Source organism: Dendropsophus ebraccatus, chromosome 8 (assembly GCF_027789765.1).
Source record: "Dendropsophus ebraccatus isolate aDenEbr1 chromosome 8, aDenEbr1.pat, whole genome shotgun sequence".
NCBI lineage: Eukaryota > Metazoa > Chordata > Amphibia > Anura > Hylidae > Dendropsophus > Dendropsophus ebraccatus.
Window position 1 is genome coordinate 39,352,516 of NC_091461.1, and position 144,179 is coordinate 39,496,694.

The window sequence follows — 144,179 nt, forward strand, 5'->3', positions numbered from 1 at the left end:
GTATGTGGGTAAGGGGGTCAGGTGGGATAGTGTATGTGGGGATGGGGGTCAGGAAAGGTAGTGTGGGGGATGGGGGTCAGGAAAGGTAGTGTGGGGGTAGTGTGTTTGGAAGGGTCAGGTGGAGTAGTGTATGGGGAGGGATGGGGGTCAGGTGGGGTTGTGTGTGTGTGTGGATGGGTCAGGTGGGGAAGTGTGTGTGTGTAAGGGTCAGGTGGGGTAGTGTATGGGGAGGGATGGGGGTCAGGTGATGTTTGTGTGTGGAAGGGTCAGGTAGGGTAGTGTATGGGGAGGGATGGGGGTCAGGTGATGTTGTTTGTGTGTGGAAGGGTCAGGTAGGGTAGTGTACGGGGAGGGATGGGGGTCAGGTGGGGTAGTGTGCGTGTGGTTTGTAGTTTACACAATAATTATTTTTTGGTTTATTAGGTACAGTTAAATATTACCATTACATTACATTATTTAAACTATAACTATCGCAAAATTATGTGTTTTTTTTTCAAAGTGACACACCATCCGAATTATGCTCGTTTTTTTTGCCAAATGCTGACACACCAAGCTCAAAAGTTTGCCCATCACTGTCCTACACTAACAATGACATAACAAAAGTTTTTATAAGTCGGAGTCTGAGATTATGAGAACGAGCAGCGAGAGATGCGTGCTGCTTCACATCTCTCTCCCTGTCCTGTGTCTGTGTGAACCGGACGGCCCCGTAGACTTACATTATCCACCTGTCTTGGTCACATGACACAGAGCTAAGAGAGAACACACTTCTGGCTCATTCTCCTGATCGTCTGTGAACACTCACAACCCCAACCTATAAAAACTTCCGATATGTTTCTAAGACATATCAAAGGTTTGTTTTTGGTGACTTTGGCCATTTAAGAGCATGTATTGTGTATAGTACAGCAGTAGTACTGGCGGACTATAGCCTGGATTTGCCTTTCCTACTAATCTTAATGGCTTCTCTCTAGTCCATATTTTTTTTATCCTGTAAATGGAGTTTCCAGCAAACCCGATAAAAAGAAATGATGCATAACATCTACAACTACCGATAGTAGCCAATGCTATAAAGAGCAATAAAGCTTGAGCTTTTTTAACCATTAGCAGAGCATGCAGAAAGGAAGCGCCCGCCCAGCCACTGGCCAGGGCAGACCACCACTGTATGAAGTAAATGAGGAATCGCATGCAGGTAATATAGTAGGACTAATAAAGTAGCCACAAGTGCAAAGAAGTAACAATGCCAGGAAGTGGAATGTACAGCCGCCATGGCAGTGAAGGGGTTATTCCCCTGTTGGCTGGAGCTGGAAGCTGAGTGGTTCAGTTCCAGGATCTAGATAGACGAGGAGCATGATCTGAAACAGTGCACTGTTATGGGTTGAATCATTTGCTGAACTAGTCTGACCATAACCTGACACTGGAGCAGGATATGAGTCACTGCGCTCTGCAGCTGCCTTTTCATTTGCATAGAAAGAGCCAATAGTACCAAAAGCACATGAACCATTTCTAATTAGGCAGAACATCTATCATGCACGGATCATCATTCCCATTTCTACTGACAACTAATGGAAGACACATCCCGGAAAAATATATTTCTTTTATTTTTTTTCTATACTGACAGGTTGCACACCGCCACGTCTATACAATCCTTTTCTCGCCATCCTCTTATTCTCTACATAATATTAAACTTGTAGTTAATAGGTCAAACTGAGGATACAGAAATTCCTCTGAAATATATATATGTCATGTCCTATAGGAGTGTGTGTACTGGTAGGGTAACAATATAGTAGGAGCAACATTCAACATAATGGGGCTCATGTATCAGTCTATGTATGACAGGCGCATATATGAACACAACCAGACAAAGGTGTGCTGTTTCTCTAAGATTCCTTTAGATCAGGCGTATGGAACTGTGGCTCTTCAGCTGTTGCAAAACTACAACTCCCATCATGCCTGGACAGCCAAAGCTAAAGCTTTGGCTGTCCAGACATGATGGGAGTTGTATTTTTGCAACAGCTGGAGAGCCAAGGTTCCCTACCCCTGGTCTAGAAGCTTCCTTTGCAAATTCTGTCACAAATTCATAAGCTAATATTGCAGCATAGAGAGCTATATAGTATGGTAATAAACCAGATACAAGGCTATGGAATCAGTGTGGTTGTTTGTATCCAGCATCCCTGTTATTTTCCATATTTTGCTCCTATGATGGAGCAGAACAATGGAAGCAACAACAATGCAGGTGTGAACAAGGCCTTATGCCTTATGTCAGCCGCTTAATTACATTTGTAACATTGCAGAATATGTATCATCCTAAGAAGCGTGAAAATAGCTTTATTATATACTTCCCCCCTTTTAATACCTTTCATTTTATATATGACATGATACCGAAGCGGTGATAACAGAAGCCAACACGTTGCTGGATAACCCATGACTGTGCTGCAATGACAACATGAAGCAATAGGGGGAGCATTTTATCAAGTAAAGTGTATATAAGGCGGCTATAGTTATTGTTCCACAATATAGCAAGATATATAAACTATACATACAAAATATATACACTAAGATGGATAGTGGTAATAGAATCCCATCCGGCCCACATAGGTACAGTAAATGTGCTGCCCCCCATGCACCTTCATGGTTCTGCTCAAAGCAGAGAGGTAATGCAGCCAGGTACATGAGCAGCCATAGATCATGAAGGATTCTCTCTGATTATTTCAATGAGACCAATATGCCATGCAGGCTGTATGCGGTAGCACTTGAGCGTTCTTTCCAGATGGTGGCCTGGGTCAGCAGGAAGGGCAATACTGCTTTGGTTAATTACCATATCCTGCCTATGCACTCAGCCTACCTCCCCCATCAGCCCAGCCGGGTTACATCACATCATGCTCCAGGTGTGCAGCCTGCAGAGGATGTTTACAAACCTTTTGTCCTTGATGCACATGCTGTCTAATCCCATGCACAGTTTAGCCTAGGCTCTGGCTATTTCATGTACATATCTCCTTATTTTATTAATTATTGTTAAGGCCACAGTATACGTGTATGCACTTTATAAGTATATATTGTGTTCTTATTTAGTTGTTTTGCAGTAAGAATATAGGATTTTGTTAAATCTTAAGGACCTTTTATTATCGTGCAATAAATCGCTAAATTGTTCAAATTTAAGTGTTAATCTTCTGGTGCAAACGCGGGATTGATCAAACTACGAATGAAAGCTAAGCCCGTATTACACGTAGCCATCATTGTTTAAAGATTCGCTATAACGATCGATCACTAGTGAAAACTAGCGATTTTATAGCGAACAATTCTGAGGTTATTACAGTTATGATCGTTTTTATGTTGTTATATGGTCGTTAATCATTCCTCAGGACAACCCACACAACATGTTTTATTGGCGAACGACTTATTACACGAACAGATATGCGAACGATCTGTGACCTACCAACATGTTGAAAACAAACGATTTTTCGTTCATCATTTGATCAGTGGATGTTATTACACGGACAGATAATCTCTCATTTTCGATCGTTATATCGTTATTGTTCAAACGATAATCGCTCCGTGTAATAGGGCCTTTGGTTCGTATATCGTCGAAGGCATCTTTTGAGCTGACCGTAAAATCATCTTTAATCGTTCATATGTCTTTCAGTGTAAACAGTCATCATTTACAGTATATAAATACGAACGCAATTACGAATATTCACAGCATATATACGAGAACAGTTACGATCGCCTTAACGACTTTTCATAGAGATTTATCTTCTCATTTAAAACAAAAAAACATCACTTGTCATTCACTAAACAAGTGATTAATCGATGTATCTGTGTGTGTAATAGGACCCTCACTTTCATTGTTGTTGCTTTGTGAGTGGAGGTCTCATGTACATGGCTATATGATGACTAGAGTGTATGATGAGCTGTATGATGCCTTACAGTTCCTGTTCATGGGGGCATACAAGGTCTTTTCCCAGCAGAGTCTGTATTGCTGTGCAGTTCCGTACTAGGCCTCAGAGCCCCATGCACACAGCCCATGGGATTTATTGCTGTTTTTGAGACGCGGTAGTAGCAAGTCCCTGTCCTCTGCCACTTCTGCAATGTGTGAATACACCAGAAGAGTTAAATTAGCCCCCATGTGAATAAGATCTTACACAGAATAACAATAGCATGTGCAAACAAATACCCAGGCATTCCTTTCCCTTTGGTCAGATAGTCATTTAGGCTGTTGGCAGGAAGGGCAGGACACGGGCTGGAGTTACTGAGTGCTGTATATAAGTATACATTACTGTACAGGCCTAGCGTCAGACATCAGTACAGTATGACACATGCAGAATGTGTGTACAGAGCCAGGAGGAGCAGGGCTGTGTGTGCAGAGGGTGGGGGAGGAGTGCTCGCTGTGTGGGAGGGTTACACATAATCAGCCAAGCTATCCCCTTGGGGGCTCCAGCTGCCTTTGTATTTTATTATCACTCCTTAACAAATTTCGATAGAAAAGGGATTGTTCCTCTCTAAACCCCTTTATTTCTCATTACATCCATCAACCTGCCTGTTAACAGCGGTGATTTCCCCTTAAAAGGGCCAGACCATTGTGTCAACACTGTGACCAGGCTATAAAGGTTTAGTGTCATATTCATTGTCATATTCTTATATGGGGGATTTTATTTTACAAGAATTGTATTATTTTTCTAAAAATTATTAATGTTTTTTTTATATTATTATTATTATTATTCTCTACCTGTACAGCATCACCTATTCCTTATCTCTTAAAATCAGAAGAAGCTGTCTAGTAACATAATAAACATAAAACATAATAAACATAAGGACTTTGTTTATACTATAATATTATCTAATTATATTATATATTATATAATATTATAATAATATGGTATCTTTTTATACTGATAATGTTCCATGTAGCTTTAGGGCCAGTTCACACTGAGGAATCAGCTCAGAATTTCAGCGCTGATTCCTCGTTGAAATTTCCGCCCGAAAATATAATGCAGAGCCAAACACCAGATCACTCAGCGGGATTTTCCACGTTGGATCCGCTTTCAGCCAGAAGAATTGACATGTCAGGGTATGGTAACACTGAGGAATCCGGGCGGATCACCCACCGCGGATTCCGCAGCTCGCTCCCGCTCACGGCCGCAGGCATCTCCACCCGTGCCATAGACTCCATTCTATGCATGGGCGGATTCCGTCGTCTGTCCAAAGAATGAACCGGTTCATTCTTTGGATGGACGGACGGCGGAATCCGCCCGACCATAGAATGTCTAATCTATGGCACGGGTGGAGATGCGTGCGGCCGTGAGGGGGGGGGGGGAGAGCTACGGAATCTACTGTTGGTGATCCGCCGGATTCCTTAGTGTGAACATACCCTCAATTCTTCTGGCGAATTGCACTGGCAGAATCCCACTAAAATGACTTGAGCAGTGAGTTCCTGCTCTGAAATGTTTCAGTGCAGAATCCTTGTGAAAATTCAGCAGAATAACAAAAAAAATTATGAATTTGATTAAATGAAGAATGAATTTGTGCAGAATTCCTCTCCTCACTGATTCAGCGCTGATTCTTACAATCAGAAAAAGCAGTGTTCAAAGTAAAATAGATAATAAGTTTTGTTCCCACAGTGTAAAAATAATTACAAATAACGGCCGTTGTTAATGATCATAATTTATATTAACCTTTATATTGGCCCTTATTTTTACATTGTGGGAACATAGCCATATACAGTCTAGTGCAGGGATGGGGAACCTTCGCTCCCTACAGCTGTTGCTAAACTACAATTCCCATCAGGCATGATGGGAGTTGTAGTTTTTTAACAGCTGGAGGGCCGAAGGGTCCTTATCCCTGCTCTAGAGTCAATATCCACACAACAGTATTATGCATGCAGTATTCCTATATATTCTGTGGCCTCTAACAATCACGGATAGCGGCAAACAATCAAAAACGGACAATAGGGAAATAAAAGGCAAGTAGACCCAGGCAATTGAAGCTTGCAATCTATAGCTCACTATGAACAATAGATGAAAGGATTAGGAAGACATGGCTGCTTTCTTCAATAAAAAGCACCACACCTGTCTGAACGTTGCAACTCAGTCATTGAATTGAATACAACCGCATACAACCTGCAGATGGATGGGATGTGCTCTCTTTGAAGGAAAGCAGCAACGTTTTTCTAATCGTGGACAATACTTTCATTGTTGGCTGAATACAATGATTTTGGCAGGATCAGCTGACCATCTAATGTGTATGGGGCCTCCCAAGTGTCTCCTGATGGCAGCTGTGAGAAGAGTTAGGAGTCTGGCAGGAGCTTCCTTCCTTCTCCCAATTTAGAATACATGCATGCATGGCAGAGCGTGCATATATATTTGGGGAACAGGAGACATGGCTGTCGGCCAAGCAAGCAACCAACCAACTCCTATGTTAAATGTATGGCCAGCTTAAAATGCACCTGTCACCTGCAGAGCTATACCACACAGCCAACAGTGTCACAGAGGTCTTGATAAAAGGAATACTAGTAATACCTTCCATTCTGCTTTCCTTGCCTTTAATCTTTTTTTTACAGTGTCAAAGGGGAGTGGCTTAATTGGCACTTCAATATTCAATGTACTGCAGACCCTAGGCCACTACTTTTTGGCACGTTGAGGATTAATCATAAGATTACAGGGGTTGTTTCCCAAAAATGTTTTCCAGTGCCAGAGTGCTAGAGATTTATTTCTATTAAAAAACCTCAAGTCTTCCAGTACTTATCAGCTACTGTATGTCCTGCAGCAAGTGGTATTCTTTCTAGTCTGAGAGCAGGAGAGGTTTTCTATGAGGATTTGCTACTGCTCTGGACAGTTCCTGACATGGACAGAGGTGGCAGCAGAGAGCACTGTGTCAGACTGGAAAGCCTACACCATTTTCTGGGCAGGATATACAGCAGCTGATAAGTACTAGAAGACTTCAGATTTTTTACTAGATGTAAATTACAAATCTCTGGCTCTTGTTAGGACCAGTTAATTTTAATTTTTTTGTGAACTACCCCTTTAATGCTGGTATGCATGTGACATGCTCGATGTCAGCTGATTGTGGTCTTTTGTGGTCTGATTGTGGTTTAAAAATCCCGATCATGATAGCGATGGTCTGTTGCTTGTGTAACAGGAGCAGCAGCAGCAGACTACCACTCTAATACCCCTATTCCACGGAACGATTATCGTTCATAAACTCGCTTCAACGACCGCTCGTTAACAATCACTAAACGATTTTTTTAGCGAACGATAACACATAATGTGAACGATATATGTAGTGCAACGATTATTTTGCGGTCGTTACATGGTTGTTTAAAACGTTCGCCGGGGTGATCATGACCATACGACACACCTACTTTTTTTTTAAACCTTTTTACGAACGACTGAAAGATTTCTAATTTTACGAACCGATTAGCGAATTATCTTTCAAAGACCAACGACTTTTTTTCGACATGCTGAAAAACAATTTTGAACGACAGTATAACGATTTCGCCTTTATCGTTCGCTCGTTTACATTAATTCCCCGAAGCAATTATCGTTAATGAGCGGTCGTTGGAGCGAGTTTATGAACGATAATCGTTCCGTGGAATAGGGCCTTTAGTATCTAAGGATCATCCAGACAGCTCCTCCCCTGGCCCCCCGCTCACTGTCTGCACATGTAATAGCACAGAGAGTGAGCAGGGAACAAGGAGGTCAGCGCTCGCTTTCTTCTCCAGATCGTGCCATGTAATATGGCCCTTAGGGTCTTTTTACATGGCCCAATATGGAGCCGTGCAGGGACGCCAGCGAGTGCCAGTCAATGAGATTGGCGCTCATTTGCTCTGCCTTTAGAAGTCTGGGCCACACAAACAACCAATGGATAGATTTTGTGGCCATTTAAATGTATTCCCATCGGGCACAGGTCCCCTGTTTAGGATAAATTTTAATGCTCACACAACAGATGGGATCAGCTACTCCTTGGCTGATCGCTGATACTGATAGCAATGCTCCTAGTAGATAACTGGGCAATGTTAAAGGGCCATTAATTTTTTTAAAGGATTTTGGAAATCTGCTGCGTAATAAGAGTGGCGGCAGCAGCTATCTTCTATGGGCTGCCCAAACAATTTAGTGATCACTTGGGCAACCCTCTCCACAGCTCCCCGTCCCCCCGACTCTTACCCGCTCGCTGCCAGAACGAAGAGCAAGCGAGCGGTGACCTGATAGGTGGGCGCTCGTTTGCTTCTCAGAATCGCCCTGTGTAATAGGGGCTTTAGTCCCGATCATCACAATCACCGGGCAGCAGAAGGCTTTAGTTGTCTTTTGCTCCCTAGACAATCCCTTTAAAAACTGGCAATTTTTAGCAGTTACACCCTAATTACTAAATAGCTGAGGGTGTGTTCATGCAATCTGGTTTTAATTGCAGTTATTAAGGCTATGTTCACACATAGCATTTAATTAGCGTTAATCATGCATTTCTGCAGCTATTTTGCCGTGAATTGCGCCATGTGTGCCATATGTGAACATAGCCTAAGGTCAAAGCCAGGAACATTTTATAAATGCAGGACAGGTCATAAAGGAAAGACTGAGATTTCTTTTCTTTTTAAATACTTTCCTGGCTTTGTTTCAATTTATAGCAATTAAAAACGTGAATGTGTGAACGTACCATAAAAGTGGTAAAAAAAATGCAGGTTGAGAGCAGTATTTTCAAAGTGCTTACTGCATACAGCCGCAAAAAAACTCCTTGTGTGTTTTTATCCTTAGAGAGGTATGTGGCCGTCAGGTTCCTAACAACCTCCCTACAACCCTGACTTTCTGATTAGAGAGGCCATTTAAGGAGCCAGTTTCTTGGCTTCTTAGTGGACACTGGAGCCAGGAAGAGTTTTGGTCCTCCTTAAAGGGGCTGTTCACCAAAAAAAAATAAAAAATCTTTCAAATCAACTGGTGACAGAAAGTCTTCTAGTCCTTATCAGCTGCTGTATGTCCTGCAGGAAGTGGTGTATTCTTTCCAGTCTAACACGGCGCTCTCTGTCGCCACCTCTGTCCATGTCAGTAACTGTCCAGAGCAGTAGCAAATCCCCATAGAAATGATCTACTGCTCTCCAGACTGGGAAGAATACTACTTCCTGCAGGACATACAGAAGCTGATAAGTAGTGGAAGACTTGAGATTTTTTTAGTAGAAGTAAATTAGAAATCTCTGGCACCAGTTGATTTTCGAAGAAGAAATGTTTTGGTGAAAAACCCCTTTAAGCTTTAACAAAGGGTGGACATTCATCCTGGACGTTTATAACAGCCCTCTTGTCCACAAGGAACTGGAGTAGGTAGTGGGGGCCCTTCTTTTTATTAAGAAAGGGCATGCAATGGACTGCCTCCTTGTGCAGCCCCAGAGACAGGGTCGTAGACATTGGCAACAGAACTGTACCAAGGAACAATTGAAGAAGAGTGCTGGGTCTGATAAATCACATTGAGATCTTCATCATTGGAGAAAAGATGGCACCAGGATGTAGAGTGGGAAGAAGGCATGTTGGCAGAGGCAGATGGATACTCTGGGTAACGTTCTGCCGGAAAACCTTGGGTCATGGCATTCATGTGGATATCACTTTGACATATGCCAGGTTCACCCCTTCCTCATCCAATAATGTGCCCTGACATAAAGAAAAAAGATGTTTGAGGAACATTTCTCTGGGTGACATATTAAAGGGGAACGTTAACGGGAACGACACCAAGGGAACAGGAACGGCACCTCCTCGGCGCCTTGTACACAATAGGGGACTATCAGCAGGCTAGATTCATCTAACCTGCTGGTAGTTCCACTTTAAACCTTGAAATTTGTATGGATTTGCAATATGGCTATGTTAAATATAGGCAAGGACTAAAATGCTAGACCCTTCATTTATGTTTATGTTAATCTGGCGCAATTACTTTAAAGATGTGAATAAATGATAAAAAATTGTCATAATTAAACGTTAATAGCTTTTGAAACATAAGCCCAGTGGACAGTAATAATGCTTGATGGAGGATAGGAATTAATTTTAGTGGCCAGTGTATATTTAAATGGAACCTGTCACAAGCATTTTCAAGTTTAACCTGCTGCTGTAGACGTTAAAACGCTATTCCAGACTTGGCCGTGCTATAAATTGCTCGGCTCACATTAAGAGCCAAAAATGAGTTTTACTGCGACAGTCACTGGGGCAGGCCTGAGGTGTTTTTGGGTCGTTGACTCACATTATTCAATAAAAATTCTTGAATCACATGATCAAAGAATCAGAAATCAGAAAAATGACAATGAAAATAAAAATGCAAAAAAAAAAATTTGTAAAAAAAAAAAAAAAGAGCCACTGAAACAAAATGATGGAGGAACGTAAAAAAAAGGCTGGAGTTTTTGTGGCTTTCTTTCAAAATGAGAAAAGGCTATGACAAAAACAATGCTCTTTGGGGGTTTTTAAGGGTTCTTATCTACAAATACCTATAAAGTTTGGAATAGTGTCAGGAAGCCACTGGTGCCAACCCGGAACTGGTCCCTGCCTACTTGCCTCAGGCAGTCCTACACGTCGATGGGCAACTGGGCGACCATCTTTAACTTCATATAGGTGGAACACTGGACAAGACAAAACAAACAGAAAGGGATGCCGAGGTCATAAAACAGGCAGCAGAAGTACACAAACATAATCAAGAGAATGGTCAGGGAAGCCAGATAACAGGGAAGACAGGTACAGAACCCTGGGGTCACATCAATCCTAGGGAAAACACAAAGATGAACACAGGGAATATTAGCACGCTAGGGAACCTAGTCTAATGGCTAGCCTGGAATTCAGGGCACTGATACATTTTATAGGAGGTCGAGAACCCAGTCGAGAACGCAATTGAACCACACACGGAAACAGAAACATCAAGGGTGTTTGGGGAAACTAGATGTCAATTACTAAAGAAAAACAAAGTTAACCTTGAAGTGGCCGGAAGGAACTTGTCAGAAGAGAAACGGGTGAGGGAGAAAAGAGTAAGACAGAAAGAATAGAACACTGTTCACACTGAGCTCAGAATGCAAACAAAACACAGAACAAAATTAATGGCCAAAAGTGCGGTCTCTGTCCGATCTTGCAGACCGAGGACCGAGGGAACAAGGTCCCAATAGATCCAGTCATAACAGGTATCTGTCCCTTGTGTTCTTACTACTGTATGTACACAGGGCAGCCTCCTGAATAAACTCCTCCTCCCCTTGCCATCACTAACAGCAGCTGTTTCCTTCATTTGTGCTCACAAAGCACCTTCTCCCTCAACATGCCATCTATAGTAGTGCACTGTAAAGCATTATACAGCACAGAAACAATGGAGCCGCATCATAGAGGGGCGGGGGTTTCCTCCCACTGGGGGCAGGCCATCCTACCACCAGTGATTCAGCGGTGCTCAGTAATAGACTGGGGCCATGCGTGGGAACTGGGCTGCGGTTCAAAAAAGGGACCACGTCACAAGCTTTCCTGTGCCGGCACAACTCTATTCATGTACAAAACTTAAAGTGAATGTACTGATGGTACATTTGCTTTAAATGTCCCACAGCACCGTGGCAGTAGTTTACAAACCTTATTGTGCTATGTTGACAGCAGTAAACTTACAAGTGATATATACAATATAAAAAGAGATGCATATAAAACACACATTGACTACAGACATAAAACTAGGCAATAAATTAAGATAAAGTACAATGATTCCAATTAGTAGCTCCAAGGCTTTCTGGTTTTCCATGGTAGATTACACATTCAGTATGTCATAAGATCTGTAAATACATAGTACATATTAAACATAAGTAAACACAAGGTACAAATACAAGGACAAATAAATCAAACTTTTTCCTATAAATTAAAAAAAACTTCACATCATGCCATCCCTATATCACCTTTACCTATTTAACCCTTGCATTGTGACAGTTCAAACTTCTTAGCATCACAAGGACAGATGAGAACAACTTGAGCCTGCTCGAGCTCTATCATTTGTCATTTAGGGGGGCCCTTGGGGTTTGGTCCTGTGACAGTGGGGTTGCAGGGCCATTCTGTGGCCTCCCTTCCCTGATTGCACTCATTTTGCGGGGTTTGCGGTAGCTAACCGACATTGTTTATTTAGTGTAGGGACTTATGTGGGCCAGGGGACCTGCACGTGGTACATGGGGCAATATAGTTTGATCAAATTATTTACCAACATCCTGGCATTGTTTTTTTAAATGTAGCCAAGAGGCATTTGTGTCAGCCATGGGTGTGAGGTGCAGCAGTTCCTTTCTCTCTCCATGTCCATATATTACAGAGTAATGTTTTGTTCAACAGCTATTGTTGTGACAGTAACAAAAAAATGGAAAATGTCAAATTTTAAAAAATGTCAATCAGCCAGTCAATCATTCAATTTTCGCCCTGGACAGCAGTGGACATTGGTAAATCAGCAGCATAAAATCTACAATTTTTCTAAAAACCATTTAACACTTTCTAATTCCCCTTCAAGTACCCTTTCACCTCCCCTTGTGTGGAACCCTTTGTATCCCCTGTTAGTTTAAGTGACACCAATATAAGTTTAATTTAAAATTTTATTTCACTCACAGACTTTGTTTTAAATGGACACTGACTTAACAACACCCACAGACTTGTTTTAAATGGACACTGGCTTAACAGCACCCAAAGACTTATTATAAATGGACACTGGTGTCACAGCACCCACAGACTGGTTTGAATGGACACTGGCTTCACAACACCCACAGACTAGATCTAGATGTACACTGATCACCTCTCCCACCCACAGACAACCACCCACAATGGACTCTCCTGTCCTCTACTTATCTCTCTAAATTTCTCTCACTGCCTTGCCTTAAATACCTGCTACGCGCCTTCTCTCCCCTGCACATACAGTCGACTGTCCGTTTCCAGGAAGTAGCTCATACTATATACAGGGTGAGGTGCTGACTAGGCTTGATCGAACATCGGGAAATGCTGAATTTTTAGACTTACTATAGTAATACATAAAAAATAGCATAAATAAAAACGGAAGTAAAACCAAAAATAAAAAACACTGCATGAATTTTATTAAGTATTAAAATGCTAAGACTTTTCAAGACTTACAATAAAAATAGTAATGAGAAAGTATGGAAACTCAGCAACTGTAGCTGAGAAATATATTACTCTGCGTAAGAAATATACACAAATGTGTAGCTATGCCTAGAAGAAATGCATCCAGCGTAATTCATGCACCTAAAATATAGTATGGTCGGTAATATGTAGAAGGTAGTATTGATAATAGAATATTCTTATTGTGTGTTGACACGGAGCGATTATCATTCAAATTTTAACGATAACCGGCTCATGTAAACACAGCGAATGATCAAGCGATCAGCGAGAAATTGTTCATTGTGATCTTTCACCATGTCCTCAAATCATCGCTGGTCGCTTGCTGATAATTCGCAGATCGCTTAATCTAAACAGCTTTTCGTAGATTCACCCTAGTGTGTGAGACGGCTTTAATCGATCTTAAAATCATCGTAAAAACTATATTTTCGAAACATTTATCGCTTTGTCCGTAAACGATCGGCATAAAAATCAAATTGTTGCTGCAAAACCGTTTAACGATCCATTGGACGATTTATCGCTTTGTCTAAACGGACCATTAGGCTCGGTTCACACATTGCAAAAACCGCAACGTTGATTTAGCAACATATCGTTAAATAGCAGCTTTTACCCACAATACTATGCTGCCATTAACAATCATACTAACTTAAACTGGGCTGAGCCTGTTGGCATGGATGGGCCCGCCCCACCACAACCAGTCGGCATGGTATTAATCCCAGTATCACATCTGTATGATTGTAGGTAATGCTGCGTTCGATAATCGTTCCGTGTAAACACAGCAAACGATCAAATGACGAGCGAGAAATCGTTCATTTTGATCTTTTAACATGTTCTTAAATTGTCGTTTGTCGTTCGCTAAAAATTACTTCGTGTAAACAGTCTTTCACCGATTTACCCTATGTAAAAGATGGGCTCAAGCGATCTTAAAAACGATCGCATAACGATTTTTCTTACGACTTTTCAAACGATTTTTCTAACGATTTATTAGTCTAAACGCTGATCGTCATAAAAACCAAATCGTTGCTTTAAAATCAAACAATCGATTTGGCGAATTATCGCACCGTGTAAACGTAGCATAAAGAAGCAGGGCTATTTTTGCTTCAGCTGCTTAATGACCTCTCCCTCTCCTGCTTGCTAGCACTTAGGGACACCCCTCCCCCAGTGTCTGTATCTCTTTCCCCTCAGCCTTCACTTGAAGATTATAAGATTCCCGGGGCTGATCCTCCCACCTTTCTCATAATGCACTTCTCCCAGCAGCGCAGTCTTCTCTGCAGTGTTTGCCCTAAACTAGTAAGCACCACTAGAGCTTGCGGCCTGTGTAAATTAACTGCTGCCGTGCTGGAACCAGATCCAGGTTAACAATCCTGTTACCATAATGGCGGCAGATAGGCCCATGTGTCTTATGGTAAATAATGCATTTATGTAAAACATCTCCAGTCCCTCAGGCTCTAGGGTCGATTGTATTTCCAGTTACTTGCCTCTCTGTAAGATGATATACCATGCACCCTTCTATCCTCCAACTCCTGAAATAAACTGTGGTCACCAAACTATGCGCTTTACTGCGCTGAAAAATGCAAAGTTATGGGTAACCATCAATAGCATTATATATATATATATATATATATATATATATATATATATAGCAGAGAGTGACCTATAGTGTGTTGGAATCAGCTAGAAGAACAATTTCTGCTGTACATTACATGTTTAACCCCTTGTTAGACAAAGAGAAGAACCTACATCTTCTACGTTCCAAAACGTTTATTGGGATTAATAGGTTGTCGTTATGTATTTGCAGTTTTCACTTTGTTCCATATATATGACCTTACTTTTGGTCAATGAGTTTATGTTTTATTATTTGTTTATTATTTGGATTTATTAAATAATATTAATAGTTATTATGAAGGAGATTTATCAAACGGGTGTAAAGTAGAATTGTCTCAGTTGCCCCTAGCAACCAATCAGATTCCACTTGTCATTCCTCACAGATTCTTTAAAAAAGGTGGAATCTGATTGGTTGCTAGGGGCAACTGAGACAATTCTACTTTACACCAGTTTGATAAATCTCCCCCATAGTGCCTGTTTTTTTTTTGGGAAAAAAAAAAAGGCACAGACTTATTTTCCGGGAAACACAGTACTACTATTACTACTACTACTACTACTAATAATAATAATGCAAGTTTTACACCTTAGGTTCCAAAAATAATATTAAGGGTACAAACACACACACCGTATACACAGCGTATTTTCTGCTGCGATATGCAGCAGATTAGATCTAAGTAACTGAACACAGCATCAAATCTGCACCATCAAATCTGCCGCAGATCTGCGGCGTATCTGCTGCGTATACGGTGTGTGTATTTGTACCCTTAAATCGCTCTCTTCCCTTCTTTAGCTTCTACCATTATCATCATCATCAGCAGCAGAAGCAGCAGGTCAGAGCTTGGTGTAACCCCTTCTCCCCCAGTTACCCTCAGGCCATCAGTAAGCCCTTCTCCTTCCACATGTCATCTATAGTAATGTACTGTAAATGATCCCCCAGCACAGGGCCAGCTTGTTCAGTCTAGTACTATGTCACGGCAGTGAAGAGTAGGTGCTATAATGTTCTTTGTTTTGTAAATAATAATAATAATAATAATAATAATTATTATTATTATTATTATTGTTATTATTATTTAGAAGAAGAATCTATAAAAAAGAAATGAATGTATATATGAAACCATTTTATTGGAGGCAAATAACATGGAGGTAGATTTCTATGCTGAACATGCACAGGTTCCTATTATCAACATTATTCAGTCATCTGGGATTTTTTTTTTAAATGGCCTCTAAAAGAAAAGAAGAATTATTGAGTGTTGACTGATGACAGTGAAGCTTCCCCATACCTATGGCCTGTGCTTAGGAATAAGAATTAGATGTGTTTCCCCTTGAGTTTAATCAGGTATTGACATCCGTGATGTAGCTGAAATAGATAGCAACATTACTAATGACTAAAAACTCAATTTCTAGAAAGTGGACAATTTGCATTTCAAGACAAAGGAAGGCGCACACAGAGAGAAGCCTCAGCACTGTGGATAGACTCACTTCAGGCCACAAATCTTGCCTAGTTATGGAGCCAGCATTGCACAGCTGAGCCAATAGTAAGAGAACTGACAAAGCCTTTGTTTATGTTGGCAGGGAGAATCCAAATCCTAGCCTAAGGGGGTCAGCCGTGTCTTCAGAACGAGAGGAACATGGCTTGTAGGTCCACCGCATAGTCCACCGCATTTTGCCTTTTATAGTCTAATTGGATTTTTATATGTATACAGTATTTTATATGTATATAGAGAATTTATATATGTTTCTTTATTTGGAAGGTCAGCTATTTTAATCTATTCACAGCTTAGGCCATTGAGCTGAAAATCACCCTAGCTATCTGTAGTCTAATAATAATAATAATAATAATAATATGTCCTTGTGCTGATTTTCACTCAGCATTGCTTTTACCATACCAGATCCATCATTCTCACACCTCTTTACCATTATGACTACCGAAAATGAAATGACTCATCAGGAATGGATGAATCCCGTCATTGTGTGACAACTGAGACCAGATCAGCGTCATAGTCATCGCTGTCCGTCCTTTTATGATTCATCATTTCCATGCAATTTGAGTCCCCAGCCAATATCGAAGAAGAACAGGGTGGAAACAGCTGCTTTCAGCATCTCTGACAATGTTAAAATACAGGGAAAGGTTAACCACCGGACAGCAAGACCTGTCACTATTAGGCTATGTTCACATGTAGTATTTCCGTCAGTCTTTTGGTCAGTCTTTTTTTAACCAAAACCAGGAGTGGGCTAAAAACCCCCACATAAACTGTGCAAATCTTTCCATTATAATTTCTCCCTGTCAGTTCCACTCCTGATTTTGGTTGAAAAAAGACCGAAGGAAATACTGTGTGTGAACATAGCCTATGGTTGCTTTCACTTTTTGAACAGTGGTCAGCTGACCTTTCGCTCGGCCAACAGCTATCCCTCCTGATTTCTACATAAACTTGAACGTTCAACTCAAAAAAAGCTTATGTTTCTTCTATGGTTAGGGAGGGATAAGCCGCTGCCAGACAGCTCTTGTAGCAGCTTATCTCTCCCAGAACAAAAGGGTCAGGCGGTAAAAATCCACAAAACCTAACACTTCTGTTTCCTGACATTATCTGTCAGGTTGTATTGCTGCTATTTAAAATTTAGTGGTGGACATGTAAATGTAATTAGAAAAAGAAGAACATTGGGGGAATCTATCAAGGGTTGTTCTTGCAAATACTAGGGAAAAAAGTAAGCTTTATGCAAAAATGTGAACATTAAGGTGGCTTAGCATTGCAAGAATAGGTTTCCCTATGTTTCCTGATATATTACAATTTACACCTGCACACAGACGTAAATTGTAACTGTAATCTAAACCTGCTTCGAGCTGGGCTACACAGGCTGCCTTAGATGTGCGGTCCGCATCAGATATGGGTAATGTAAAAGTATCCCTCATAACATTAAAGGGGTGCTCCAGCGTGGGGGCACTTTTTGGGGGGGAACGGGGAGGAGGTGGCTGGCATAAAAGACGTCCACTTACCCGGCCGGCCGCTTCCTGGTGTCTGACGCCGCCCGAGACGCTACGTCTCAGGGCCGCTCAGCCACTTCAAACGGATCCCGCCTCCTTCACTGAGTGGCTGAGCGGCCCTGAGACGTAGCATCTCGGGTGGCGTCAGACACCAGGAAGCGGCCGGGAACCGGGCACCGGAGAGCCGTGATGCAGGACCCGCCGCTGGAAGCGGGAAGGTAAGTGGACGTCTTTTATTTCAGCCACCTCCTCCCCTGTCCCCCCACGCTGGAGCACCCCTATAAGGGGGTACTCTATAATAAAACAATCTTTCAAATCAACTGGTGCCAGAAAGTGTCAGAGATTTGTAACTTACTTCTATTAAAAAAAATCTCAAGTCATCCAGTACTTATCAGCTGCTGTATGTCCTGCAGGAAATGGTGTATTCTTTCCTGTCTGGAGGGCAGGAGAGGTTTTTTATGGGGATTTGCTACTGCTCTGGACAGTTCCTGTCACGGACAGAGGTGGCAGCAGACAGCACTGTTATAGGGTATGTTCACACGGATACTCTGTCGCGGAATTCTAAGCTTGCGCCAGCTCGTGGACTGCGGCGGGCGTGTGCGTCTCCCCCCCATGTCATAAACTCCATTCTATGCACTGGCAGATTCTTTCATCCGTCCAAAGAATGATCAAGTTCATTCTTTGAACGGATGAAAGAATCCGCTCCGTGCATAGAATGGAGTCTATGACACGGGTAGAGACGCGCGCGCCCGCCGCAGCCTGTGAGCGGGCACGAGCTCAGAATTTGGCACATGAAGTTTCGGTCAAAATTACTCAGTGTGCACATACCCTCGGACTGGAAAAAATACACCACTTTCTGCAGGACATACAGCAGCTGATAAGTACTGGAGATTTAATAAAAATCTCTGGTACTTTCTGGCACCAGTTAATTTGAAAGAAAAACATTTTTTGCTGGAGTATCCTTTTCAGTAAACTATATTAACCCTGTAATGGAATAAATCTATCTAGAGTTAAGTGTTTGCTGCCATTAGTTTTTATTGTCTATCTTGTCCAGTTGGTCCACATATTTGCAAGACAAACATAAAATCATAAACCGAAGGGAATGTTGTCATCCTATAAGCCACTTTCTATACCATAATATATCATATATCTGAACAATTACAAAATTGGACTAAAACGATGCGATAGGATGTGAAGAATAAAAAAAAAATCCTATGCTGAGAGAAATCTATGTCAGATCTGTGAATCTCGGCTGCACCACGAGCTTTATGAGACATAAAAGCCGAAGAGGAGAGTGAACACATAGTAACACTGACAGCATATTCAGCATTTCTCTCACATTAATTTCTTTGTGGAGAATAAATGAGAGCGGCGTCCTCCATGCAGCCAGTGATGGGAGGCTTTGAATGACACTTGAAAGTTGTGGAGTCGGCCTCTGGGGACACGTTCAGTTGCAAATGTGCTCACCAAAGAAAATGTGGATGTATCTTAGTGCAACATGATTGAAGGACTTCTATATATATTGCTGTAATGGAAAATTACAGCCAAAACTATCCCACTCTGTTCATAGCATTCACAGTAAGTGTGTATACACCTGCACATAAGATGCTGGTATACAGGCCTGACAGGACAATAGGGCAGTGTCATAACCTATGGCAAATATTTCTCCAAATGTCACGCACAGAGAGAATTTTATGTTCCGTCTGAACACAACATAAAGAGCACACTGTAATAGGAAGAAACAGCCCTAGAGGACGTCTAGAAAAAGAAAACGTTGGAGATACAGGTGCTCATACATACACATTAAAGGGGTAGTTCAACCAAAAAAAATTTCTTTCAAATCAACTGCTGCCATGAAGTGCCAGAGATTTGTAATTTACTTCTATTAAAAAATCTCAAGCCTTCCAGTACTTATCAGCTGCTGTATGCCCAACAGGAAGTTGTATTATTTCCAGTCTGGAAAGCAGGAGAGGTTTTCTATGGGGATTTGCTACTGCTCTGGACAGTTCCTGACATGGACAAAGGAGGCAACAGAGAGCACTTTGTCAGACAGGAAAGAAAACACCACTTCCTGCTGGACACACAGCAGCTGATAAGTACTGGAAGACTTAAGATTTTTTAATAGAAGTGAATTACAAATCTCTGGCACTTCATTGCACCAGTTGATTTGAACGAAAATTTTTTTGGGTGGACTACCCCTTTAAGGCTATGTAAGTCTCCGGACGTAGCGAGTTCCGTGAATAAGCGGCCGGAGATTTACGTAGTTTGCGTACAATGTAAAGTATACGATGTACGGCTGCACAGTTCACACTACGTACGAACTTACGCCCGGATCGTACGCGGCGCCGTAAAAAATGAACCAGACTATTGTTTGAGGACGAAAATGTCGTAACTTACGCCCGTAGCGTAACATGCGGTCCCGTACGTAGTGGTGATTTCTTCATTTTTCCACTTTTCTTTGCCGATCCAAAAGGTTCTGTGGGGTGTCCGGGGCTAGGCGAAGATTTCCAAGTAAAAGACCGCTGTCAGATCGCTACGTAGGGCGCTCGGGAAGCGTAAGTAGACTACGGACGTAAGTTTGCGGTCCGTACGTAGCCGGCCGCAACTTGCGTAAATTCCCGGCTGGAGTTTAACACGTATATGTCCGGCCGCGAAAATATGCGGCCGGACATATACGTAGTGTGAACATAGCCTAAGGCTGTGTTCACACTGCGTATGTTTCCGGCCGTATTGCGAACCGCGAATATACGCACGTAGTTTTGAGGTTGATGCGTTCGCTTGAAAGTATACGATATACGCCCACACAGTGCACACTACGTATGAGCTTACGGCCGGATCGTATACGGCGCCGTGAAAAATAAACAAGACCATTGTTTGAGGACGGAAATGTTGAAACTCACGGCCGTGGATTACCATGCGGTCCCGTACGAAGTACTTATTTCAGCCAAATTGTACTTGATTTTTCGATCCAAAAAGTTCTGTGTGGTTTACGGGGCTGGGCGAAGATTTCTAAGTAAATGACCTGCCTCAGATCGCTTCGAAACAAGCTAGGGAAGCATAACTGTACTGCGGGCGTATGTTCGCGGTTCGTACGCATCCGGCTGCATGTCTATATTTTCCACGCCCGTAGTTTCAGCCGCACATGTTAGGCGGCGTACGAAATGCGGCCGGACTCGTACGCAGTGTGATCATAGCCTAAAGGTGATGAACGTGGGTGATTGGGTGACAGTTTTCGTTCTATAGCCACCGGTTTGCGACTGTGTACAGTGCAGTCAGCTTTACTCTTTTTTTTTTTTCTTTAGTAAAAGATTATTCATCCTCACCCACAGTCCTTGAACATGTATGACCAGGGTGAAAGATTAGATAAGATAATCCTTTAATAGTCCCACCATGGGGAAAATCAGTGTGATATAGCAGCATAGATGATACAAATAGGTAAAGGTAAAGACATTACAGTGACAGTATGAACAGGTAAAAGAGGTAAGAATAACAAAAAAAATAGAAGGGGTATCACAAGCTTAAAAAATATTTCAGTTCTCTGTATAGAATGATCTCCGTTTAGGTTGGTGTTGGTTGTACGGCCTAACCGCAGTGGAATGCATTGGCGTAGCTATCATGGAGGCAGACCACGCAACTGCTATGGGGCCGTGTGGCAGATGCATTGTGTAGGTGCGGTGTGAGAGCCACCTGCGTGGAGGTTAAGGAGGAGAGGCGGTTAGGTGCAATGTGAGAGGCGTCCCAGCCATCTCTTCAGACGGCGGACCCCATCCCGTAACCCAGGGCGCTGCTTATAGTGGCTCTCACAGCACACTAAAGCCTCCTCCTCCCTCCGAATGGTGCTCACACTAGGCTTCATGGGGCCCATACTGTTTTTTGCTGTGGGGCCCCACGAATCCTTGTTACACCCCTGTGGGGAGGAAAGACTTCCTTTTCACACTTAGGGTGAAGCAATCGGTCACTGATAGTACTGCCAAGTGCTATCACAGTCTCATGCATGGTATGGGAGTTATTCTCTAACATAGAGCTCAGCACGGACAGTATCCTTCTCTCCCCCACCACCTGCACTGGATCCAGGGGGCTCCCCAGGACAGAGCTGGCCCTAATAATCTGCTTGTCAAGTCTCTTCCTATCCCTGGTTGATATGCTACTCCCCAAGCAGGACAGAATTAAAAAAAGGTTGTAAGATTGTAATGCCAATATGGACCAAATGTGTATGGCTGCATCTGCTTTACGATCCCTCACCAGATGATCTATCAATTAAAGATTAATTTTCTACAATCTACTGTGTATGGTCACCTTAAGAAGGTTGTGAACAAGACGACATCACTAGGGGACAAGTAAGAGATTGCGGGGGGGGGGGGGAGGGGGAGTCTACCTATGTACCCCATGCCGATCTCTGTATCGGGCCCCCTGACTCCTTTTTTGTGAATGCAGCCAGTGGCTCAAAAGGGATGAAATGAGCCGCAGGTCACATGCCATACCCCCTGTTTGAATTCATGACAAAGAAACCGGGGTCCCAATACGGAGATCGTTGGGGTATGGAGGTTGGACCCCTGTGATCTTTTACTTGTCCCCTATCCATAAGTTAATTTTGCCTGGACAACCTCTTTAATTTATCAAAAATGACTCCTTAACCCAGTAAAAAAAAGGTCTAATTTCTTGACCACTAGGTGTCTCATTTTGTAGCAAACTGCTGTCCTCTGCCCATTGTTAGGAGTATTCTGTCTCTCACAACCAACAGACACAGAAAGTAGAAGTAGGACTTAGATACTGTTATACACAGGAGAGAGCCTGAACTGTGTGCATGCAAGCAGATCCTGTGTGCCTTTTCTTTTCTTTTTTTTATAAATTCTATGTTTATTAACCAAGATTTTCGGACAGGAGGTAATCGACAAATGGGACAGGCACGCCCCTAATATGAACGACAGTAAGGCATATATTCAAACAACGAAGTACAGTGAACCGGTCTGTGAAAATATGAGACAAGAGAATGGCATTGGTGGATGTAAAAGACCTACTTAGGAGTCAGACAGATATGCTAACAATGTAGCCAGCCTGGGGCATCGTCCCACCAAAGAATAGGGGGTGAGGAGGAGGGAGCGGTGAGAAGCCCCTCTCCCAAGACAGAGGCAAGAAGGACAAGTAGAAGAGTAGTAAGGGATTTAGAGGGGGGGATAGGGGGGGAGGAGGAGAGAGAGGGGGGACACAGGAGGGAGAAAACGCGGGTAAGGGAAGGGAGAAGGGGGCAGGGAGAGAGGGAGGGGAGAGAGGAGGGGAGGGTGGGTAGGGACTGGGTGGGGAAAGAAAACAAGTAGGTGGGTTGTTCCAGAGGGCCCCCCGAAATAGGGGACAGTAACGTGAAGCCTGGGGGTCACCCAGCTAAGACCTACCCCTGGGCAGGCGGGACCTCACACAGCAGGGATCTGTAAACGTCCGTGTTGCGGAACTCGATCCAAGACCACCAGGTGCTTGTAAACCGAGCATTTTGGTTATGCAGTTCACAGGTCAGATCTTCCATTCTCATGATCTCGTTGACTTTGGAGACCCAAAGAGATATAGGCGGGGGAGTCGCCTGCTTCCAATAGAGGGGTATGCAAGATCTGGCAGCCATGACCAGAAAGCACAACAGAGAGTGTCTGTATTTTTTCGTTGAAATCTCCGTGTGATGCAGAAGGAAGAGAGCAGGGGAAAGGTCCGCCGTCAAGCCCGTGAGCCGGCGTATAACCTCCTCCACCCGATCCCAGAAGGGCGTGATGCCCGGGCAGGACCAAAAGATGTGGAAAATTGTGCCCTCACCAGACCCACACCTCCAACAGGCGGGATCCACCTCGGGCCAGATCGCATGCAGACGGGTAGGAACAAGGTACCAACGGGATAAGAGCTTATAGCCCGCCTCCTGGAAACGAGAGCTCACCGAGCAATTGTGTACTAGGGACATTATATCGGACCTCTGAGCAGGAGTCAGGGTCAGCTGGAGGTCAGTCTCCCATTTTACTAGGAATGGGGGGGGCTTCTGGTCAGGGGGGGAAGCCAAGTCAGTATAGAGGAGGGATACAGTGTGTCGCAGCTGGCCAGCACCAGCACTGAGCGTCTCAAGGTAGGTCCTGGAGGTAGGGAATTGGGATGCCGGTGGTAGTGAGCGCAGGAAGTGTGTGAGTTGGGAGACTCGCCATGTGCCCAACGGCCTTGGGTCGTCAAGGGCCTCCAGTTCAGCTTGCGTGAGCCACCTCGAGGAAGACATGAAGTGTGATGCCCTAAATTTATCCGCAAGTGCCCAGGTACCAAACCCAGGGTCATTAAGGCCCGGGACAAAATCAGGGTGGCCAATGATCGGCGTCATAGGTGAGAGTAGAGGAAGAAAGTGAGCACGGGTGTGAGGGTCATCGCAAACCCTGATGGTTGGGCCAATAGTGGGGTGAGACTTAGGCGCAGTCAGAGTAAGGCTGGGCAGCCATGGAATGCAAGGCAGGGGGACACCAGTGAATGATTGCTCTAATTTCACCCAGGGCTTCAATGAGGAATGGCGACACCAATCTACCACTCTGGTGAGGATGGAGGCCAGGTAGTACGAATACATGTCAGGGAGGGCCACCCCACCGCTAGCCTTTGGGCGGCAAAGGAGCGCTCGCTTAACCCGAGCAGGTTTAGAGCCCCAGATAAATTTGGATTGCGTGGAAGCTACCGCGCGGAAGAAGGACTTCGGAATTCCAACCGGCAGGCACTGAAAGGCGTAGAGTAGTTTAGGGAGAAGGTTCATTTTGAAAATTGCACAGTGGCCAAACCAGGTGAATAGGCCCTTGCTCCATGCAGCGCAGCATGATTGGATTGTAGCAAGTATTGGGGGGAAGTTGGCAGTGTATAAGTCCTTCAGGTCTGCAGTCAGGTATATGCCCAAATATTTAAGGGCTCTAGGAGCCCAGCGGAATCTAAAGGAACTGCGTATAGAGGACACCACAGGCACGGGCAGCGAGATGTTCAGCGCCTCCGACTTCGAATAATTGATCTTAAAGTTGGACAGCGCGGCGAACAGTTCCAGCTCTCTCATGAGAACTGGAAGTGTCACGATCGGGTTTGTTACAAAAAACAGCAGATCATCTGCATACGCGGCAAGCTTGTGAATGGTGTCCCCTACGCCCAATCCCCGTATATCACCGGAGTCTCGTATGACTCTCAAGAACGGCTCCAAGGTCAACACAAAGATGAGGGGGGATAAGGGGCAGCCCTGTCTCGTGCCATTGTGAATGGCAAAGCGTTCCGAGAGGACGCCATTCACCCGGACAACCGCCGTTGGATTGGAATATAGAGCCATAATCCACGCCAAGAAGGTGGACCTCAGGCCGATCGCCTTCAGGGTTTCTTCCATGAACGTCCAGTTGACCCGGTCGAAGGCCTTCTCAGCGTCTGTAGAGAGAAGCATGAGGGGAGTCCCCTGAATCGAGGCCTTGTGGACCAGGTCAACTGCACGTATTGTATTGTCGCGGGCCTCGCGGCCCGGGAGGAACCCGGATTGGTCTGGGTGAATGACCTCGCCCAAGAAAGGAGACAGTCTAGAGGCCAATATCTTTGAAAAAAGCTTCAGGTCAACGTTCAGCAAGGATATTGGCCGGTAGTTGGCGCTGAAGGAGTGGTCCTTCCCTTCTTTGGGGATAACAGAGATAACAGCCCTGGTCATGTCGGGGGGGGCGGGGTCAGGTCGGCCAGGGAGTTGAAGGCAGATATGAAGTGGGGTGTGAGGAGGGCTTCCAGGGATTTGTAATACGGGAGCGAGAAGCCGTCCGGCCCGGGTGCTTTTCCCGTGTGCGTGGCCTTAAGGGCTGCACCAAACTCCCCCGGGGAAAGAGGTTCCTCTAAAGAGGACAGGGCCTCTTCAGGGAGGCGTGGGAGCCCGGACCTAGAAATGTAATCCTGTATGCGAGACCTGAAGGAGTGGCTTAGTGTCAGAGGGTTGGCTTGGTCGGTGGAGTATAGAGAGGAGTAAAAGTCCCTAAAGACGCCCGCAATGCCCGTCGGGAGGTGCTCCTTAGCACCGGCGGCCGTGGTTATGTGGGGCACATATGTGCGTGCACGTTTGCCCCGTAGTGCTCGCGCTAGTGTGCGGCCACACTTGTTTCCAAACTCATAGAAGTGGCGTCTACACTTGGTCAAGGAGGCTTTTGCTTTATCAATTAGTTGGGTTTTGAGTGCGTCTCTTGCCGCCAGCAGTCTCCCACGTAATTCATCTGTCGGGGCAGTTTTGTGGGCATGTTCAAGGTCCCGCAGTTCCCCCAGCAGTCGGGTAGTTTTGGCCGCTTTCTCTTTTTTAAATCTAGCCCCGTGTTTCACCAGTATCCCCCTAGCCACACACTTGTGCGCCTCCCAGACCACCGCAGCCGAAGTCTCCCCGGGGGTGTTACAGGTGAAGTATTCCGTCAGGGTCTGCTTAAGGTCGGCTAGTACCGACACGTCAAGGACGTGTTCAGTTGCCACTGCCACTGTGTGGGGTACGGGTCGGGGAGCGTGATGACTAGAGAGACCATTGCGTGGTCCGAGAAGGTAATGCTGTCGATAGAAGTCGCGTTAAGCAGGGGCAGGTTTCGATGTTTAAGGGGGAAGTAGTCCAGTCTGGAGTAAACGTCGTGGACAGGAGAGTAAAAAGAGAAATCCCTGTCTCCTGGATGATCTGGTCTCCAGGTATCTATCAACTGGTGTTCGTGTAAGAGTGAACCAATGCGGGCCAGCTGCGAGCGGTTTATGTGGGAGAAACCCCGTGAGTTGTCTAGAGTGGGATCGAGAGCTACATTGAGGTCACCCCCCACGACCAGGACCCCCTCAGCAAATTCATCAATGTCGTCCAGGAACGTCTGCAATGCATGCGACTGGCCCGAGTTGGGAAGGTATAGGGATGCAAAGGTGTGTACCTGAGAGTTGATGCGGCCCTTCACCATGATCAAACGACCCTCGTCATCACACCGAGACTTCAGGAAATCCCAAGGCAAGGAGCGGGAGACTAAGATGCTGGTACCCCTGGCTTTCTGAACTGGAGAGAAGCTATGGTAGGCAAAGGGGAACCAAGAATTAGTTAAGGAAAATTTGTGAGAAGTAAGCATATGCGTTTCTTGAACAAAGGCAATATGTACATTCTGTTTCTTAAACAGGTTCATCATAATGGAGCGTTTCCCACTGTCATGGAGCCCCTTCACGTTGAGTGACCCCAATCTAAGGTGGTTTTGAATTCGGGAGGCCATCTGGCTGGGGGGAGGGGAGTGGGGGAGAGAGGGGAGGTAGAAGGGGGTGGAGGGGGGAGATGAGGGAAAAGAGGAGGGGGGGGAGAGGTATGGAGAAAGGGAAGGAGACTGCGGAAGACGGGGAAACGGGGAGTATAGAGGGGAAAGAGTCTGAGAAAGGTGGGGTGGTGAAGGAAGAGGAAAAGCTTGGATAGCACAAATATGCTTAACGGAGAGCAAGCTCCAAAGGAGAAGGAGGGAAAGAGACAATGGAAAGGAGGAGAAGAAGAAAGTTGGGAGCATAGAAAACCATAGGGTGGGGGGCCCCAGGCCGCAACACACAAACCATATGAAGGCAAAAGAACAATCACTGGGTTCCCCAGCCCCCAAACGGAACAAGTCGCTCGGGGGAGGACGAACCCAGGGTAAACACGTTACTGAGAAGAAAAGGAAAAAACGGTAACACAAACAGGGATTCAGAGTAAGGCACTGTGAGGGGGAACCCCCGTGCGTGTCCGCCGGGGTGCGGAATACAAGCCCACCCATTCCCGTGGGGATGGATGTATCTACTGCAAGCGGGAGGGTAGAGGGGTAGCACATCCGTGGACACACACACGGGGATCCCGGTCATCCGCAATTGTAGGGATAGAGAGGCTGGAGTGGGGCACCCCAGGCCAGTGCAATGCTCAATACAGGTAAACAGCCATTGGTGGGCCTAGGAGCCGAGCTGAGGGAGGCCCTCACAATAGCATAAGAAGGCAATGGTCTCTGGCTAACCGCCAGGGAACCATAAGCTGTGGGTAGCCCACAGCCACAGCCTGTCGAGGGTCAAAGGAGGACGTCCATCTGAATGTCAAATATATGAGGGCTCAACAGTCATCTATGCAGAAGCCGGGGTGTATTCAGAGTTCAGGGGCCTCTTACGCCTCCATTGGGAGACCTTGGGAGAGATCAATCCGTTCCGGAGAAGGACCATCCTGGGTGTGATCGGAGAGTGAAAGGACTCTGGAACGACGACGTCGGTTCTGGAACGGGGCCATCTGCATCTCGGCGGCCAACCAGTCAGGGACTGAGACCGGCTGTGTCTCTAGGAAGGCAAACAGCCGGGGGAGATCATCATGGCACTTGAGAAAAAACACAGAGGAGTTCTTCCGGACGATAACTTGAAAGGGGTGCCCCCAGCGGTATGTGGCACCTGCATCCTTAATAGCTGCCAGCACAGGTTGCAGCAGGCGTCTCATGAAGAGGGTGCGAGCTGAGACATCAGGGAAGAGGCGCACCATAGCCCCCTCATACTGCACTGACCCGGAGTTCCGGACAGCAGCTAGCACAGTCTCCTTTTCAGCGTAGTAATGCAACCTACACAGGACATCTCGGGGGGCAGTGGTATCTCGGGAAGGCATCCGTGCCACTCTGTGGACCCTGTCAATGGCGTATGTAGAGTCCAGGGGTCTCCCAACAGCTAGGTTAAAGAGCTCAGACACCCGCCGGGTCAAATCATTGCCTCCTTGCAGCTCGGGCAACCCTTTAACGCGGATGTTGTTCCCGCGCCCGCGATTCTCCTGGTCGTCTAAGAGTACAGCCAGGTGTTGAGTGTGCTGTCGAGAGCGCGCCATGTAGTTAAAATGGCGGAGGCGTCCTCTGTGGCCGTAGTGCGTTGGGCCAGACCTTCAACCTCATGTCGCACTGCAGCGATAGCTTGCTGCTGGGAGGTCTCAATACGCTGCACAACAGCATCTAGGTCCCGCTTTGTGGGGAGCGCCTGAATTAGCTCCCGCAGGAGCTGGAAGTCAGTGGGGCCTGGGGCACCTTGTGAGGAGGACGGATCCCTCGTGGTGCTCGTGTCTCGGCCGGCCGGTCCCGGAGTCATCCGCCAGTCAGGCGAGTCCCCGCCGCCATCATCCGAGTCCCCCCAGGTCACCGGGGGGATATTCTGGCTCTGATTCTGGCTCTCTGTGTCCTGTGAGGAGCGTGTGGGTGGTGCGGTCGGCGCCATGTTGCCGCCGGCGTCCCGCGCGCCGACTCCGGGAGGCTGGAGGAAGCGGTCAATGCGGGTGGATGTCACTCCGGACCGGGTCATCGGGTGGCAGGGGGTCCCAGCCTTCTTTTCTCCCCGTCGTGACATGCGGCAAGTGCGGTAACCGTCTGAAAGGTGCTTCGGTCTGTGCGAGGCGGCCCGGAGCCCCGACGGTGTGCGACCTCACAGCCCCATAGCTAAGCCACGCCCCCCTCCTGTGTGCCTTTTCTAGATGGCTCATGCTGTGCTCCAGAGGGACAACACTGTGTCTAAAAGGTAAATCAAGACTTCCCTCTTATCTCAGACTATCCATAAATTTCTGTGCAACTCTTCCAGGTTTTCATACTTGTGTTCTTTCTATGTACTCAATGATGCTTCCTAAATATAACCCCCACCCCCAAATATAATCATCATTAATATTAGCAATCACTGCTTAGACCAGAGATGCATTTTCCTTTGTAATGTAATCCCTGCCTTTGTACGATTCTCTTTGCTACTGTTTGAACATCATTAGAGATAAGTGCAACCTGAGCATGCTCGAGTCTGATCAACTTGGCATTTAAATACCAGTAGCTGTAGAAGTTGGATGCAGCCCTAGGGAGTCCTACAAAACATAGCCTATGGCATATGGCTGTATCTATGTTTTTCTAGAACTACCTAGGGCAGCATCCAACTTCTTCAGCCACTGGTATTCAAATGCCAAACAATGGGACTCGAGCATGGTCAAGTTGCGCTCATCTCTAACTATCATTATCAGCTGTTCACTGCTTAGACCAGAGATGCTTTTGATGTACCTCTTACTTATGGTGACCCTACTGCTATTTGTTTCCTTTCTACTTACATAGCACCTTGCAAACCTAGTGCATCAATAACTCATAACAAGGCCAGTCTCTTGAGTCTAAAAGTGAACTTTTCACCAGCACTAACTGTGTGCACAGTCTACATGTAGGCTGAAAGAGAAGATGTCATGTGAGTATGTGCTGTCCTGTGATTGGCCAGGGAAGAAAGGGAAAGAAAGTCCAGGCTTGAGTACTGCTGACAAATAGCCAAGTTCTGGTCACTGAAATGGAAAGAATAATAAAAAGCTCAAAGGGACTCTCAGGAGCTCAAGAACAGCAGTGAGAGCCCAGAAAATAACATTGTTACCACTCCAAAGATTTAAAGGGGAACTATCAGCAGGTTAGAGCACCGGGGAATCTGAGGAGGAAGGTATATGTGTTACCTTTCTCCTCAGCGCTGGTCTTGCGCTGTTAGTCAGGGTAAACTCTGCTCCGGAGCACCTTAAGGAGCACTGCTGCGCAATCCGGCCCGCCTCCTCCATTGATTATCATTAGAGGGGGCGGGCCAGATCATGCAGCAGTGCTCCTAAAGCGCAAGGCCGGCGCCAAGAAGAAGGGTAAGATACAAACCTTCCTCCTCAGCGTCTCCGACGCTATAGGGGGCTATCAGCAGGTTAGATTTGTCTAACCTGCTGATAGTTCCCCTTTGGGAGGGTCGGCTCTGCCTGGATGGTTGATGCGAGGATCATAAGATTCCCTATCACATAAAAAGTATTTCAGTATTATAAATGATACTAGGTAGGGAAATCCTGTAACAGATTTTGCATTGAGGCCTTCACCATAGGGAAGCTGTTGAATCACCGGCCATCTACAAACAACTGTTCTGTAGTTCAACTTTAGTCATGAGTGAGCCATTAAGCAAGTCACTGCAGAACTAAATGCTTTTATGTATGAATAGTTCTTTGTTAATCAGGGAAGCCTGCATGCCCCACATCTCAGGTGACAGAACTTATCTGTGACACACCTGTGTCCCAGATATGGGGTATGGAAAGAGAGAACAGCTACTAGTCCCTGAGCTGAGAATCGGTGTTGTAGTTACTGGATTAACCCTACCTAACCCAACCCTTCCCACTCTGTAACTTGACGTACTTAACATAAAAGTTCCCAGAATTTTTTATAAAGTCTTTAAAGTTTTTTCTTCTCAGCTCCAGCCAGTCAGAGCGGCTTTGGTTATTGTCGATGATTAACAAATGACTGATGAATGTGCCGTGCATGATCTTTCAGTCACTCGATAGCAGGCGGCTTTTGTTATTTTAACTCTACAGTTTAGAAACTGGTAGAACAGGCTGTGATGCTGGCAGGGGAATAGTGAGGCGCTGCATCTGTGTAATCTATTGAGAGATGGGGAGCTGTCATTGTAGCTCGGCTTTACCTTCTAGGTCAGCACACAGTTCACATTGCAGACACTGTAGGCTGGCTTTTCATAAACTACTTTTAGTATAGCTGTTGTTACTGCATTTAGATAATATATATTTTAGGACAGGTAAGGGTTATGCTATCTATAGTCTGACCATTGCACAAATACCAGTGTGGCTAATGAACACGTATTTTCTATCTGTACAATACCATATTACAGTGCATAGTATACATATTGCTGGAGACATAGCCTTTTCTTTAGGGTAAAAAAATTGTATTTTGTTATGGGATGAGACTTGTTTGTAAAGCTTTCCATATACAGTAGTACCTGAGTAACTTGGATTAAGAGCGTTTTTCAAGAAGAGCTCACAGTTTTTCAAAATTGTAACTTGGATTAAGAGCATTGCTTTGGTGTAAGAGCTCCTTGTACTGGATTGGAGGGTGAGTGGGGGAGGGGCATGGTCTGCATAGTGGCGTCTACAGCACTGTACTCTGACCCAGGAAGTCTCCCTCACCTTCCAAATCATGGCAGATCCACTTCAGGCTGGGGCTTGCATAATGGGACAGGACTGTGGAGGTAATCTCTCCATAGCTGTAACACCTCTCTCCCTGGATAGAGAGTGCTGTATTTATGTGCCCACATATGTCCTGCTCATTCCTTCATGCTCCCTGCAGTCTCTGTCAGCTCTTGTGTTTGCTATCCTCTCCATTCCTGCTATAATGTATCTGCACTTACACTCAGCTATAGACACTGCTTCTATAATGTGCCTGCACTTACACTCAGCTATACACACTGCTGCTATAATGTACCTGTACTTACACTCAGCTATACACACTGCTGCTATATTGTGCCTGCACTTACAATCAGCCATTCACACTGCTGCATATAAAGTTTCTGTCACTGTTGTCCTGCACAGCCCTGTGATTCTCACTTCCTGATTGGCCCATGCTGAACACACACCCCTTTCCCATTGCAGTCATGTGGCCACATAGACCTCTGACAGCAGCCCTGCTTCTCTATTCTAGCCTGTTGTACTACGCTCCTGCCTTATGGGGATCTGCAGTTCCATCCTGTATCTACAAACTGCTGCTGTTATTCAGGTTTATGCAGTTACTATACATTATACTCCACATGCTGATTGCTATACTGTACAGTAACTTATAATATCACATATTCAGCAGTTTCTAAATGTTTGTTTTGTCTGTTCTACATGTTATTCAGAATAAAAAAATAATTATTTTTGGGGTGTGGAACCAATTGTCTGCATATCAGTGATTTCTTATGGGAAATTTTGCTTTGGTTTAAGAGTTATTTGGATTACAAGCGCCGTCCCAGAACAAATTATGCTCGTAATCCAAGGCACCACTGTACACAGGATAGAGATCTTGTGGCTGACAGTCCCCAGGTCCATTTTACTTATTAATATACATGTTTGGCTTGGCCAAATGCAGGTTATTACATTAGAGCAGGGTGAGATAAGCGGCAGCCAGACATTTAAGCATCACATAACGAACAAAAGGATTGGAAAGGAAAATTCAGACGTTGGCTGGGCATATGGTAATACCAGTAAAGATTAGATTGGTCGTAGAGCTGACAAAGCTTTGTGAGAACACCCAGAAGTCTCCTGTCTGTGGCCAGCGCCACCTTCTACTGATGGTCCCAAGTGGCTCATTTCCTGCAAAAGAATAGTGATCTAGCAATTATGTGCTGCAACTACAAGCTGGTTGGGTAATTCAGTACTAGTATAGCTTACCTCCTCTCCTTACCTTTATACTACATAGTGGTTTATAACTAAGTACTTTACAACTACTTGATAATATACATGGATGACTGATCAGATGCACTTATAATAGTTCCTCAAAGGTCTTGACCTTCTAGGCGACCTAAGACAATCGTGAAGCTTCAACATATGGTATGACAAAGCAGCGCAGACAGGGTCAAATCTCCAGCTGGCATTGCCCCAGACAGCGACTCTGCCCTAAATTAGCAATGGAGTAGTAGTATTCCAGGCCCCCTATCTCCTTCCTCCCACCACTCACATACATGCTATTTCCTGCAGCAAATAAGTGGTAGGTAAATAGCAGCTGGCAAAGGAAGAGATAACAGACTGAGAACTACTTGTGTGATGTTCCAGAAGCAGGAACTATGGATGTCTTATACTGCCTATGCCTTAAATAAGAGCTGTATACTATAATACATGTTTTATTATGGCCTCATTTGCATGAAGTAAGTTTTTTTTTTTATGTATACAGATTTCAGACTAAAGGTCCTATTACACAAAGTGATTATCGGCTGTATTTGGATGATTATCAGCTATAACGGTCAATAATTGCTTTGTGTAATAAAAGGCAACGATCAGCTGACATGAGCGATGACGGATGATCGTTGTCTTTCAACATGTTGAAAGACAAATGACTAACATAGCAACGATCTGCTGCTGTCACTCCTATCTCCTATGGGTTCCATAGATCATCTTTAGAGCCCCCCCGCAGCTCCCATGCCGAACCCCCCGCCCCCCCGGCACTTACCTGCGCGCTGTCGGCAGCGAGCGGGGAACAAGGAGCAAGCGAGGCTGACCTGACTGGTTAGCGCTCATTTGCTCCTGGAGATCGCCCCATGTAATAGGGGCTTAAGGCTTTGTTCACACAACATACTTTTTAACAACGTCTTTTGTTGCATTGACTTTAATGCATTTTATTACAGTATGAGTAGAATGGCCATTGTTTTAATGGAGAACAACATACAGTATGCGGTGTCATGTGTTTAACTTTGTACTACTGACAAAAAATGTCTCTGTATATGTAGTATACAGGTACAGTAAAGGCAATTTTCCCAACAAGCAGTGTTTAGTATACGCCAGTCAGACATATTAGTAGTGGTCTGGGTGCTGAAACCCCCGTTAAGGTCAAGAATTCGCTTATCATATTGGGTTTCATTGAAATGTGACCATTGGTCATTGTAGAAACGTACAAGTAGGAAGAGATCTATGAATCCAGACCAATAGCGCAGGAAGACCACTCATTCTACTATCCTGAAACTCCTCTATGACATTAACTTCCATTAAAATTGACCATGTCACTCAATGCAACCATTTTGCCATTGGGCACTACTGTCTACCGTGTAGCAGTCTCTTCGCTTTTTCTACCTCCTGCTCTCTACCTAGGTTATATAATAGTCACAATGGTTAATGGTCTCATGGGTCGCCGCTATAATTCTGTGTGTTGAGATTTTCTTCTCTTAAAGTCTCGCTTTCTCCACGTGCGCCATAAACGCAGCACCATCCGTTACTACTTTCCAGCTGTAATAAATGCCTCCGATCATAAAGGAGAAAACAAGGAGCAGTGAATCACAGCTAAATAGTGTACCGCCATAAAACAGCCAATTTATACAGTAGGGCCTGCTTTTCTGCACTGTTGCGTATATGTTGTCAGCACATTCTGCAGCACAGTCTACTTACAGTGACACACACTCTTAGTGGACATAATAACTCCATGGAGGTGTTGTCCTCGGTCGGATTTCAGTCCTGGATGATAATTCTGCTACTCCCTGTACCACCATGCTGCCCCGTCAGCTATCACCTGAGCAGTGGCATGTAGGGGGCATTGCGTATCTGCATTATTGCTTTAGTCCATACATGTACTGCCGTATCACCAGCGCTCTGTGAATCTGGATATGGCCAATGTGGCCTTGTGATCTATAGGTCTAATGACTATACCAGTGTATAAGGTAGAGTGGCAGAATACTGGCGCTGAGGGCTGGCTGCTGTCACTAGTTGGCATAGGAAACCATTTTTCCCACTACATTTTGAGTTTAAAGGCTTGGAATGCTTATTTAAAATTCCCTTTGCGGTGATTGAAGTATTGGCAGGTAAAGTACACAGATTCACCGATTGTAGTGTATCATATAACAAGAACTCATATTTCAAAGCTTTATTGAATGGAAATTCTTCTTAAAGGGATTATCCAACGTTATAAAGATTTGTAATTTACTTCTATTTAAAAATGTCTTCTTCCCATACTTATCAACTGCTGTATGTCCTGTAGGAAGTGGTGTATTCTTTCCAGTCTGACAAAGTGCTCTCTGCTGACATCTCTGTCCGAGACAGGAACTGTCCAGAGCAGCAGCAAATCCCCATAGAAATCCTCTCTTGCTCTGGACAGTTCCTGCCTTGGACAGAGGTGGCAGCAGAGAGACCTGTGTCAGACTGAAAAGAAAACATTTCCTGCAGAACATACAGCAGATGATAAGTATTGGACTTGAGATTTTCAAATAGAAGTAAATTACAATTCTATAAAACTTTCTGAAACCAGTGGATTAGAAAGAAAATGATTTTTTGCTGGACAACCCCCTTTAACATACAGGAAAATACAGACATGGAACAGATAGTTGATATCAAAACATGTCTAATCCATGGGATCGAGCAACACTTACCTAAAGTGTATAACTAGCTTTACACCAAGGACATGATACATTAAGATGAGTAATATGACCTATTTAGTATAGACCATCCCAATTTAGATCTCTCCTTTAGGATATGTTAAAGGGGTACTGCAGCGTGGGGGCACTTTTGCGCTGGGACCGGGGACGAGGTGGCCGAGGGAAAAGACGTCCACTCACCTCCCCGGTTGAGCAGTTAAGTGCACGTCTTTTCCCTTGGCCACCTCGTCCCCGGTCCCAGCGCAAAAGTGCCCCCACGCTGGAGTACCCCTTTAAGGTAAAATAACTTACATATGTTTTTAGAGCTGAAAGCCAGGCCCACTGCTTGAGTGCATCCATTACAATGAATAGACACCAGTTGATTCTGTGTAATGCTTTCTTTGCTCTGCTTCTCCCCCAGTCATCCTACATACCCTTATTATGCATACAGCAACACAAAACATCACATGCTTTCAATGCTATACACTGTGTATTGCCCACAACACACAAATACAGGAGCCTATTTTCTTTACAGCCACCGCCTAACCCAGATTTAAAGAAAGAACTTTTAGAATATGTCCTTGAGATGTGAACATTATCTTTTTTTTTTTTTTTACTCGCCAAGGACACAACCTTCATAAGTGCAGAGAGTATTAATGGGTGTCCCATCTAGCCTAATGGAGGTCTGGAATTTGTGGCTTGGTTCAGTCTGGCGGCAGATATGATTAATATGTTTCTGGGTCTAAATAGGGCACAGAAATGACAAGTTTAAATCCTATGTTCGTCCCATGTATTATTTGTGTGTCTGACACGAGAAAAACCCAAAATAGTTCACTGCCAAAATTAGCTGCAAAGAATAAAAACTGGAGTGTAGTAAAGAAAACCACTGATATGTGCAGACACCCACATACTGGCCTGGTAGATAAGCGCAAGTTATTGCTCCCTGGTACCAGTCTTGTAGACTTCCTGCACAAATAGTCCGAGTAACAGGAAACTTTCTGTCTGTTCTGATAAGTTCCTGAGACATTGACATGCATGGTTGTTTTTCCCTGCTAAGAATAGATATTTTACATTATGTGTTAAGGGCCTTTACAGGGGCTGAATATTGTGCAAAAAATTGTTAAATCGTTCAAATCTAAGCAATAAACTTTGTGGCAATGATCAAACTAGGAACGAAGGATCATTTGTATATTGTTATTCGCATCTTTTGAGGTGACCTCAAAATCATTGTTAAAGCGGAAGTCTGGAGGGGGGCCAAAAAAATGCAGTCACTGATTGGCTGAGCGAGCTGAATCCCACCCGTCTGTGATGTGGGACCTGGGTTGTGATGTACCCAGTACCCTGGAGAAGATGACAGCCGACAGGGTTCGGGGTCTTTTTTTATTTTTTCCCCACCCCCTGCCCGTAATGATTCTTTCCCCCCCTGTCAGACTTCTCCTTTAATCGTTCTCAAGTCTTTCAGTGTAAACACTCTTTGGTCACAGTATATAGATATGAACGCAATTACAACTATTCACAGAATATATATATATATGTCGAGATATTCCGCAGCACACCAGCATACGTGAAAAAAGTGATTTTTTTCCAAAATTACGAAAAATACAAAGGATGCGACGTTTCGACCTACTCACTAGGTCATTATCAAGCATGATCCTTGATAATGACCTAGTGAGTAGGTCGAAACGTCGCATCCTTTGTATTTTTCGTAATTTTGGAATAAAATCACTTTTTTCACGTATGCTGGTGTGCTGTGGAATATCTCGACATACTTCTGGGGATCCCTGAGCCAAGGGACTGACTCCGTGCAGCACCCGCCTCATGCAGTTTTGGATGTGCGGCTTTCTCCTGTTTCTATATATATATATATATATATATATATATATATATATATATATATATATATTGTAGACGTGTCACGGGAGAAGTGGTTGAGGGGGTGTACATCTCACCGAGGTTGATACGCACGGTGAGATGGTGAGTCCAGGAGGAACCTGTTACTCAGCAGTGTTATGCTGCTGAGATTGTTATTTATTTTTACCGGGCCTGGATTTACTGGAATAGCGGGTAGGTTGGTAGTGGGACTTGCCATTCCCTTCCCCCGATCCAGTTCGGGTATTGCCATCAGGTGAGCAATCAGCCTGAGAAGGCAAAAGGTTGCACAGAGAGGTGATTGCTCTCAGCCAGGGGTGAACAGCCTGCATGCTGGTTCTCCTGGGAGCAAGGAATACTGCCGCCGCTGGGGCCTATTCATACTCTGCGATACCGCCTATTGAAGCATCAGATAGGTAACCTGCCTGTTAGTAAGCGCCCAGACGGGCAAGACCTTTTTGTTTTGTTCTTAAAAGCACAGTGTTGCTGTATTTCTGTTTTCTGGACTGTTTATGCTGCAAATAAACGCCAAGCTGTTATTTTACAAAGCCAAGTCTGCTGTGAACTGTGTCCAAACACACCATCCCCCGGGAAGATCCCTACAATATATATATATATATATATATATATATATATATATTCGCCTTAAGGACTTTTCATAGCGCTTTATCTTTTTCTTCTAAACGTCTATCGTTTAAAAAAAAAAACTTCCCCCGAATTGGCCTGATTATTGCGCCGTATAATAGAGACAACAATCAGCTGATGAAACAATCCAGGCCTAAAATCATCAGGCATCAGATTATCTAGCTATCTAGCTCTACTATATGGCGCTTTTGACCATCCCTTAAATTTCTTGCCATTGGGTGGTGGGGGCCAGTTTTATTTTTCTATGATACTCTGATTTTTGCAAAGTCACCTATAATTCTGCACAGTGAGGACTAGAGAAGAGAAGAGAAGCATGGTAGTTATTCTACGACAATGGAATGCACATACAAGGTTATTATAAGAAACACTACAGGGTTTCGTTGTCATTAATGAAGATGGGAATGTGTATTTTTAATATCCTCCATCCTGTGTTATCGCTACCCACTACAACTCCTCTTCATTCTCCGAATATTATGAATATTTATAGTAAAGCTAAGTGAACTCCCATGTGCTGCAGAATAGACCACCGATGAACTAGATTTTGGGGTAGAATCATCAAAACCGCTGTGTTGCACATAGCGACTATTCACAGCACATTTTTTACTTTAAGCAATAAAAGCTGCACTGTGATAGGTTGCTATGGGCAACAATGGCAGTTTTTTTTAGACAGTTGCCCAACAGTCCTAACGATGGTCAGTAGTAAAAAAAATTCAAATTTGGTTGTTCATGGCAACCAATCAGATGTTTACATAATTGTTTTTTTTAAATGAGCTGGAATGTGATTGGCCGGTGTGATCAATACTCTACCTCCCAAAATTCCCACTCACATGATAAAGAATTCTTTGTTTCTCCCCTCCCCACACCAGCATTTATCCATTTATAAAGCTGAGAACCCCACTCTAACATTAGATCTAAAAGTTGTCTCGTCATGTATGAATATGAACACAAAATCCTTCTCCAGCACGTTAAGCAATACGGCCTTGGAGATTCAGCTGTGTCACCGCTGGTAGCTGGGTCTGTTGCTAAGCAACACCCTGAATCTATTCGGACTGCTATTTAACCAGCAGCCAGCATATAATACTATGCACTGGGTCTCCTTTAAGGGGCTTATTCATTGGTAGCTATGGGCATGAATATTTTGCTGTGCATTGGATCTTTTCTTAGGTGCCCAAGCATTATACCAGAACCAGACTACAAGTCTGCTAAAAATGTAAAGGAAGACTTCAGGCAGAGCGGATACACTGTGTTATGACTAGTGCGCTGACTGTGAGGGTGGGAAATAAGACAGCTCGCAACACTGTTAGGCCATGTTCACACGTTGTAAGACTGTCTGAGAAGATCATTCTGATCTTTAGTGCAGCTGAATTAAGATGCGGGCGCATCCGTGTGCACCCGCATCCAAATTCCCCACTACACACAATAGAGCGTGAGGCCGGAGCCGCACGCTCCATTGTGTGAACTGACAGGGTTTTCTGCAGCCACTATTCACTGGATAGCAGCCGCAGAATACTGACATGTCAGTTTCTTGCAGTGCCGCTAGGTATCCCAGGCCGGAGTGTATACTATGGGGGAAATTTATGAAAGGGTGTAAATATACACCTGGTGTAAACTGCCCACAGCAGCCAATCACAGCTCCTCTTATATTTTACCAAAGCTGAGCTGTGATTGGTTGCTGTGAACAGTTTACGCCAGGTGTATATTTACACCCTTTCATAAATCTCCCCCTTTGTATATACACTCTGGCCGGGATTCCCTCAGCGGCAGCACTACGTAAGTACCGTAGTTATCACAGCCGCAATCAGTACGGTACTTACGTAGTGTGAGCAGGGCTTAAGGCTGCATTCACATGTTCTGTGAAATTGTCCACGATCGCCACCATGGACAATTTTAGGGGCCATTGAATCCTATGAGTCTATTCAGACAATCCATGCTGGAACAAAATAGGACATAACTCAGATGTGACCTCAGCAAGAATTGCCCAATAGAAGCCGATGGGATCTGTGGTCTCATCTGTGACTTCTGTGAAAAACGTGGGTCAAATCAAAGCAAACTAGTAATTTTTTTGTTTTACCAGTTTAACATTTTATGAGGATGCGGACAATGATACAGATGCACCAGGATGCAATGCAATTGAGCGCAAGCTGTTTGCCCACCCTTATAGTTAGCATACAGATCTCTCTAGTGTGCAAAATCTGTGTATATGGTTGTCACTCAGCTTTCTCAGGAATAGATACTATATTATTTTCTATTACATGGAAGCAATCACTGTTAGAGATGAGCATAACTTGAGCATGCTCGAGTCCGATCATTGGGTATTGGATTACCGGTGGCTGACAAAGTTGGATGCAACCTTAGGAAGTCCTGGAAACATGAATACAGCCGTAGACCCTACACACCTATGTTACTGCAGATCTTAGAAGTAAATTCAGGGCCATACTAAACCCAACAAATATACTCATATCCCTATGTTGATAAAAGACCCTAGACCAGACCCTAAATTAATTTCAGACTCTTTATCAGACCTTCAAAATTTATTAAGACCACCATATGAATATCAGACACCAGGCCACAGACCAGACCTCTACTATATTAATATGAAATCTCTATTGTAATATGCTGACTCTAGATCAAAGGAAAATAAATATTCAGACTTCAAACTAGACCGTACTCACTTCTGCCTTAGCACCAGGCACTACTGCTCTGGGTCCTAGCACAGTCCCCACTGGTAAGTATACAGGATGTATCTATTTTAATCCAATAGATAATATATGTTTTTTTTTTTTTTTTTTAATAAAATGTAGAATGACCTCTTTACATTCTGTGTCCGGAGTACGTGTCCCAGCAGTTCCCATAGCCATGCCGTTGGCCTGTGCATATGGTTGTCACACAGCTATCACAGAATAGATATACACTATTAGGCTATGTTCACACTACGTAAAACTACGGCCGTAGTTTTAAGTGGCGGAACATAGCCTTATTTTCAATGGGATCCCGGCCAGAGCGTGCACACATTGTATGCGCTCTGGCCGGGATCCCATGCGGCGCCGGAAAAAACTGACATGTCGGTTTTATGCTGCCCGAATTCAGTGAATTGCGGCCGCAGGAAGACCTGTCAGTTCACACAGTGAAGCGAGCGGCTATGGGAAGCTCTGATGCGGGCGCACGCTGATGGGCCCGCATTAGAGCTCTGCGGCCGGAAAGATCACCCAGCCAGTACTTAAGTACCTTCCGGGATGATCAGGGCTGAGACCGGCCGGCCGAATGTTCACGTAGTGTGAACATAGCCTTATTCTGCATCCAGATCATGTTTTTCCTGTATGCTTTCGGGTATACATTGGAAAACTATCAAAATGTAATTCGATGTATATACTGCAGCTTTAAAGGGGTATTCCATTCTATAATAATATATTCTTTATCCACAGGATAGGGAATAAGTATGAGATCGATGGGAGTCCGACCACTTGCTGTCATCCACGGTGTCCGGGTTGTCACACCCCTCCCCCCTTCCCTCCCAGAAGTACATTAGTCTAAATCTCTTTTTAACACAGTGGCCCCATGGCCATCTGTGTCAACGCGCTGTGCTGTGACAATTTGGGTGCTGGCCGAGCCCCCAGCTCTGCCCTTCTGTGACGTGGGTGCCAGTGGTCACATGATCTGCAGCCTGCTTGGCTCGGCTTCTAGTCTAAATCTTTTTTAATCGCGTAGACACATTGGCCCGGTGGCCATCTTGTGTCAATACGCCATGGCGTGAGGATTTGGGGGCTGTCCGAGCATCCATCCCCTGTTAAGCCAGCGCCCCCATCCCCCTTCTGCCCCGTCTGTGACGTGGGTGCCTGCAGTCACATGATTTACAGCCTGCTCCAACAGAAGCCAAGCAAGCTGCAGATCATGTCGGCCCCCATGTCACAGACAGAGGCAGAGCTGGGGGCTTGACCAGCCCCTAAATCAGGGGTGGGGAACCTTTTCCATGTCGAGGGCCGGTCGGGCATTAATAAAATCATTCGAGGGCCGCATACCGTGCGCGGCAGTTAGTAGCGGGGGTTTGCAGCACCCAGGACAAGGCATAGTATTGTTCCCCTAGTGCCCCTGCTATTGTAGTTAACCCCCCCAGTGATGCACCTTGTAGTCTAGTTAACCCCCAAGTCATGTCCCTGGTAGCCTAGTTAACCCCCATCAGGCATGTCCCTGGTAGCCTAGTTATTCCCCCCCCATCAGGCATGTCCCTGGTAGCCTAGTTATTCCCCCCCCATCAGTCATGTCCCTGGTAGCCTAGTTGTCCCCCCCCCATCAGTCATGTCCCTGGTAGCCTAGTTATTCCCCCCCCATCAGTCATGTCCCTGGTAGCCTAGTTATTCCCCCCCATCAGTCATGTCTCTGGTAGCCTAGTTGTCTCCCCCATCAGTCATGTCCCTGGTGGCCTAGTTATCCCCCCATCAGTCATGTCCCTGGTAGCCTAGTTGTCCCCCCCATCAGTCATGTCCCTGGTAGCCTAGTTGTCCCCCCCCCCCATCAGTCATGTCTCTGGTAGCCTAGTTGTCCCCCCCATCAGTCATGTCCCTGGTAGCCTAGTTGTCCCCCCCATCAGTCATGTCCCTGGTGGCCTAGTTGTCCCCCCCCCCCCCCATCAGTTATGTCCCTGGTAGCCTAGTTATTCCCCATCAGTCATGTCTCTGGTAGCCTAGTTATTCCCCCCCCCCATCAGGCATGTCCCTGGTAGCCTAGTTGTCCCCCCCATCAGTCATGTCCCTGGTAGCCTAGTTGTCCCCCCCCCATCAGTCATGTCTCTGGTAGCCTAGTTGTCCCCCCCATCAGTCATGTCCCTGGTAGCCTAGTTGTCCCCCCCATCAGTCATGTCTCTGGTGGCCTAGTTGTCCCCCCCCCATCAGTTATGTCCCTGGTAGCCTAGTTATTCCCCCCCCCCCCATCAGTCATGTCTCTGGTAGCCTAGTTATCCCCCCCCCCCATCAGGCATGTCCCTGGTAGCCTAGTTATTCCCCCCCCCCCCATCAGTCATGTCTCTGGTAGCCTAGTTATTCCCCCCCCCCATCAGGCATGTCCCTGGTAGCCTAGTTATTCCCCATCAGTCATGTCTCTGGTAGCCTAGTTATTCCCCCCCCCCCCATCAGGCATGTCCCTGGTAGCCTAGTTGTCCCCCCCATCAGTCATGTCCCTGGTAGCCTAGTTGTCCCCCCCCCATCAGTCATGTCTCTGGTAGCCTAGTTGTCCCCCCCATCAGTCATGTCCCTGGTAGCCTAGTTGTCCCCCCCCTCCGTCATGTCTCTGGTGGCCTAGTTGTCCCCCCCCCATCAGTTATGTCCCTGGTAGCCTAGTTATTCCCCCCCCATCAGTCATGTCTCTGGTAGCCTAGTTATCCCCCCCCCCCATCAGGCATGTCCCTGGTAGCCTAGTTATTCCCCCCCCCCCATCAGTCATGTCTCTGGTAGCCTAGTTATTCCCCCCCCCCCCCATCAGGCATGTCCCTGGTAGCCTAGTTATTCCCCATCAGTCATGTCTCTGGTAGCCTAGTTATTCCCCCCCCCCCCATCAGGCATGTCCCTGGTAGCCTAGTTGTCCCCCCCCCATCAGTCATGTCTCTGGTAGCCTAGTTGTCCCCCCCATCAGTCATGTCCCTGGTAGCCTAGTTGTCCCCCCCATCAGTCATGTCCCTGGTGGCCTAGTTGTCCCCCCCCCATCAGTTATGTCCCTGGTAGCCTAGTTATTCCCCCCCCCCCCCATCAGTCATGTCTCTGGTAGCCTAGTTATCCCCCCCCCCCATCAGGCATGTCCCTGGTAGCCTAGTTATTCCCCCCCCCCCCCCATCAGTCATGTCTCTGGTAGCCTAGTTATTCCCCCCCCCCCATCAGGCATGTCCCTGGTAGCCTAGTTATTCCCCATCAGTCATGTCTCTGGTAGCCTAGTTATTCCCCCCCCCCCATCAGGCATGTCCCTGGTAGCCTAGTTGTCCCCCCCATCAGTCATGTCCCTGGTAGCCTAGTTGTCCCCCCCCCATCAGTCATGTCTCTGGTAGCCTAGTTGTCCCCCCCATCAGTCATGTCCCTGGTAGCCTAGTTGTCCCCCCCATCAGTCATGTCTCTGGTGGCCTAGTTGTCCCCCCCCCATCAGTTATGTCCCTGGTAGCCTAGTTATTCCCCCCCCATCAGTCATGTCTCTGGTAGCCTAGTTATCCCCCCCCCCCCATCAGGCATGTCCCTGGTAGCCTAGTTATTCCCCCCCCCCCATCAGTCATGTCTCTGGTAGCCTAGTTATTCCCCCCCCCCCCCATCAGGCATGTCCCTGGTAGCCTAGTTATTCCCCATCAGTCATGTCTCTGGTAGCCTAGTTATTCCCCCCCCCCCCCCATCAGGCATGTCCCTGGTAGCCTAGTTGTCCCCCCCCCATCAGTCATGTCTCTGGTAGCCTAGTTGTCCCCCCCATCAGTCATGTCCCTGGTAGCCTAGTTGTCCCCCCCATCAGTCATGTCCCTGGTGGCCTAGTTGCCCCCCCCCCCATCAGTTATGTCCCTGGTAGCCTAGTTATTCCCCCCCATCAGTCATGTCCCTGGTAGCCTAGTTATTCCCCCCCCATCAGTCATGTCTCTGGTAGCCTAGTTGTCTCCCCCATCAGTCATGTCCCTGGTGGCCTAGTTATCCCCCCATCAGTCATGTCCCTGGTAGCCTAGTTGTCCCCCCCATCAGTCATGTCCCTGGTAGCCTAGTTGTCCCCCCCCCCCATCAGTCATGTCTCTGGTAGCCTAGTTGTCCCCCCCATCAGTCATGTCCCTGGTAGCCTAGTTATTCCCCCCCCCATCAGTCATGTCTCTGGTAGCCTAGTTATCCCCCCCCCCCCCCATCAGGCATGTCCCTGGCAGCCTAGTTATCCCCCCCCCCCCATCAGTCATGTCTCTGGTAGCCTAGTTATTCCCCCCCCCCATCAGGCATGTCCCTGGTAGCCTAGTTGTCCCCCCCATCAGTCATGTCCCTGGTAGCCTAGTTGTCCCCCCCCATCAGTCATGTCCCTGGTAGCCTAGTTGCCCCCCCCCCATCAGTCATGTCCCTGGTAGCCTAGTTGCCCCCCCCCCCATCAGTCATGTCCCTGGTAGCCTAGTTGTCCCCCCATCAGTCATGTCCCTGGTAGCCTAGTTGTCCCCCCCCCATCAGTCATGTCCCTGGGATCCTAGTTAAGCCCCAAATAAAAAAATAAACATCCCACTCACCTTACCTCCGCTCCCACGCAGTCCAGGTCCTCTTCTCTCCCAGGTCCTCTGTGCCGATCTTCTCCTGCAGGCGGCGCGCGATGAAATGACATCATCGCGCGCGGCCCGCAGGAGACTAAAGACATGCGCCGCTCTGCTGGGGAAGGAGCCTGCACAGACAGCATCCTCCGGTGTCCGCCAGCTGTCACAGACACCGGAGGATGCGGTGTATGCCGGCTTCTTCCCCAGCAGAGCGGCGAGCATCACAGGGGAGCTGCGGGCCGCGGGCTGCATCGGGAGGTCTCAGGGGCCGGATGCGGCCCGCGGGCCGGAGGTTCCCCACCCCTGCCCTAAATCATCACAGCATGGTGCATTGACACATATAGCCATTTAATAGATCTAATGAAGTCTACTCATGTTATAGGTAGAGATGATCCTTAAAATAAAACATAAAGATGAATGGAACTCTGATCAAGTCCTATAGTTTGGCATTTAATTCCGTGTCCCACAAATACAACATACACCATTGTAAGAAAGACCATATGTAGACACAGATATTCCACATTCGGTCTATTAAGCAATACGACCACACCATGGTAAACTTTGGAAAAGGTTTTTGATGCTATCCTGATTTAAAGGGGAACTCGGACAAAAATTGGCTGCAGGCAGAGGCACATAATAAAGAAGCTATACTTACCCATCCCCGTGCCCCCGCAGCGCCACATCACAGGCTCCCGGACTCCCTCATTTTCCCTTTGGTTGCGTTGCTGTCACGACCCAGGGAAATAAAACCTGGCTGGAAATTCATTCCGCCAGCAGGAGATCTGGTGGAAGTCCAGGAGCAGTAATGCAGCGTTGCAGTGGCACAGGGACAGGTAAGTAGCACTTATTATGTTCTCCAGTCTGCAGCCAATTTTTTTTTAGTTGTCCAGACTTCTCCTTTAATCTGTGTGATGATATGATGTGATGTAAGTACCCCCTAAAAGAAGTACACCATACTCCAAGATCATACAGTGTGGAGCCCATGTAGGCTATGGCTACACACAGCAGAAATGCTGACAGCCAAAGGCATGATGGGAGTTATAGTTTTGAAACAGCTGCAGCCTTAGGGACATGTCTGGAATCTTTAAAATACATGTAACACAGGTTGATAGGACCAGTGTCCATCCATGACCAAAGCAGCATATACATGTGTCACCCAGCTTTCCCTGAATCAGATATTTACCATGTTTTACTTAAACTTGGTTTAAGAGCGTTTTGGTTTAAGAGCTCACAGTTTTTCAAAATGGTGATTTGGTTTAAGGGCATTGCTTTGGTTTAAGAGCTCCCTGTACTGGGTGGGAGGGGGAGTGGGGGAGGGGCATGGTCTGCATGCGGGGTCTACAGCACTGTACTCTGACCCAGAAAGTCTCCCTCTCCTTCCAAATCATAGCAGATCCACTTCAGGCTGGGGCTTACATCAGGGGACAGGACTGTGGAGGTAATCTCTCCATAGCTGTAACCCCTCTCTCCCCGGACAGAGAGTGCTGCTATACTGTGCCCACATCTGCCCTGCTCACTCCTTCATGCTCCCTGAGGTCTCTGTCAGCCCTTGTGTTTCCCATCCTCTCCATTACTGTACAGTAACTTATAATATCACATATTCAGCTGTTTCTGAATGTTTGTTTCATTTGTTTTACATGTTATTCAGAATAATAAATCATTACACACACACACACGCACGCACGCACACACACACGCACGCACGCACACACCCTACCCCCATCCATCTTTATCTGTGCACTAATTCTTCCTTCCTTCTTCCTCCTTACTGCAGCAACAGGAAGACAGGTCATCCTGATTAAAACTGAGCTCCATCTATTTTTGGGAGGTTTCTTTCTGGATTACAGTTAACTTTTGTTTGTTGAAATATTTGCTACAGGAAATTGCTGTAGACTAAATAAACTTTGCTGTTCCTTTAAAAAAAAAAAAATCCTCAGCTGCTTTGGCAGAAGTGAAAGTAAAGATAGAGGGCGCTGCTGAGCTGTACAGTCAGTGTGGAGGAGAGAAAGAGAAGTGTGACGTAGGCAGCTGGAGTGGGCGGAGCCGGCAGGGAAGCAGTCTGCTGCTCGGCTCTCTCTACAGACAGGCTGAGGCGGTGACACGGGTTCGATCCCCTCCTCTGGATCTTATCTGCCCCTGGCCTGGGGGGCTCATCGACAATTCCCTGGCATCTCAGAGGGGTGTGCTGCAGAACTGACCGATCTTGCACTGGACACAGCTGCGATCTTGCACTGGACACAGAAGAGGAGCATTCATGTACAGTACTGGCTTGGTAGGGGGGGCTCTGTCTATCCGGACTGGGGGCATTTAAATAGCTCAAGGAAGCAGATGTGGATTGCCTCTCAGAATCCAGCAAGGGGCTCACAATAACTGGGACTCCTGATTGTTTTGCTCATCATTTGGATGCAGGAATAGTGACAGATGCTGCTCTGCTCTCTTGACATTATTACCAGGAACCGAAAAGACTGACAAGTCTTAGTTTAAAATTTAAAAAAAAAAAAAATTGCAATTTTTATTTTCTAAATTCAGATTTCCTGGAACGATAACAAATACCTGCTGAAAAAAAAAAGAAGGATAAATGATCCCCTATCGATCCTCTACGTGAATCAGGAAGGGCGTTGTGCTTTTTTTTTCTTTTTCTTTCTAACGTTGGCATGCTCAACCTAACGTAAATATTTTCTATCAAATATATTTTTTATTTATCACCCCTGCTGTTTTTCTTTTAGCTTCCCCCTACCGTCTTGACTGGTTTCCGTTCTCTGGATTTGCAATTGAAAAGGTGAAAAGGAAAAGAGGGGGAAGGTTGTAAAGCTAAGATATATAGACACAGTATATAATAATAATAAAAAAAAAAAAAAAAAAGATACTTTTTACAATTTTTTTTTTGGGGGGGGGATAGGAAAATAGATCTATTTTATTAAAGGCATTAAGAAACAAGATGGCTGAAGGGAAGTGTTTTTTGAATGCAAAAAGATCCAGCAGCTGCGAGATGGGATTGAAGTTTCCTTGATCGAGCAGAATTAATCTATAAATAAAGGGGGCAGAGGAAGGGGGCAGAGTCTGGATTCGGAGATCCTTTTAGATACATTGTATTTGCTGTATGTTGTCTTTTTTTTATTTTTTATATTACAAGTTTGGAGCACTTGAATATTCATGGTAAGGGTGACATTCTTTAAGAAGCAAATGTGTTAATTTTTGGGTGACTGGCTCCCTCATTGGCCCCACTGTCAGTGCCCTTGCAGATTGGATGTAAAATCCGAAATAGCTTTCATGTCAGGAGGAGGGAGACTGGAGGGGGAGGGCTGTGATTAGCTGTTGAGAAATTCCTTTTCAGTTTGATCAAGGCATGCAAAGCCTAATCCACTGACCACAATCTAACTCTTTTATTTTTTGCTCCGTCTTATTTAGCATTTTTTATTTCCCTATTAGGTGATCGCATAAGGTTTGAGTTTATAGTCAGGGTATAGTTTATTTATTTTGTTGCATTCGGTATACAACATAAAAAAAAAATTGTAAGCTTTTTTTTTTTTTTTCCTCTTATTTGCGAAACAAGGAAAGAGGTGGGAGGGTTTTTCTCGCTCTAGGCTGGAATTTGAGCTGTGAGACTGAACTGTCTTCTTTCAGAGCCCCATCCAGGATCACTCTCTATGGAAACAACCTCAAGAATTTGCTTGCTTTGGTTCATTTCTCCCTAGATTTTCAAGTATTAAATCAGCCTTTTTTTTCTTATTTCGAACCATTGTAAGGAATATACGCTGTGAAGTCACCCTCACATAGATTTATTTTTCCGTTGTTTTTTTTTTTAACGTGATTTAAGGAAATTGATTTGTTCTGTTTTTAAAGGTAAAGCAGACAAAAAAAATCGTGTTGGGTGTACTCAGCTCAGTTCTGTATACCGTGATACACGTTACACTGCCAAGCTGGAGATGGCGGAGAATTGGAAAAACTGTTTTGAGGAAGAGCTGATATGTCCTATATGTCTGCATGTGTTCATTGAACCCGTACAGCTTCCGTGTAAGCACAATTTTTGCAGAGGTTGCATAAGTGAGGCCTGGGCGAAAGAGACAGGCCTGGTGAGGTGCCCTGAGTGCAACCAGGCCTACAATCAAAAGCCGAATCTTGAAAAGAACCTTAAGCTCACAAATATTGTGGAAAAATTTAATTCTCTTAATGTGGACAAGCCGCCATCTATCCTGCACTGTGTATTCTGTAGAAGGGGGCCACCACTGCCTGCCCAGAAGATCTGCTTGAGATGTGAAGCGCCATGCTGCCAGTCCCATGTCCAGACTCACCTACAGCAGCCCTCTACTGCCCGAGGGCATCTCCTAGTAGAAGCCGAAGACGTTAGGGCTTGGAGTTGTCCACAACATAATGCTTACCGACTATACCACTGTGAAGCCGAGCAGGTGGCAGTGTGCCAGTTCTGCTGCTACTATAGTGGTGCCCACCAAGGACATTCAGTGTGTGATGTGGAGATACGCCGAAATGAGATCAGAGTAAGTACATTCTTGTTTCCATCTCTGTTTTAAGTAATGTGTAAACTCTACATTAAGTTAATTTTATGGAAATGACTGTCATATTGTATTCTGTAAGACCATGGCAGGACTATTCATTGGTTACTTGGTCTAGAGAGACCATAGTCCAAGGCTTGGCTCAACACCAGTCAAATCACCATTGCTACACTCAATACCATAGGCCATAGGCTTGTGAATTTAAGTATATGTTTTCAAAATGGAAGCCACCACTTGCCATAGGTGAGATTGATTGCATAGAATCCTACTGCTCAGTTTCCGTCAACTGTTCATCATGAGTAATCGTGTAGGATTAATGGATGATGCATAGTGCGTCATAAGGAACTTTTAGGAAATGCATGTTCGCCAAGGCCTGTGACAGCACAGATAGTAAATACCAACTTGTATGGCTGCCAAGTAGCCTTGAACACGAGCTAGAGGTAACCTAGGAATGCCTTTAGGGATAGGATTTATTTACTTCCACAACACACATACCTGGATGAATGATACTTTTCGTTTAGAATTTTTTTTTTCTGTATTTTTTTTCTAAATATTTTCAAAATAATAAGCGATCTGCATCAGGCCTTGTTTTTTATATAATCCATTTTATTTTACTTTTTATGATAAGGCTGTTTTCATCTTCTAAATAGAGGATCTATGGTATTTCTGACCTTTGTTGATCTAGAGCTCATTGCATTCTGGGAAGTAAGGTCAATCGCAGGTTGCCTGTCTTTGCTCTGTGGGCCTTCATTTCTAATATGGCAGCGTTACGTTAGAAAATCCTGAGCAGAGAATTTTCTTGATTTAAGTCATGTCGACATTTATATTTATTATAATTACATTCCTTACGTAACCTTCTATATAGTTCAAGGGTTACACATAGAAATTGATATGGCTACAGCCAGTAACCCAATATTCACAATATGGGGCCTCTATATGGTACCACCTTAAGGTACTGTATTCTATCATAGGATACCTGGGTAATACAGAGTGCATTGCAACAGGGCACCATTTTTTAATGGATTTCTTAAGAAATCAGAGGCTTACAGAGTATGGTATGCCTTAGTAGCAGTTTAAGGCCTTCTGCGCATGGCAGGAGGCTTTATAGAGTCCTTGACAGTTTCGTATTACAGAGTCTTGGTCCGTCATTGAGTTGTTGCATACTTCTGTATTGTGGGGTTATTCTCTCCTAGAAGCAATGTTAACAGTATCACATGTTATTGAAGTTGGATTTCTACAAACTCTGACAGCAAACATCTGTGTCTCTGTCTGAAATTTGAGGAGTACGTGTAGGGCCTATAGTAGTCTATCAATACCATCATACAACTCAATGCAACTCATAGGTTTAGTAGATGGATGATACATTCATATAACAAGTCTTTGATCAATGTAAAATTGCCCAAATGTTCGCGCTTCCCAGGAGTTCACGGGGGATCCAGAATAAATCCTGGACCTACTGGTAATAAATGGTTCCTTGAGCCAGGAGGAATTGAATATCTGGGTTAAGTTTCATAATTCTCTTTCAGTATATGAGGATGACAATGATTGCCGGGTGAAATTTGGCAATCAATTATTGTCTAGAGACGCATGACCGAACCCAGCAGTTTCGGCATTTGATAATCAGTGGCTGAAGAAGTTGGATGCAGCCTTAGGGTGTCCAGGAAAACAAGGGTACAGCCTATGGCCTATGGCTGTATCTATGTTTTTAAATGGGTTATCCAGCGCTACAAAAACATGGCCACTTTTCCCCCTACTGTTGTCCCCAGTTCAGTTGCGGTTTGCAATTAGGCCCCATTTACTTCAGTGGAACTGAGTTTTAAAACCCCGCCCAAACTGGAGACAACAGTAAGGGGAAAGTGGCCATGTTTCTGTAGCGCTGTATAACCCCTTTAAGGACTCCCTAGGGTGGCATCCAACTTCTTCAGCCACTGGTTATCAAATGCCGAAACAGCATGCGCGAGTTGCGCTCATCTCTACTATTGTCTAGATGGCCATACACCTTCAATAACTGTCGGATGTTGCCTGAAAGATCGTTTGTGAAGAAAGATCTTTTATACATCAGGAAAGAATATTCTCAGAAAGATTGTTCATCCTTCACGCGACTTCATTGATCATGTATAACCAGTTTGAACAACTTTGACGGCCAATATAGACTAAACTGTGTCTATTGTTTATCAGATGTTCGATCAACCATCATACTACTATTATCTAATGTCTATGGCCCCCTTAGTCGTAGACAAGTACTTTTGTTCATTCATATGTTTTTAAGAACGTAAAAAAGTGCAGTTGAAGAAGTTATCTTCAGGTATAATCACACTGGGGTTAAGCTATAGAGCAGGGATGGGGAACCTTAAACCCTTCAGCTGTCGCTAAACTACAATTCCCATCATGCCTGGAGAGCCAAAGCTTTAGCTTTTGTACAATGGGAAGTGTAGTTTTGAAACAACTGGAGGGCCAAGGGTTCCCCATCCCTGCTACAGAGTCTCAGTTTTCTCAGACACAAGATGACTGCTGTCCAAACGGCTATCTCGCCTGGCTCCATGACATAAACATGCGACTCCTGTTGATAACAGCCTGATAAGTAACCACCAAATGACTGACATTGTTCATCTTTTGGGAAACAATAGGATAAACTAGGTAGAAATCCATCCTTAGGGCCCTATTCCACTGGACGATTATCGTTCAGATTATCGTTAAATCGTTCGAATCTAAACGATAATCGTTCGGTTGAAATGCAGTTAACGATTAACGACCGAACGAGAAATCGTTGATCGCTTTATAAGACCTGGACCTATTTTTATCGTTGCTCGTTCGCAAATCGTTCGCGTTGAATAAGACATCGTTCGGTCGTTCGCAATAGATACGAATGCAATAGCGAATAAATAGCGAAGAAAAAACGATCGCAATTACGATCATAAGTAACGATTATCGTTCAATGGAAATGAGTGAACGTTTTCAGGTCTTTCGCAATAGTGGTCGTTTGCGATCGTTAATCGTTAATGATATGCAAACGATAATCGTCCAGTGGAATAGGGCCCTTAGTGTCCAAATGGAGTATCCACTTACAGAATTCTCATGTCTATGTTTAACCTGACATACTGTAATGTCTTTTAGTTAGGACAATAGGACCAAGTAGAAAACACATCAATCGGATAACATTTTGTTTCCCGTCAATGTCACCCCATCACACAACACACTTAGGTCAGCTTTGTTGAGTTAGGTAAAGGGGGGAGGGGGTCGGTAAGGAAAACTTTACTCCGTTAGGTTATGCGTCAATTTCCACCCACCCTTTTCTTTCAGTAACTTTATTGCCCTTGTGTTATAGATCGATCCTCCTTTATGTACAATGTGGCATATTCTCCTTCTGCATTGTACATAAAGGACAATGAATCAATAACATGGAGGTCTTGAAGAATGGCTGTATTCTGTGTTATTAATGGATAACACTGATGGTTACACAAGTCTTTCATGGTATTTAACTATGGAAATGTGGTGTTGACCCTCTGGACTGTGATGAGGACTCTGCTCGGATCCCCTAGCAATTTCCCAGGTTCATCTCAGTAACACGGATGAAGCATTCCTGTTTGCTTAGAAATTCCACAGACTCAGGAAAGAAATGAGTTTTCCCATACCTTGCTTCGTTCTGTGAAGTCTCCCAGCGATCCTTTCCCAGCAGGGAGATTCCAGTTCCAGGAATATGGTTCTTTTCACTTCTTAGAAAAATAATACTTTTTTGGTCAATGTTTTATTTCAGATATGAATTTGGCCGTGTCCTGTATACAATTGTAGATGAACGGCCTGCGATTTTAAGTGTTGGAAGACATTTCTCTCTTGGATTTCTCCCTATTCCCACACAGCTGTTATCCTTGGTGCAAAAGGAACAATAGACGACTCTGTTCTTTCAATCTGTAACTTTTACTCCTTTTTTTTTCTTTAACATTGTATTGTTATGCATCACGTACACCTGAACTCATTGCTGTATTAGTTGAAATATTGTAGGGATCATTTTTGTATCTGGCCAGCTCCTGCTTCCATATAGAAAGAGGTTGCCATCTTTGGGACGTCCCTACATGTCAGAATTGGCTGCTACACTGATCTCAAAGTGTTCTTTTACTGGGACTCCCAGTGATCTGCTGTTAAAGGGGTAGTTCACAAAAAAAATTATTTCAAATCAACTGGTGCCAGAGAGTTGTAATTTACTTCTATTAAAAAAATCTCAAGTCTCCCAGTACTTATCAGCTGCTGTATGTCCTGCATGAAGTGGTGTTTTCTTTCCAGTCTGACACAGTGCTCTCTGCTGACACCTCTGTCCATGACAGGAACTGTCCAGAGCAGGAGCAAATCCCCATAGAAAACCTCTCCTGCTCTCCAGACTGGAAAGAATACCACTTCTTGTTGGACATTCAGCAGATTTTTAAATAGGAGTAAAATACAAATCTCTGGCACTTTCTGGCACCAGTTGATTTGAAAGAAAACATTTTAATGTGAACTACCCCTTTAACTGCTTTCCCCGTAGCGCCACCACTCGGCAAAAAGAGTATTATACAATCAACGAGGTCCTGCATACAGAAAGATGTTTTTTGTAACTGTTCATCACTCTGGCCAAGAGAAATGGATCCTGACTACCTCATAGCGTGCATGGGTTTTCTTTACTATACAACCCCTTTAAGGTCAACCTCCACTCTTTGGGCCTTATGTATTAAAACCATCTGAGAAGAACAGTGTCCTTACTCATAGAAGCCATTATAGTGCCCTATTATTCTATTTCCAGTTCAGTAAATGAAAGCTAAACTCTTGTAGAAACTTTTCTCCAAGGCAATTTAACTACGTGAGGTCCTTTGTGTCTGTTTTTCTTGTTGACAAGGTGTTGTCTGTTTACGAGGTGGCATTATTAGGTGTATAATGCACATTCTCACCTAACCTTCAGCATTGGCACCTATGAGGAAGGAAGCCGCTGGTGAAAAATCCCATTTCTTTCAGTTGCAGATTAAATAGGTTTTAATGGACAACACTGGATGTATAAACTAACACAGCTCAGGTTATATGACCGTATTCCAAGCCTGTGGTGGCAACCTACTTAGAGTTTAGAACAATACTGTATTCACATGCGGCGGTCTTGATGCAATTTTATGGAATTCCATTAACACCGAACAGTTGAACGCTATACACTTTTCAGGTCAGGCAGGATTTTTTTTTTGTAGCCACAGCGGGCTATATTAGTCACAGTTTCCCCATTGACTTCAGTGGGAAAATGCATTTTCCTTGCAATGTTTCATCTTTCTGATGTCAGAACCTGATGATTCCACAGAGATAAGTGACGCTACATAGATGCTACTTATCTCTGTCACAGCAGCCTGTCCAAGATTGCTTTTGCAGGATTTTTCGGTGCTATCATTGATTGACATGTAACGTTACCCCTGAGAGATTCTGCAGCAGATGCAGCGTGTAATATACAGCTTTCTGTGCCTGGAAAACAACATACAGTTATATAAAGATAGATAAATAGATATAATACACTCACCCATTCTGAAACCTATAGTTCTATATGTGGCCTGGAGTGGTTTGACTGTAGGTTAGTTTGTAGCCCCTGCTTTTTAAAGCGAATGACATTCGCTTTAAGTATTACCCATGTAGAACGGTGCCGGTGCCGCAGTCCTTTTTTTGAATCGCAGCCCGATTCCTGTGTACAGTGCTGTTCTATTCACGGGTACTGAGCCGGGGCAGAAGCCCACCCCCAGTGGCAGGAAATCCCTGCCCCTCTATGATGTAGCTCCATTGATTCGGGACCATGGTATCGGCTTCTCTGCACCAGCGCCGTTCTGTACATGGGTAATACTTAAAGTGATCGTACCTGATGGTACATTCGCTTTAACACCCACCCGCCATACTTCTTCAGTGATGTAATCTTTATATATCTAGTCACATTTGATACGATCATTTTAGTGGTATGTGTTAGTTCAGTTCCAGTTATAAAGCTTTTCCCATCTTTGAGGATGAATGAAAGGGCCAACCAGTACCATATACAGTATGATGCCACATTGCATACTCTTAATGCAAACAATTACGGATATTAGATTGGAATTCTCCTTAGTCTCCTTTCACTAGTGTCCCATTGTATGTAGACTAGGTCATGATGTCCTTGTATCCATAGTGTTGTAATGTCAGGTCACATCTAATGGCAGCAATAACATTTTATCTGTAGTAATCTACTCTTCCATCATAGTCATATCTTGTTTATCCCATATCCTAGTATAGCTGGTAGCTTTTTTCCCAAAAATATATCTCTTTTTGTAGATATTTGCTCAAGAGCAAATGCTACATACCCAATACTACATGTCTTATATAGATCTTCCATAGTGTCTGTGTTTCTACCCCAAAAGATATATTTTTCATCTTTTTTTTTTCTTCTTTGTGGCCTTTTCAGAATCACTGCTAACTTGTGCTATTCAGGGTAGGCCACTGGGAAGTTTCACATGGCCATTTGGGTTTCTGCTCAAAACTGCTAAAACACTAAAACACCATTTATGTCTTAAAGGGGTACTCCAGCGAAAATCTTTTTCCCAGTAACTGAAACACATTGCAAAGTTATATAACTTTGTAATATGCTTCAATCACCTATCTGCCCTCCTTCCCTATATTTTCCCCCCTAAACCCCCCACCAGGAAGTGAACTCATTCTTACCTAATGACTGTTGACCCCAGGCTGTTCTGTGGCAGCCATTTTGTGACAATGACATCATCAAGAGGAAGAGGGGTCTAAGCCCTGTTAGGCCAGCCTCCCTTTGTTAGATGACTCAGGTTGCTCAGCTCTGATTGGCTGAGCAAGATGTAAGCCATTTAACAGTTTTACAGAGTCAGTTAGACATCACAGGAGACAAAGTGCATCATGGGAAAGCCCAAACAAAGAAGTGAAGAAAAAATGAAGACACCAACTGTAGCTTCAGTTCATTTTTTTTATTTAGCACCAGAGTACCCCTTTAAATAAGGCCCTGCCCCAAGTTACCCTGTCAGATTCACAGCATTTGTAAATGTGCACTCTTTTTTACTTTTTACTCCCCCATTCAGTCTTCTTCCCCCTCTGGTAGCTTTAAAGGAAACCAATCACTGTTAGGCTATGTTCACACTACGAGACGGGTCACGGAACGGACGGTCTCTGCCAAGATCATCCTGGCCGGTACTGCAGTACTGGCCGGATGATCTTTCTGTCCTCAGTGCTCTGATGCGGCCACATCAGCGCGTGCCCGCATCAGAACCTCCCTCAGCACACAATGAAGCAAGCAGCCGGAGCCGCTCGCTTCATTGTGTGAACTGACAAGGCTTTCTGTGGCCGCAATTCACTGAATTGCGGCCGCAGAAAACTGACATGTATACGATGTGTATACGCTCCGGCCGGGATCCCATAGAAATGTAGGCAGTGTTCACAGGCGTACAAAGTATGGCCGTTGCTGCCGATGGCAACAACGGCTGTACTTTTACGTAGTGTGATACCCCTATATACCCCTACCTCATACAGAAAGAAAACTGTTTAGCAGCTCTATTAGAAGCTGCTAACAACCTTATATGCATTATACCTGTGATTGGTTTCTTTTGAATGTAATCTCCAGTTAGGCCTAGTCAGACTCCTTCTCTTCTGGCAGCAATAAATATAGTTCCCAGTTTTGTTCCCCAGTTAGTCTCCTTCCCCCTCTGGCAGCCATAAATATTCCCCAAAATTCTGAAAAAAGTCTTGTTACATAAATATACTTGCCTTTGTAATATCATTGATCAGAGCCTGATTTCACTAATATATTTGATATAAGAAATTCTTAGAATAAGCTGAATCAAGAGAAGGCATCATGTGCTTTTCGAAACCCACGAAAACATCCACGGCCTTGGATCTATTTTCAGTATTAAACAATTCTTTATCTACCTAGTGTGGTTCTGAGACTTGGGAATGAAAGAATAAGGCCATAATGACATTAGGTTGTATTTTTTACCTCACACTCAAGAAATAAAAGGTGGTAGCGATATAGTGAGATTACATCTTTGTGTATTTTATAGCCTGCTGTGTGAGCAGACATTGCTCGTTGATATTCTGGCAGTGTCCAGTTATGAAGGGTGGAAGAAAAATCTTAAGATGGACATTTCCTGGCCACCTCCACCTTCATTGTGCTGATTGAACTTCACTTGAAACCCATAGGCCGCAGCGTCTTTGTACTGGAGTATACGGCTGGATTCTTGTAATTGTACAGAGAGACTTTTTAGCATGCTGTCTGTTTCTTTATTTCCTAGAAACCAGGAGAGCTTTGTACCCTGTGGAGATATTTGATTGGAGATTGCCATTAGCATTCTTAGTACAGCTGACATTGTGTGAGGAGTATCATACGTGTATTATGGAGAAAACTAACAAACACGTTCTGCATTTTACATGGCAGTTTGCAAAATAGATTTTCTTAAACCAACAGTAGCGCATACATATTCCTCGGTACTAGTTTTAACCTTAGGCGTACGCTTTGGCTAATGGGTGACATATACCAATAGGAAAGATTTGGTTTTGATTTCCTGCTTATTAATCATAAAAAGTTTAATAAAAACTTCACAAGGGAGAGATTCCTGGCACAGTTTAAGGCATCGTTCAGAGAGGGGTGAAGGGTGCAGCCAGCTCAGCGGGACACGGATCGTACGACTATAGTGGTGCTCAGCCCCAATGAGACATGAATCATGAAGAGTAGATAAGTGATGAGGCAGCACTCACCGAATCCAGAAAATGGTCATTTATTGTGCAAACAAACACTGATCGACACTCCTGGGAGACAAGAGGATTGCAGGGGCATTTCTCAGGCAACGTCCCATTTCGCACAACTAGGAACCTGGTCCTATCAGGTAGGTAGATGCGCTACTTGTGCGAAATGGGCCGTCGCCTGTGGAGCGCCCTTCAAATCCTCTTGTCTCCCACAAGTGTTGATCGGTGTTTGTTTGCACAATCAATGACCACTGGTTGGATTTGTTGAGTGCCGCCTGATCACTTATCTACTCTTCAAAAGTTCAATAAAGTTTCTGAATATTCTAAGAAACCATACCCTATATATCTCATTACCTACACATTGTAAAAGCAACAGATAGGTTAAGAGTTTGGGAGCGTTGGTCAAGATGCTGGAGCCTGATATCTAATGTGCCTAGATATAATTTGTAATAAAAAGTCCCCTAGCCCCCTCTGGCCTATTTGCGGGCCTTTGGAGAGTGACAAGAAGCCAAAAACAGTTACGTCACGTATAAACAAAAACTGAAGAATACTGTCCATTGAGATTGTTGAGTCCTGATATTTTTGGAGTTTATGGGTGTCCTCATGTAACATAACACGCTTTACATGTTACTACATCAGTTGAGTCACCATTCATGTGATGAATGTTACATTCATGGATTTCATATCTCTCCTCTGACTTGATGGCTATTACTGTAATAACGTTTGTTCTTAGTTAATAATTTAACATCTGCTGTATAAAAACTTTACAACAGGTGCAGTATATGAGGCCTAAGAATTGCCACCAGCCATCCCATAACACTTCCAATATGTATAAGAAAATAAGAAAATTGGCCGTTGTATGATTGTGATCAGCAGGAATGGCCTGTTTCAGTGAGACTGAATAAGCTTAAATTAAAGTTGAAGGGAAACATTAAATTGAAAATGAAGTCTTATCATGTTAGAGAGCAGGAGGAGCTAAGCAAATTGATATATATATATATATATATGGAAAGATTTTATAAAACTAGTATATATATAACTGAGCTTAGGAGTCTAGTGGGTGGTCTTGCTAGGTGATTGACAGCTATCTGGTATGCACACTCCAAGAGGGAAGGTTGTCAGTGATTAGGACCACCTACTGGACTCCAAAAAAACAGAACAGTGGTTTCAATAGAGAAATTACTAGATTTACTGACTCATTACTAACACGTATATAATTCTATACCACTCCTCCTGCTCTGTTATATAATTGATTGGACTTTACTTTTGACATGTGAGGTTCCCTTTAAGCGGTTGGAGAAGCCATGTTTGATATTAACAAATTAACCGAGTCCAAGTTAAAAAGTAACAAGCCCTTAAACCAGTCAAATGTCACATTATGAAGTATGTGAGCGTCCTTCTATTTGCTTTCAGTAGCATAACCTAGTCATGTGGCTTTGCAATCTACGCTCACACCTGTATGTACAGTGTAAAGAAATAATATTTCTGCCATTTTCTTGAGCGGTTCCACGCAGCCTTGTAGATTCTACTCCATGTAGCTGACTTAAATACAGGAATTTTAACACAGGACAGGAAATTTCGTTTGTGAGATGGAAGGAAGCTGAAGCAGAGCTTAGACGAGGCCTTGATGATCAAGCAATGGAAATTCTTCTCTCTGAGCAAAACAACCTACACTGTACAGCTGTGTTTCAGTTAACCCTGTCTAAACAAAGGATATGGTCAGGGCTGTGTCAGTGTCTTATCGGTGGAAAGCACCCACCAACAATCCGTTCTTTGTCTGAATGTTTTCTGCAGCCAAAGCGGTCATGAATGTTTTGTGCTTCGAGCTACAGTTTAGCTCTTTTATGTGTACTTATTTGGAAAATGTAGGCCTGACCATAAATGCAGAGCTTAATCCCGATGAGTCGAACGTTCCAATATTTTATGATATAATTGTTCTTAGGACGTTTATTGTCAAATAAGGTAAATGCATGAAAGGTCTTTACCCAAGAGAGACGTTTGAAGGTGTCTTGACTGCATGATTTGTGAGTTGCATTATGGCAACGTGTTGTAGGCTTTGCCTCTACGCTCTATAACTCAATGTTCTTAAGCCAAGTACCCCCTCCCCTACAAAAAAAGTACCCTTATGTCTATGATCATGCTGACTATTAAAATCAAAGTAATCCATATTATTGATCTATGGATGGATTCTAAACCTCTGGTACATGGACCCATTGAGGTACCCACTTATCCATAGATCAGTTATTCCAAATTAACGTTTTCCAGGGTTTTCCAGAATACAGCAAGACCTGCCACATTTACAATAGGAATAGACATACTTCATGCTAAATATTAAAATATGGGCCATGGTATTGGACAAGAAGTATAGAATCCTTTACCTGCCCCTACACCAGGGTTCGTTGAGGTGTGAATGGGAGAGGGGGTTTTCCGTAGAGACACAGACCTACTCTAGACATCTGTCTACCATGTAAGATTAAGGACTTATTCACACGTCCTGTAAAGTTGTCTGTGATTGCGGATCCATAATCAAGGTTCAACTTAAAATACATTGATTTATTTATTGGGCTATTTACAGTCTGTGTTCATTTTGATCCTTGGTCTATTCCGTAGAAAAAAAAGGAAATGTCCTAGTGTGGATTGTGATTGTGATATGGGTTACCAATAGAAGTCTATGGGATCCATGTTTTTTATGGATGTCACATCCATGACGTCTGAAAAAAACTATCTAGCAAATCTATGCAAACTAGTACTATTTGCATTTTCTGGAAACAGATGCAATTACGGATGCAAATACAGATGATTTTCCACGTATCACAGACAAAAAAAAGGCGGGAGGTTTTGCGGCTCAGAAATATTACTGAACATATGAAAGAATTACTAAAAGGGCAGACTAGAGGGACCAAGTGGTCTTTTTATGCCAACAATCTTCTATGTTTCTTTAATGTTTTTCTGTAAATCTTGATCTTTCGAGGGAGGCGATAAGAGGCACGTGACATGTGACCTCCTGTACTATTGGGAAGAGAAGATAACCACATTCAGGGTACAGGAGGTCACAAAACATGGTCATAACGTCATGAACAAATGTTAATAGCAATGCTCATTCCCAATTTTTGCCCAGTGTAAAAGGCAAAGCATTGTCTGTCTGCAGCACATCTCCCTCTGTAAACTAGCCAGGTGCTGCCAACAATGAAGGATGTGAATGGCCCAACAAGCGATCTTGTGATCATTCAAGGGCAGTTCACTCCAAATCATGATTCTATCCAAAGGGTCCTTTTAGTGAGTGACAATGGTATTTGTATTTAGTCGATCGACACTTGTATAGGACAGCTGTCTCCTATTGCAAAAAGAGACACAACACTGGACAACCCCTTTACAGGGGTTATCCAGCGCTACAAAAACATGGCCACTTTCATCCAGAGACAGCCTGACTCTTGTCTCCAGTTTTGGGAGGGTTTTGTAACTCAATTCCATTGTAGTGAATGGAGCTAAATTGCAAACCCCACCTGAACTGGAGACAAGAGTGGTGCTGTCTCTGGAAGAAAGTGGCCATGTTTTTGTAGCACTGGATAACCCCTTTAAACCAGCATTACTGCCATCTATGTTTGGATCACCCTAGTGTTCAGCAGGACTGACACACCAATTGGCGGCATGCACTCCTTTTTAACTAGTGGTATCAAGACAGTATTTATCTTTATAGTTTGTTGGGCAGAATGTGTTAGGCCGGGTTTACATTCATCCGGAGGCGTTTTCGTCCAGCGCAGTAGAAAAGTGCCAGAAGGAAACGCAACTTTGAACTGATCCCGTTAATTTCAATGGGACATTTTAAAGAATCCGGCGTGCTAATAGTGCTGCCGGTTCTACGGACACGTCATACTTCAGAATGTGTCTTGCAGCATTCTTTCGTATGGCCTTGATAGAAAAAAAGTTTAGAAAGCCGGATGACAACAGATGCCTTTTGGTAGCATCAGTTGTGTTCAGTTTCTAAAAAAAAAAAATTAAACGGATGAAACTGATCAGTGTAAACCCAGCCTTAAATAGGTCAGGGCAAGTGATCTTTTTGATAAATTCCAACTAATATTGTATGGCCCATAGGAGGAAGAGTGACCCACCCTCCCATATTACATAAGCCTAGCCCTTGTGGCTCCCTTCCCAGTGTATGTTATTTGCTGTACTTGTGAGTTATGTTTTCAATTAGTAATATTTCTGCTGTCCCCGGCCTCATACTAAACTGTAATAAGAATAATTTATGGCTTTAATTGAACTTTCATGTTATTTCAGAACTGCTTTAGCTTGGTGATTTCGGTTAAGAATAAAAGGCTATATTAAGGACTGGATATGCACATAGACAGGCTGTGAGTCTGTCTTCCATTTACTTTGCATTTTTTTGGATATTGCTTTCTTATTACTAGTAAGCATGAGATTTTATCTTTGTATATTTAATAATAATACTCAGTCAATTATTAAACTTCATTAGTATAATGTAATTATATGCATATGTATTAGAAAAAGTTTTACATAAGGCTGTGTTCACACCACCACTTACTTTCAAGTTGTTCTTCTTCATCATGGTAGCAGAATAGAAAGTGAATGTCGTGCATGCTGGGGTTCGTCCGAACATAAGAGTTTGTCATTTTATTACCATAGGCTGTATCCACATTTTCCATTACTCCCTAGGGCTGCATCCAACTTCTTCGTAAGCGAATGCTGCATTGGGTTCGGATGAATCCCAGCGTGCTCGAGGGTCTCTCATCTCTATACCAGAACAATAAAAATAATTGTGATGCTAGATCTGCCAATGGACCCCATTGATTTAATAGTTTTTTTTCTTTTACATGGTACCTGGCATGTGAATGGACAAACCTGCACATAACTTTGCCTGACACAGATGTGAACCTAGCCTAGTAGACTGCACCTTTACAGCTGTTTTCTTCAAAGAATTTTAATAGAGCTTCTCTTCCTCAGAATTGTTTTTAGCACCTTTCTTCCTGTTCTGCATTATAGTCAACACGTTGCTACAGAATGTCGACATTTTGCAAATGTTGCCGTTTGTGCCGTTAAATGTTGAAATATAGTTGTCACTTTAATGCCTCCCAGGTTGTACAGTAAGTGCAGATCACGCAGTAGGTACAGGTGGTACCTGCCATGTCCCTAGGGGATACTTGCACTGTCATGTTGTGTATCATCATAGCCTTACAGGTACTTTGATGTAATTTATTTGAGTATGGCCGAGGCATGGCCTAAAGCTCCTGGGCTTTAGTGTAAAATCAGTAATGGGACCCCCACCCATAATGTGTCATTTATAGTGTCTTCTTTTGTAGCATTTTCAACCCTTTAGGCACCAGGGCCTGGGTGTGACTGTACCACCTATAGCTGCACCCCTGGAGTAGAGGGTACTTGGATCAGGAATGTTGAGAAAGTATTTGTGCACCATCTTAATGTGTTCCACCTGACGATACAAAGTGTTTGGCTCGTATACTTAATAAAGGGTGGGTGCTCCATTCCCCATACATACTCTCCTAATGACTGCTAATTATGGGGCCTATTGTATACAACTCCTATTCAGTTTAGTAGGGGTCCCTTAGGGCCCTATTACATGGGATGTTTGCCCAGTATAATAGGCCAGCTGATCAGCTGACAAAGGAATGAATGCTTAATCATTGGCTGGGTGGAAAGCCATTGTCCATCGGCCGCAGATCTCCCTGTCTAATAGAGGATGTGCGGCAGACAATGATGAAAGTAAAAGGCTACGCAAATGGTCCAGCAGTCATGTAACCCTTCTTGCACGACAGTCGATCAATGTGTTAGGCTCCTTACATAAGCTCCAATCTGTTAAGGCCCTATTACACTTTACCTCCTACTATACTTCTTTACTCCTCTATACTCATAGATTGTAAGCCCTTGCGGGCAGGGTCCTCTTCCCCCATGTACCAGTCTGCCATTTACCTTCATGTATTTTGATCTTGTATTGTTCCTATTTGTTACCCCTATCGCTTGTATAGCGCTCTGGAATTAAGGGCGCTTTGTAAATAAATAATAATAATGCACAAAGTGATTATCGGCCGTATTCAGCCTATAATGGCTTTGTGTAATAAAAGACAACGGTCAGTCGACATGCACGATGTCGGCTAAACGTTGTCTTTCAACATGTTGAAAGATTAACGATCACGATAGCAGCAATATGCTGCTGTAGCTCTGTGTAATAGGACCGCCACTATCTTCTGTGGGCTGCCTGGACGATCTAGCGATCACCCGGGCAGCCCCACTCAGCTCCCCGCGGCCCCCCTGCACTTACCCGCTCACTGCCGGCGCGTGTAATAGCGTTAGCAGCGGGAGGGGAACGAGAAGCAACCGAGCACTTGCTTCTCTGAATCGCCCCGTGTAATAGGGGCCTTAGATAGGCCCTCATATTGTGCACTGGTCTGCTTGTGTAATAACACCATAACCTGGACCTAGTTATTAAGAAGTCGCCTTTAGGGGACTTTTATAATCCTGTAACAGCTAAAAAGTTTCCAAATGGAACTTCCCTTTAAGAAGATGGAAAATCCAAAACCGTGTAGTCTTTGCAAATACATTCTCCTGTTCACATAGTAACACATTTCTAACATCAAATATCCCCGTTCCCCATGTTTTATATATGGCCCAATAAACCTGCAGTCTCTGCACATTATAGCCAAGAAAAAAAAAAGAATCCGAAGTCTCTGATGAGCAACACTCGCCACGTGATTGTACACAAAGACATGAGTAGGTGTGAGCTGGGGAGGGGGCTAAATAGTAGAAAGATATATTTAGTTCTGCTGTATAGATAGCTCTTTGCATCTGCTGTTGCCACAGGAAACCAGGCTGTGGGGCTCGGTCTCTTTTGCACATGCATTAGAGAGAAGATGCACGCATACATACACAGGCAATATACTGCATGTATATATTTGTTTCACATTGCTTATTCTTCAGAGCATATATATGTGTTTAAATGTAGGTTTGCGTGTTGAACGTCACTGCATTAATTTGCTAAAAAAAAAATTTAAGGATTTTTTTGCTATATATTCTTATTCTCTATTATTATTCTTGCCTTGCTGACACAGGAAAAAAATGGCTTCGCTGTTTCTAAGTGTAATCAAAGCCCCCTCCCCCATTATCTGTGTGCAGTGGTCTGTTCCACAACACATAGGGCATCTCTTGCCAGCTGACTGCATAGAACGGACCATTGCACAGGGATTATGGGGGAGGGGTGGCCCCCAGAAGACTAGAAATAACATTTGTAAAGTTACTTACCTGCATGCAATGTACTGCAATGCAACATTAAGTACATAAAATAGATGACAAAAAAATCTATATATACTGCTCTGCATCATTATCCTATGTTATGTAGAAGATGAAGCTACCAAAGAGCCTATAAGAAGTAACAGATACAGAACAGATTGAATATCAATTGTCCAAGGCTTTGTTTGTACTGGGTTGCTACCTCCCACATGTCCCATATACGTATCAGATTCCCTCCAGGAGGGCAGAAGGAATGTTTGGGGGGAAATAATTGTAATAACAAAAGTCCCCCTTACCTCCAAGGTCATCCAGTGGCCAAAATCAGAGAATCCATCAATATTTTGTATTATTATTATTATTGTTATTATTATTATTATTATTATTATTATTATGATTAACAAATCCTTAATTTTTTTATACTGGTATTGAAGAATATTAAGACAGCAGAAGACAACTTGCTCTATACTGTCTTTGTATACAAGGAAACATCTTACCTCCCTAGCTTTAAGCTTCATAAATGACATGAGCCATGTGAAGGGGAATTCCGGTATTTCTTTCAGTTTTCAGATTACATGAAATATGAGTGACCTTTCACCTGTCATAGAGACATCTGTTGGGGTCGGTAGAGTGCGACCACCACATTTATCAGAACGGGTTTGTTCTCAGCAGGACCTCCTAATTTCCTCATTTCTGAAGATGTTTACAAACCTGGCCTACACTTGCATTAGCAATACCCTTAAGATATAAAAGATTACTTTCTGCTGTATTCCCTCTTCTTGCAGACTGTACGTACATGTGTACTATGGTGTATATGGTGGCATATAAAGAGTCAAAAGTACTCCATGTGCCACCATATGGTGCTTCACAAAGCTTCTAGAGGTGAATACCTCCTTAGAACAGAATACCTCCTTAATATAGCAACACATGCTACAATTTCTTTTGGGACATGGGAGTACAGTTGGCCCCTTAGAAGTCAGTTTGTGCCATATTTGACCCTGTACAGCTCATCATACTGTAACCCATTCTTTATTTTAAATATTTTTGTAAAGAATAGTTTTTTTTCCCGTATATATATATATATATATATATATATATATATATACTTGCTATTTTCCATCTGGCCACTAAGCCTAATAATAAGCTGACATTTCCTGTTCTATAGGGATCACTTTTTAGCAGTCTCCTGTCTATCATGAAAGGCAGGATTACAGTGAAATGTGACACCTGGGAAAAGGTGAATCAGGTTACAATAATGTAATGGACCCTGCCAACCTCCTTCTCAATGACCCCTGGACAAGTCACAGGGCATGCCTAGAAAACTCTCCCATAGAGATCAGTAGGGTATCCCCCAATGGAATAGAGGGGCCCTATTGACCTCATAGGAGAGTTGTCTAGGCATGCTGTGTGCATTGTTCCTATGACAGTGAAGCTTGTGGTCCATTTCTAAATGCTGAAAAAATCAGCTCAGGCAAGATGGTGGTTCCATAATAATGCATTAAAAATAAAGTAAAAAATATATTACAAAGAGAAAATAGAAACAGATTAGTATCTAGCGGAAACCCTTTAAGGAACTTACTATGTATAATATTCACATTTATGTAATATAATAAATGGTAGGTGACACATCTGTCAGTTTTCCCATATAAAAATAAGATAAGATATTTTTTTTTGTTACAGATATATATATATATATATATATATATATATATATATATATATATATATATAGTTTACTATTTTAAGCTTCCTAATTAAGGTGGATTACACTAATAAATTCACATAATATGACCTGAATCTTTTAGGGGCAACTTTTTCTCTATGAAGTCATTGTTTTCCTGCTCTACCGGGAGCACCAATTTAAAATGATTCCATCTCTTATGCAGGCTCCTACTCATTTATACTACATCTAATGGTCTTTTCCAATGGATATATTATGTGTTGTGCTTTTGTATATGCTTTTTTCCCCTTTTCCTCCATGGAGGTTAAAAGCCTCTAATATGTTTGTAAGTAAGCTGAATAGCAGCTAATCCCTTTATTTCCCTGCCTTGTCCATTATTTTGCAGATGGTAGAATTTGAAATTACCCTTAATTTGGCCTCTAGAGTGATGCCTGTTCCCGAGCAGCAACCGGTGACCTTTGTATGCTGAAGAGGGACGCGGGCTTTCCATGACCCTCCTCGGGCATAAAATATTAAACTCTTTCAGCCATGGTCTCTAAATGACCTCTCCACTTCATTATTCGGCTGTATATGCATTCCTGAGATCTTGCACAGTGCAGATGAATTCATGGAAGGATAGGTGTACAATTAAAAAAAAAGAAAAAATGTTCTATGAGCCGCTGGAACAGCCAAATGCTGTGAAATTCAGACAAAGGGATTCTTTCTCTGTTCATATCCCTTTGTTCTCCAATGCCAGCACAGTGTTTTGATAGGGAAAGTTAATTTAGCTCTGCTTTGAAACTGTCATTGCTTTTATAGAGGCCATTTCATTAGAACTTTTTATATTCCGCATTTTAGGGGCTTAAATACTAAACAAAAGATGGTTTGATGGACGTAGAAAAAACTAACTTTTAAAAAAAAAAAAATTTTTTTTAGTTAATGATCAGAGGTTTGCAAATTATTTGTAGCCGTCTTGAATAAAATCATGGAGTGTTTTTTTTTTTTAGGTATTAAGGCTGCAGAAATTGGGAATTAATCATTGTGTGGAGAATGTAAATGTGATTTTTTTTTTTTTATTTATTTTGCATTGAAGCCAATTCCATCATTAAAGTCATGTTCTGTGTTGTATAAATCGATATACTGTATACAGGTTAGGAGTATATAAAGACTGATTGGTTGCAGCACTTGGATAAACCAGTTGTACCTGTGTACTGAATAAATACTGTTTATTTTTGGAATTTTAACGTATTGTCTGCCGGATGAATAATGATAACAAATAACATAATTTGGGGGCGGAGAAAACCTAACCCTAATAGGAATTCTGTTATGGTAAAAAAAAAGCTTCTGCCATTGTTTATATTCATGACTTTCAATGATATTTCTGGTAGAGCTTAGAAATCTCCTTGGTTTTTCCTATTTATGGTTTCTTATGTACCCCCATCCTCTGCTATATTATATACTATGATTGATTCGTCCTCTGATTTCCAGCAGAGGGTCGACCACACAACTCATCCCATATAATACTGGGAATAAGGTGTTTGTTGGTCATTCATCAGTTTTCCATCAAGCCTTTACAATGCAATAAAACCTTTTTGAGAATAACTCAATAAAAAGTGGACTTCTGTAGGGTGGTCCTCTTAAAGAAACTGGCATCTATGCACAAAGTATGGTGGACTGCAGTAATTTGAAATCTGGTCTGGATAAGTCTAGGTTCCCACAATGTCTTTGTCTTTTTTTGGCCCTTTGATGGCCGTCTTTGTGGACGTCCATCATTTTAAAGTCAAATGACACCCATTATTTTGAAATTACACTTTTTTTTTTAAATAGTGGACATTATTTGACCTCAAAATGACGGACATCCAAAAAGAAAGACGTGTCAGGTACGATCACGTAGATGCAGTGAATAAGGTGGCACTCACTATCCAATGAATTTCTTTACTTTTATTTCATCATCATCATCATCATCATATCGAAAAGGACATACAGCATGAAAACAACGTGGCAGACGCCAGCAAATAGGTGGTATCATAATCGTCCTCTGCACGGTGTCCAACACATTGAAAGAGGTTGTGCCGACCAGCCTTTCTACATATACTACTATAAAAGACGTTGTGTGAACCTAGCCTGAGGGTGGTCTTTTCAATGAGGTCATCTTTGGAGAGTTTTCTCTGTATTTAAGCACATGAATTGTGGGTCAAAATGCTGGACAGAATTGGCCAACCTTCCATAAATCGATGTATGGCTGTTACTATTGTAAACTTTTCACCAGAGACAGAAATAAAAGGTGCATTTGTAATTATTTTGTAGCTGGGGGTGCTTGTAAAGACTTTTATAGTTCACAGTAAATGCAACTAATGGGCTCTTATTGTCATTCTGTCCTTTGAAGAGAAAAAAAATAAAGGGTTTGCAATACTAATGGCAGAGATGCCCATGTCCCTACTAATAGGAGCAGAACAATTGCTCAAGTGATTTGCACTGTTCCTGGGGGCAGAGGATTTAGAGCTTCCGATATGGCCAAGGGCAACATTTGATAATTTATGTTTCCATCACTTGGTGGGTTTTGTCCAGGCTCTCTGTTTTTCTCCGACACTCTAAAAACATACCAATAAGTTAAAATGGGTTCACTGACTGAAAAAACTGGCCATTGCTTAGAGTTGCCACCTCTTCCAGTGCTACTGCTTTGGTTTCCCTTGTGAGGTTTATTTTAATCACAATTTAAGTTGCAACTGCTCCAAACTAATTGTCAGACAACTAGGTTACTCCGATGGGCTTTGCGTCTACGTTCCCCTGCTGAAAACTCCCTACAGCATATCCCTCTGAAGAATCTGTATATTAAGAGGAAACACGTTGGGATCTATACTGTTGGGTGATTTAACAAAGGGGTAGTTCGGGGCATGGTTTGCCCTTTTTATCATGACTGCAGCAGTGATGTCCCTGTATTATATCCATGTCATGGGTGCAATGGTGACATGCGTATATGGGCAATTCATTAAAGCAATGTAAGCAAAGCTGGTGTAGAGGAACAGAGCATTGGCAAAGGACAATGCAGGGATTCAACAGATATATGTATATGTTCTTGTTTTTTCTTACCATGATCCTAAACACAGGGCATTTTCTTTAATACTTGGTAGGGGTATGATCCATTACTACGCCTTTTTCATTATTTCATATGGTAACACTGTTACACTAATTCAAACCCGGAGACTGAATTGGATATAACTTTTAGGTATTTTTTTTTTCTACTTTTCCTAGATATCTTAATTTTTCTGAAAGAGGAATCCAGTTCAGTGTGATTTCCCCAAAAGGTTCATTGTGTCAGGCTACTATGCAAATAAACAAGAAAGACGTTATGTTCTTATGTAACCCTTGAGGCATACTTCTTGCAGATTTCCCAATTCTAGTGATAGTTGGATGAGATGACTCACTGACTCACTGTGCATTATCTTTATTATACATCTATAGTTCTTGTAGTTGTGAGCTGTATAGTTGAGTTGATATCTTGGATGTTCCTAAAGGTCCTATTACATGGGTCGATCTGTCAGATCAGCACTCGCTTGCGCCTCGTTTCCCGTTTATTGCCCGCTATTACACGCAGGTAAGTGCAGGGAGCTGTGGGAGGAGCCCATGGAGATGGCGGCTGTCTGCTGCCGCTACTCCTATTGCATGGAGCTACGACCAGCAGACCTTTGCTATTGTTGTACTTTGTTTCACTATGTTAAAAGACAATGATCAGCCAGAATCGTGCATGTCGGCTGATCGTTGCCTTTTAACACTAGCTGTTACACCAAGCAATTAACGGCCAATAAATGGCCAAATAGGGGCGATAATTGCTTGGTGTAATAAGGCCTTAATGGTTGCAGTATAGATCTTCTTCTGTGGCTGGGAAAGATGGTTGAGTAGCAGAGTATGACTTGACTGTATTGGAAACATGAAAAGATAAAGAATGGTAGTAAGCAGCCGCCAATCTTAATAAGCTACTGCATCATGTATGATCAGCCTGAAGCCTCAGGCACTCTGTGTTGCCATATGGTGTCACAGTATGGCACCGTAATGTGGAGTCTTTCTCTACTAAAAGCAGTATTTCTAGGGGAGAATCTCTTGGTTATATGGCATCCAATGGAACATGTCGCAATATATATATATATATATATATATATATATATATATATTTATTATAAATCTGTGAAAAATACTCAGGTTTCTCCTAAAGGAGAGCATTTTAGATACATGTGGGGACTTATCGGTCTTTAGTCTAAAGAGTATTGCCAGCTTTTGGATAAGCCCATGATCATATGTTGGTTCCATAGAAACCAGCTGTTGGAACTCTAGCGATCAGCTGTAACCTTGGTGAGAATCCAGCAGTGCCCCCAAAGGGCAAGTTAAGCATTACACTGTGCTTAATAAAATCAATGGATTTCTAAAAAATATTTGGACTTTTAAGTCCTCCAGAGAAAGAATTGGTCATTGTAGCTGCTGCCTGCTCTGGCTGAACGTGGCCACACACTTTTAAAAGCTGTTGGCTTAGAGTTCTCTCTCTCGACCTTGGCACAGAACATTTATGTGTTCTTAATGGGGAGCAAAGGGGTAGTGCACAGTCAGACAGCTGTGGCACCGGTTTATCCCTCCCAGAACAATAGGGTTGGGCATCAAAAATCCAACATTGGTGGGGAGTTGGGAGGCTGCCATACACTTTAGATAGTCAAAGGTGGCAGGTTTGGCTGACTTTAGCCAAGGGGTATAGGCATCTTAACAGATAAGCACTCAGGATCCCTAATAGCTCCCTTGAAGATAATTTTTCTTTATAGGTTATAGGTTTCATTATATGTGGCCCAAAATAACAAGCCTTTGTTTAAATATTGGATTTTTTTTTTTGTGAAGCTTTCTTCTTTTTATAATTAGATTTGTTGACCATGTCCAGTCTTTATAATTTCTCTGTCACAAGACGTAAAGGTCATTTTCTATAAAAGATTTTCACTAATGGTTCTCACGCAACCCTTGTGAGTCAGATTTCATATTCTTATTATTCCCATGTCATTCTCTTTTTTAGGAGAACAGTGCATTTCTATGTTGTATGATGTGTTATTAGAAATCATTTTGCCAACAGCATAGTCTTTCCAGGTTCACAGAAAAGGAAAAGTTGGGGAAAGGTAAGGTTGGAGAAAGGCTGGCAGATGAGGAGGTTTGGACGTCACTGTGTGTGAGTCAGAATGTTTTCTTAAAGGAGTTGTAAACAGTGATGAGATACAGTATTAGGATGCAGCAGGCTGTCATTAGGCCGGGCCACCATGAAGAAGACATTAATAATAATAATAATAATAATATTTATTTGTATAGCGCCCACAGATTCCGCAGCACTTTACAATTCTGGGGGTACATACATAGACATAAATAAGACATTACAGAGATATACATATAATTATCCATACATGAGGAGTGAGGGCCCTGCTCGCATGCATGAGCTTACAGACTATTGTGCTTTTTAGCTCCACCTCCTATCAATCAAGGCTGCCAGGAAAACATGGATACAGCCTTTCCAGGACTCCATAGGGCTACATCTTCTCCAGTCAGCTGTAATCTAGTAACAATGTAAATAAGTAGCAAATCTCGAAATAAATACTAAGCACAATATGTAGTTGCACCCTGAAATTGTACCTAAAATCTTGCTGGCACATTTATCTCAGTATTTCCAAGAGATTGAGTAACTGTATGATGCTTAAAGCTTCTCCTATTCTGTAAAGCACAGGTGTTAAGCTTGCAGCCCTCCAGCTGTTGCAAAACTACAGTTCCTATCATGCCTTGACAGCCAGAGCTGGAGGGCCGCAAGTTTGACGCCATCGCTGTAGAGGATTAGGGCTTCGTAGGTTGCTTCAACAACAGTACAGCCAGACCTGCCAACCACAGAGCTAAACTTTTGGCGGAGGTCGAGAATGCCTGCAAAGTTGGAGATAGAGATGAGCGAACCTCGAGCATGCTCGAGTCCATCTGAACCCGATCATTTGGCATTTGATTAGCGGTGGCTGCTGAAGTTGGATAAAGCCCTAAGGCTATGTGGAAAACATGGATATAGTCATTGGCTGTATCCATGTTTTCCAGACGACTTAAGAGATTTATCCAAGTTCATCAGCCCCAGCTAATCAAATGCCGAACGTTCAGGTTCGGATGGACTCGAACCCGAACCCGGTTCGCTCATCTCTAGTTGGAGATAGTCTTAGGGGTTGATTTCAATAAAGGCTATGACTAGTCATTTATCATTTTAGAGAGCTGGAACAAATGTAGATGTCTGCATATTTTTAGGTTCTTCATCTTTTCCGTTATTGTCCTCTTTTTCATGTTTTGCAACTTTCTAGTTAGATTCATGGGCGCAGCTGCTGAACAACTTTGATTCCGACCAACCCTATGTATGTGTAAGCAACTGATTCTGTATTGTAATATAACTGGATCCCATAGTAATCCCCCAAGAGTTTTCACACCCTCTTTCTAAGCATGGAGCAACCAATTCTAGGTGCAGATGAACTGGAAAACTGCTAAGGGCTAAACAGTGAGAACATCAAGGGTTGGGCATATTTGTCGCTGCCAGAATCCTCTCCCTCCTAAGCTAGTTGGCTAACAACGAATACTTAGCAAGACATAAAACATCCTTGTTCACTCAGATTTTGTTATCCCTTCAAGGTGTTATCAGGGATTCCTTGAGTAGGAGAGGCCGCAGTCTGTGTTATTTCAGGTACTTCTAAACCATGTTCGTCATATGCCATAATGCTGTATGTGTTCTGGGCCTGACTCTGTTTGATCTTGAACTTTCCTTTATTCTCTTCTGTACTTTATTCATATCATGCCAACATATTCTACAGTGCTGTACACAAAATGTAACTGTACCTACTTTGTGTGACAGATTAACCTCTGTCTCAGGCGTATACTTACATGTAGGTTAGGACCAATTGCATAGGAATCCAGTTGATCTACAAGTATGATTTTGGAGTGTGAAAAGTCTGGTGGAGACTAACAAAGGTAAAAAGAAAAATATATGCATTCCATAATTATGTTGCCTTGATTTAACTGGGACATGTAAGGATCCAGTTATCCTATCCGTAGAATGCATACAACAGTCAGCCATAACCTTTGAAACTACAGAGGACATGAACAATGTTCATTTTCTCATTACAATGGATCCTGACAAGGATGGGACATGTTAGGCAGCAAACAATAGGATCGTAAAGTAATTGTGTTGGAAGAAAATCGGCAACTTTGACAGGAACCAAACTAAGGGTACTATTACACGGAACGATAATCGGCCGAATCGGCCCAATTCGGTTGATTATCGCTCCATGTAATAAATACAACGATCAGCTGATGACAGCGATCATTGGCTGATCGTTGATATAGGTTTGGAACTATTCTCGTCGGGCGCCGACCACGCACCGCTACGTGTAATAGCGGTGTGCGGCCGGCGACTGACGATATACATTACCTATCCACGTTCCAGGGCTGCTGCTGCGGTCTTCTCGCTCGCTCTAGCTTCAGAGTGGCCTGTCAGCTGACAGGCCACCCGGCCAATCGCAGGCCGCGGCAGTCCCGGCCTATGAGTGGCTGAGCGACCTGCCAGCTGACAGGTCACTCTGAAGCTAGAGCGGGCGGGACCCGGGGAGAAGAAGACCACAGCAGCAGCCCTGGAACGTGAATAGGTATTGTATATAGTTAAGCAAGGGCTGCAAGGACATCAGTAACAATGCCCCTGCAGCCCTTGTTTAACGATTATCCGGCCGTGTAATAGGTCTAGTAAACGAGTGACGATCTAGCAGATCGCTGCTCGTTTACAGGTATTATCCGGCCCCCATTGGCCCGTGTAATACCACCCTAAGATGGCTAGACAATAGAGGGCCGAGCAACTCCATAATGGCCAGTCTTGGTGGGTGTACCTGGTGCAGGGGTTATTATTTAGATTCAAGAATAATCAACCAGTGAACTAACAGGGTGAAGGACCTCAAGACTCATTGGCACTCATGGGGAGGAAAGGCTAGCCAGTCTGGTCTGATTTCATAGACAAACTACTGTAGCACAAATTGTTGTGACCTTGCTACACTGCAAACATTGTTCAACGAACATGACAAAGGGTTCAAGGTATGGACATGGCCTCTATATTCCCCAGCTCTCAATCTGATAAATCATCTCTGGGATGTGCTGAAAAAACAAGTGTGATCTATGAAGGCCGCACCTCATAACTTACAGTATATAGGCTGGCAACACGCGTAGCCGATGGCCATACAGCTATTACTACTGATGCCCCCATACACAAGTGGAGGAGGGGTATGCATTGCCAGACTCCTCTATTGGCAACTTATCTCCTGGAGAACAAAAAGATTGGACATATGTATTTTATTGTAGCCGACCCTTCTCTTCCCCACTATCCTCAGTCAGGAGAGAGTTGGGAGGCCTCCATATAGCTGGTTGGCCGATCCTTCTGAAATCGGCAGATTTGTCCGACACATATTTAATGTGTATGGCTAGCTTTACAGTGCTTCTATATGACTTTGTTCAGCCAAAAAGAGTATTAATGAATGGTAACCGTAACTAAGCTTTAGAGAGCTAAAAAACAAACAAAAATAGGATATCTATATATCTCACAGTAAATATATATTTACACCCAGCCCTTCAGATAATTTCTTTCTTAAAAATAAAGCCCTCAAAACATCGACCTTCCTTACACTCCACAGCGATAATGCTATGTCTAACGTTAAATATAGGCCACACTGCCATCTCCATGGTTACCGCAGTCCAATGTGTAGGAAGCGGAATATCAGGAAGTGTCTGTGCTGCAGAGTAATTCCTTGTGACATCATAAAAGAACTGCTATTTCCTGAAAGCTCAGTCACAGGGGACAGGATGTCATTGTTCATTTCTGGAGCGCAGAACTATTGCAACATGCACAACATGGACGGTCACCGCACTAACGTATATGAGCAGAGTCATGTTGCCTGGAAAACAAAAGAGAGACATGGGAGAAACAGAGTGGGTAGATTTATGTGACTTTCTGGTCAACAAAGAGAGATTCCATATATCTGCCCATTATATTTCCATCCTTGTACTGCATTTAGAAAAACTTTAGTCAATAGGGTTGTATAGTGATGTAGAGAATTCATCTAACAGCAGGGAACAGAGTAAAAAAATAATACTCACCTGACTGCCCGTGCACCCCCACGACCACCACAGCCAGTCACTGACTATAGTGGTCTTTGGCACTCTTGTAAGCACTGTGCTTTATTGGCCTCCCATAGGGTGTGCCAACAGCTATCTCTCCCGACACTTTGGACAAAAGTTGGTTGAACCCTTCAACTTTGGTGGGACTAGCTTGCTGTCCTAATGTTTAGCGACATTCTGACTCTGATAGTTGATGGACCGGCGTGTTGGATTTCAACTGCCTGACCCTTTTGTTCTTAGGGAGATAAGCCACCACCAGACCTATCTAGCAGCAGCTTACCCATCCTCTTTCCATAGAGAATAGACCTGGGAGAAATGGGGGAGAGAGCCGAACAAAAGTTTGCCCAACAGCTATTGAGGTGTATGGCTACCTTTGGTCAGGATGTTTTTTGGGTGTGGGAGGACCCCAGTGATGGGTGACAACCCCTAGGCAAACAATAATCACTGGTGTCTTACACTGTATTTATGTAGAGGTGCATGCCTGTGCAACCTCACTGCCTGAGGCATAGATGTCTGCTACGATTTTCTGCGCCCCCCCCCCCTTCCTTTTTGCCCTTATGACGTGAGTGGTGCGGGCTGCATTTTGCATTCATTGGCCTGCGCCTGGCGTGCAGAATGATAAATTCTCCCCATTATTGTTATAAGTGGCCTCTCTATACACATATTCACAGCTTTTTTTCACAAATGTGCTTGAGCGTGCAGACTGTATATCCTTTACAAAGATGTGGAATCATTGAATTGTGGTGAGTGCTGACTCTGTAAGACGTCCCTTGTTTTGTTACACAACATTCTCAAGGTTAATAATAAAAGCCTATATCAAGGGCATGACGATGTTGATGTTTTTCCATGCTGCGCATGAATGACTGGTCTTTGCTTTTTTTAGTGCTGACTAGGCCACCATCTATTTTGTTATAGGGGTAAATTAAAGGACGAATTAAAGCCTAGTTTTGACCTTATGAACTGTATTGTTAGAGCTTAAAGGACGAAAGAAATGTGTGATCTTCTTTTAAAACAGAAATGGGGAACCTTCGGCCGTCCAGCTGTTGCAAAACTTCAATTCTCATCTTGGCTGGACAACTAAAGCTGATGGGAATTGTAGCTTTGCGACACCTGGAGGATCTGTGGTGTCACTTTTGCCTATGTGGCCCCAAACCCCCCCCCCCCCCCCCCGCCCATGGGCTGTGTCTGGTCGTGTGGCTTTTAGCCACAATGCGGTGCAGAGACTATGGAATAGAGTGACGTCATTCGGGCATGAAATAAACATTTTAATATCATACAACCCCTTTAAGATAATATAAAAAGGGAACAAGTCAGCACGATTGTGCTGATATGGTTCCCAGCAGCACAGTATAGAGCTACTGTGCAGCTCACGGAACATACCAGCTAAGGCTGCAGCAGTAGCTTTACAAAAGGGAAAAAAATATTCTATTACGCTGCAGGGGGGGGAGAGGGGCGGTAACTAGTCAGCTGGGCAGGGAGCCGCCCTTGACTAGTCAAAACTCTCTGCTTGTCAGCGCGCAGTGCAGGGATGATTGACAGGCAGTGACCCATTGGTGGCCTCCCCGCCCAGATGGCTAATTGCCACCCCTCTTCTGGCCTTGTGCGGCATAATAAATTTTCCCCTTCATAAAGCTACTGCTGCAGCCGCAGCTGGTATGCTCTCTGAGCGTCACAGTAGATCTATATCTTAAAGGGATTGTATGCAAATTAAAATGTCCTTCTTCCATACATCTGACAGTTTGAATTGGCTGATTCTGTTCACATCTCAGTTGTTGTTTCTAGATCCATTGAAAGATAGGCACTGGTGGTGTCCAATTAACCTTATTGAGATAATTAGATCCATAGATTTAATTCGAGGTGTCTGTTATTTTGACATGTAAATTATGCTGTATGGAACCCAATTTTACCCATCACAAAATGGTAGAATCTAAAAGAGAAGTTCATTAAAGGGCATGTATCACCTACATTTTCTTTTACTGATTAGAATCTAAAAATTGTTTTTTTATTCTAATCTGTTTCTATTTTCTGACCAATTTTTTTATTTCACTTTTTCTACATTGTTATGGGGACAGCCATCTTGCCTGAGCTGTTTTTAACAGCATTTAGTGAAATGCTATACAGCAAGGCTCATGGACATAGACGACATAGACTACTTTGTCCCCTTGAGATGAAGTGGTCTAATAAATTAATATTAATAATAATAATAATAATAATAATAATAATAATATAATAATATTTTATAATATAGATAGAAAAATTGTTTTTTTTTTGTAGTAATAGAAGTCGTAGGGGGAAGCATAAAACAGACCTCTCCTAAGTAATCCAGAATAATAATTCTGGGTTACTCGGTGCAACCATTTATATCAATTGAAGTCAAATGTTGTGGTGTCATTAAACAGACTGCACAAGCTAGCTAGCCTTTGGGGGAGCCACCGATTGGTACAGGAAAGGTGAACCTTCGGCCTCCAGCTGTTGTAAAACTACAATTCCTATCATGCCTTGACAGCCAAAGCTTTAGCTTTGGCTGTCCAGGCATGATGGGAATTGTAGTTTTGTAACAGCTAGAGGGCCAAAGGTTCCCCATCCCTGAATTACAGTACAGATACCCGATAATCAAGCAAATCGAATTTTATATGTGAGAAACTGAAATTGATACTTAAAGTGATGAGATGTGAATCTTTTGTTGCAGTTTCTTTTTGCGTGTAGCATTATAACTGTAACACAAAATTCCCCAGTGTGTCACTGGCTCCCACGTACAACACTCCTCCATTTTGCTTACTGTAGACAAATGCAGTTGGCAATGTTACCGAACAGCTGCTACATTGAAAACTCTCTTCAGGCTCCTTTAACGATGGGATTCATGAAGATTGCAATCTATTCCTTTGGAATTCTCAACAGCCAATCAAAATAAAATGAAATGAGAAAATAAAATCGCTTTATCCAAGCAGTTTTAGGTGCCAGCTGAAATCACTTACAGAAAGGGGGGGAATCAAATCTCAGCCTTCTCTTTTTGCTTACTATTAACACCATAGTATTGTGTTTGTGCTTTTTTTCTACTTTTTTTTTCATGTGTTCCATGAATTTACATGAATTTTGTTGACTAAAGGTTAATATACCTATTATTTGCATGGTAGGAGGCAACTCTGGTGTAGGTTTCAAAGGTCATAGTAAAATTTAAAGGTGAGATTGAGCAGTTCATATTGTTTTATGCAAAGTATGAACTTCAAAAGCAGAAAACTAGTAAATTTGTGCTTAAATTATACCTGGAGTAAAACTACTGGAGGCCTGGTAGAGATTTCATTAAAGGGCTTTTTAAGACTAAGGCTTATTTTACATGCTCAAATATGGCAGCAGCATCCAGAGATTATTTTGTTAGATAAATTTGTTAGATATAGAACCCTGTGGTGGTTTAAGTTTTATGTTGTTGAAGTTTGGGTTTTGCAGTTGAGATCTTAAGGTACATGGATCCCCAAAAAGGCAAAACAAACACAATTGTGTATAGGGCAACCCTATATGAGTATTGGGGGTAAAAAGTATTCTGTAAGATTCATATAGATCAATATCAATCTGTGGATGGATTCTTTGAGTCATATCTCTTTGTCCAGTGACCAAATGTAAGGGACGGATTATTGAGTCGTATTAAATAAATAAATAAACAAAAGTTTCAAGTTTGTATGAACCCAAGCGTGCGACATTTAATCACCAATGGCTGAAGAAGTTGGATGCAGCCCTAAGGCTTCCAGGAAATCATGGATACAGCTATTAGCTGTATCCATATTTTTCAGGACTCCCTAGGGCTGCATCCAACTTTTTCAGCCACCGGTGTTTAAATGTTGCAAGCTCCAGTTTGTTCACATGCTCGAGGTTCGCTCATGTCTAGTTAGTTTCTAGGAGTTGGGAGAAATGTAAAAGGATTGTTTTTTGTTGGCACAAATTTATCCTACCTGGAGTACCAGCTGAGATATTCTTTGATACAAACACATTTATCATGGCTGCAGTATGGTAGGACACAAGTTCATGTAATGTTGACACCGCTACAGCATTATTGCTTAAAAATGTAGTGTTGAATCCTCATAGGACCCTGGGTCTGCATACATTGTTATAGCTGATACCCACCAAAACATCCTCATCCAGCTTGCATTGATCCAAGTTCTTGTAGAAGGTAACAATGTGTTATCCACGTTTGAATTTTGGGACTTTCAAGTGATATGGACATTGACCATGTAGAGGACGTAGGTTGCCGGGCTCTGTAAACATCTTACTATTATACAGTACAACACAGTAAAAATGTTTATTGGGAAAAAACTAAAATCTTTGATATTAATATTAGGAAACTATGGATGCTTTCTTAGAAACAACGTTGCTTCTGTTTATGGGATGTGTCTGGTATTACAGCTCCATTCATGTAAATTGGACTGAGATTCAACACCACACACACAAATGGCGGACAGGTGTTTTTGGGAATCTGTGCAACGCTTTTTACTATGCCATGCAGTAAAATTGCTCAGAATGATCTGAGTACAAAACCATTTATTGAAGCGTCCAAGTTCTAAAAATCCATACAGATCCCTCAATAGACTGACGCATCTCAAACAAATGTTCTTCATCATAGTCTGAAAAGTACACTGGTCCAAATGATTAAATACTACCCCCCTTGGGATTTCCGCCTATCATGATCTAAGAACAACATAACATTTTCTCCAATAAAAAACACAATAAGGGGTTTCATTAAAACCTTACTGTTATATACCTGTAAGGGCGTTATTTTATATGAGACAATCCATCGGCCTATTGTTTGACCTACACGACCTGTGTGTCATAGCTCCAGCATATAATTTTTTTTTTTTTTGCATCTACTTTTTATTTTCTGTGTGCATTTGTGTTTTGTTTCTAACCAAAGCCATTGTCTTTCATTATCCGCTCCACATTGCCAGACTTCTTTCATATAAAAAGTCATTAGCTTTGACATTTGCTCCACCTTCACAATATAAGCCTCTTCTCTCTTGCTTCACTGATAAATAGGATTTGAAAATCTTTTTCCAGGATCAGTTTGGATTTAATCAGTCCATCGCACAAATATTAAAGTTGCCACATACACCAGTTGTCTCCTTCAGATGCTCAGCATCCCATTGCCTCCCGTGACACTTGTACATAAGCTCATGTTTCTTTGCAGTATGACCAAAAATTAAAACCTTGCCTTCCTATTCCCTGCCGCTTCTACCCACGGCACTGGTGGACAGAGAGTCTGATTGAGCTTGGCATTTGTGAATCGCGTCTTCAGCTGGATTGGGATAGACAGAGAACTGTGAACTGCCAAGCCAACAGATGCAGCAAGATTAATAGCTAACTTGGCAGGCTCCTGCAGTGGGGAAACCTGCAATAGCAGATAGACTGTCTCTGCTACCAGCGGGTGCCTGTAGGCGCCAATAGAATGAAAGGGCAAATGGAAGGCAGAAACCAGGCCTCAACTTTACATATGGCCATTCGGTCACCAAGAGATGAGTTGTACTGTTTTCTGGGAGTTTAAAAAGAAATCCGTTTGTTAGATGATTTCCAATTCTTTTATAAATTTACCCCCTTTATGGGCAGTTTAATCTTGGTGTACGTTAATTTTGCCTATTGTTCTGTGCACTGTAGCGATTTAAGGAACTGTGTCTATAGGCAGTGACTTCCTGCCTATGCCCTTCTTGTTGGTGTCTATTTCAGTAGCAGGATCCATAGGAAGTCAATGGGAAGAAATGGAAGTACCTGTATCCCTCTGTATCTAATATCAATCCCCACACCCTTTCCATAGAGTAAAGGAGGAAGCATATGGGGTTATATGTGTCACTGTGCACTTCCAGCACTCGTCCTTCTTTGTGCTTATGGTGACTTCCCGATGTTGTTCTATTTTTACCTTTTTATTTGCTAATTTTCATTTGCCTATTTTATGTGCATTTTATTGGTCTCTGTAATCAGAGATTCCTAACAGAGGTGGCCTATATAGATGTCCCTTAGCTCCTAAGATGTATTCCACTGTGATCAGTACTTAATACATGGTTATAACTAGGCATTGTTTCATCCATGGGAAGAATTAAGCTTGGAGCCCTGTATTTAAATATTCTGACCACAACCGAGTGGCTATGCCCCTGCTTTATCTCTCATATTTATCCAGGCAGAGTGGCTACCCCCCTGCTCCATGGAGAGTGGCTATGCCTCTACTTTACCTGTCATGTCTGTCCATGGATAGTGGCTATGCCTCTACTTTACCTCTCATGTCTGTCCATGGATAGTGGCTATGCCCCTGCTTTATCTCTCATGTCTGTTCAGGAAGAGTGGCTATGCCCCTGCTTTATCTCTCATGTCTGTTCAGGAAGAGTGGCTATGCACTATACACTTACCCCAGCTTTGTATATACTGTATATGGAGGTCAGTGCATGGATATGTTAGTTATGTATATAAAAGTGATTTTGCGCACACACAGTATGACACCAGCCGTGTCACAGAACTGTGTCAGTAAAGTTCATCCCGGTAGTACTGGGCGGATGAACTTAATTTCTTTAGAATTGGGATGCAGGCACATTCGGGTGTGCCGCATTGCAATTACCCATAGCTGACAATGTAAAGTGCATCCGGAGCCGCACTTTACCTTGTCATCTCTGTCAGTCTTGTGTGGTTGCTATTCAAGGAATAGCAGTCGCACAAAACTGACTTGTCAGTTTTTTCTGCGGCCACTAGGAATCACGGCCAAAGTGTATACTATGTGTATACACTTCAGCTGGTCTTCCATTACAATCAATGCAATGTATTTTTTCATTTAATAACGGCCGGTGTTACAACGGCCGTTATTAAGTGAAAAAATACGTTTGGTGTAGCTTACCCAACAAGTATCTCAATAGAAATATATCTCACTGATTTGTTGCCCAGCTGCCTTCTTAACATGCAGCTTAATAGGCAACAGAGTAAAATTTTTACTAATCTGACAATTGAGGACAATATGAAGACATTCACAAGGGATTTTTTTTATATTGTAGAATATATAAAAATATAAATATTCTTAATAAAACACCTTACTTTGGAGATCCCAAGGTTATTTACTTGGCTGCAGGGCCTTTTTCTAGCATTATATACTCGCCTTCTATTAGAATTTGTTTCTGCAGAGCAGTTTTTGCTTGTTTGTGGATATTTCTTCACAATCCATGATGTTGTCTGTTTCGCAGCTGTTCCACAATCACATGTCATTCGAATTGTTGTTAGAAACATTGGTTAGATTAGCCTGCCCTAGATCCGGGGACTGCTGAGCTGACTGTGTGGCGTAATCTGCCTTCTAGGCCTGTGGAGCACAGAACCACTACAGCTGCTGTCGAGGCCTACAAGGCCTTCTTCAATATATGTAATGAAAATAGGTGTTTATCCACATTTCCAACATGTTTTATTCATCCTATTTATACTTTATCTTCATCCTACACCACCCACCTCCTTCCTGGATGAACATATGTTTTACTTTTTTAATTTTATTTTTTTCAAACCATCCTGATTATGTAACAGTGTATCTAAAATCCACAGTTTTTATTTTTATATATTGGGGCTATAGAGTTTTTAAGCCCAACTTTTGACTCTGACACTATTAATAATACTTAATATTTTTTCTTTAAGCCGGAATGGGAGTCAGTACACGTCTACAAAATTCAGCTCCACCCAAAACTAATTCCAACTCTATGATTTTTAACTCTAAATGCTATGATTTTCGATACTGCAATTCAAAGGGTCCTTGTGGCTCTGGACTACATATGTCCACACTCTCTGTTTAGGCATATGTTGCCTTTATAGAAAACAGAGGTGTTTTTCCTGCTTTTGGGAGAGTATACCTTCTTAAAGGTGTTTTCTGCACAAAACAGATAACTCATTCACAGGGTAGACCATCAATCACTGATAATCAGAACGCAAACACTCGGCTCCCCCGGCCATCAGCTGTTTAGCACCTGCAATACACATTGATTGGGGCCAGAAGTAGTCGGTTCTGTTCACTGTGTAGTAGTGACAACACATAACTGCAGTTCAGCGCATGTTCACGTGAAGTGTTGCAACACATGTTGCAGTTACTAGGTCGGCCACTATGGAGGCGACTGCTTGCTGCCTGTTTACTTTGTAGTTGGGTCACCGATCAGTGATCAATGATGTATCCTGCCAATAGGCCACTAATCTGTTTTGCCTGGAATATGCCTTTAAAGCGACTCTGTACTGGCACCTTGCCGACCCTAAGGAAGAAAAATGATTTTGCGGGGTGGGCAGTCAAACTGGTGTAACCTAGAGTATCAGTGCCCTAGGCCTGCGGCGCCTCTCTCCCTGCCTCCCTTCACTTTTAGAACGCCCCCGGGCTGGATAGAGGTGAGTAGAGAGGCGCCACAGGCCTAGGGCACTGTTGCTGTAGGCCACGCCAGTTTGACTGCCCGCCCTACCGCATTGATAAAAGTTGTTTTTCTTCTAGATACCACCACCAGGAGAAAGGCCGACCCCTGAACTTAGCATGAGGAGTTCTACAACGTGGTGTTGGAAGTTCAGGGTCGCTTTAATGCCCAAGGACACATTATGACTCTGTTTTGTTTGGAGCTGTAATGGACTGCCATGAGCCCTTTACTTAACAGAGACGTACAGTGGTTTGTCAGTCTGATGCTGAATACATCTGAATAACAAAGACATTGTGGCCTTGTTCTTTGGCTGCTGTATGTACCGAGGTATATTTAGCAATGCTTTTAGGGGAAAATATACTAATGGATACCTCACCAGGCAGAGCCTATACTGTAGCACATGGAGTTTACATGGAACTGTATACGGGGCCTTGCCATGTTCATGAGCCCCTGATAGAGGATAGTGCTTCTCCATGAATTGTCTCCTAATACTACATTACCATGATGTTCATCCCAAAAATGCATCACTTTTTGCAAGTTGCATGAGACATTTTTAACTTCTGATAATCCAGCATTCTCACGTGGGATTAGTCCTGGTGATCTGACTCATACGTGCCTGGAGGTAAGCTATTTATGGCGCTGCTAAAACTATTATTTATCACTCATAAGGGTTTTGTTTTGACACTAAACAATGACAGATATCAAACTGGATCAAGAACCTACTAAATCCAGTAACCGGAGTTAAAGAAAACCTTGACATTAGATTCCATTTGTATAACTAGTGCAGATACGTTGCTATGCAAAAACACTCCGGATCTTGACTCAGACAACAGCTGTTCCGGGGATTCCAGGAATTATGATGTACCCCCAGCTGTCATTACTGATGCACAATACAGTTCAGTATTCACCAAGTGAAAAGGTGCCCAGTTAAAGAAAGGTACCCCATTAACATTATCCTTTCGTGGTTGTTTTGGAATAAAAAAATTCTAAGACTTCCCCCTTTCTCCTATCATGTGACAACGTGATTTATTATACGTATGTTGGTCTCGCTTCTTCATTTACACTCATAGATATTCTGCTTTGATAGGAGCAGGAAAATTGTTCCCATCATTGAAAAATAAATCACTGCTATTCCCCATAATGGTATCTTTCTGAATTTACTCTCTACACACAGTGATCATAGCAATAATGGCGATAGAATCAGTAACCATTTTATACCAGGGAGATAATGGTCAGATCCATCATTTGCGCCTAGTTATTTCCAGCTGGTTTACATTGATAACCCCAAAAAGAGTCCGCGGACATTATCGATGCATTTACTACAGCCAGACTCTGAGCTTTTATTACATATCGGGATTATTGTTACTAATATTTAGGTTATTAAACTATAGACATAGTACTTTTACATCATTTTACATCATTTATTGTTAATGTTTCTTGTTGAGGAGCGTGTCATGAAGATGTTTGGAAACTTATAGGTCAGTCTTGCTCAACAATAGGCCACAATGCAGCCAGCCAGCACCCTGCACTGTACAAAGGAGCAGCAGTAAGGCCCCGTTCACACTACGGAACCCCCCACGCGGACTCTGCACCGAATCCTGCATTCAGTGTCTTTGAATAGGAGGGCTTGCGCGCCTCCACTCTCTGCGCCTCTCCGCTTACAAAAATGACAGGCAGGATTCGGTGCCGAGTCCGTGCAGGGGGTTTCTGTGTGAAATCTCTGCGCTGATTCCATAGTGTGATAGGGGCGTAACTCCAAAACAGCCCTCTATATATGGATAAATTGCCCTTCTGAACAATTGTGTGGCTTGGCCTAAATCCTCAGTCATGTTCTTACATGGCCCCCGATATTTCAATATTTTTGGATTCCCCCGATCTTGTGACCATACCAGTTGTGAATTTGCTTGGATTTCTTCTGTAGTACAACTCAAAAATGTGCATCAAGGTGTAGTAGGTGTAGTACATTGAGGTGAAACCAGCCTTAGGACCTATTACATGGAGCGATAATTACATGGAGCGATTATCACTCTTTGTAGTAGAGACAACAATCAGCCGACAAAACGATCATCGGCTGATTGTTCAATCGTCAACTGATGATTTTAGGTCTGGACCTAAAGAAACAAACAGTTAATACATTACCTGTCCAGTAATGTATTAACTGTTTGGGCAAGGGCTGCACAGACATCGCTAACATTGCAACCTGCAGACGTATACCTTTTTTAAAAAAAATAAGGGCCCTATCACATGGGACGATTATAGTGCGGAAAATGGTTATGTTGTTTGAATTTAAATGATAATAGTCCTGTGTAATTGCAGTAATTCCTGTAATTTCCGATGGAAAAATCATTCCTGTGTCGTTGATCGTTGATTTAGATCTGACCATAAAATCATTAATTGTTTGCTGCAGAATCTGTTGGCACTATACAAATAAATATTATTATTATTGCTAATCGTTCACTGTAATTCGGCATTCGTTCACTAATCGTTCATTGTAATTGCACATCGTTCCTTCTTTTGCTCGGATCAGATGGAGTAAACGGTCTCATTTGCGATCGTTTATTGCTAATCGGTAAAGATCACTTAGTCTAATAGGACCCTTAGATTGCCTATGATAGTACTATACAGTGGCATAGGTGGAGGCCATATACATATCAGGAAATCCTGCAGATGCATTCCTCTATTAACTTTAGTGAAATGATAAAACATTTGTGTTCTAAAATATTACATCTGTAGCCAGTGTTAGACGCCAGCCATCATGACTGTAGTAGTGCTTAGCGGATGGATCGGTGGTCACCTGCTTTGTGAGGCTTTGATCTGAGCAGAAATGACTTTGAATATAAGAATTCTGTGTATGGGGGAAGCTTGGCTCATGGGCTCTGGCGCTCTCACCCTCCCCACTGAGGAATGCTTCTCTTGTGGAATAGCAGAAGAGACAGGCTTTAGATGAGAGGCCAGCTGAGGTGTCTGCAAGACAATTCTGGGGCTGATTAGAAAGTCAGATGTGCTCTTTTGGCAAGTTGAAAGCGAACGCGTCAAAGCAGCGACACTAGCTGCGGCTCTGGCACTCCCAGGCCTTGCCTCTTTGTGTGAGGAGGGAAGGATGTTCATTTGGGAACCCACTGATGAGTGTGCCTAAACTGTTAACACACACACTGCTCTTTCTTCTCCAGCAGCCTACGCAGTGATGTACAGTAGATCTGGATTCTTTGTTCATGCCAGTTGCATTATTGTAATATTCATTTCCCAGGCCGGCTTAGAAAATGCACCTTGTGCAGTATTTGTCCGCTGCGGAGAGGAGCCAATTTCAGGAAAGATTTGTGAACTGGAAATACATTTAATTATTGATATTCTAATGCCTGGCTGTAGAAACAAAGATAGACCTGAAGAATTCAACTGAATATACAGTGTCATTTCAGAAGAAACCAAAATGTCATACTTAAAGGGCATTTCCACCTAAAATCAGGTATACCCGTACATTAGATGATCTGTGTTATACCTTCTTTTAGCGTTTGATATCATGTCATCACATGTATACATGGTGGAGATTGTTGCCTGTAGTCTGGTTGGCAACATGTAATAATTGCATAGCATTGGGGTAGCATGGAGTTCTCTATAAATTGTGACACACCTTTAATATCTGTTGACCAAACAGTCTCCCCCGGCCTTCACATACACATGGATTTTCGGTGTGACCATGACATGTGTCATGTGTTCTCTATGGGGAGGGGAGGGATAAGCCACAGCTAGACAGCTCTGGTGTTGGCTTATCCATCCAAAAACAAACGGGTTAGGGAATGAAAATCCATCATACCTGGCTCCTCTTCACACCTTACAGATGATGTCAGTAGAGAGTTGGAAAGCAGCACCGGACGCATTTAAAAAAGCACAATGACTGTGCCACTTATAATGGGTTCTGTTGGGTTCTGCTGTGATGTTCCTCGTATTGAAGGGAAGAGAAGCATAGCTTGCTCCATTGTGTTGTTCCTGTCAAATCTAATGGATCTACCAGTAGATGCTTCAAACAGAGCCAATAACGGAACTGAAACCGTGACAGTAGAGCTGGACATGCCAAAGAACAAATAAGGCCCCTATTACATTCATACGGACCTTTGAACTGAACAAAGTAGGTGGTGCATTAATAGGGACGCTGGACGGGGGAACGTCCGTCCTGTCCAACAACCGATGGCTTATGAAATAAAAGGATAGAAAGCCTGACAACAACTGATGCATTTTTGCCGTCAGTTGTAGCATCAGTTGTCATCAATTTCTAGTAAAACAAGAGAGCCGATCACCTAGTACCTACAACTGTGCCTGACTTGGTTTTTATTGTGGTCTACCAGGTTCCATTATAGTGTCTCTCGTCTTGTTGGGCAGAATAGCGCAGCATACTCTGTTTTTTTTTCCTTCCCATCTTATCTAGCAGAACTGAGATCACTGAGTCACTGATGGCATTGTAAATGGATCCCAAATCTTGGCGACAGAGCAGAATCTGTGAAAGGACAAATCTGACAATTCCAAACAGTGCGAGTGGTGGCTTATTGTGTTGACTAAAAATGCGGCCTATAAAATCTCGTCATTAAGGTTCCTCAAATAAGTAAGGTCATTTAGGAGTTGTATATCCCACCTAATTTTGCATTTCATTGGTTGAATCACCAATGGACGTGGACTAAAACCCCATAAAAATTAGTAAGTGTTTGCACCTTGTTCCTGTTACTCCTGCACTACAAAAAGTCTACGTTGCTTTCAATCATTAGTCTTTCGGCCTAAGCTTTGTCTCTTTTGCTGTTTTTGAACATGAAAGTCGAGCAGCAGCGGGGTAAGAATGTGCCCAGGCTTGGCAAGGCCTGCAGTTTCATATCTTACCTTCCTCACAACACGCTCTTATCTTAACCATTTATTGCTGGCAATGGCAGACATTCATTACTTTTCAGACATGATTTAAAACTTGTTTTTATTTGGCATCTCATTCGTTGTGTGAGGGGAGTCGAGAATCACATTAAAACAGGGTGGAGAGTTATTTGGCCCATTTCCTGAACTGTTCTCTTCCTCTTCTTGGTCAGAATACTTGTGGCAGACTATGAGCCGTATGTTCATTCTGTTATGCAGCACAATTTGGTGAGATACAGAAAAATACCAAATGTTTAGAGTAGCGGCGCTTTATATAAATGATGGAGGTTATTTATTTAGATTGTGGACAATTTATATTCCTTTGCTTATGTTGTAGTCACATTCTATACATAGAGTCTACATACTGTGTATGGTGTGCCATATGTTGTTATTAAATGTATGTATGATGTATCACCTCTTTTAATTCTACTCAAATTATTTTGTACTGCTAAACAATGTTTTATCAGTTGCAGTACCACTGTTGACCACTGTCAGAGGTAAAGACTTACCCTTGACTACAATGCAATAGCGCCCCCAGCTCATGTTTAATTTAGTCTAACAATGTTTAAAATAAATTTGTGTTGAAATGACAATTTGAGGGTCAGTAATAACTATTTTAAAAGACTTGTTCCACAAATAAATGTTAGATCAAGTAAAACTTTTTTTAATTGGAATCATTTTATAAAAATCCTTTTGTGTCTGAATATTGCTCTTACATATTATTGTACCATCTGCTGTTCCTTTGACTTCCCCCCAGAAACGTTGACTAATGTGTTGAATGCTAGCCTCTTCTAGTGTACTCATTCTTATTGGGTGCTCTGCGCAATAGCAAGAATAACGTACAAAAGGAAGGTCTAAATGAGCTTGTGGGCATGTGTGACCACTGACAGTGGACCTATTAGGTGGAGTCAAAAAGCAGCAGGGGACCCCATTAGGCTAGGTTCACACTGCGTTTTTAGCATCCGTTTAACGCATCCATTTTTTGATCCGTTTTTCCATTGACTTCCATTATAAAAAAAAAACGTATCAAAACGGATGCGTTTTTTTTATGCACAATAAAGTTCTCTTGACACTGCTTTTTTGACCGTTAAAAAACCCGCATCCGTTAAACGGATGCTGAAAACGCAGTGTAAACCCAGCCTTACAAATATGTACCGGCAACATCTAGACACATATTGAAAAATTACGTTTTCTGTGATCAAATAGAACAAATGAAAGTGTATTTATGAGGTGACCTGCTTAAAAGGATTCCCTAACTCTACAAAATGTTTCTACCTAAAAGAAAATTTATACTCCTCAGCCCTGATCCACCCACTGCCTTTGTCCCTCTGGTGCCTGCTCCAAACAGCAGCACGTCCTGTTTTCATCATGACTCGAAGGAAATGTCTGCATTGCCAATCACTGCTCAGTAGACATTGCTATTATGTACAGTGAGATGGTGGCCATGATGGAAACCCAAGGAACCCCATTAAAGTTAATGGGGTTCATTGGGTACCATTGATGTGCATTTTTTCCTTTATTCTGCACCGTTCTCAAAATTCTAATTCCTTGACTGTTGTATAACACATAGGACCTGTTGTCACTTTAGTACATGTAGCTACATGTACTAAAATGGTAGTCACCCAGAAAGAGTATCAGCATATCAATAGTTTCTTGGTAAGGCTAGGTTCACACTGCGTTTTCAGCATCCGTTTAACGCATCCGTTTTTTGCAAAAAAACGCATGAAAAACGGATTGCAAAAAACGGATTCATTTGTGTGCATCCGTTTTTCCATTGACTTCCATTATAAAAAAAACGGATCCGTTTTTTTTGGCGGACCAAAAAACGTTGCTGACCCTATTTTTCTGGACGTTAAAAAAAACGGATCCGTTAAACGGATGCTGAAAACGCAGTGTGAACCTAGCCTAACATGACCCATGCCACTTGACAGATTAAACTAATGGGGAGCTACAAGAAAAAAGAAAACTAGAACTTTCCCAGGTATAATAATTAACCTGTGTGTATCCCATTAGTACAGCGGGGAATATGCTATTAAACTGAATATCTGACTCCACCATCATCTATAGCGCGGTGCGGCTCCTTCACGTTAGATTGCTTGTTATCTGAGCTTTCTAACATTACATTACTCATCCTTCCAATACATAAATCCATTTTTTATTAGACAAAAAGTAATAAAGCGTCACTTTCTATTATGAGACTATTGCCCATTCCGTGTATATGATTGATTCGATTAAATATTCTATAGTGTCTTAAATATGCAATTGAATATTAATGCAAAGATATTCCGCTGAATTATTTATTGAAATACTGAGCTGTTACAAAGTATTTGATGAATGGGTGAGTAGATATTGCCCATTTTGGTGACGGGAAGGCCTATTGCTTCAAGTCGTTTTGAGAAATTAGAATTTCTGAGCGAAAATCTCACATTTGGAGTGTTTGTTTTCGACTATCAGTCTGTGTTTTGTGCCTAGGAGTAATTGTACGCATACTATGAAGCATGAAATCTTAAAATGGCTTTTAGGCAAACACAGAAGCTCCACCTTGGAGCCACGCATAAAGAATGTACCGGAGAGCTGCCGCCGGAGCATTCCAATAATAACCTGCCAGCAAAATGTAAAATTCCCCTTGGTTGCCCCACTGACCTTTGTAGCTGAAGGCCTCATCACAGAGCTTGCATGGAGGCGCACACAGTCTCTGCTGCTCTGTACGTACTACATAGTCACTTATAGCACCTCAGTGTATTCTCTTCTAGTAACATATAAGGAGGAATACTTCAATTCTGGAAGGATCCGGAACAATAAGGAGGGATTTTAATAATTTCATGTGGATCTACTTTTATTCATCTATGTTTGGCAGATTATGGCTCAGGATGGAAACATCAGTGATTAGATGGAGATTTAACCGATATGATGAGTTGCTGAAGACTTGGCGTCTGCCTGGTGACGGCTAGGTCGTTGGCTCTTGAAAGTCAATGTGACTTACCGATCAGTCCTGAGAGGTGCTCCTGACCAGCAGTGATTGTGCCCCATGCCTTTTATTTTATTATGGATTGTACTGTAGGTGGACACATTATAGGAGGCTATGGCTATACTCTATATGTCAGGGAGGCAGAACCTTCAGTCCTCCAGCTGTTGCAAAACTACAATTCCCATCATGCCTGGACTGCTAAAGCTGTGCTGTGGTTGTCCAACTATGATGAGAATTGTAGTTTTACAATAAATGGAGGGACTGTATGATTTGTGTAATGGTAATTTCAACATTGAACTTATTATTTGATTACTTTTTTAATAGACACATTCATATTCCATTCTAATAAAGTGTTCACATGGTTATTTATTCCTAATTCTAGTTTATTAGTTCGATGTGACTTCCCAGGGAACAGTGTTCTCAGTCTGCTGGGTTGCTGCTGATTTTTATAAGTGACGTGGCTAAATAAGGACTGGCATTTTATATGGCAGAAATGTTTTTTGCCAGTTTGTGGGTACATTACTGTGTCATTTCTATGATTCTCTAGCTCCCCCCCCCCCTTTATTTTGTGCACATTAAAAAACCCGTGAAATTACACGTTTTTGTTATAACAGACGTGTGACTACCTAATTTTTTAAAAAATATTTTAGATAATGTAGAGACCATAAACTATTTTTATACTAAATCACTTCTTGACTTTTTAATTTAATTTTATATACTTTTATACATTTTTTTTTATCCCAATAATGCATAAGACGATATTGTATACTAATACATTACACTTACTGTAAGCAAATCATCAAACATCGGTAATAATTGACTCCTTGTTGACTCTTTATTTTGTGTGTTTAGAAGGATGTTCAGGATAATGTGTGCTGGTAGTGAAATCCCTTACCTATACTTAGTTATTAATGACGATAATACTCAGTTCTACCGGCTACAACTAGAGAAGCATATCTAATAAGGGATAGGTTGCTACGACAACCATCTTTCCAGTCTACTAATTTAATAAAATAATGTGGGGGTTCCTTATGAAAAATCCCTTATTTTCATGTCGTTGCAGTGAAATTAGGATGCCATCTAAAAGATGGAGGGTTACTATTTATATGTATTCACTTTATTGTGTTATAATATGTAGAAAACCTTTATAGCAGGTTAGTGTAATACTGCCAGACGGTGCCACATACAGAATATACTGATATTCTACTCATCAACCATGTTTAAAGGGGTACACCAACAAAAATCATTCTTTCAAATCAACTGGTGTCAGAAAGTGCCAGAGGTTTGTCATTTACTTCTATTTAAAAATCTCCAGTCTTCCAGTACTTATCAGCTGCTGTATGTCCTGCAGGAAGTGGTGTATTATTTCCAGTCTGACACAGTGCTCTCTGCTGCAACCTCTGTACACGCCAGGAACTGTCCAGAGCAGGAGAGGTTTTCTATGGGGATTTCCTACTGCTCTGGACAGTTCCTATCATGGACAGAGGTGGCAGCAAAGGGCACTTCCTTAGGCTATGTTCACACAACGTATATTTTCGTAAACGTACGGCCATTGTTGCAATTGGCAACAATGGCCATACTTTTTACGAAAATATATGTTGCCTTGTCTTCTATGAAATCCCAGCCGGAGCGTATACACATATTATACGCTCCAACCGGGATCTCTTGCGGTGCCGCAGAAAACTGCCGTCAGTTTTCTACAGTCGCTATTCATTGAATAGTGGCCGCAGAAAACCTTGTCAGTGCATACTATAGAGCTAGCGGCCCTGGACGCTCACTCCATAGTGTGCAGTGGGAAGTTCTGATACGGGCGAGCAGGGATGCGCCTGCATCAGAACTCTACGGCTGCAAAGATCATCCGGATGATCTTTTCAGAGACCGGCCGTTCCGTGACCCGGCCGGGCCATGGAACAGCCGGTCTCATACGAGGTCTGAACCTAGCCTTATGGTCCTTTTAGACGGAACGATTATCGTTCGAATTTGCACGATAACGATCGCATTTGAGCGATAATCGTTCCGTCTAAATACAGCGAACGATCAAGGGACGAGCGAGAAATCATTCATTTTGATCTTTCAACATGTTCTCAAATCGTCGTTGATCGTTCGCAAAAAATTTGCAGATCGTTCAGTGTAAACATTTTTTCAACGAATTCACCTATGTGTGAGATAGGCTTAAGCGATCGTAAAACGATTTTTTCCGTACGATATATCGTTCCGTCTAAACGCTGATCGTTATAAAAAACATATAGTTCATTCAAAAACGTTAATCGTGCGATCGTGCGAATTATCGCTCTGTGTAAAAGGACCATTAGACTAGAAATCCCTGTTTTCCAGCAATCCCTAGGGCTGCATTCAACTTCAGCAGTTTGCTTGACTCAGACCTGTTTCCCCATACATGTGCCAGTCTCGCATCTCATTTAAGGAGCATTAACAGTTATTGTGTGAACAGTTGACAGATTTTGCGTCCCTCCATTTTCATCACCGTCGGACGCACAACCCTCATATACACACATTTTTTTGATCCTGCAAAATAGATGCAATTAGCTGACAACAATTATTTTCTGATCCTTGTGCCCGTGTGCAATATTTCTCTATTTGGCTTATAATCTCTCTGTGTAAAATAAGGCCCTTCTTTTTACCTGATATGTTGACACCTATTAAATATACCCAGAATAAAGGAATTCTATTTATATTTTATATAGGGATATCATTTTAGCTATTTTAGCGGTACACAAAATGCTCAATCGTCCTCTCACGCTGGTTTTTTTTCAGGGCACTAACATCATGACACTGTTATTTTCGGCACATCTGAATGCCACCAGGCACACACCTACTCAGTGTATTACTTATATAGTGCTGGGTATATCATTTGATTTCTGGTGATCCCCCTCCTACATTCTGTACTTGCATTGCACGATGCTGGGCATTTAGTGGGCGGATGTGCTCACAGTTTTATTATTAGTCAGTTATGTGCAGAATAATATAGTTACTGTAATGCCTTCAGGTTACTTTTATTTATTTTCTAATAAGTCTATCAGTACCTATTGTAGGATATGGAATTTCTCATTACATATTCTGCGCTCTTTCCTAATACACTGAAGAATAATTAAGTTTAAGGAAATATTAACTTACTGTGGGACTGATGAAAACTCCAAACTTGCGACCCCCCCAAAACCTTGCTGCTGGCCCCTGATTATACTGAATAACTTAATTGAATTTTTGTTGTTCATATCCTCTATGGGTTTATATGAGGTTCTGCAGGCTTCTCATCTGGACTGAATAGCTTCTAATTCTCTGGTTCTGTTACATTGCCCAGAAGTTTTCACACTCAAAGTTTTTAACACTTTTCCTTATGTCTGATGAACTGATTGTCCGTGTCTCATAGGTGACATTGAGAATATTGGTGCTCGGGTGATATTGTCACATTTCAAATGATTACTTTCTAATATACTGTAGCGAGGACTTCATTACAACGGATTATTATAGACATGTATGTGGACTTAAAGGTTATAACCTATCTACTCTATGGGGAAAGGGACCGCTGTTCCAGTGCTCATTGGGGCTCCTACCAGTCAGACCCCCAAAAACCAGCAATTTATCCCCCTATTCTGGGGATAAGTAAAAACTTTGAGTCTGGGAATAACCCCTCTAAGCAAAAGTTCAGCTCTTGGGGTATCATATTTAGTAGCCCCCCCTTAAAATATTTCCTTCCTCCTGATTCTAATCACTGTATTAGAGAAAGCAGCTTTAAAGGCATAATATATTTAATAGTTTGACAAAAATTATACCTATAATTCAGTGTTAATTGCAGAATCTTTAAAGGGAATCTGTCACTAGGTTTTTGCCATCTTAAATGAGGGCAGTATAAACCAGTTACAGAAATGCTGTACAGGATGGTGTATAACTTACATCATTCTGTTCAGCTGTTCTCCTAATATGCAGGAGAATAGGATTCCTGCCACACCCCTCCCCTCACCCTCCAGCTGCTGATTGACAATGCCTATACACAGCTGGGTAGATAACTGCCAATCATCAGCTCGTGGGCGGAGTTTTGGCTTCTCATGAATAATGAAGACTTCTGGGCTCATGCACATAATGGAGAGGACTACTTATTGTCCATGTTATTCAGGAGGATATCTCTGGATCAGCTGCACAGAACAATGTAAGCGATACATCATTCTGTTCAGCTTCTCTGTCACTAGTTTATGCTACTCTTAGATAGGACAGCATAAATCTACTGACAGAATCTCTTTAACAAAAGTTGAATAATTTACTGTCTTTAGTAAGTTTATGAAAGCTGGTATGTGGTGACATGTTTTCTCATCTTCCTGCTTGTCCCATCCTCCTCCCCCATTCTTTCTGTTGATGTTAGTCAGGCCTTGTTGTGCCTCAAAGGGAGTAATATCCGGTGTACTTTGGATCAGCCTGAAAGGATAACCCTAACAGTGTTATTGCAGATCTCCTCAAAATCCGTTGTGAGCACTGTGCCGTGAAAGACTTTGTATGGAGCTGATCCTGAACCATGACTGAGGCCTACAGCCTATTGTGACCAGCCATGTTATATAGGAGCTAATGAGAATAAAGTCTTATGCCTTAAGCATATTAAGCACAATGTTATCTATACAGAAGACTTACACTCGGACATTACTGCAATGTTTCTGAGATATTTTTTGTGTAGTTGTGTTCCAAGGGGATAGTGATACAGATTGAAGAGACAGTGGTGAACGAAGACTTCATATTAGGCAGTGATCCATTGGGGAAAAGTGTGCTTATTTATAGTCATATTAGAATTTATAGAATTAAAGGGGGAGATTTATCAAACATGGTGTAAAGTGAAACTGGCTCAGTTGCCCCTAGCAACCAATCAGATTCCACCTTTCATTCCTCAGAGACTCTTTGGAAAATGAAAGGAGGAATCTGATTGGTTGCTAGGGGCAACTGAGCCAGTTTCACTTTACACCATGTTTGATAAATCTCCCCCAAGAGGTTTATTTTTTTACATTTTATAAGAAGCAAAACACTGCAGGACTCCAATTGTAGAAAATTCTTGCAATGCTTTAGTCCATCACTGCAAAAAAAAAGTGCTAGAAAGTAAGTCAAAAAGTAAGCGACATTTCGATCCTCTAGATTAGAAGAACCCATCTCAAGATGTATCTAACGCTAAGTAAACCAGTCTCTGCCATATTGTAAAATCCATCATGTATACAGATGCCTTAGATGCGGCTTAGGAAGGGGACTTATTCTGATTGGCCAGCTAGTATTTTGTGCTAGTTGTTGGACCCTGGGGTGGGGGTTATTCCTAAGTTTTGTTGAAGAAAGGACATTCATCCCAAACCTTTGCAGAAGCCTCCTGGGCCTAAGGGGCCTATTCCATGGAGCGATAATCGGCCAAATCGCCCTGATTTGGGCGATTATCGCTCTGTGGAATAGAGAGAATGATCAGCCGATGTTTGTGACATCGGCTGATCGTTCTTTTACGTTCAAACCTATAATCATCGGTCCCCACCCGCGCATCGCTGCGTGGAATAGCGGTGCGCGGCGGGCGATCGACGATTTCAAAACATCATTCATTACCTGTCCAGGTGCAGGTCTTCTCCTTCTCCCCGGGTCCTGCGAGCAGCAGCAGCAGCTTCGGAGCGGCCTATCTGAGTTGACAGGCCATTCAGCCAATCACTGGCCGGGACCGCCGCGGCCAGTGATTGGCTGAGCGGTCTGTCAGTTCAGACAGGCCGCTGCGAAGCTGCGGCGGCGCGGGATCGGGAGAAGGAGAAGACCTGCGTCTGGACAGGTAATGTATGAAACAAGGGCTGTAAGGACATCGGTAACGATGTCCTTGCAGCCCTCGGTAAACAATTGTCGGGCAGTGGAATAGGCCCAGTAAACATCGTTGGAATAGGCCCAGTTGGCACTCGTTTACATCGTTGATCGGGCCCTGCTCGGCCCGTGAAATAGGACCCTAAGGGGAAAGGAATGGTTTGTAGTGGTCCATCTCTCTATTAAGAGAGAGCTTGTTATAAACTGTGTCCTTGTGCCATTGTGTTACACATAGTTTAGTTTAGACATTGCTTCATGGAGGGAAATCTGCAAATTTGATGTCATGTTATTAGAGTGAATGCACTAGAATCAGGACATTTGTGAGCCGGAGTGGATTTGCTTTGATATCTTTTATATTAAAAGACGACAATCTAAATGGTTCACCTCAGCAAAACACACAGAAATAAAAATAATGTTCACCTTATAGTAGCATCTATCATCACCCAAATGATGGGTGAATATTCTTGTCTTTATTGGAGCAAGTGTAAAATCTTAAGAGGAGAAAGAAGAAAAGAGGAAACTGAAAACGGACTGTGCTCTCCTGTAAGCCTGGGTGACTTTGTAACAATGGCTCCATAGTTACTGCTATAACTTAGCTAGTAGCATCGAGTGAGCACTACTTGTTACTGGATTTTTCAGTACTCAAGTGCTCATCTAGAGTAACAAACCACATTGAAATTAATGACTCAAGCATTTAACTAGCTGCCCCCTGCTTGGCAGAGTGGAAGGTGCCTGGTTAAACTACTGCTATTTTTTCTGTTCAAACTTTTGTATATTTCATATATTAAAGGGATGTTTAAATGAAATATACAAAAATCTGAACAAAAAAAAAGTAATAGGTTTCTGCAAGACACATTAGAACTCAGGCGATATGCCTGTAATTTCCAGCTATGAGCTTAATAGAGCACACCGATGCTCGATTGAGCACTATGTTCGACCGAACATGTTTTAGGTCTATTTTCTTTTTGCTTTGCTCTGAGTTGGGTAAGCGGTTATAGGATTATTTTCTAGTAACAGTGAATGAAGTCTCCACTGCACAATTTCAAACCGTTGTCTTATGCATTTAACCTTTCCATAGTCAGGGGACTGTGTTTGAGCTAGTCAGCTTGTGGCTTAACGGCTTCTCGACTCTGCCCCCATATTTAATCTGCCGCGTTGTGACTCATACAGTTGGGCAGTAGTTTCACATAAGCCACAACTATTGAAATCACAAGCTAATCTATTTATACCGTTTTGAGGTAAAACTGTTGTGCGGTTTTGTACGTTAATTCTTTGCTGTTCACGTGAATTTGTGACTACGCCTCTTCTGCTATATTTTTTATTAATATTTGTCATTTTTGATTTGCAGAAAATGCTCATGAAACAGCAAGACCGCCTGGAGGAGCGGGAGCAGGATATAGAGGATCAGCTGTACAAACTGGAATCTGACAAGAGATTAGTGGAGGTGAGTAGGAAATAGTAAAGAAAAATTTTGGGTCATTTTTGGGCTTTATCCCATGGTTTATTGAATTGGAGTAAAATGCAGCAGTGCATGGCCGTCCTTCTGGTATATTTCTTAAGGGTAGCTTCACACGTACCGCACCGCAGTGGATTTTCTGCTCCGGATCCGCAGCAGATTTGACTAAATGAACGAACACGGCATCAAATCCGCACTGTAAAATCTGCTGCAGATCTGCTGCGGATCCGCAGCATAAAATCCACTGCGATACAGTACGTGTGAAGCTACCCTAAAAGGCCTTTTATATGGCTATGTGAGCTTCTTTTTTGTATACATATTGTAGAAAAATAAAATTTACCACTTGAACTGCAGTGTCAGGTCAGTATATATAGAGACATTGGTCTTTGCTTGTGTCCGCAATGACCAGACTTACATGTCCTTGTGTCTTTAGCCACCCCTATATTCACATAAAAGTCCAAATCTCAAAGCCGTATCCTACAGTTATTATCCTTTTATTTGAGCAATACCCTTATTATTTCTATTGTTTAGATCATCATCCTTCATTATCATTTGTAATTTGACAGCAGTTTAGAGCGGCAGACTATTATCTCCAGGAACAGAAATGGGGCATCAGCAAATTTGCTATTTAAATGAATGCGAATTGGGGAAAGGCAATTAATTTAAGCTGTCACTGGCTCAATGAGGTGATTGCAATGGCTGACGCTAATACCACAAAGTATTTGCAGTGTCTGTAGAAAAAACTGAAGTTACAGCCCAGGAATATGTAACTTCTAGGTTACCCTGTTAGTCCATCGCTGGGCACAGAATTCACTCACAGACTGCAAGGGGGTTATCCGGCGAAAATATTTTTCTTTTAAATCAACTGGTTTCAGAAAGTTATATAGGTTTGTAATTTACTTCTATTTAAAAATCTCCAGTTTTCCCATACTTATGTTCTGCAGTTAAAGGACAACTCCCACAGGACCTGAAAAAAAAAAACACAGACGAAAGTGGGGGAAGGGGGCCAGACCGGTTATTTTAACACATATATAACTTTGTAATGTGTGTTAAATGAGCTAAAAAAACTGTCCAGGAACTGTCCAGAGCAGCAGCAAATTTCCCATAGAAAACCTCTCCTGCTCTGGACAGTTCCTGTCTCGGACAGAGGTGGCAGCAGGGATCACTGTGTCAGACTGAAAAGAAAACACTGCTTCATGCAGGACAAACAGCAGTTAATAAGTAGGGGAAGACTTTGGATTTTTAAATAGAAGTAAATTACAAATCTATATACATTTCTGAAACCATTTGATTTGAAAGAAAAATATTTATGCCGGAGTACCCCTTTAAATAGGGATCTAATGTGGAAGCAGGGAGGGGCCATGTTCACACATAGTATTTCTTTTGGTCAGTTTTTTTTTTTTTTTTAACCAAAATCAGGAGTGGAACTGACAGGTCAAAAGTATAACTGAAAATAAAACACACATTATATGATAGTACAGGGCAGCGGTTTATAATATAAAAGATAGAAGCAGTCACACTCATTGCTCAGATTAAACTGCAGCACCTCCTGTCAGTGTAGGAGAACCAGGAAGGGAGACGTGAGCATGCACGTCCACCTTACAGCTGTACGCCTGGTGGACGGAACCTAGGACAACTCATTTCAGCAGTAAATGACTATGCCTGGTCAGATAACATGCTTACCATGCGTCTTATAATACCTGCATCTGAGAACAGAAATATATCAGGTTCGGATATGTCTGTTGCAATTTTTGACTATATGGCCTTTGTCCTGACCAAAGTTTTTGTGTAGCTTTAACTTTATGCCCCCACCATCAGACATGAGAATATATATTACATCAGTCATCTTTAAAGGAATACTCCATTAGGTCACCTGATATAACCCTGATGTAAATGGACGGTTGTATATTAGCAAACATACATATTTACGGAGACATCCTGAGGGACAGGTGTCAGATGAAATTACTTTTATCCAGTGGTTATCAGATGCATATGGACTTTTTATTGCATATAGGTTCCAGTATACAACAGATGTCACTCCGGTGTGTCTGTCACTGACCATAAAGTTTATACACAGTAAATTGTCCCATCTGGAGTCCTGTACTAATGAGGTTATTATATATGAGCAAAATGACTGGTGCAAACACTGAGAGATCAGCAAAGGAAATGAACTAGAGGTTGTATTCATACAAAAAAAAATAAAAAAATATACATATATATATATATATATATATATATATATATATATTGCATACAATGGAAAGTCATGTGATTAGGCTAGGTTTTGTATTTATACATGTGACTATGAGTCTGACTTAAGAGTCATGTTGAAATTCTGCCAGATTTGTGGCCAGAAGAACCCACTAGTACATAGTTTTAAGATAGTTTGTGAGTAACATTGCAGATACGTTGAAGTAAGGGAACGGACCTGGAAAGAAACAGTCCAAATTTTCTGTAGTGTAAGTGGCACAGCAATTATGCACCAAAATCTGCTATTGGGGGTTGCTGTCAGGGGCATGACATCCCTGGAGCCCATACTGGACACAGCGTTCCATCATTCTTACAGGTCCTCGGCATGTGAGTGACGTCACTCATGTGCCTGGAAGCAGGAACGCTGCAGCGGGCAGGTGAGTATGGTGGGGGGGGGGGGGGTTAGGTGCTGCTGCTATTAGGCGGGTTGCTGTCACCACCTCTTGGAGGTAGGTGGTGCTGCTTCGATCAGGAGGAAGGGGGGCTCTGGGCCCCATAGTAGTTGTGTGGTCTGCCATCATGGTAGCTATGCCACTGTCCCCATGAAAGACAGTGGTGAAATTACTCCACAAACATGCACCATGTGCACAGCATGGATTGAAGATTAAGTAACTTTTTAAAAATCTCATACGCTTTGCTGCTACTGTATAGGTAGAGGAAAATCTGCTGCCGATACGCCACATGTGACTCTCTAGTTTTGATGTACACTTTCTGTGTGACGTACAGCTGCAGCCAACATCTAAGTTATATAATGCACATACCGACCGTATTCGGCCCTTTTAACGACACTGTTCACATTGCTGTTGTTTTTGGTCTTTCTTCCATCAGGAAAAGGTAAATCAACTAAAAGATGAGGTTCGGCAGCAGTATGAGAGATTGCACCAGATTCTGGATGAAGATATGAGGAAAACCATGGATATTTTGGATAAGGCCCAGGCCAAGTTCTGCAATGAGAATGCAGCCCAGGTCCTGCAACTGAACGAACGTATGCAAGAGGCCAAAAAGCTCCTGAGCTCTGTGCAGGTCATGTTCGACAAAACAGAGGACATTAACTTCATGAAGGTGAGTTACACCTCACATACTGGGATCTGTCATGGTGGTATTCTTTAACAATGAAGTACCCTGATCCTGGAGTCCAGAATTTCATTTTTGTTTTGTACACTACTATGGAGGCAGCCATACTGCCTGAGCTTCTGCTTTGCTCTCTTATCAGCATTTAAAGACTTGCTTTACAGCAGCTACATGACCATGAGAAATAATAGAGTAGACAGTAGTCACTTCACTCACATGGGAGAGTTTTCTAGACCTATTCTGTGACCTGTGCATAGATGAGTGTGCAAGGGGGTGATGTCTATAACCTATCGTGAATGGTTTGAGCCCATCTTATCTATTTATATTTATACCTGTCTGTGATAAGAAGGAGACAGCTGAAAGTGATCTTTACAGAACACAACAAGCTTTTACCTAAAGGGGTTATCCAGTGCTACAAAAACATGGCCACTTTTCCCCCTCTCTTGTCTCCAGTTCTGGTGTGGTTTGCAATTAAGCTCCATTTACTTCAATGGAAATGAGTTCCAAACCCCACCCAACCTGGAGACAAGAGAGGGGAAAAAGTGGCCATGTTTTTGTAGCGCTGGATAACCCCTTTAACTAACATGCTGTGTCACTGCAGCTGTATGAAAGCAGAACTAGGTCTGCATCAGTTTTTATCCACTAAAAGGTATATAAACCTTCATTATATGGCTATAAAATGTTATTGACATACAGACTGGCAAACTCCTTTAAACCCCTTGGTGGGTCTTTTTTTCGTACGTGCCCTTGGTTCAAGTATTTGCTATCCTGGCAGCTTCACCCAGTACAATATTTGTTGTGTGGAAGCAATATAACAGGAACACATTGTACACGCCAACCCGCTCCTTAATGCCCATTAATGACTTAGGAAAGCTCTCATTAATGTAAAACCATAACTGCTACTTTTTTTTTTCTCGGCAATGTAATAACAGTAATAATACCTTTTATTAACAGTAATTTAACAAAGTGACTTAATGTATGATTAAAATTTTTATTAATTTTGGCCGTAATTCAAAAACACATTTTTATGTGAAAAGCAATATTTTCATTTGAAGAGTCCTTTTTTTAATCAGGAATATCTTTTTTTATTTATTTATTTATAATGAGCGGACAAAAAGAACATTATAGTCATTATATGTTATTATCATTGACTATTAGTAAGATGGGTATGACGGGCAGTAACCCAAACTTCACAGGCTTAGATAATACATTGTTCCTCAAGGGACCATTAACTTTATTTAAAATCTTGTGTTCTTACTGACTTTTTTTTTCCCCGAAAAAACTGTAATGGATCTCAGAAGGAGAAAGGTATTCTCTAGCCGCCAGTCTGAAAAACTTCAAATTAGCCCTTTGAGCCTGAAACAGATAATCGCTAGTCTTGGTTGCCTTCCTTATTATTTTTTGACAGCTCTGCTAAGACGTTTTTTGGTGCTTAAGACTGTAATCACTCAGGTACCGGTTAGATCAGATTTCTGTGTCTTCAAAAAAAAACAACCTAAATCCTCTATGGTGCATTATATAAGCTGATGAATTTTTTTTTAGGGTCAGTTGTAAAATTTCATATCCATCAGGGCTACTGTAAGAACAGACCCCACAGCACCAGTGTAAAGAGCAAAGAATAGAAATGTTGCCAGTACTTAAAGGCAACCTGTCGTCACTTTCATGCTGCTCGAACCACAAGTCATAAGGATGGTGTCTTCCACGCCACCATGTCTCTCTTTTTGGGTATAGGAGGAGATCTAGCAGTCAAGGCTGCCACCAGGGACCATTCCGATGACCTGTGGTTCAGGCAGCATGAAAGAAAAAGGTTACCATCAATATTGCCTTATTATTTTGGGGGATTAAAGGGCTGGTCCAGAATAAGAAAAACATGTCCCCATTCTTCCAAAAATAGCACCACACCTATCTAAAGGTTCTATCGAGCACAGCAGCTCAATTCAAGTAAATAGGGTTAACTTGCTATAACACACATGACATATAGACAGGCTTGGTGCTGTTTTTGGAAGAAGGCAGACATAGTTTTATAAACTGGAAACCCCTTCAGAACTCCATTCACATATCATTTCAGTGCATACCCTGGGCTATAGGTCAACAACCTGTCAAAAAAGGGATGCCAGTGTAGGCAGGTCCATTGACTTTAATGTGCTGAACATAGTCTAAATCTGACTACAGGCAGACTTTTTCCTTGACTCCAACCTGACATCTTTCAGTTCTTGGTATTACGTGTACCCCAGATCTTGTCAGTTTTCATTGATGAAATTGATTAAATAATACACTTGTTCTTTGGTGACTGGGACAGCTGCATGGACAGTTGTCTCAGGATCTAGGCCACACTATACCTTTACTATAACCTCACTAACCTGATTTTTCTTTCCTAGAATACAAAATCGGTGAAAATCCTGATGGACAGGTGAGATTAAAATTTCAGGCAGTGCCGTTTTCTGCTACATATGTTGTTTACTGGTAGTCTCCTAGGTAAAGTGGTTTGTTTAGTCTGGGAGATTAAGGACATAAAGGGAGGGTTGAAGGATTGGAGAGTGACTTTCATTGGTAATGTCTGCATTTGTGTAATCACGGATAAAGACACGTGCTGGGCAGGACTGCAGTAAGAGTTCTTAGTGGACTGTATGCATGTGGACTTTCTTTGTATGATTAGTAAGATTTTTATGGTACCCATGTAGGAAAATATATCTATTTCCATGTTCTATTAATAGGCATCTGCAAGGCCAATCACATAAACACGTGCAGCAATGTGTCCATTTACTTAACACTATGGAATTATGGCGGAATTTAAAGTGGAGTCCGATCTGTGGACTCCGCTTGAAGTTCCGCCTGTCCCATTGATTGAATAGGATGCCTCATGCGCACTCCGCTGTCCTCACAAAGAATTGAGTGCTATTCAATCAATGACACTATTTAATCCGCCCTAATTCCGTAGTTCACAAGGATCATAACCATATATTAGTGAATTTCTGCTCATTTATAAGTGAACTTGTGAAGACTTGTGGCAATCAACCAGTCTATGAACAGCCAGTCCCAACCACACAGGTCCTAAAAACCTCTTAGGTTTCATCCACATAACGGATTATATGGTCAGAATTGAATGTAGTCTGTGAATATCTAGGAAGTTTCGCTATGGGAGAGGCCTTCCTACGTTCTTCTAAGAGATCTCACACAAACCATTCATATATAGGTGTGAATAAAGCCTTAAAGAAATAAATAGGTCCAAATTGATTCATAATGTTATATTAAGCATATTTCACACGTACAAGAATTTTTGAGAATGTACCGTTTTAGAGGTAGGTACTGACTAATCCCCTATGTGCCTGCTTTGTTTCGATAAATGTATACCGCAGTGTTGCATGGTATACAACATAGCAACTATTCATAGAGGAAACAGGAAGTGATAAGATAGATGGGGGAAAAGAATAACACAGGAATGTAAGTTATTTTACCTAGGAAAGCTACACATTTGTAATCTCTTACGTTATATATGTGCTATTCATCTGATTTACCATCTCTGGTTAGTGGGAAAACCCATTTAAACAAGGAAACAAGTAGTTTTGGTTGCAGCCTGCTTATAATAGAACCTAGTGGAAGCACATATTGGTTTGTTGGGCCCTTTTTGCATGGAGCAATTATTGGTCAATATACCGTCCAGTGTAATAGGGCGAGCAAACCAAGCATACACTTGTTTAGATGCTGATCACATAGTTTCAACGGGTCAAATAATGTTAATTTCCTGTCCGTGTATTCTCCTATCTAATAGGATATGTGAAGCCTACAAATGAAATAAACAAGGGTCACACACTAGTGGAGTGCTTGTTTCGGCCCTTACTGTATATTAAGAAATCTTTAAGTTACCAATGTGTCTGTATTATGTTTAGACAGCCTGTTGCTGGGTTTGAGAGTTTGGAAAGGTAATGCAATGATGTTACTCATAGCATTCAGTCAGCTTCAATATTATTACAGTTTTCCATAAATGAATACCACAGGGTGACACATTGGGCCAGCATGTAGTAATCTGTGCTGCAAACTAAGGCTAGATGGTGTATGGAGCATTTTTGGTTAGCAACGCAGGAGTAAATGTAGAAATGGCTTGAACGTGCCATAAAACATTGATATAATGGACTCCCTGTTTTCTGTGGTAACAGGACTCAGACCTGCACAGGAGGAAGCCTGCCACCACCCAAAATTGGACATCTGAACTCCAAGCTCTTCCTGACTGAGATTGCAAAGAAGGAGAAACAGATGAGGAAAATGCTGGAAGGTAAATACGCGTTCTTCCGCAACCATTTAATGGTTTTGTTTCCATTACAGGCCGTCCAACCCCAGTGATATCACTTCTATTTATTATTATGATATGAGGTGTGTGGGTCATGTGGCATCTCCTGCTGCAGGGGGCACCACGATTGTCCTGGCATTCAAAGCTTCCGGCCTACACAAATCTTAACTGTTCTATTTAGACACTGCATAGCACTTTATTATGTTATGTGACGAGCTATTATTTGGACACTGTGAATTGGTATCATTTCCTCTCTGTATGGTGGGGGTTTAGGCACCTACGTGATACTGCATGGTGCTGTGTAGTATGATTGTTTGTACACTGTATCAAAGTACACCATAGGGTTAATGACTAGTGTTGAGTAGTTTGACAGGTACGCTCAACACTAATGAAGACGTGAAAGCATTATATAGGACATCATCCAGTGTAAGCCCAGCCCCGCCAATAGAACAAACCCTCATTGTGTTGCAGATAGGGAGACAGGACCTCTTTTAAAGGTACCCATACACCTTAAATTAAAGTTGGTTGAACCCATTCATCAGCTGTCATCTGCACATTTTCCTGTGGAATAAAGGATATGTGCCAACAAATGATTGCCAGGAAGGGCCACACAAACAATCCAGCAGGGCCACAAAATAGATTTAGACTTACACAGGCTTTATAAATGAATGCCGATTGGTGTTCTTTCACAGACGACCCAAGCTGTTGATCAGCTCCTGTTCATTGAGTCCGTTACAGGGATTGCTAGATCATTCATGGTTTCCTTTTACTCAAATAAGCGGTCGGTCTGATCGCTGGCCTTGTTACATAGGGCCATATCAGCCTGTTTTTCTGTATTCACTCTTGCCAGATATACTGCAGATATGTAGTGGGAAGTACTGTATAAGGCTATGTTCACACTACGTAAGTTCCTTAGTAATCACGGCCGTTGTAACACCGGCCATGATTACTACGGAACTTACATAGCACTGCCTTCTAAGGAATCCCGGCCGGAGTATATACTCCAGCCGGTATCCCTAGCAGCGCCGCAAGAAACTAATATGTCCTTTTTCTACAGCCGCTATTCAATGAATAGCGGCCACAGAAAACCCTTTCAGTTCACATAATGGAGCGTGCAGCAGCGGGGAAATCGGATGCATCCAAATTCAGCGGCAGTAAAGATCATCTGGCCAGTACAGCAGTCCCGGCCAGGATGATCTTTTCTGACACCCTCCGTTCCTTGACCCGGCCAGATCACGGAACAGCCGGTCTCTTACAAGTTGTGAACATAGCCTAAATCTGCAACAAATCTTCAGCACATCCATCACATGTGAACATACCCCAGGGCAGGTTCCATATGGGTGTAATACAGATGCAAAAATGCTATTTAGGTAATCAGAAACACCGTCAGGTTGGTACCTGCAGCAGTTATATAGAAACAAAGAATGCAGCCGTATTGGGCCAATGTGAAACCAGCGCAAGGCTGGAAATACATGGGCAAATTAGATGGTAGGTGAGAATGGCTAAGTTTAAGGTGCTCCTTATATTCCAAATATTTTACTGTTTAGTTTTGTCCTAAAATTAGTAAAAAGAGCATAACTCTTGCCCGAAAGTTGTGCGCAGCCTGTCTTAAATGTTATTATAGTGTGTCATATAAAATATGTTGTCAATTGTTTTTGCATCACGTTCACCTCTATAAGTGCTCCTAATTAATATATTTCTTGTCTCATTTGCTGCAGGCCCGTTCAGCACCCCAGTGCCATTCTTGCAGAGCATTCCTATGTATTCCTGCAATGTAAGCAGTTCGGGGGGAGAGAAGCGCAAACATTCAACTGCATTTCCGGAAGGCAGTTTCCTCGATTCAGCCCCTGGAACTGTTAGCGGCCAGTACATAAGCCAGGGATCTTCCACTGGTGAGGGTCAGTCGGCACAGCCCATGGTGCCTTGCAGCTCTACCCAACATATTGTAGGACTTCCTAGCGGCCCACAGCCGGTCCACTCCAATTCTGTCTTCAATCCTTCCCATTACCCTAACAGTTCATCATCTCAGCAATCTGTCCTCTCCCAGTATGGAGGGCGCAAGATCTTGGTGTGCTCTGTGGACAACTGTTATTGCTCTTCAGTGTCCAACCATAGTGGGCACCAACCATATCCTAGGTCTGGCCACTTTCCTTGGACAGTCTCTTCCCAAGAATACTCTCACCCTCTTCCACCCACACCTTCAGTAACACAGTCTCTTCCAGGACTCGCTGTCAGAGAATGGATTGATGCTACCCAGCAACATGGCCGTCAAGATTTCTATAGGGTCTATGGGCAGCCTGCCACAAAGCACTACGTCACCAGTTAACTTTGACAGCAAGCTAGCCTTGTTAAGTATGCATACAGTAAAAGAAGACCCCAACACTCGGAACAGAACAATCTTAACCTTATTTAGAGGTGGACAACCTTTTCACTTCTGAATGTGGTTAATACAGGATTGTTTTTATACTTTTGCTTTAATTCTGATAATTCTGGACAATGGTGTATGCCTCCCCCCCCCCCTATCTAGAATAACAAACGATTAGTTATTTCCGTTTAATTTTTTTATTTTATTTTATTAGATATGTTTTGGTTTTTCAGTGCTTTGAAGCTTCCGCTGACGTTTCATCATTTGATACAAAACCATTGTTAAGGTTTTCTTTGTGTGTGTGTGTGTTTTTTTTTCTTTGTTTCGTATCAGTTTAGTTGACTATGTTGCTTTAGAAATAACCATTTCTCGTGATAGGAGTTTTAAGTTAAAAGGCCACTTATCATAGAGACACTGTTTTTTTATTGTATGTTTTAGAAACGTGTAAATACACAATTATCTGACAAGTGCAAAGTACACAAAAAAAAAAAGGGAACGATAAAGTTATGTTTGCAGGGAGGGAATCTGCCAGCTCCTACAAAGAGGTTTTATGTCATGCAGTAAAGAGACGAACATTCTACTAGAGTGGAGCTGTAAATGACGCATTCTAATCTAGAACACCAACGCATTTAAAGGAACATGACATTTCTCTCTTCTGCACCTTTACTTGAAGTCTAACCTATCAGATAAGACTATTGCTATATTTTTATTATGTTGGAATAAAAAAAAAAAAAATGCAGGGACTGGGAAATGTTAAATGTTGTATATAAAGTAAGAAGAAATACAGGGTAATTTTTGTCAAAACTTTGATCCTATGTAATTCAGCAAAATCATGAAAAAATTTGAAAAATAATCTTTCCTCCGTATACAGTATCCATGGACCAAGGTTATAGTTGTAGATGATATATAAATACATTCATAAGTAAGGCCCGACATGGTAAATGGTCTTTTAGCTTAAAAAAGTCATTTCTTAATTATTATTTTTTTTGTTAACATTCCAAATACACATTAAAAGTGCAATTCAACATTTTTCACTTAATAAAAAAAAAAATAGACGGTTTTGCTTTACAGACAGAATAAAATAATTTCTGGAGTGCCACAAACATAACTATAAAAAGAACAAAAAAAAATACAAAATGTATGTATGTACAGTATAAGGTCCAAGCACTTTTTTTCCTCTCTTTTTTTTCTGCAGCATTAATTACTGAATCATTTAATGCCATATTGTAATATTACAGCAATAAGACTTTGTACTGTATGTTGCTAAGGGACTCTTACGGCGAAAGGTTTGTTTGGGAAGGCACTTGAAAAAAATGGGCACCACTTGGACATCAGAGCAATGGATCTAACAAGTACTGCATGACAACCAACTGATGTGCGGTATTATGCTCCTGTGTTTTCTTTGCCTTTTTCTATGTCATTGTTGGATCTGGAGGTATACTCTTACCACGCTCCTCTTAAAGCAGCAGTCCCGCTTACTTGGTCAAAACAAAAATGAAATAAAAAATCTTTTTATAAACTATATGTTGTATTTCTGTGGAGTTATTGCCGGATTTGCACACAAAGACTATGTTCCCACAACATTATTTCATGGTATGGCCGCCTGTCAGTGCAATGACAGCTGTTGGTACGTTATTCTAGCTTGGGTGGACTAATTGCTATTTGGGTGTGTCTTTAACTGAAAAGTCCATTGAGTTTAATAGTAAAGACGGTGAAAGGATGGTGAAAAAAGAAACTGCGTGTAAACCACTAAAAAATAACATACATTGTTGGCAAAAGACATCCAAAAATAATTGTCATGATCATTATTTTGCTGTCCGCCCAAATAACATCTGTTATTTAATACACTGTGTGTATTGGGCGGCTGTCATTCCATTGACTTTAATGCGCTGTATTAAGGTCAATTAAACTGCGGCAAAAAAGGACGTCTTTTTAAAAAGAAAAAGCGGATGCCTTTTTTCTTCTTTTTTTACTTAGTGTGAACATATCCATAAGAAAGAGTTAAAAACTCAGATAACTTTTCATAAGGATTACTTTATCCCACTGCGAGTATATCTTCTCATAGAAACTGCAGGCAATGGATCCGCAGAGGATTTTGCTGCGAATTGGCAGCGGGAAATCCGCTGCGGATCCGCCCTGTGTGTTTGTATCCTAAAAGACTCTTTCCAACTGGATAACATATTCTAAGAAGGAAGTTGACCCTGGACGTCTGTTACCAAGCAGCACAGTGTGCATTTGAGCATGTTGTCTTAGGGTAGTATTACACGTCCCGATTGAGGCCCGATAATAACTGTAAATGAGCTCTGATCTGCTAGATTAGCGCTCGTTAACTTGGCCTCGTTACCGTTGTTCTTGCAGCCCTTCCCTAAACTGCATACATTACCTATCCAGGGTTCAGGACTCCTCTTGCGGTCAGCTTCTTCCCGGGTAACACGCGCTTCAGCTTCAGAGTGGCTTGTCTTAGCTGACAGGCCTCTCAGCCAATCACTGGCCGCAGCAGTCCCGGCTAGTGATTGGCTGAGCAGCCTGTCAGCTAAGACAGGCCGCTCTGAAGCTGCAGCGTGCGGGACCCTGGGGAAAGCAGAGTGCAGGAGGAGCCTGGACCATGGATAGGTAATGTATGCACTTTGCAAATTGTCAGCCACTGGCCGCGCACTACTATTACACGTAGCGTTGTGTGGTCGGTGCCCGACAATTATAGGTCCAAACCTATATCAACGATCAGTGTTTATTACACGGAACCATAATCGGCCAGATAGGGGCGATTCAGCCAATTATCGTTCTGTGTAATAGGGCCCCAAGCTAGTGTTTCTCAGCTGGTGGTATGTGCACCCGGGGGGGGGGGGGGAGCAACAGCTCCAGGAAGTATACAGAATAGCAATGCACGGACGGTGCCTGACAATTATAGGTCTGAACCTATATCAACGATCAGGCAATGATCGTTGTCATTGGCTGATCCTTGTGTTTATTACACAGAACGATAATCGGCCGGATAGGGCAGATTCGACCAATTATCGTTCTGTGTAATAGGGCCCTTATATAGAGCCCTGCAAATGAACTGGTAACCATAAATACAGTAGGTCTACTTTATAGAGAGAGAAAATTCTCACAAATAGGGCAATTGCTAAAAGAAAAAAAAAATCTGTATCAATATTAATTATCAAATGCATTATTAAAGCCTGGAAAAAATGGGATGTGGGTGAATGCTTTTATACACTAATGTAAACTTTTCTCTACCCACCAGTATCACACATGCACTAAAGAACTGTATGCAAACAATGGCTGCAATATCCTTAACACATTTAAAGCCTAATACATTATTAAGGACAGACGTTACGCTCCTAATAGAAAGCCGGGGACTGGCTTTTACTGTGTATTTGATGAGGGTTTAAGCACCTTTTTGTTCTCCTTCTCTCCTTCCGCCATGTGTAGACTGCTTTGAAGTGGGTTCATCCACCCATTTGTTTCCTATTAAAACCAAGTGGTTTTCTGAATATAGTTTAGAAATTGAATCTCTTAAAAAAAATCCAACTTATGTCTCCAATAACTGTCTCTGGAGTAGAGATGTGTGTGTGTCCATTGACTTGTTTTTATTCTGCACATGTGGTGGGTGTGCTTGACGTCACCGCTATTTAGGGAGCAAGACTCAGTGCTGATTTTATACTCGATACCTTGACAAAGCCCACGTGTTATGTGAAGCGGCAGTAGGTGGGAGTCTGTCATCACCTGTAAATTTCATACAGTGCTTTAATGCCAGCTTGGATTAATCCATGTTTACTTCACTGGTCTGTGCCCTGGGCATCTTTACCTATTATTGTGGATATATGATGGTTACAGATTCAGGAACACAGGTTGTTTGTCTTGCAAAGCTAGTTGAAACCCCTTGTTATAGCCTATAGCACTAATAGCTACTTGTGCAAGTATAATTAGCAAATGGATTCTGTTGAGTAAGCGATAACAATATATGTCTTGTTTAATTACGCACTGTTATTTATGTAACAGTAACATATTCCATAGCGGAGTATACACTAGTCATGTCAGACAGGCCTCCACTGGATAGACAGAGACACACACTACGGAGACATAATAATACATCAGTATGGATCAGTTGGAATTTTTTGCTGAACCATACCAGTTTTCACAAGTGGTGGAACATTAGCAGGTTCTTTATTGGGTGTTTTATGCACAGTTATCTTTAACTGGTGGCAGGTGTATATTAGGTAGCTAGGTATAGTATGTCCTAAAAGTAATATTGGTAAAGGAACAGTTCATTAGTGGTTTTACGGATTGGATTTCCTTGGCCGAGTGGCCACACACAGACCTGAGATCACCATATTCAATGCCAAGTCTCAGCTGGAGCGGTGTAAATTGGACTCTGGAGCAGTTAACACATAGTGATGAATTCTCCTTCATCGTCTGGAAGTCTGATAGACAAGTCTAGGCTTAGCTCATGTTGGAAAAACTCTTCCTGACCAAATCTGTTGTAGGGTGTGAATAATGGTCTAAAGGGAATTGTATGGTTTGAATTAGGCCCCTTAGATACAGTGAACGCAAATCTTACCGCTATAATCTACAGTAATCTTGTAAAGAAGTGGTTTGTAGAGATGAGCGAGCATTTCTAGAGTAGTGGGTAATACCAGTCAGTGTATGGACCCCTATTAGGAGAGCTGATACACATGTTTATAGAGCTTAATACATGGCTGGGGAGGACCACACAAATAATCACTGGATCATTTGTGCGGCCATTTGCTTAATTCGTTCATTGGCTGCAAATCTATTACATGGGGAGAAACAGGTCAAAAGTATGTGGGGGATTTATCAAGACCAGCGTACTCATCTTAAATTAGGCCCCAATTCTTTTTCCATGGCTGAATTCACTAAGAGGAGCATGCCTCTTACTGAATCGGGCCTGGCATACAAAATTTGCACCTGCTTTTACCAGATGTAGATTTTAATCATGATATTCATGATAAATGAGTCACGGGAGGAAGCTTTACCTCCTTCCTGCCTTGCCATGGCTCCCCCCCAAGTGGCGAGTGGGGGAAACGGCAGCCAGGGAAAAGGGGCGGATCTGCGCTCTCTCCCTGGCGTACGCCCCAGCCGTAGCTTTGATAAATGTCCCCCCTAAATGATTAGCCAGCAGACGTGTGCTTGCTTGTTTATAAGCTGAACATTGGCCCTATTATATTGGCATGTTAGGCCTATACCCCCCCTAGGTTTACCTTTCTCATTGCCTTTTTACTGATTCTCCTTTCTTTGCTTATTGCATTTCCAATAGATAAAGGAACCTTAACACCCAGTAGAAAAGGGGATATGACCAGTTTCACCTGACCCTTTCTATCCAGGGGCTTCCAAGCAGCCACATAATAATAATATCTCTAACACTTACATATCACCAATATTTTCCACAGCATTTTGCACTAGTAATGAGCTGTTTCTATACTACAAACGCCATAAACTAGAACTGTAGCTTTAGACCTTACTTACAGCGCAGTTTTTGATCTGCTAGAAACATATCCTTTACCATGTAACTACATAATTACATTCCATTTCAGTGAACTTGTCAGCTATTGAAATGCAGTGTAACTCCAGTAAAAGCAAAGGGTTAACTGTTTATAGTGAATTAAAATCTGAAATATTAGCCTCTGGTATTGTAAGCGTGATTACATAAAATGAGCATGCCAGCATTTGCAATAAAAATTCCAGTAATTATAAATGTCTAGACGGGTTACTTAGCTGTTTGTTGCAATGAGACTTGCTCACTTCCTGAAATCATAAACCCCTTATCCTAAAGGTGTAATCATGCTTGCAAGTCAATGATATTCAGAAAGTGCATTTACATAGCAGGCATCCAGAAAACATGGGGAATTAATGCACCTTTGGTCTTATGGGTAATGTTCAGAGTCACGTTAACCCTGATCAAACTGGACGGAAGGAGAACAGAACTCTTTTCCATCTTATATGCATTTGTTTTCAATTAAATGTATTCTATTGTTCCTTGAAAGCATCCGATTCAGAATGACAAAAGAAGAGGTAACGTAATTATGGGGCCACCTAGCAGGACCTGACAAATAGAAGACCTGGCACTCACCAAATATCTACTTATTTATTGTAGTGCAAGACACAGATATACTTGGTGAGTGTCGGGTCTTCTCTACTGTTTGTCTGGACATTACCACTAGACCTGGACTGGAGCCCCATGCGACAATGCGCAATGATGTGCACATTGATATCACAATAACAGATTATGCACACAGGGATGTCACGGCATCAATATAATAAACTGTGATATCACAGTACAGGGATCATGCACACTGTTATGAATGTTAGAGTGTCACTGTAGTTTTTTTTTTTTTTTTTGAGAAATCAATAGTACAGGCGATTTTAAGAAACTTTGTAATTGGGTTTATTAGGCAAATATGCCATTATATGCATTCAAAAAGCCTTTCCCCAGGTCCCCCCCCCCTCCCTCCTCTCTCTCTTTTAGTGCTCATTATCAGGAAATCTCGACTAGTTTACATCAGTCGAGTCCTGTATAACCTATGGAGAGGGGAGGGGGGAGGAGGGAGGAGGAAGATTAGTCGCCAGCAAAGAGCAGAGAAAAAAGGATTACACAGTGGGAGCTGTGGGAAAGCGGGTATTCAGAGATCAGAGAGGTCATTGCTGACATCAGAGGAGATAGCCTGGTAATGTAGCTGTAAATTAACTCTTTGTTGTCCTGTTTTTGATGCCTCATCTCCCTCCACCCCTCCCCTCTCCTCTCCATAGAGAACCATGAAGGGGGGGGGGAGCTTCAAACTGCTTTCTCATGATAAAAATGCATTGTTCAGCTAATAAACACAATTACACAGTTTCTTAAAATTGCCTGTACTATTGATTTCTGCAAAAAAGAAATTAAACGACAGTGACACTTTAAGCATACTTCATACAATGATAGCAGAGTTCAAGGATACTGCACATAGTGACATCACAACAGAGGAAGAAAAATTATGTACTAGTGCATGAATTAATGCACACAGCCAGGAAGCCGGACTGCAAAGTTATAGAGTTTGATAGCAAATTCTAATATAGGGCCCATTAAGTTTTTGAAACCTTCTACTATCTCTAAGATACATCACTAACCTTACTTCTTGGGTGTTGGGCCCCTTTGGTGGCTGGGTCCCACAACTGCTGCAATGGCTGCTGTGTTGGTAGTCACGGCCATGCAGAAGAATTATAAGGGTATGTTCACACAGTGTAAAATAAGAGCAAGAGGTATTTTGAGGTAAAATACAGCTGTAATTCTTAGAAGGTGTGTGTGTAGGGGGAAGGGGGGGGGGGCAGGACAAAAACACCCCCAAAAAATTGGTGTTTCTTTTATGGGTTAATTAATTCCAGCGTTTAGTGTCGCATTAAAAGAGAAGTCTGGCCATTTTTTAAATCCGGCAGCTTGTTAGCTAGAGTTTAATAGAAAGTACGGCATTGGGACCCCCAAACTCCGGGATCTCTGTGCTGCACATGTCACAACCTGGCTAATGGACTGGACACTCAGCCAGTCAGTGACTGGGGCGGGACAACACTCCAGTCACTGATTGGCTGAGCAGCCAGTCCATCAGCAGAGATTTTTCACCAAGTTGTGACGTCATCACAATTAGGGGGGAAAATGCCTTCCGGCGGGGGTCCTGAGGCCAATCCCACCACTTACCGTGGGCACAGGAAAAAGTAGGTTCATACTCGTTATCAAATTCCCCCCTGTTGGCTACCGAATTTTATAAAATGGCCGGACTTCTCCTATAATGCCTTATGCTGTCAGCACTTATTCAGTGCCGATATATACTGTAAAATTAATGCAGCTGTTTTGTTGCCAGTTAATCTGTCTCCACCAGACACTTCTGGCAGCAGCTTATCTCTCTAAAAACAAAAGGATCTGACATGTTAATATCTTCTTCGCTCCTCTGACATCTGCCACTGGGGAGGAATTGGGAGGCCTTCCATACACATTAAGTGGTCGACCTATATTGCTAAAATTGGTGACTTTGGTTTACAGTAACATATATTTCATTGGTTGTAATAACTCATACTAGACCATCTCTCTACTGGACTAATACACACACATATACACATGGACAACATTACAGAAAATCTCAGCACTTTTTGCAGCAAAACACTGGATTTGCCATGACTTTTCCAAAAATCAGGGAAATCCCAGAAAAACCTTAAAGAGTCACTGTCGTATTTTTTTTTTTTTGCAGAAATCAATAGTCCAGGCGATTTTAAGAAACTTTGTAATTGGGTTTATTAGCCAAATCTGCCATTATCTGCATGTAAAAAGCCTTTTCCCAGGTCCCCCCCTCCTTCCTCTTTTTCATCCACTCTGAAAAATCTGAAAATTGTGACTTGTTGCAGGAGACGTACCCTGTCTGTTCTAGGGAAAGGGGAGGGGGGAGGAGGAAGGAGGGAGTTAGCCGGCAGCAGAAAGCAGATAACAGAGGATTACAGGCACGGAGCTGGGTGACAGCTGTAATCCGAGCTCAGACAGGTCACTGGTGATGGTCAGAAGAGATATCCCGTGAGGGATTTGTAGATTAACTCTTTGTTGTCCTGTTTTGGTCTTCTCTTTAGCTCTCTCCATAGGAGAACAATGAAGACAGGGGGAGAGCTTCAAACTGCTTTTTCATGATAAAAATGCATTTTTCGGATAATAAACCCAATTACAAAGTTTCTTAAAATCGCCTGGACTATTGATTTCTGCAAAAAAATTTTTCACGACAGTGACACTTTAATGCTGGTCCCAGTCTATTCTGTATACTTCCTGGAGCTGTTGCCCCCCCCCCCCGGGTGCACATACCACCAGCTGAGAAACACTGGCTTAGGGCCCTATTACACAGAACGATAATTGGCTGAATCGCCCCTATCTGGCCGAATATGGTTCCGTGTAATAAACACTGATCGTTGATATAGGTTTGGACCTATAATTGTCGGGCACCGACCACACAGCGCTACGTGTAATAGTAGTGCGCGGCCAGTGGCTGACAATTTGCAAAGTGCATACATTACCTATCCATGGTCCAGGGCTCCTCCTGCGCTTTGCTTCTCCCCAGGTCCTACACTCTGCAGCTTCAGAGCGGCCTGTCAGCTAAGACAGGCAGGCCGCTCAGCCAATCACTGGCCGGGACTGCAGTGATTGGCTGGGCAGCCTGTCAGCTAAGACAGGCTATTCTGAAGCTGCAGCAGGTGGGACCCAGGGAGAAGCGGACCGCAAAAGGAGCCCTGGACCATGGATAGGTAATGTATGCAGTTTAAAGGACAAGTGCCATGAAAAACTTTTTCCCAGTAATTGAAGCACATTACAAAGTTATATAACTCTGTAATGTGCTTCAATCACCTATCTGCCTCCCTTCCCTGTCTTTTCCCCCCTCCACCCCCCACCAGGAAGTGTCCTGACTCACACAGACCTAATGACTGTCGTCACCGTCACCAAGCTCTTCTCTCAGCTCCTTCTCCTGTTACACTAGCCTCCCCCCTCCCCTGCCTTATCAGGTGACTCAGCTTGCTCAGCTCCCATTGGCTGAACAACTGCAAGCCATCACTTGTCACATCTCACTTGCTTATCTTTCCTCCGACTGACTCCGGCACATAGGCAGCCCCCCCCCCCCCCATGCCCTCTCTCCAGCTGCCGTGGACTCAGTGAGTGAATAAGTCATGTCACTAGAGCTAAGATAAGCTGAGCAAGTTGAGTCACCTGACAAGGAGGGGGAGGCTGGTGTAACAGGACCTAGTCCAGCCCTCCTGCTGATGACTCATCCTCACAAGAAGGAGCTGCCTGGTGACGGTGACGGCAGTAATTAGGTCTGTGTGAGTTAGGTGATTGAAGCACATTACAGAGTTATATAACTTTGTAATGTGCTTCAATTACTGGGGAAAAGTTTTTCATGGCACTTGTCCTTTAAGCAAGGGCTGCAAGGACATCAGTAACAATGTCCATGCAGCCCTTGTTAAACGATTAGCAGATCACTCGTTTACAGTTATTATCGGGACCCTATCGGACAATCTGGGTTATGTTGGGTTATGGTTGTTGGCATCAGACATTGATTGCCTATACTGTGTACTGTATATTATCCCAGAAAAACCCTTTATACAGGGGTTCACCACCATAGACACTTATCCCCTATCCACAGGACACTGCATTGCGCAAACTTAACCCCCATTTCTTTCATTGGTGATTTGCGCTGCTTCCATAGACATTGAATTGAGCAGAAGGTTGGTCCCTGTGGGGGTCAGACCCCATCGACCCCCATGTAGATAGAGCATGACTGGCTACGGTTGTTAACCCCTTGGACAGCCAAGTATTAAGCCCTCCAATTTTATAGATCCCAGGGCTATTATATGGATAAAGTGTTGATGCTGTTCTTTTTGGTTGTTTTAGGCTTTGTACTTTTGTTTCATCGCTAATTCCAATGAATCACATTACTGTTCCTTTTTTGTGTCAAATTTTCCGATTTGCTCCATATAACATTATTAAATGAGTGAAAAGAAAACCAAGTAAACCTTTCAAATTCTGCTGCAAAATCAAATTTCAGCTTTAGTTCCCCTATAGGACAACATATATTTTACTTTTCATTCAAATGGAGAACATTAAAATCAGTCGTCATGGTAACTGGGTATTTCCATCTATTTTCCCTTACATTCTGTAAAAGACTATGCACCCCTGATTAACATTTCACATTCTGGGTATTTTCTCTGCATTACTACTCTATTGTATATAATGAAATAAATATTAGCAAAGTGCAGCTCTAAACAATGCACTCTGTTACGGCACTCTATTACCCTACAACTGTGCTTTTCTGGTACTTTCCATCACTTCAGGTGATTAGACACTTAAAGGGCATTTCCATCTGAATGTGAAGATGGCAGTACATTCATAAAACAGCAAAACTTGATAAGGCTGGGTTCACACTAGCGTTTTTTTTTTAATTTGCTAACGGATCCATCCATATCAATTGAACGGATAAGCTCAAACTGATTGCAAAATATTCAGGTTTTTTTCAATGGTCTGTTTACTTTTTGGCTTTAAAACAAATGTACCACTAGGTACATCACTTTGTAGTTTTTTACATGAATAGACTGGCACCGGCATGGGGATGCCAACGCTACAGTCCTTTTTTTGGATTCCCGCGCGCAACGCAGTGTATTCCCAGGCACCGGCCCAGCATAAAAACACTGGAGGCTGCACACCGCCCCCCCAGTGTGAGAATCTTTTCTTCCCTCTGTGATGCTGCTCTATTGATTCTAATGGAATCGCGTCACAAAGGGGAGGGGGTTTCGTCTCACTTGGGGGGGGGCAGGCCCACCGCCAGTGCCTCATGCCGAGCTGGTGCTTAGTAATAAACTGGCACTGTGTGCGGGTACTGGGCGGCAGTTCAGACAAGGGATTGCGGCACCGATCTATTCATGTAAAAAAAAACACACAAAGCGATCAGTTTATTTTTCTGATGAAAACTGATAACGGACGGAAGAGGGCGGAAATGCCTTCTGTTTAGCTCCGTCCTTACTGCCTAAATAATTAGAAATGAGCGAATCGCACCTCTAGACGAAGCAAAGCGCTTCATTTGATCTGCAAGTGGCTTATCAGCCACCTGCCTTTCAACTCTGTTCTGCTCCCTGCCACTCCTCCCTGGGTGTCAGGAAAAGCTGGATCCAGTCCTGGGAAATTGGGAGAAGCTTCCTAGGACTGGATCCAGCTTTTCCCAGCACCCGGGGAGGAGTGTCAGGGAGCGATTCACTTCATTTAGACAAGCGATTTGCTTATCTTTAACTATAATGTAGTGGGCCAGGCAAATAGTAGCATTCTACATATCATGGTTTTGGATGCGAATTCAAATGGGGATTTCAGATTTCAAGTGGATATTAAGTTATTTTAAAAGATATCATAAATATCTAATCCAACTGCTTCAATCCTTTTAATTGAAGGTCTATACCCTTTCCCCCATAAGGTCAGCCTCAAATCTGTATCTTATTGCCCCCCATATAGATTAAAATAATTTAGCTGTTTAGTAAGAAAATATACATAATATGTATTATTCAAAAAGGGTAAGGACTGTGAGGACTGTAAGGACACCATAAAGTGAGAAATACTTAGAAAACACATTTTGGTTAAAGGGGTATTCCGAAAAGAAAAAAAAATAGCATATATAAAAATAACTTATATAGCAGCTGATAAGTACTGGAAGACTTGAGATTTTTGTATAGAAGTAATTTACAAATCTGTATAACTTTCTAACACCATTTAATTTTTTTTTTTTCATCCAGAGTATTCCTTTAAGCATTTCTTTCAGATACATCTTATCTGATATCTTTTTCATGGTATAAACAGAGACACCTACATCATTTTTCTTGCTGTCAAAAATACAAAAATCCAGCTAGAAACCTGACAAACCCCGTTATTTGTCATTTCAATCCTTCAGATTTGTTGGCTACTGAATTCAGCATATTGTCATGGCTCTATAATGGAGAGAAGCAATGACTTAGAAACACTTGACTGGTCATAAGGATCAGAACTTATATTTGTGCAACTAAACATAGGATTTTTTTTTTATAACTCCCCGTCTGGTCCCATCAGCAGACAGTCACCAGCTTCAGCTGTCATAGCTACATGAAATGCTTCCATGACCCAGATTGCAGCACAATATAGTGAAGTGTGGACGTGCAGTTTCCTCTTGGCACAAAACTTCATGCTTGTCACCCACTCTTAAGATAGTTGTGTAATGTTTTGTTTTAGGTTTGGCTTTGGCAATTACTTGTCAATGTTGGCCAAGAACTACAACTCTCAACATGACCCGACAGCTCCTTATTAATGCAATTCTTAGGTTCTAGTGTTTACATGGAGTTTCATTTTCCTTGACCATCCTTTGGTGTATTTGGAAGTATGGAGGGAAAGTGTACTGAGAGATAAAACATATATGAAGGGAAAGATCAAAATCTTCAATCACCTTAACAACAAATACATATATCAAAGAAAATTAAAGAAAAGCAAATTAAATAATTTAAAACTGGCGAAGCCCCAGGCGGCGACCATGGCCGCAGCAACAGAAGCACCACCAGGTAGGGAGTGACTCAGTTGTCTAGCAAACCCAATGCTACCAAAAATATCCCCTCTGGGCTCTGGGCCCCACCACCCCACAGGCACCGTGCTGCCGCAACAATGGCCGCCGCATGGCACCGCACAGAAGAGGATAGAAAAAAACTCACTCTGTGCTCCCAGCCAAAGTACTGGAGGAAGCTAGGTGCTAACCCTATATACCCTTACTGATTTAAAGAGGATACGGTACGTCCTCTTTAATCCGACCCAGGAATAGAACGGCGCCGTCACGGGAAAGTGAGTGCCGCAGTCAGTTTTTTGATCTGTGGCCCGGTTCCCATGTACGGCGTCAATCTATACACGGGTACACGGGAACCGGGCCGCGGTTCATAAAACTGACTGCGGCACTGGCTTCCCCGTGACGGCGCCGATCTATCCCTGGGTCAGATTAAAGAGGATGTACCTGATGGTACATCCTCTTTAAACCACCTGGGTGGGAGAGGAGTGCAGGGCTAAGGTAAAAACAAGAAAAAAAGAGGGGGCAGAATATACCAAGTAAAAAGAGAAAAACAGACATGGCCGCACATCCATAAACTTATCACTGATCCATCTGCTTCTCAGCACCATATACACTATATGCCTAGCAACCTCAATGCTGCCAGACATAGCCCCCCCCCCATAAAAAAATGATACTCACCTGCCGCAATTCCCCGCACATCATGGCTTCTTAACCCCATGTGCCTGACAGCTATGTATGGGCAGCTTTCAACATAGGAGTAAAGAAATGTGATTATGCATGTGACTAGTGGTTGGGGGGAAAAAAAAAAAAAGCTCATTCCTGGCATGAAAGCTTGAATGCCTCCATAGTATTCCCAGTTTTAAAGCTTTTGTGGTAATGCATTTCAGTACGTGTATGTGGGCGTGGGAATTTGGTGTGATGTCTGCGTCTTTGGCTGACAGCTATCTGAAATGTATGGCCGACTTTAGACATAAGGGTAATTACTGTAAGAGCAATCATCACACAGCGAAAAATGTTCATAAATTTCAAATTGCTTTGACGTTAGAAACTCTAGAATCCAAGTACGACAATGGACACCATTCAGTGACCACCATGTCACTCTTTGTTTTCTCAGCAGCGAGACCCCAGCAATGATATTATAGATATGGGAGACCACTATTTGCTGAAGCCGGACGGGCTGCTGATGGATCAGCCTGGTTCATTAGCTTTAGTGATACATATGACCAAGAATAATTAGCTATTCATCGCTCCCTCACACACAGGTCATCTAGTGAAACCGACTCTTTCCGCCTACAGAGCATAAAGCCCAGAATTCCCAGTGTAATTTATGGAGCTGCTTGGACAGGCGGGACACAATGCCCTGTTTACCTTAGGTGTGTCTCCCATTGGCAGCCCAGGACTTTGCCGCATTCTGACAAATGTTTACACTCTCCCACTCTTCTTGGACAATTGACTTGAAATAATATGGATGATGTCTGTGACAATGATCTCAGCCAGGCGGGCTTGCTGAAAGATGGAAGGCGAATGATCAACAAAGGGGGACAAGAGTGATTGATAGGAAGTCAGTGGATGAGTGATGTGCAATGATATGGATGAATAAGTAAGCTAATTATATGGCTAAAGATTGTGTTCATCAGGAAAAGGAATTAGATCTCAACATACAAAAAAGACCCCGTATAGATGATATCTAGAGATGAGCAGACTTTTCGGATTCCTGGTTCGCGAGAAGCAGAATGATCGGCGTCGGATTCCCGCTGTGTGCTCGCTTCGTGCAGCGGGTGGATACCTCCTAAGGAACGCCTGGAAAACTGGGATACAGCCATTGCCATTGGCTGTATCCCAGTTTTCCAGGCGTTCCTTAGGAGGTATCCACCCGCCGCACGGAGCGAGCAGACAGCGGGAATCCGACGCCGATCGTTCTGGTTCTCACGATCTCTAATCATCTCTAATGATGATCTCTAATCATATCCCACTGTATATGTGTTGTGGTCTAAAGTTGGGTTTTTGTTGGATGCACTATACTTTTTTGGACTAATAGGACTATCTTTACTCTAGGATGGAATATGCCCTGAAGGATTCTTTATTTTTTTTTTGCAAATAATATAATTTTCCCCTTAAATCTAGCCATATCACTCAAGGTTACCAGGCCCCTGGAAGCCAGTAATCACTGGGTATGATGCAAGCTCAGTGTATAAACTTGCTTCATACCACCCCAATGTCCATACAATGTACATATGAAGCTCAGAACTTTAAAGGGTTACTCCAGCAATTTTTATTTTCCAAATCAACTGGTGTCTGAAAGTTATACAGATTTGTAATTTCCTTTAAGTACCCATAAGCTGCTGTATGTCCTACAGGAAGTGGTGTATTCTTCCCAGTCTGACTCAATGCTCTCTGCTGCCACCTCTATCCATGTCAGGAACTATCCAGAGCAGTAGCAAATCCCCATTGAAAACCTCTCTTGCTCTGGACAGTTCCTCACCCTGACAGAGGTGGCAGCAGAGAGCACTGTGTCATACAGGAAAGAATAGACCACTTCCTGTAGGACATACAGCAGCTGATAAGTACTGGAAGATGTGAGATTTTTGAATAGAAGTAAAATACAAATCTATATAACTTTCTGACACCAGTTGATTTGAAAGAAAAAAAGATTTTTCCAGAGTATACCTTAAAGGGGTTAAAAGTTGTTCCTGGTTGGACAAACCCTTTAAATGATAGATTGACACATTCTTGAACAAAATAGTCAACTCCTTTTGTTTTAATTGTTTTTTTCTTGCAGTGTATTGGGCTGCAGAGCAGTCAGAGGGCTCATGCTGTCTAGCCCCTGTCTAGTGCCAAAAGAACTTACAATGGGCAATTAGAACTGGACCATGGAACTATGGAAGGTGGCCTGGTCTTATGGTCCGTTGTGTCACTTACCTGGGGATGGCACCAGGATACACTATGAGCACAATGTAAACCAGTGAATTCAGTGTGATGCTCTGAGCAATCTTCTGCCAAAAATCCTTAGGGCCTGGTAATAATGTGAATTTTACTTTCAAGCCTGCCTATAAATTCTTGCAGACCAAGTACCCATCTTCTTGGCACGTTATGGCAGTAGCCCCTTTCAGCAGGATAATGGTTCTTGCCACACTGCAAATACTGTTCAAGTATAGTCTGAGAAACTTGACAAAGGTCAAGAGTCAAAGGTGTTGGCTTGGCCTCAGAATTCCCCAGATATAAATCCAACAGAGCATCTGTGAGACATGCCGGGAAAACAACTCCGAACCATTAACAACTTACAGGACTTAAAGTGTCACTCTCCGTATAACTTTCAAAATCCAAATCAACAGCAGATGTGAAATAAAGCAAGTTTGCAATATAAGTTCATTATTTTTGTTGTTATCATGCTATAAAACAAAGCTGAACTTACCAGAAATCCAGGTCCAGTCTCCTGAAGGCAGATTTTCTGACTTGTGCTGGTTGAGGAAAAAAACAGACTAAACACAAGAATTCTGCCCAGTACAGAGAGTGATGGCTCAGTATGTCCATCACATGACTGCCCTCTCTCTGTGAGCGCTCAGATGGCCTCGAAAACACAGGACTTCCTGTTTTCTGACTGTTTCCTGTTTTTTAGAAAAAAAAGTCAGAAAACAGGAAGTGCCGTGTTCTCCATGATAACTAAAAAAAAAAAATGTAAATTGCAAACTTGCTTTATATGACATCTACTGTTGATTTAGATTTTGAAAGTTATAACGACAGGGACACTTTAAAGGATCTGCTAATAAAGTTTTGATGCTAGTTAGGCTAGGTTCACACTGCGTTTTCAGCATCCGTTTAACGCATCCGTTTTTTGCAAAAAACGCATGAAAAACGGATTGCAAAAAACGGATTCATTTGTGTGCATCCGTTTTTTCATTGACTTCCATTATAAAAAGAAACGGATATTTTTTTTTGCCGGACCAAAACGGACCAAAAAAACGTTGCTGACCCTATTTTTCTGGACGTTAAAAAAAACTGATCCGTTAAACGGATGCTGAAAACGCAGTGTGAACCTAGCCTTACTATAGGATATCTTCAGAAGCCTTGAGGAGTCCTTAAGGAATCCCATACACCTTCAATAAGCGCTGGCCATCAGTTATCTTTCCCATCCTCTACGTACATAGGAAGGTTTGGCACAGCAGAGAAATCCTGTGTTCTCTATAGGGGGTTGAGGGATAATCCACAGCCAGAGAGCTCTGGCTGCAGCTTATCTCTCATAGAACAAAGGGGTCAGGCGTTCATTTTCCATTACTCCTGACCTCTATCATCACCAGCATCATCTGCTGTTGGTTAGGAGAGCCCCATACAGCGTGCGAGTGCGACTGACAAAAGTATATGGGAACCTTTAATGGATCTGAGCTGTTTTGGTGGCATAAGGACAATCTACACAATATTAGGCAAGAGGTTTTAGCGTGATGACTCATCAGTGTCTAGGATCCTATACATGCAGAATTTGTAAGGATGGCCCCCTACGGGATCTCTAAATACATCATTATTAACATGTACAAAATATCCTCACTCTTCTCTCTCCTTAGTGGTTTCTATGGCTAACATTGAGGTTCCTGGTCTCAGAAAAGACAGGGTACATGTCACATTTAATAGGATCAGGCCTGAGTACAAAGATGAATTGTCTACAGATAGAGATGGGGCTAGATTAAATGAACTAATGTTCTGCTGTTCTCTCAACTTATCCTGGCCTTTCCTTCATCTCCCCCATTCCTTCTTCAATAGGCTTAGTCATTCATCTATTTTTTCCTTTCCTCTTTCTGTACTTTTTGACCCTTGCTAGAGAGAATTGATCTCATTATTATTTTTATATTTTTTTTTTATCCATGATCTCATCTTTAATTATCTTTCCCATTATCGGAGTGGATTCGGCTTCTCTGTGGCCTAGTACTATACCCGATGCAGAAGTCAAATATGTTGATTTTTGTATTCAGCCACTGCATAGATTAATATGGCATAGAATATAAAAACATCTTAGCCAGGAGAAAATCAAAAAGACTGTCACCTAGGAGGTGGAGTGCTGTGTATACTTTTATCTTCCCAGTCTTAGAAATAATGGTATTAAAATCCATTTACAGAAATAAGTTTTCATGATGGTTTGTGGGGCTGAAAAACTGCGGCAGCGGACAACTTGAATTTTAAGCCATCCATCTATAACACACCAATTTTTTTTTCAGAACCATTGCTGGGTTCACATGCATGAAACTTTCAAGCCAGATAGAAAACACTGGAACAGTCTGGAACACTCGCTTTGGCATTTTAATATCATATTGGAGGGAAAACTAGCAGGATGTGGGAACAGGGCCTTAGTACATTAAAGGGATACACAGATGAAAAAAAATCCTTTCAAATCGATTGCTGTCAAAAAGTTATATAGATTTATTATAGATAGATATTATAGATATAGATAATTTACTCTTATTTAAAAATCTCCAGTCTTCCAGTACTTATCAGCTGCTGTATGTCCTGCAGGAAGTGGTGTATTCTATCCAGTCTGATACAGTGCTCTCATCTGCCACCTCTGTCCAAAGTAGGAGAGGTTTTCTATGGGGATTTGCTACTCATCTAGGCACTTCCTGACACAGACAAAGGTGGCAGCAAAGAGCACTGTGTCAGACTGGGTAGAAGACACTACTTCCTTCAGAACAAACAGCAGCTGATAAGTATGGGAATACTTGTGATATTTAAATAGAAGTAAATTACAAATCTCTATCAGTTGATTTGAAAGAAACATTTTTTTTTCACTGGAGTACCACTTTAAAGGGAATCTGTCAGCTCTAGATGATGCTTATGGATCAAGGAGGCTGAGCTGATTGAACCAGGCCCTGTACGTGTCAGGAACTTACCTGACCGCGCTCCAGCAACATCCTCCCCGGCTAGAGCACAGCGCTGCCTTCCCGGCCGGGGCCGTGTGACGTCACGGATACAGTGGCTCCAGTGATGCACGGCCGCTCAGCTGATCGCTGTTATGCTCAGGCTGAGTGGCAGACGCTGCTGCCCCCCAGCCTGCAGCCTGTGTTTGATCAGGACTCAGGAGTCCGGACCAATCGCGTTCTGGTCCGGGCTCCTATATTTAAAGAGCCAGCGGTCATTTCCTGATTAAGGTTTATACCCTGTCTATTCCTGCGATCCTTATGCCTAATTCCTTTGCTAGCTCGACTTGTTACCTGACCTCACACCTGACCTTTGACTGTCCGATTGTTCCCTGATTTTGTACTGCGTTGCCCGTTTGATTCTGATTTGGCTTGTTGACTCTCCTTTGTTGTGTTTGTTTGTCTGTCTCTTTCTGTGTTACACGTATAGGGCATGTCTTCGTGGTTGTCCGCGGCTGCCTAGGGCCATTTGAGGCAAGTAGGTAGGCACAGTGGGTGGGTTCAGACGTAGAACCCACTGTCTCGTGTCATCCTTACCTCCCCGTCCTGACAGTATGTCAATCAATAAAGGCAAAGAGGATCAGGGAGGGAGAAGGTATCCCTTCTATTGAAACCATGTCTAGGTCCAGTTGTAGCTATGTTGGGTATGCCTGGTGCCAATACCATATCTATCATGAGACAAGTCCCTGAAGAGTCCCTGAAGGGCGGCATACTGTTTAGTATCTTCTATTTTTGCTAATCTTTCTCATTCTATACGATTAGCTCCATCAACTACATGACCTTCAAATATGGGTGGGTGGATGCAGATGTGTAATGCAAGGCAGACATAACTACTAATAATGGAATTATCTGGTAACTTTATGACTATTATATAGAGATATACAGTACACTTTGCTGGTACAGTTATATGCTGAAGATTTTCTACACATAAACCTTTCTCACTTATAATTAAAAAAGGGGCAAGGGGGGGGGGGGCGCCAATTCAGATTGTTTCTCATGTAGCAGAAAATCTACAACCGGCTTTGCTTGGTACGGTACCTGTGTTTTCACCCATCACATGGTGTATATTGTAAAAATAATCATAATATTCAGTGGCTAATTATAAGCTCTATAATGTATGGTACATATAAACATATAACAGTGCCATAATAAGTACAGTTGTCTATATAGGAGTAATGTGACATAGTGACAACATAAAAGCTCCACATAAAAAGTCATCTAACTACAGTGATATACAATGTCCATATAAAAGCACTATACAATTCAAAAGAAGATTCACAGTGATCAGAAGTTATGAGTACAGACCATTTTTGAGGGTAGTCAGAGGGTCCCATGTAAAGGTATGGGTTACATAACTCTAGGTTAAGTTAACCAGGTCACAGATCAACGCAAGGATGGGTTAAATAACAACAACCATGAGAATTATGGGAAGACAAAATAATTAGATGACTGCTTCATTGACTGTTGGATTAAATATTAACCCATTAAGGCCCATCTAAAGATTTCATGCTTTACAGTCCTGATTTCCATTTCCCCCACCAATATTCTTCACCGCCAGGCCTTACCACGCTTATAAGTATAGATGGTGTTCACTCCACACTGACAATCTCCATTGACTTTCCATACCATATTTATGTTTAAATTACAGCTGAAGAACAGACATAAGCTTATTTTATCTTCTCAGGTATACCGCCGCAACATCAGGACACTGAAGAACTTGTGAAAGTCTCATCTGTGAGTGTAGGCCTGAGGCTGAGATGTCAGGGCAACATTTTTATGTTAAAAATGTGTCTGTCCAGAACATGCATTTAAGATAACATATGTGTGGTTGTGAAAGATTGTGGGTGTGATGTTGACTGTGGGTGTTCCCGATGGTTTCTCCATATGAACACATGTAGAGTGCAAACAAAAGCATATGGCTTCACCAAGGTATATATCATATATCCAGCAGAGAAACTTGCTTATTATTAAATCTACATTTGCATTCCTACCTGGCGCTAAAAAACATTTCATCATGTGTTACAATGTCTGAAGCCTGAAGAAGGACTCTGTCCAAGACATACAGTAAGTAAAAGCACCTTTATTAAAGGAGTTTTCTGGGAGAAAATAAACCAATGATAGCCTATTCAGAGTATCCCCTGCGATTTGGTGTCCACAGCTGAATGTTCTATTCACTGTGTAGTGGTGATGCTATGTTACTGCAGACTTGGCTCCTGTGAACGTGAATAGGAGCTTAAGCCCCTATTCCACGGGGCGACTAGAGGAGCAAATGAGCGCTATTAGCGCTCATTTGCTCCTCGTTCCCCGCTCGCTGCCACCGCAATTCCACGAGGCAGCAGCAAGCGGGTGAGTGCGGGAGGGGCCATGGTGAGGTGCGGGGGGGCTGCCTGGGTGATTCACAGAAGTCAGGTGTTGGCTTATACGTTGGGTATGGTCGTTGCATACAGTGGGGGAGCTCAAAAATGCTCGCATACGGTGGGGGAGCTCAATGATTCAAATCACCTGTGACCCGTTCCCGGCAGCTGTGCGTCCCCCATCAGGTTCACGTTTTTTCAACTTCGGTTATCCCCTGCCTGACCACAACAAGGCTCCAGCTAGTAATCCCTGCTGCGGTCAGGCAAGGGTTAACATTTTCCAGCATATAAGGCGAACCCCTGAAAATCTTCTTAGAAGTCAGGGGTCATCTTATACGCCCAGTCGTTTTATACGAGTGGAAGCACGGCAGAACAGGTGGAAGAGTTATTGCTTGTCAGTCAAGTCACTGTGATTTAATGACCTATTACACGACCGATAATCTATTCGTAAAATAGGGCCTTTAGTTGGTGCAAAGACCCATGATAATCTGATAGGTGGGACCAGCAAACCTTCTGTTAGCCTTTTATAGCACTTCCGCCATAATTTATCATGGGTTATACATTGGCTTCGGAGTGCTCCTCATTGATATCCTGATTGTGGCTATGTTCACACTATGTAAAAAACACGACCGTATTTCATAACAACGGTCATATTTGCACAAACAACGGACGTTATCTTGCAAATAACGGCCCTTGTTTGTGCAAATACGGCCGTTGTTATGAAATACGGCAGTGTTTTTTATGTAGTGTGAACCCGACCTGTTGATGTATTTGGATGCTGTTTTAGGCTATGTTCACACTGCGTATATGTCCAGCCGCGAAAATATTTTCGCGGCCGGACATATATGCGGTAAACTCCGGCCGGAGATTTACGCTACTTGCGGCCGGCTGCGTACGGACCGCGAACTTACGCCCGAAGTCTACTTACGCTTCCCCAGCGCCCTACGTAGCGATCTGACAGCGGTCTTTTACTTGGAAAGCTTCGCCTAGCCCCGGACACCCCACAGAACCTTTTGGATCGGCACAAAAAGCTGCAAGAATGAAGAAATCCCCACTCCGTACGGGACCGCATGTTACGCTACGGGCGTAAGTTTCGTCCGCAAACAATGGTCTGTTAATTTTTTACGCCGCCGCGTACGATCCGGGCATAAGTTCGTATGTAGTGTGAACTGTGCAGCCGTACTTCGTATATTTCCGTTATACGCAAATTACGTAAGTCTCTGGCCGCTTATTCATGGAACACGCTACGGCCGGAAACTTACGTAGTGTGAACATAGCCTTAATAATGTATTCCATTACACTGTAAAGTGCATAGGTGTAGCTGGCAAAATATATAATTGAAGTTAGTGGGATGGCTTAGGCTTAGCACATTGTTTAAAAATTTTTGTTGTGAGACAAGGTCACTGTATGTAAGGTGATATAAAGCTTAAGTGTAGGGCAAAAAATATTTTCCCATCATCACTTGTAAAGAAAAACAATCATATTAGACAGCTTAAGAGGCAGCTATAAGGCGTGGCACACACCCACAGGGCAAGGTGTAAGGTTGTTAGAATAAAATAGAAAGTTGAATGTCAGAAAGAGATTTTTACTTTACCTCAATATATCTTAAACAGCCCAACCTAAAACAAAAAAAACATGGAAAGCACAAACCAGGAAAAAAATTCCATTTATTCCATGTGAGAGGAGGATAGAGTATAGAGGAAGATAGCGCCTACGTAACTACTTGGAACTATGCTAAGACTGCACTAATAGATTTTGCTATTCTTTAGTAATGGAAAGGTCGTCTGTGCAGCCTCCTATGGCAATAAATTAGCAATGAAAGTGGTAGGATTGTGAGTAGCTGAGTTTCCAGGCTCAATAAAATAAAATGTAGCTACATCCAAATGGGTTACTCAGACTGTTTTTGATTTCTGGAGAATAGTATAAATCACTAGTCATCTAGCGGTGACGTTTTTATACGAGTCTTTTGTGGTTGTATATTACCTACTAAATCTATGGGATTTAAAACGAGACATTTGTTATTATCTATATAGAGGTTCAACAAGGATTTGGAAAACATTTAGGGTGTGTTCACATGGACAGGTTTAATTGAATACAAAGCCAGGGACAAATCTAATTTTCTGATCCATTCCTGGCTTTTTAGTCAATGATTACAATTAGAAACCTGAATGTATAAAAAAATACAAAAAAACAATAAGAACCACAAATAGTATACATAACAAGAGAAAGGGGTATTCACACGCAACAGATTCGTGCAGACAATTCCAACACTAAAAATAATCCTTCATCCGAATAGACTTGTTTTTGTGTGATGTATGCATGGATTTCTGCAAACACCATTCACACAAATGAGTCAGTCTTGGAATTTTTCTGTGTGTGAGTGTGTGTGAATGTGTGAGTATAACCTCGTATAATACTTGGGATAGATAATAAATAGTCTTTTATAAACATCAATGTTCAAGCCAGGTTCAAAGTAGCAGATAGACTAGATGGGGCTGAAACATATGGACATGTTTTGGGTATTTTTTTTTCATTTATTTTTTTTATTATAGAGGAGTAATTGTATATTTGTGTGTTTGTGAAGGGGTGTTACTTCACTGCCAAAAACCACATATCCAATTACATCCCTGCTTATCTCTCTGGTCCCTGTGTTGTTCACCTAAAGGGGAACTCCATTGATGTTTTTTTCTATAAAATCAACTGGTGTCAGAAAGTTATACAGATTTGTATGTTACTTTTATTTAAAAATTTCCAGTCTTACAGTACTTATCAGCTGCTGTATGGCCTGAAGGCAGTGGTGTATTCTTTCCAGATAATAATAATTTTTATTTGTATAGAGCCAACAGATTCCGCAGTGCTTTTTTGAATATATATATGTACAAAACAGGTTATATTTATAATACATTATACAATAAATAAATAAAATAGAATAAAAATGATACAAACAGTTAGAGACCTGCTCACGAGAGCTTACAGACTAAGAAGACTGGAGGTGACACAAGAGGCAGTAAGTGCTTTTTTTTGCCAATGTTCCAGTCATTGTACATAGTCGCAAAGTGCCTATAGGTGATTGGGCGAGCCAGTCAAACGCCATTGTCTTGTTTCAGGTAGAAAGTACATGGCACCAAGGAGGATATAGAGTGGATGGAGAAGAAATAGCAGAGAGGAAGACGAGATTAGGGAATGCTATAAGCCTGAAGAGATGAGTCTTTAGGGCACGCTTAAAGGGGTAGTGCCGCACTAAGAAATTATTCACAAAATAACACACATTACAAAGTTATACAACTTTGTAATGTATGTTATGTATGTGAATGGCCCCCTTCCGTGGACACGGAAGTGTAGTGTATTATACATACCTGATCCGTGTCGACCCCTGTCCGCCATCTTTTGACAGTGATGTAGTCTTCGGGAAGGCCGGCCAACCCTCTCCTGCCGTCCCTCATGCCGGCCCCCCTCTGCCGTGTCATTACTATGCTCAGCCGATTATGCTCAATCGCGGCTGAGCACAGTTATGACGCGGCAGAGGGGGGCCGGCATGAGGGACGGCAGAAGCGGGTCGGCCGGCCTCCCGAAGATTGCATCACTGTCAGAAAACGGGGGTCGACACGGATCAGGTATGTATAATGCACTACACTTCCGGGTCCACGGAAGGGGGCCATTCACATACATAACATACATTACAAAGTTGTATAACTTTGTAATGTGTGTTATTTTGTGAATAATTTCTTAGCGCCGCACTACCCTACTTTAAACTGTGCGAGTTGGAGATAAAGCTGAGGTCTTTCCAGAGAACTGGTGCAGCACGAGAGAAGTTTTGGAGGCGGGAATGTGAGGTTCTGATTATGGAAGATGTTAGTGTAAGGTCATTAGCAGAATGCAGAGCACTGGTAGGATGGTGGGTGGAGATGAGGGAGGGGATATATGGAGGGGCAGACACAGTGCTCTCTGCTGCCACCTCTGTCTATCACAGGAACTATCCAGAGAAGGAGAGGGTTTCTATGGGGATTTGCTACTGCTTTGGACAGTTTCTTTAATGGACAGAGGTGGCTGCAAAGAGCACTGTGTCAGACTGGAAAGAATACTCCACTTCCTGCAGCATATACAGCAGCTGATAAGTACTAAAGGACTCAAGATTTTTAAATAGAAGTAAATTACAAGCCTATATAACCTTCTGACACCAGCTGATGTGAAAGAATATAAATTTAGCTAGAGTTCCAAATCAGCTGCACATCTCCTGTCTAGATGGGACATTGTGCTGCCAATAACAATGGCTTAAATGGCCATACTAAATATTCATTTGGCAGGTAAACATTGGCTGATCACTGGCCCTTTTACATTGGTTGATTATTCTAATAATGCTCATTTGCCTGATAATCAGCCTGTGTAAAAGGGCTTTTAGTCAGTCATTGAGAAGGGTCACCGTTGTGGTCAGGGACTGGTAGAGTTTACATTTCTTTGTGTTGAGGCAGGGACCAGGTGGAGATCAGTAAGGATCAGGGAACTGTCGGAAGGGCAATGGGATTAATAAGGTGACAGAGGTCCCGCCTTAACCCATCTGTAAATAAGCATCAATCTCTGTCATCGTCACTTGTTTGCTGAGTCTTTACAAGCCTTATCCCCCTTCACAACAGCTGGTGACTACTGATGAGCGGACTTACCAAACATGCCCCTCATGTTGTCCCCCTATAGATGCCCCCCTTGTGTTGTGCCCCTATAGATGCCCTCTCATTTGGTCCCCCTATAAATGCCCCTTATGTTGTCTCCCTAGAGATGGCCCCCTGTATAATCCCGCTATAGATGGTCCCTTGTATTATCCCCCATAGATGCCCCCCCTGTATTATCCCCCATAGATGCCCCCCTGTATTATCCCTCATAGATGCCACCCCCCTGTATTATCCCCCATAGATGCCACCCCCTCTGTATTATCCCCCAAAGATGCCACCCCCCCTGTATTATCCCCCATAGATACCCCCCTTTATTATCCCCCATAGATGGCCCCCTGTATTATCCCCCATAGATGCCCCCCCCCCCTGTATATCCCCATAGATGCTCCCCCCTGTATATCCCCCATAGATGATACATAGATGTATCATCCCCCTTTGCAAAGCAGATTAAAAAAAAAACACACAACTCACCTAACTCCCCCATCAGCTGTCTTCTCCGCTTCTCCCCAGGGGGCTTCCTGGGGGGTGTCCCGGGGATTCCAAAGCAGCACTGGCACCGGACTCAGCGTCCGCCCGGGCTAGTACTTCCGGCGCACGGAGTGTCTGTGCCGGAAGTACATGCCGGGGGGCGGACTCTGAGCTCTCTGGTACCTGTGCTGCCGGGGTTGGACTGGATGACAAGGGGGGGCCCCTCGCGCGTCCCGTCCTATCTCCGGCAGCACAGGTACCAGAGAGCTCAGAGTCTGCCCCCCGGCATGTACTTCCGGCACAGACGCTCCGAGCGCCGGAAGTACTAGCCCGGGCGGACTCTGAGTCCGGTATCAGTGCTGCCCCCAGGTACCAGGACACCCCGGACCCCAAACAGCTGCAGCACCTGGGAGGCCTGCTCGGCCGCCGGGTGCTTCAGACTATGTCAGCTCCGGGGGCCCGCGCCACGGGCCCCCTGATGCGACGGGGCCCCGTAGTAGCCGCTACGGCTGCTGTGGCGGTAGTTCCACCCCTGTGTTTTGTGTAAATCACAGCCGTAATTTACACTAAAACATACGTTGTATTGTGAATGAATGGAATCCTGGCCGGAGCATATACACATAGATGGAGATTTATCAAACATGGTGTAAGGTGGCTCAGTTGCCCCTAGCAACCAATTAGATTCCACCTTTCATTTTCCAAATAGTCTGTGAGGAATGAAAGGTGGAATCTGATTCACTTTACACCATGTTTGATGAATCTCCCCCATAGTATACGCTTCGGCCGTGATTCCATCCGGCTGCATGGAAAACATTTCAGTTTTCTGCGGCTGCTATTCATTGAAGAGAACATGTCAGTGCACACAATGGAGCGTGCGGCTGGGTCACAGAACGGTCGGTGTTATACGAAGTGTTAACATTGCCCTAGGCTGCATTGATGTTTTCCTGGGGTTGCATCTTACTTCTCCGAACACTGGAAGTCAATTGCCGAGCCTTTGGGTTTGGCGGAACCCAACGTTTGGCAAATTTGCTTATCACTACTGATAAATTTTAAGCATTTCAGAACAACCTGATCAGTCGGTGAAAGAGCATATTCTCTAGACCTATTGCAAAGGGTAATAATGGCCTGTTCTGATGATAATTCACCTGGGCCCTTACCCTTTTTATTTTTAAAGCCAATCTGACTCCTTTTAAAAACTACTTTTATTACCAATCACTTCAATCCATTGAGATAGTAAAGGCCCTATTACACGGAACGATTATCAGCCATATTTGGCCGATATCGGCCAATACAGCCGATAATCTTCCTGTGTAATAGAACACAACGATCAGCCGTCATGAACAATGTCGGCTGATCGTCGTAGTCGTTTGTCTTTCAACGTGTTGAGAGACAAACAACTCATTTAGCAGCAATCTGCTGCCGTCGCACCGCGGAATAGGAGTGGCGGCAGCAGACTGCTGATATGTGCTGCCTGGACGATCAAGCGATTACCCGGGCAGCCCCCATGCACCTATCTGTGCCCCCCCCCCCGGCTCTCACCCACTGGCTGCCGCCGAGTGTATTAGCGGCAGCAGCAAGCGGGGAACGGGGAGCAAACGAGCGCTGACAGTGCTCGTTTGCATCTCACAGTCGCCCCGGGTAATAGGGGCTTAAAAATCAAACCCCCCCATCAATCTGAATATCATATTGGTTGGGGGTCTGACCTCCACAACCCTCAGCTGGAACTACGGTACCACAAATTGTAGAAGGTGCACCATTCACATCTGTCTCTTGCTCTACAAAGGAGTTGACAATCTAATTTTTCCATGTATATTAATGTTTGATTATCTGCCTCCTTAAAAAAAAATCTTATGTTCTTTCCAGGTAACAGATAAAAAAAAAATACAAGGCATTTGCCTTCAAGGAATTTCTTAATAACCACCCTACGACTAGAGTAAAAGCCGCTGTTGCATTTAGATTACAGTGTCACCCGGGCTGAATTCAGTTGCTCAGCATATTTTATTTGCCACATGCACAGTTAGCTGTAGACAGATATGGGACTGCTGAATTCCCTGTGTTTCCTTGAAGATTTTAGCCAAGGATATAAATTAGCCCCGGGCATAGACTGTTATTTTATGCTGGTTGGATCTCACACTAATTCCGGCTTATCCTGAAAAAGCTATTTCCATGACTAGGTGTAACAAACATGTAATAAAAGAGTAATACCTACCACCAATAAAACTATGCATCCTAATAAAGCAGATTCCAGCGCACATATAGAAGACTGGGCCTATGTAGCTAATAGTCTATTACACATCGTGTGGCTGATATTAATATTTTATAAGGAGCACCATACACATATTTATGCAGACATAATCAGGCCACTCAATACAACAAGTCCTGGTAACAAGTTCTGAGGGATTGTAAATCTCATCCTTTACTGCAACCAGAGGTGATAATGTAACAAGTTTTATTTCCAAGTCGCTTTCCTCATCGCGTCTTCTAGGATTTGTTCTGGAATTACAAACACTTGCACTTGATTTGCTCTCCTCAATGATGTTAAAGAAGGTGAGGTAATTGGGAATGAGTCACCGAAAGGGCAATTAAAAAATTAACCATTGTTCGGTTCGAATTTTTATGTTAAAATTCTTTCTATTTTTCCAAATATTTTCACTATACAGTATATATATTAAACAAATCCTGAAATATCGCAGCTTCCACTCTGGCCGCTGGGCACTTACAATGGGCTACAGCTGGAATACACATTAGGTCCTGCCACACTCTAAAGGCCCTATTACACAAAGAGATTATCGTCTTGGTGAACGTCCCCTGTAATAGGGGCTTTAAAGGGATATTTTCTTTATCAAAAGTTATCCCTTATATAAAGGATAGGGGATAATTAGTGGATCAGTGAAAAACAGAATTATCCAGATTTGTGGGGTCCCAGTGGTTAAACCCCCCACCAATCCATTAGTTATACCCTATCCTGTAAATGTTTAACTTAACTAATATGTTTTCTATGAAAATTAACCTAGTATGATTTAGAGAATTTAGAATATCTCTATCGGGGAAAAGTATTGTGTTTCCCCCAAAATAAGACAGTGTATTAAATTCATTTTTGCAGAAGGTCTTATTTTAAGGGAATGTCTTATTTTTCCATAAAGAAGAATTCACATGTCACATGCACAGCAGGGACAGAGCGTATGGTATGGTGGCTTCTGGCCACCAGAACGAGCTCACCACAGCACACATGTACAGCACAGCGGGGACAGTGTACGGTATGGCAGCAGGTGATGGGATAACAGCAGACTGTGTGCAGCTCCACAACGGGGATGACGGCAGGCGACAGGCCTCTTGATGCCTTGCCTGCACATTTACAAGTGACGGCCATGGAAGGGAACATCATTGTTGGTGGCAGGTGACGGTCTTCATGTCAAGACATACGACTGTGATAGCAGTGATCTGCTGCCGTCGCTCTGCGGAACAGGAGCTTCGGCAGCAGACCACCGCTATCCTCTATGGCGGACCAGACAATCTAGCGATCACCTGGGCAACCCCCCACAGCTTCCCGCAGCCCCCCTGTACTCACCTGCTTGCTGCCGCTGCTATTGCATGCGGGGGACGGGGCAGCAAGCTCCTGTATGTCGGCCCGTGTAATAGGGGCTCTACTCTTATTTGTTGTGGTTAGATGATAAATCTTTAGCTGTATAGCCACAAGATCTATTTTGAACTGAATCATAAGACCATAGATTTGCATGCAGAAAATCTGCAGTATATAACAAGCAAGGCACCAGAAAAGTGGGCTGTATACCTCTAAATAATAGTTATAATACCAATATTCAAGGCACAATTATTATCACCATATGCCTTACCATCATATTGTTGCTAAACAAAAACATACTGAGATCAACCTTATATAAATACCCAATAATTCTGCCACACCATGACCACACATTCCCATCACATAGTGACTGAATAATACTACCATTTACCATACCACCATGTGTACAACAAAGAGGTACCCATCTTACCTTGCGGCAGATGCTGCCCTAAGTGTTTGGTCATAGGGAAAGATCTAACAATTGTCACAGCTGTGATGTTGACCCATACTCTTCTAGGGCGTGCACACATTTGAAGGGCCAGTGTGCCCTTATTGGCTTCTGCACTGTAGCACATGTTGATCTAACGAGACAGTTGCCCTGGCTTGTCTGTTGGAGCCACCGGCTCTCTACCCTAATAAAGTGGTCCCAGCCCGGGTTACTGCCCATGTTTTCAGTTCACTGCCTCTGTTCCCTGCTGTGGTTCCTGGTTGCATCCTCTGTACACTGCTGCATCTTGTCTGCCACAGCAAACTAGCCAAACCAGGGGTACCAACCAGGAGGGTCGCATGCCGCAGCAAGCCCAACCTGCCTTGCGGAGGGCGTTGGGGAAACCAGCAGCCCCTTAGTCTCCACTCCGCGGTGCATGCGTTGGTCCAGCAGATCCACGCCTTCAACTGCTACAATAATATTGGTGGGAGGTGCATGGAGAAGCCATGGCATGACTTTGTGATTTGGGCAGTATGATGCCAGGTTAGTTAATGGCCTTTGGAAATCTGGAAATAGTCATCACAGTTCCTCAATACAGTTCTATGAAACACTCATAGAAAATAGATCTTCAGTTAGTCCTCATTATTAAGTTTTAGGGTGGCTTCAATACCTGCTTATTAATCAGTCTAACTTTCACAAAAAAATTCGGTGACACATATTGAAATTTCATTAACAATTTTCTTTTTTTTTTTTTTTTACCAAAAGTTTTAAATCACACCCATTGAGTCATCGTGAAATTCATACAACCCCACAGTGACGGAATGTGTGATTAGATGGTGTGTCATGTATACTAAGATGCTTATAGGACATCTGGATATTGTACTTACACTATGCAGTCAAATCCTGAGGCCACAGAGATGCCCGCTGGGGTGACCTTCAGGCAATTAGGAGAACATTTACATTGATGAATGAAACATTAGTAACATTAGTGTATTCATCCCGGTGACAGCTCTAATCATACGGGAGCACCTTGATACAGACAGGATTCAAGCAATGACAGGTTATCTTTGTTCCCATGTCAGCCGTATGAATGGAGATGAATTCTATAGCATTGAAATTCACATATATAGCCATTTTCTGTTTCTGGTTTGCATTTAAACAGAGTGCATTAGATATGAGATGGAAACCTGAAAGGCAAACTGGTGGAGATTTCATACAAAGCCGTATTATAGCAGAGGGGGCAGAGGTTTACTTTTTTATACAAGTAATTGCCTTTACCATTAGAAAGTATTTTCTTCCTGATGGCAACATTTGCAGATCTGTACAGAGATTGCCATCACTCATATAAGTCTGTGTCACTAAGGGGTCACAAACGTATTTCTATAAGGCAAGGGCTACACTGTGATTTGGGCTGCGACAGGGATTGCACTGTGCTGCATATAGCGCCAGTGAATGCTGTCATGTTGCAACCCAAAGGTGGCCATGACTATGTGCCAAAAGTTGCAAGAAATACATGTAGGATAGATTATTTTTGATTCTCAGATTGCACAATCACTGAGGTAGGACATGGCAGTTTTTGGTTGTGCATGTCACTGTCAAAATTGCCGTGTTTCCTTTGCCTAAAACACACTAGAGTCATGCAAACACACACAATCTCCGTGCAGACAGTGTTGTAGATCTGATTTGAATCCCTTTTGAGTCTCCTCTGCTGCAAGGCAACAGTGCTAACCTTTGAGTGACTGTCATGGTCATGATCTGTTGATATTCTACGATGTAAAAAAAGCAAAGTAAAAAAAAAAAGTTCACTGAAGAGATATGATCACACAAGCACTACATTTATAACCTGAGCTGGCAATACACATTAAGGCTATGTTTCCACTACGTAAAAGTACGGCCGTTGTTGCTATCGGCAACAACAGCCGTACTTTATGCAGCGTGGAACATTGCCTATTCCTCTATGGGATCCCGGCAGGAGCGTATACACATCGTATCATCCGGCCGGGATGATCTTAGCAGAGACCAGCCGTTCCGTGACCCGGCCGGGTCTCTTACAAAGTGTGAACATAGCCTAAACCACGAACATTTACGAACATGTTCACTCATCACTAGCTGAGAGGAAGGACACAGATTTACACCCTGTAAATGTGTTTAAGGGTAGCTTCACATGTACTGGATCCGCAGCAGATTCCACTGCAGATTTGTACCCGGCCCCTTTAACTCCCCGCTGCTGTGCACTGATTGGCTGACGGGGAGCCAGGGGAGCCAGGAGCCTCACACACAGCTGCGGCGCTGAGCAGGTAATGTATGCATCGGGCTGGGTGCTGTGGGCGGCAGGGGGTTAAAGGGGCCGGGTCACATACTGGCAGCGGAATGAAAATTCCGCTGCGGGTATGTAACCCATTGGCTGCAAATCTGAGGATCTGGTAGGTGTGAAGCTAACCTAAGGCTAGGTTCCCACATAGTATGTTTGCTCAGTATTTTGGTCATTTTTTTGCAACTAAAACCAGAAGTGGATTGGCACCACAGAAGAACTATGTTCACACACTGTTGAAATTTAGTGGATGGGCATTATTTAATGCCAAATAACAGCCATTATTATTTGCCATTAAATGGCGGCCATCCACTAAATTTCAACAGTGTGTGAACATTGCCCTTCTGTGGTGCCAATCCATTTCTGGTTTGGATTGCAAAAAAACTGAGCAAGAATTCTTTGTGTGAACATTTAGTGAACTATTTTTTCAAACTGCAAACAGCAGGGGCCTGATACAATATTGCTACCAGATTAATTCCCTTTAGTTGTGGGAAACTTCCAGTGTCCTGAACATCTGCGGGGAGTTTTATATTCCCAGAGGCCTCTTCGCACTGCAGTACTGCTACTGAATTAAAACCACCATACAGAATCCAATATTAACCCCACATAGTGACCATATTGTGATTAGAGTGAACTTATATCCAGCGAGTCCAGCGATCCAACATCAGAGTTGTTCACTTTTCCTTCCCCCCCCCCCTCATTTGGTGCAGGCCATCATAAAGACTTAAAGGGATTATCCAGCACTACAAAAACATGGCCACTTTTCCCCCTACTGTTGTCTCCAGTTCAGGTGCGGTTTGCAATTAAGCTCCATTTACTTCAATGGAATTGACTTTTAAAACCCCACCCAAACTGGAGACAACAGTAGGGGGAAAGTGGCCATGTTTTTGTAGTGCTGGATAACCCCTTTAACTGAACCATGACTTGTCCCCATAGTATCTATAAGACAAACATTTTAGGCTTTACATTTTCCTCATTTCTATACAAATAGTGCCCCAAACTGTTATAATGCCACATTAAGGTTCCACATAGTAATTACCCTTCTGTTTCTCCACCCTGTAAATATTCCCCCTTTTGCCCTCACACTCTTCTGTGCCGACAACTAATAACACTGCTGCCCCATCAAGGACTGTGTTATCTGCTCCCTGAGGCGAGATGCTCATCTCACCTCATGGCAAATGTGGCCCTGATTGTGTCTGAATGGCCCAACAGAAAACACAGGGTCCCTATGCTTTAAATAACTACAATGTGAGTGACAGATATCTATTGCATATTCTAGGAATTGAACTTTTTATATGTTTATAGTTTGAAGAAGTTGTTCCATCATTAGAACCTATACCTCC

General features: G+C 42.8%; 1 protein-coding gene across 1 annotated transcript; it reads left to right on the top strand.

Moving 5' to 3' along the window:
• Positions 1-47,303: 47,303 nt before the first annotated feature.
• TRIM8 (tripartite motif containing 8) lies at positions 47,304-111,578 on the top strand. The gene is made up of 6 exons (XM_069980203.1): positions 47,304-49,731; positions 99,978-100,073; positions 103,164-103,397; positions 105,785-105,816; positions 107,561-107,676; positions 109,410-111,578. The coding sequence occupies exons 1-6, from the start codon at positions 49,162-49,164 to the stop codon at positions 110,015-110,017; spliced, it is 1,656 nt and encodes a 551-aa protein (XP_069836304.1). The 5' UTR covers positions 47,304-49,161; the 3' UTR covers positions 110,018-111,578.
• Positions 111,579-144,179: the final 32,601 nt, after the last annotated feature.

What these genes read in the sequence shown, in the direction of transcription:
- TRIM8 (XM_069980203.1), top strand. Translation starts at nt 49,162, where the DNA reads ATGGCGGAGAATTGGAAAAACTGTTTTGAGGAAGAGCTGATATGTCCT. An exon ending in TACGCCGAAATGAGATCAGA is followed by an intron (nt 49,732 to 99,977) that starts GTAAGTACATTC and finishes TTTGATTTGCAG; the next exon opens with AAAATGCTCATGAAACAGCA. An exon ending in GTGAAAATCCTGATGGACAG is followed by an intron (nt 105,817 to 107,560) that starts GTGAGATTAAAA and finishes CTGTGGTAACAG; the next exon opens with GACTCAGACCTGCACAGGAG.